General features: G+C 43.0%; 3 protein-coding genes across 3 annotated transcripts; 2 read left to right on the top strand and 1 right to left on the bottom strand.

Annotated features, from left to right (window-relative positions):
* Window positions 1-6254: 6254 nt before the first annotated feature.
* On the bottom strand, window positions 6255-39293 carry Pdilt (protein disulfide isomerase like, testis expressed). The gene is made up of 11 exons (XM_052175109.1): window positions 39101-39293; window positions 33216-33422; window positions 26742-26875; window positions 25517-25654; window positions 23489-23599; window positions 23285-23410; window positions 14573-14770; window positions 11560-11680; window positions 9303-9481; window positions 7863-7952; window positions 6255-6527 (listed from the first exon to the last, which is right to left on the bottom strand). Exons 1-11 carry the CDS (start codon window positions 39291-39293, stop codon window positions 6255-6257), a joined length of 1770 nt encoding a protein of 589 aa, XP_052031069.1.
* A 6638-nt stretch (window positions 39294-45931) lies between these two features.
* On the top strand, window positions 45932-68089 carry Acsm5 (acyl-CoA synthetase medium chain family member 5). Its single transcript, XM_052175096.1, has 14 exons — window positions 45932-46094; window positions 48032-48251; window positions 52020-52230; window positions 54571-54778; window positions 56605-56748; window positions 57122-57275; window positions 59665-59744; window positions 61103-61226; window positions 61952-62032; window positions 62152-62253; window positions 64504-64631; window positions 64710-64809; window positions 67078-67197; window positions 67578-68089. Exons 2-14 carry the CDS (start codon window positions 48051-48053, stop codon window positions 67659-67661), a joined length of 1737 nt encoding a protein of 578 aa, XP_052031056.1. The 5' UTR covers window positions 45932-46094; window positions 48032-48050; the 3' UTR covers window positions 67662-68089.
* A 20023-nt stretch (window positions 68090-88112) lies between these two features.
* On the top strand, window positions 88113-124329 carry LOC127679312 (acyl-coenzyme A synthetase ACSM2, mitochondrial). Its single transcript, XM_052175082.1, has 13 exons — window positions 88113-88289; window positions 99287-99497; window positions 99726-99933; window positions 101780-101923; window positions 103436-103589; window positions 105742-105821; window positions 105999-106122; window positions 109512-109592; window positions 117272-117373; window positions 119428-119555; window positions 119664-119763; window positions 120697-120816; window positions 124225-124329. The coding sequence occupies exons 1-13, from the start codon at window positions 88113-88115 to the stop codon at window positions 124327-124329; spliced, it is 1734 nt and encodes a 577-aa protein (XP_052031042.1).
* The last annotated feature ends 2376 nt before the right edge of the window (window positions 124330-126705 follow it).

The raw sequence follows: 126705 nt of genomic DNA, 5'->3' as shown, positions 1-126705 counted from the left end.
GTTTCTGGGGGGGGGGAGTTTTTCTCTCCTTTTGGCACAGAGTTCACCTTTTCCAAGCCACCAGGCTGTTGTTGTTAGTTTTTCCCCTGTTAGTTAGAGACACAAAATGATTGACATTGGGGTCACACCTGTGCCTGGAAATACAAGGTCTCTGTTTGCACCTTTTGGCAGCAAGACATTCCTCAGTTAGACATTAACTGGCAAAACAGTGCCAAAGTGCTGGGCCTTTTCTTGGATCTGGGCAAGGACGAGGTGGACCCAATGCCAAGGGACCAGGAAAAAGACAGTATCTGAAGCCAGCCTGTGTTAGGATAAACGGGACATTTGCTTCAAAGCCTGGAACACACTCCTGTTCTAAAGAACAGCTTCACCAGATCAGTCCATCCCACTAGAGTCCAGATGAGAAAGAGAAAGTCTCTGAGAACGGCAGCAGGTTGCAGGACCATCCGGACATCCCTCAACCAGACCTCTGTCAGACAAGACTGGAGTCCAAACAGCAGAGGGTCCTTGGGCTGGGGAATGATTTTATAATTGAAGAGGCTGTTTGCCTGAGACTGCCATGACTTGCATCCAAGGGAATTTAACTCTTCTCTTTCCTGAGACCAATCCCGTTGCCTGTGAGATGAGATGCCCTGCCCTGTAAGCAGTGGTGCTGGTTAAGATACTTGGTGACATTTGATTCAGTCAAATTCTGCAGTGGATGCTTTGCTGATATGGAGTCACAAATAGAAATAGCTAGAGGCTGAGCCATAAGCCACACCCAGCCCCATGTACAGAGCAATCAAAAACTTGATGGAATAGATGTCATTGTGTTGGGAAAACCTGATATATTGACTGAGCAGGGAGCGTGACCATGACAGGCACACTGACTTGGGACATTTCCTGTCACTTCTTCTTAACTCCCTAGAAGTGAACATTTTGGACCAAAGCAGCATGTACTTTTAAGAATATTGATATATCTTTCCATATATATATATATATATATATATATATATATATATATATATATATATATATTGCTATAATCTGGGCACTTGAGAGTGCAGACATGAGGATCAGAAGCTCAAGGCCATTGTCAGCTTCATAGGGAGTTTGAGACCAACTTAGGCTGCCACAAAGAGTAAAATAGAATGTAACAATAACAGTAATTTATAACCTCCCTCTAGTACAAAATAGTACACACATTTTACTCAATACAGCTGGATCATCCTCAGGGTATCAGCATCAGCCATTTTCTTGCAAATTCTTCTTTGCTCAATCCTGACCCCTCTCTCCATTTATGCACACAGGATGACTTCCTGCCACACAGGATGACTTCCTGCCATTCTCCACAGATGTTGATCTCTCATCTCCCTGGGCAACCTGAATTTCTTCTTGGGATGAAGGCCACATCATTTACTTTTGGGAAGAAGATCCCTCTCTCTTTTGGTGCCCCAATATCTTTCTTTCTCTCCTTAATTTATTCCTGTCTCCTATATAGAGTAACATACAGAGACACTCCATTGATCTCACACTCACCAAGTTATTTTATACCCTACTTTGGTGACCAAATTTCTCAAAGGATGTATCTGCTCTTTCCATTTCTCACCAGTGTGCTTCCTGAAGTGCCAACTCCACACCACCAAAGACATGCACGTTGCCAAATGCAATCTTACTCCTTGGATAGTGTTCTGTACATACTTGGTTTTGAAGAAGACTTGGGTCTCTTAAGATAATCTTTTCTTTTAACTTGCCAACACAGGCAGGGCATTTAATGTGAATTGTTATGACAACTGTTGCTTACCAAGTGCTTCTCTTTGGTCAGACTGCTTTTGCTTTTATTTTTTTACCTTTATTAAAACTAGTTTTTCATACAGTATATTCTGATTATGGTTCTCCATGATTATAGTTCCTCCTGATTATAGTTCCTCCTGATTATAGTTCCTCCTGATTATGGTTCCTCCTGATTATGGTTCCTCCTGATTATGGTTCCCCCTGATTATGGTTTCCCCCTGATTATGGTTCCCCCTGATTATGGTTCCCCCTCCTTTATTCCTCCCAGTTCTTCCAACCTCCTCACCCATCTCTATCCACAGTTTCTGTCTAAAATAAGGAATAATAATAAAATAAAGAACAAACAAATCAGAATATGAAAAACAGCCAAATAAGAGAAGAAAAAAGAAAGAGCTCAAGAAACATACACACACACACACACACACACACACACACATTCACACATTCACACATTCAGGCGCTCTATAAACACCTGAAACAAGAAACCACAATATATATGCAAAGGAGCTGTAAGGTAGGGAAAAGGAAAACAAACAAACCTGACACAGAACCTCCAAAGATGACACTGAGTTCATTTTCTCTTGGCCATCTACTGCTGGGCGTGGAACCTACCATTTAGAGTGGTTTATTTTCGCAGTGAAACTCCCTTTGAGAAAACTAATTTTTTATTTGCAAGTAGCTCTCAGTTAGGGGTCACTTCTGGGCTAGGAATCAGAGTGTTCATCCACTTCCCCTTTCAACTCTAGAGTCCCATCTGGTACAAGCCCATGCAGGCTCCATGCACGCTGTCACCGTCTCTGTGAGTCCATATGTGTTCCCTCCCTATGTCTTGAAGACGTTAATTTTTGGGTGCCCTCCATCCCTTCTGGCTCTTACATCCTTTCTAACTCCTCTTCTGGAGGGTTCCATGAGTCCTGCAGGGAGGGATTTAATGGAGACATCCCTTTTAGAGCAGAATGTTCCAAAATATCTCACTCTCTGGGTGTTCTCTGGCTGTCAGTCTCTGTATTTGTTCCTATCTACTGAAGAAGTTTTTCTGATGATGAATGACCAAGGAACTGATATATAAATATGGCAGAATGTCACTATGCTGTGTTCTTTTAGCAGAATAGTCATAGTTTTCCCATAGGTTCCTGGCCTATCTGGTCTCAGGTTCTCACCCACCCAAGCACTGTTAGGTATGGGTTTGATCTCACAGAGTGGGCCTTAACTCATCAGATATTGTTTGGTTACTCCTGCGAGCTCTGTGTCATTATTATACCAGCATATCTTGCAGGCAGGCCACTCTTCTAAATCAAAGGGTTAATGGCTGGCTTAGTGTTTACCTTTCTCCTTTGGTGGAATGCAGAGTATCATCTAGGACCATGAATACCATTATGGACCTCCATAGTGCTGGAGGCTTTATGTAGGCACCTATTCAACTTCTCTGTGTTCAGTGAGTTGTGTAGCTGTCTTCAGCAGTGGGGCCTTGCTCTCAGTTTGTGGAGAGGCATCAAAAGTCTTGCCAATAGCCTGACTTGTTTGAGAGTTTCCATGGGACTCCTTTGGCCAACAATCCGATTAGATATAACCCATTCCTGGTACTGGAAACCTCATTTGGTGACAAGAGATGCTCGGTATGTGTTCTTACATTATCTCAGGAAAATAGGAGAGCAGACTGAAATTTAGAGAAATTGAGTAACATCTTTAAGGTTACATACCTAGCTAGTGCTAGCTAACTGCAAACTGAAGCCCAATTTTGTTCAGACTTATCCCTTCAGTCAACTTTATGTCCTGAGGGGTAAAGAGTATTCTATGCTTAGCCATTGAATCTTATATTGACAAGTGGTTTCATCTTTTCAGTAGGGTGGAGTTAAGGGGATGGAGGGTTTTGAGAAGTTGATAGGACAGAACAGAAGAGGTTCAGGTGACAGGTGGGTACATTTGTAATGATCAAAACATTAGCTGAGAGAAGCCCTTCCTAACAGAGGGGTGTCTGTATCCCATCTTTCTGTTCCTTCCCTTCCATCTCTGAGGCTCCAGGTGCACCTGTAGAATATGCACACTGTAGCCTTGGTCTCCAAGTCACTGCTTGTCGTGGGCTCTGTTCCACGTGACTTAATCTCAGCAGCCCCATGGACCCCTCCTTTGACAGGCAGCCACATGGCTGTGAGGTGAAGGCAGGTGAGTCTTGCATCGTGTCTTGAATACTAAAACCTAATTCCATAGAGGCATCTGGCTCCAATGAGTTCCAGGGCCTCAGGCTGTTCCATGCTTCATCTAGATGTGAGCAAGTCAGGCATGGGGGTGTGTGTGTGAGAGGGGGTCTAAAAGTACAAATAGCCTCTGCCTTGTGTGATGGGTGGAAAGCACAGTGGTCTGTGGGGGAATTTAGAGAGCACAGTTCCTACAACAATACCCTCACTACTTCTTAGAAGTGCCAATTGCCCCCCAATAAAGTGAATCAGGAAAACAGTGTAAATATGAAGCATTGAATAATGACACCCCCAAAATATACCCACATCCTAATCCCTTAGACCCACAAATATTGCTTTGCAGAGTGAAGAGTACTATACAGATGTGATTAAGTTGAGGAGAAATGGGGGAACTGGGTGGGGTGGGGGTTCTAAAGGCTGGATACAAGCACAACAGTGCTCAGAGGATGGATGCAGAGGGAATGTGAGGATGGAGCATAAGGTCACAGTGATTCCAGGACCAAACACAAGCCGAGGAATGCTTGCAGACCCTGGGAGGCTGCAAGGTAAAGTTTTCTTTCTGAAAGCACCAATTTTTGACTTTTAACCCAATGTGGAAAAAAAATCAAGACAGGTTCTCACTTGGAAGCTCAAAATGAGCTTTAAATAATAGTCTCCCCTGCATCTGCCCTCTAAGTACCAGAATTATAGGTGTGCACCACGTCTAACCCATGAAGTTGATGTTAGATTTCTGGCATCTCAAAGTATGTGAGAATAAATCCATGTTGTTTTAAACTATTAATTCTGTGTTAGAAACAATCAACACAGAGACCAGCATGGACCTGGGACAATGTCCTTACCTCTTCCTTTGGGGATAACCATGAGATTATGCCTCTCAGAGATAGGGGCATAACCTGATGATTCCATTTGCTCCAAGGATGTTGGAACACACAACAGAACACACACAACAAACACTAAGAAAGCAGTGTCTGTATTCATGGGGCTGGTCATGGTGGTGGCAGGAGCAGACATTGTGAGATCACTTGATAGAATAGCAAAATGCTTTCAAATATTATAGAAATGGCTACATTTGCGATTTGAATGATGTTGAAAGCAGAGATGAGGGAAGATGGGGCCCAGGTAAGTATCCTAAAGGCATGCATTTGGGTAGAGGGAACAAACCTGTGGAGAGATTCGTTATATTCAAAGAATATTCAAGAAGTGTGAATGGTGTGTGGAGACTGGGATACCTGAGGAGAAACAGAGATCCAGAAGGCTAGACTTCTCAAGACTTTGCAGGAATAGGGAAATTGGAACTATTCTAAATGTCATGAAGATACCAGCTACAGGGTAGAGATGGCAGAGACAGGAAGTACTGAGAGCTATGGTGTTTGAGATTATCTCTGTAGCTTTAGATATATGGGGTGTGAGGAGGAAGTGAAGAGAGGGCATCAAGGACAGATCAGTTCTGAGTCTTCTGCTCTCAGGAAACCATGGGTGACTCAGCAATGCAGAGATTGGTAAAGTCATGTGGTAGAAGTTAGCAGAGTCACATAGAAAACCATCAAGGTTTGGATCTCAAGGGAAGCAGCTGGAGTCACATGTGACAGGTGGGGTCACATGGAAAGAGAGTGGAGTGTCATGGAGGGGAAATGGGTAAAAATCATGTAGGTCATCAAGTTTATAGCAGTAAGAGACAAAGCCACAGAGCATGATTCTGGCCTGATGGCATGATGGTGGGTCACTTACTGGCATGTAGACTTCTAGAGACAAGCTTGGCACTGCATCTCTTATGGTGCAAGCCTGTTGACACAGCTCATTGGCAAGACCTAGCCAAACTCCTGAGGGCCCAACTAGTGAGAGGTTACATACTTAGTGACTAAAGAGAGGAGCTCAAGTGTGATACAAGAGACAGACTCTCAACAGTTCTCAAACTGTATGGTTCTGACTGGTTAGTCAGTCTCTTTGTGCCTCCATCTCTTCATCTGCAAATGGGGACAATGAAACTGGCCGCTAGTGGTGTTCTAAAAGTTGGTGAGGGCCCAGAGAGTTACACACACTCATTCAGTATTGGAATAATGGCTCCCCTTGCAGGCCTGACTGAATTCTAGATCAAGTGGCTCTTCTAGACAGTACCAATCAGGAAAAAGAAGGCATGAGCAAACCAGATCAAAGACACTCATAAGGCTTTATTATCTAGCCCCTACCCACCCCACCATTCAGTATATGGCATTGTTTGAGTAGATTCACTCAGAAACTGATGTCGGGACCTGGAATTGGGTTACTTCATCCCTGGCTTCAGAGAAGCTAAAGTTCTTCTTTAACTTCCACTTTTTTCTCTGGTTTTGGCTGTTCCTTCAGCTGAGCCGCCTCCTTCTCCCTCTCAGCTGTTTCCTTCCCTCTCTCCGGCTCTTCTGGCTTACTTATACTGCCTGTCGCGGGAGACTCTTTCGCTGGCCTGTCTTGTTTGGTTGTGTCTATCTTGAGCAGTGGATTCTCAGGCAACTTGTCCATGAGCTGAATCTCTGGCTCAGCTAACACCTCCTCCTCTGCCACTTCATTTTGCTCCATGTACAATAGCTGGTAAAGAAAATGTGGGAACAAGACAGGGAAGGGGAAGGCAGAATGAAGAAGTATGTGTGAACATGGGAGGGAGAACCAGTAATTCTATTCTGGGTCAGGCCAGAAAGAATCATTTGTGGCTTATATTTCCTCATAGATAAAGATGATAATGTGCCCAACTTTTAATAGAGGGCACACTTCTTATATGACAGAAGTGGCTGCCCAGTCCCTAACTTCAGGACAGATCGGGTGACTTTGGCTTAGTTAATGAGATCCTCTCTCCAGCATTAGAAATAATAAATTCATGAATGGAGCTTAGACAAATGAATGGAGCTGGAGAACATCATACTAAGTGAGGTAACCCAGTCTCAAAAGATTAATCATGGTATGCACTCACTAATAAGTGGATATTAGCCTAGAAAATTGGAATACCCAAAACATAATCCACACATCAAATGATGTACAAGAAGAAAGGAGGAGTGGCCTGGTTCTGGAAAGACTCAGTGTAGCAGTATAGGGTAAAACCAGAACAGGGAAGTGGGAAGGGGTAGATGGGAGAACAGGGGGAAGGAAGAGGGCTATGGGACTTTCCGGGAGTAGGGGGCCAGAAAAGGGGAAATCATTTGAAATGTAAATTAAAATATATCGAATAAAAAATATTAAAAAAGAGATCCTCTCTAGCATGCACGTTACAACTACTGAGAAACGGATCTTTTTTCTAAACTGGGAGGAGGTATGTTTGGAACCATGGGAGTAGCATTTACCATCTATGGGAAGTGACTACTTGAGAAAACTCCCAAGACAGAAGAAAAAAGGAAGACAGAAAGCAGATATGACTGTCTGGGTCCAGCTGTGCCAAATGTCCTACTGGGTAAATTGGATAAATACCCATTGTTGCTGAAGCAGGCAAGGAGGTGTCTTTGATATTAGCAACAGAAGGCATCCTAACTGATTTAGATGGCACCTTCTAAAAGGTGGCTCATTGGAGGATAGTTAGGAGAAAGAGCAGACTGTGGACACATCCATCAGGACAGCAACCCCAGTGGGCAGACTCCCATCCAGGCATTTGATCACCATCTCAGGAAAGTGACAAGTTGGCCAGCTCTTTGAAGGCTGTATGTTACTTGAGAGTCTGTTATCTAATTACTGCCATTCCTACTTCCTTGTCACAAGTTCTGGTAAAATAACCAGTGAGCTCACTCAAAGTGTGTGGTTGCCCAGGACAGCCTCAAAGCCATCTCCAGAGAGAATGAGATAAGAGATGGAACTCGGGGCATGACTTTTTTTTAAAATATGGGCTTCTTGGTAATTATGTGTGGGAGAGAAAATCCAGCCTGTAGATATGTGCCTTACCTCTTCTTCTTCCTCAGTCTTAACCTTGACATGGCTTTCCAGGAAGTCACAAAAGCCCTTCATGGTGTGCTCTCCTTTATACATGACAGCCTAGGAAGACAGCACAGCAGGATGGAGATGGGAGCTTCCTGTAAGTTGCTCATAGAGGATTACAAAACTAAACCCAGCATCAAATTCCTAACCAACTGGACCTCCCAAAAAATGTCTTAACTTCTGTGAGCTTCTTTTCCATGGCTCTGAAATAAGGATGAAAACTCTCTCATCAGAGGACATAAGGACTAGGCCATATATAAACTGCAAAGCCATACTTTATGGGTCTAACCCTTGGCTGGGTCACTTGCTTACATGGCCTCTTTACTGAACTCAGTTTTCTCATATGGCATTAATTCCAGGAGCTTCCCCCTCTGAGTTGTTGGATTAAATGAGCAAATATAGGAAATGTGCTTAAAGCAGTGCTTGGCCTATGTTAAGTACCACATGCTTTTGCTCTTATGAGTAGCAGGTATTAGTAGCATTGTAACAATAAAAAACATTGTTATTTTATAAAACACCAACTGCATGGTCAGCAAGCATTAATAATAGTTCCCTTTCCTTTGTGGGCCTTTAAGGAGGCTTTTTAATCATATAACTCAAGACTGGTGACTCTTAGCCTCATCCTGTCAATCTAACCTCATCTTCTCCAGCTTCTCTACAAGCACCTTCTGCGCTGGGATGCTATCACATGCACCCACAGTGCTCTGGTCATCCTGCCCACATCACTCATGTTATAATCCTACCTATAGAGTCCATGACCCCTCCTTTAATCTAATTTAAATCTCTACGATCCTGCAGAGTCCCAAATCTGCATAAAGACTTTAGTTGTATCTATCCTCCAGATCTGCCCTTCCCCCCATTGCATACATAGATGACCTTATGTCATTATGATTTTTCATGCCTCTCAGCCTCTCATCTCTGGAACAAGGACCTTGACTCATGCCTCTTTGATTGATATCATTTTCCATCTACAGAAGTCCCATAGAGAATCTGTTTCACCAGGCCTGGTGATGGGTGGGCAAGAACTGGGATTCCCAAGTAAAAAGAGGGATTGTTGATGTCTGACATACATTCTTTTATCTGGTAGCATTCCATCCCAATATTCCTGTACAGATACCCTTTATTCTCTGTAGTCTGAACTGTTACAGAGAGCGTCAGCCTCAGTATTCAAGGCAACTCCGTTCAATCAAAACATCCATATCCATATGGAGATTGGTCAACAATAAGGAATGGACTCAAGTTGTATGCAATAACAAGTCTTAGAACTTGCATGCAATATGCTGGAAAATATGAGCACATACTAGGGACTGGAGCCAAGAATGTTCAGCAGAAGGCTGAGCTGGAGAGAAGCTGCGTTCCCGGTAATGACCTAACATTTTCAACCACGTGGTCCCAAGAGTCTCTCACCTCTTGCGAGTCAGTAGGGAAAAGCCTGAAGAATGGGTACTGTTCTGGGTTCGCCAGCTGAATGTCATTTGCTGTTATGTCAATCTTAGCGATGATGACTGTGGAGTGGTTTTGATACTTTATGCCCAGCTCTTCCAGCAGTGGTAATAGCACCCTACACTTCTCAGACCAGGGTGCATCTGGAAAAGAAGAGCGATTCTCAGGTCCTGCTGTCCAGGACTCTGTAAGCTGATACCGTATGGTACCCCCGTTGTCTTCTTACCACATGTCTGCTCAGCAGGCCACACTCTCTTTTAATAAAAGCTTATTTTTATATCTCAGTATATGATCACTAACAAGTAGATCAGAATAAAAAATTAAGCCTAGCCCTGTTTCTCCTAGGCACTAACATTTTTCATGCATTAATATGGTCTTTAAAACAAAACAAAAATGTTCCCTTTAGAATAGTGTTCCACTGCAGCTGAAGAGAAAACCAAGAAAAAATATCTATGTCATTGTTATGTTCCAGGGAAAATGGTGTGTTTATAGCACAGAAGTTAAGCTACTTGCCCAAGGTCATCCAGAAAAATCAAGCAAAGGGAATAGGCTTGGAAGATGGCTCACTCGGGCTTGATTGGACTACAAATATGGCAATAGTGTAAAGATACATGACATATGTTATTATGTAACAATCGAACAGGTCTTTCAGTCCCTTGGAAGAAAATATGCTAAACAGGAAGCTAAACAGGTATTTCTTAAAATTGTGATAACTACCCTTGGCAGGGGACACTGGCCTTTCTTGTGGAAAGTTCCTTGAGCTTTGAGTGGCCCAGACAGCTGGCCCTTTGGAAAGAGACCAGAGCAGAGATCCAAAACAGGGAGAGCCGGACCTCACTGGTTTGCCCTCATCTCAAGTTCAGAACTCAAGAGTTTTGCTCTGTGGGAGGAATGGCCTCAGAGGCCCTGACATTGTACTTTCACAAGCTCATCTGTGCATTTATCAACCAAGTCCCCACCACACCCCCCATGACCAAACCTCCTGCCTGCAGCACCCAGACACCGCCCCCCCCCCTGGAGTTTGATAGGCCCTGGCTAGGAACATGGAACACTATAATGGCTGAAGCCCCAGGGTGCAATCTAACAGCCCTGCTTCTAAGAAAATGAAGCTTCTCTTTCTTGCCTTTCATCAGAAGCAAATGAGTGTTCTCAGAACTGTGTGTCTCAGCGGCGGAAGTAGAGAAAGGCTTCCCCAGCTCAGCGAGGAAAGGGAGCAGACAGCTATGACTCAGCTGTACAGCTCTCAGAAGCCCTGTCAGCTGGCAAGTGTCTGCTTCACTGAAGTTGTGCAAGGGTGTCGGATGGACTCAGCACAGGGATGGCTTTACTTTGGCTCTTAGAACTTACTGTGTGACTTTGGCCTGTATCATGGAGAAAGTCCATGTCCCTTCCTCACTGCCTTGCTCCACCCAAGCCTAGCCTGGTGCACAAGCTCACTAAATGCTACCTTTGCCTGTCTGAGGTAGCTTTGGATTCACCTTCTGCAGTGTCTCATGGAAAGAAGGCTCTAGTCTGGGGAGGCAGGCGCGTAAACCAAAGGTGATGGGAAAGGGCCACAGTTCTTAGTCAGCAGTGGGAATAATGATGCTGGAGTAACAACAGCCAGGATTTGTGGAGTGCTTGCAACAAGCCATGTACTATACAAAGTCCCCGACATGAAACATCTGTGTCCCTATCTCACAGGAACATTGGATGAATCAGATAAGGACCAAAGGGGAATTATGGACGATAGTATGAATGTAGGTGCTGGAGCCAGACTGAAATGGTCAAATCCAATTTCTAGCACTTACCGAGTGATACAGACAATGGTTTTTGACTGAGATTCGGTTGAGCAATCCATACAGGGAAACAGAGCAGTAGCTGCTTTCAAGAGGATTCGGTAGGTAATTAAATGACATAGGTATACAGTGAATCAAGTCTGAGTCCTAATATACTGTTGAATCCAACCAAGCCATATTAGCAGTCACGTTACTACTGTTCCATGCTGCCATAGGCCTGGGTTAGGTGGAAAGCATTCATACATGTGAAAAATTAATTTGGGGCATCAAGTTGCCTATGGCTGCTGGCATCCTGAGCTAATCTTTTTGAGAGTCAGGAGATAATCCTCAGCATGGTTTTAGAGTTTATGGGCTTAAGAGACTGCACTGCCCGGGAATTCAGAAACAATACTTGAAAAGTATTGGAGCCCTTAGGCTCTTATTACCTCTGTGGAGATACTTACAGAACATCACAAACACATCCTTTTCCTTATCAAAGACGACTACATTGAAGTTCTTCCCCACAAGCTTCTTAACTGGCCCTTGGTCCCAATATTTTGGAATCTCTTCACTGGATTTGTGTTTCTAGGAAGCAAATTCAAGAGGGTTAACACTCCCCACTACAGAAAAGAACATGCAACTGGGGTTCCCCACCACCACCATAAACAATGAAAGGCTTTGTCTTTGAAAGACAAACTCCTGAAAGGATTTGCAATGCAGAGATAGTCACAAACCTAGTGACAGCTGCACACTGTGCACTGTCCTGAGCAGCCTGGGGTCAGGGAGCTGAGAACAAGTCAGAGCTCTGGGCTGCAATTTATCCACACACAGGTCTTGGGATTCTCAGAAGACAGTGGGACCTAGGTCATTAGCTTCTCAATTAGACTGCTCAAAAACAATGGCTTTCCTCATTACTGTGAGAGGCAAGGCCAAGGTGTTTCCACAGTGTCCCCAAGTTCATCACTGCTTTCCCTCTTGGCTTTCTTCAGGTATGCTTGTCATCAGTGACCCCAAAGCCTAAGCCGCTTCTGACTGGTACGCTCTGCCCACTGCCTGGAAGGCCTTCTCCCAGTTCTACCCTGCTATCCAGCTAATCAAATTTATCTTTCAAGATGCTCTTCAGGGAAATGCTTGGATTTCCCAAATTATCTGAGGTCCTGCTACCTTAAGTTCTTTGAAATGTTCCCATTCGCTACTTTTAGAATTGACACTTGCTTTCTTTTCTCTATTTTTCTGGCATACTAGGTAGCATGCTATAAAGGACTTCTTTTCTTTTTTCATCAAGTATCTGCATGTAGAAAGACCTCTGTAAAGAATTTTCAAATGGATGACTGAAAGAATGAATTCAGCAGCTGTTTTGGATTAAAGAAAGTTTTACAAATCTTAGAATTTGTTTTTCTATACTATCACTGACTCCTGGGTATCTCTTGAGTCTATACCCTGTTTTTGCCATTTCCCCGTGACTGCCCTAGTCTAGTTAGCCCATGCTATTCACATAGATTCTCTCTGAATCTTCTTCAAAACCTCACTATGCTTTTCTTTTCCACAATTAAGGCTCTATTTTTTTATCATAGAGATCTGGTTTCTCCTGATACATAGAATGCCAAATCTTTAATATGCTTATCAAGTCCTTGCTGTCTGGCTTCTGTCAAATTCTTTAGCCTTCTCTTTGGTGATGTTATCCCTCCTATACCTCATAGCTTCTGGAAATGACTTGAAGGTGCTTGCACTGGAAGCATAAAGGCAGGGGGACACTGGCCATAGAAGATGGGCTACAATGCAAACAATGAAGAATTAAGAATAGGCAGATCAGACAGAAATCACTGGTCAGGTGGGGGATGTTTATCTGTGTTTCAGGAGCACAAGAGAACATGTTGGCTTTTGAAGGGTGGAAAAACACCCTGCGTATAACTGGAGGGAAGATAGAGGCTAGAGAGGGTCTCAGGCATATTGTAGCTGTAATAACAGAATGCAAAGATGCTTGTAGCTTGAAGACTTCTCTTACCTTGATAGCATATAGTTAGAGGGCTGAGCTGAGAGAGAAGGTAGGAATGGGACTGGAAGAGAAACTGACCTAAAATTAAAGAGGTAAATACCTTAGAGAGATTTATACAGAGATACTGAGACATTTCTTGGTAGAGGAAGGTTTGGTTGGTGTGTTCACAAGGTCAGTCAGTCTCATGGTGAAGTTGCTCTTCTACAACATTACTATAGAAGTAGAATAAAACTTAACTAGGCTCAGATTTTTGCCTGGAGGTAGGTGTGTGTGTGTGTGTGTGTGTGTGTGTGTGTGTGTGTGTATTATCTTCTATACCTTCAAGATATAGGAGAATTGGAACATGGAGAGGATGAGAATGTTATTAGAGGTAAGGGGGAAAAACATAGAATTCAAGTTCATGAAGAATAGCACCCTAGAGACTGAAATAGGATCCAAAGATCAAAGGTCATGGGAAGGGTGAAGCTCTTTAGAAGTGTGGTCAGTGGTGAAGTGAATTAAGAAGAAGATAGACTTGAAATGTCTTTGGAATAAGTTCCGGCTCTGGATTATGAGAAGGTGGCTGAGATAGTGTGGACATGCCAGTTTAAAGAGAAGAGATAAGCATGTCGGATGTTAGTGTCTAGGAAAGATGGCAAAGCAGTAGGCTGCCCTGAGAAACTGACATCATCAGAGAAAGGGAGGTGGCCAGAGGCTAGTAACCCAGGATGAAGTAAGTGGTGTGACTGATGCCAAAGGCGTGAAAGAATGGTTTGGAAGCATCAGGGAGGACACCAGCTTTTCCATCTGATCTCATGATCATGTAAGTCAGAGAGGAGCTTCCCCCCTGAGAAGGCTGCAGAGGAGGCAGGGTCCCCATGGAAATAGAAGGGAATAGAGCAGCCAGAGGTGAGTTCCCCATAGATGTTGAATTATCTGAAGACTCTCCACATACTCCTGTCATTATCCAAAACATGTTTGGAGGATTCTCCGTTTACTCTCAAAGATGTTTTGGTTTGTAAAATAAACACTATGACGTCAGCAAGAGTGCTTATGGTTAAGTTCCTGAACCTACTTCTTCCAGTAACATAGACTACGTCTCTCCAGCCCCCACACACTAAAGGTCTCTGAAGCTCTAAGGCTAACTCCTGGTTGCTACTTGTTCTATCTCCTTCTCTCCTAACCCTAGGTCAGAGGAATCTTCTGAGAAGAGGCTGTAGGGATAAAATTCTCCTTCAGATGTCAAGTCATCTCTCTAGACCAACTGAACTTCTAGGATTTTTTTTTTTATGACTGAAGAACTGGCAGCATATCTCCAGTCTCAGCAGAAGCCAGAAGCTGCAGTGATTTTTCTGGGGTGGTGGTGGGAGGAATGAAGAGACTGTGTCACATTAAACCTTGGGATGATCTCTCTTCTCTCTCTTCCTATAGATGAACAAACCCAGCAGGGCAGTAAGGGGGTACTCAGGCTCTAGTCATGACTTACCCGAGAGCAGGCTTACCTTGGCAGTTTTGCTGAGGAAGCTGTTACAGAACTTTTTGAGGCTTTGAAAGTTTATGTCATCTGTGGGCATTTTATACCTGGCATCGGAGCTTAAGTTCAGGACTTGAACAGATGGGACATTGACTTTTGAGATCTGGAAGTACTCAAAGATGCGTTTGTTTTTAGGTTCATCCGCATTCACAAGGACGAAAAGAATCTGCCAAATAAAGCAAGATTTCTTGTGGCTCTGGACCACTCAGATCAAGGGAAGGGAACCACTGAGAAACTAGGAACTAATGAAACTCAAATAGCAAGGATTAAGGAGCATCCCCAGGCAGGCTCACTCCTATACCCATGAACCGACAGGCAGACTCCTCGTCCTAGCTCCTGTGCTGTGCCTAATCCACACAGCTTTGGGAAATGAGTGAGTCCTGGACATTCATTCTCGTTCCAAGCCTTGGTTCTCTCGTCTGTAAAATGCTGATCCTGACCACAGTTGCTTGAGAAGGTTGTTTTTAAGAATGTGTGCACAGGCCGGTTTAGTGAATGACAAGTGGAAGAATGCTTCCCACGTGTCAATTAAAACTTATGCTATGAGAGAAGCCCATAACCCATTTACTCATACAGCCACACAGTAAGTGTTCATAGTGTACCAAGCACACGTTAAACAGTTCACTGACACTCGTGCTATTTGGGGAAGATGGAATCTCTGCTCTGTGGATCTTACATCCTAGTGGAGGATATGGATAAGAAGCACGTTCAGATAATGACAGGTGAGGGTTAGAAAGCACAACAGAGTGATGGGGCAGAGACCATGCAGATGAGGTGAGACATGGGCTCGGAGAAGTGAGCATGCCAGGAGACAAATCCATTTTAGCTAACAGAACAGGAAGCAGCAGTCCATCAAAAAAAATGTAATGCAAAGGAAGGGAAGCTCTAGTATCAAAAGGAACATAGAAATTAGAATGTTCTGGAAAGGAAAGGCAAGTGAGACACCAGCACTGTGACAGAGAGCATTGTGGGTGATCGAATCAGATGCTGTGAAAGGGAAAGCAGAGATCAGAAGTGCAGTAAAAAGCTTGGGTCTAGTTCAGTGAGAGTAAAGATGGTCTCAAGCCTAAGAGTGCTGGAGTAGAAATTTGCAAATTATTAGTTGCAGAAAATACGCAAGAATGGAAGCAAAGGAGATGAGTTAGAGGCTTCTATAGAAGCTCTTCTATATGTGACACCTGCTGTCAGATAGTCTCAGGTCATTCATTCATCCAAAGGTTTGCCTACAAGAGACAATGCACCAGTCTTCCGGGTTCTATGAAAACTATAAAACAAAAAACAAAACAAAATAAAAAGCAGCCAAACAGTACAGGCTGTTAAACTATCTTGAACACATCCAATAACTACCAGATATTTCTATACCCCAGATACCATGGTAGGCTTAAAGTGGTAAGGTTTAGTGATAAAAGATTTGACAATATTAGTCAAATCTTTTATCTATACCTCAGTAATGAAACTTTGGGGTGTTCTTTGATTGTGGCAACAAGAATTTAGAATGCCATTTCCTGATGAAATAGGATGGCATTTACTATTTCAAAATAAAGCCCAGGTACCTTAAAGGATTAAGGCAAAAAAAAAAAATACAGTTGAGGACCAGCAAGATAGCTCAGCAGGTAAAGATGTCTGCTACCAAACCTGGCAACTGGCGTTTAATTTCCAGGACCCACATGGTAAGAAGAGAGACAAGACTCCTTGACAGCTGTCCCCTGTCATCCACACATATACTGTACAATACATATTCCCATGTGGGATACATATTCCACACACTAATAATAATTTTTTTTAAAATTAAACATGGTTAAGTATTGACTATTATAGCTCATGAGATGTCAAAAGAACTATCACATCATAGTCAGCCACATTAAATATCAAAGTATAACTGAGAAACAAAATAGATTAATACTTGCAAGAAGTATCTGGGCATGGGGCCTGTGTCCTGCCCAGAGAGCAGCAGAAGGAGAGAAGCCCCGCAGCCATATTCGCTGCCTGCCAGGACAGAAAAGGGTCACTAGGTACTGTATCACCCTGAGCTTTAGATCTCTGGTGGTACAAACCGCCAGGGGTCTGCCTGGGCCAAAGAACTGAGCACATAGATGGTTTGTCCGCCAGCCCGCCGGGCATGGGACCTGTGTCCTGCCCAGAGAGCAGCAGAGGAAGAGATTCCCCACGGCCATAGTCACTCCCTGCCAGGACAGAAAAGCATCACTAGGTACAGATCACCCTGAGCTTTAGATCTCTGGGGTTGCAAATCTCCAGGGGTCTGCCTGCACTCAGGAACTGAGCACATAGGCAGTTAGTTCATCTGCAAGCCGCTCTGTCACAGGACCTGTGTCCTATGTGATAATCAACAGAGGGCGTGACCCCCACCACACCATCTTTGCTCCATAACAGAGCAGTCAGAGAACATCTGGTTGACCTTGACAACCTAAGTATAACATTGCTTGAGGCAAGACTGAGCAGGGCTCCAAAGGCACAAAAGAGGAAGGCAGCATATTTCCTCTGTGCCAGAGGAAACCCAGTCATCCAGTGTTGCAGAGATAACCTTAAAGATCCACAGTAGGTTGAAGCACCAGCCAGTAATAATAAGACCATCTAACACCAGGGAGAACTAGATGGCTAAAGGCAAATGTAGGAACATTACTAACAGAAACCAAGGCATTATGGCAGCATCTGAACCCAATTCTCTAACAATAGCAAATCCTGGATACCCCAACACACCAGAAAAACAAGAGTTGGATTTAAAAACACTGGTAAGGATGCTGATAGAGGAACACATGAAGGACATAAATAAATCTCTTAAAGAAATTCAGGAGAAAAATGATCAAAAGCTAGAAGCCCTTACAAGGGAAGCACAAAAATCATTGAAAGAAACTCAGGAGAATATGGGTCAGAAGTTAGTAGCCAATAAGGAGGAAATGCAAAAATAACTTTAAAAAATACAGGAGAAGTTTGATCAACAGGCAGAAGTCATGAAAGAGGAAACACAAAAATCTCTTAAAGAATTAGAGGAAAACACAAACAAGCAAATGACGGAAATGAGCAAAAACTTCCAGGATCTAAAAACAGAAGTAGAAACAACTAAGAAAGCACAAAGGGAGACAACTTTGGAAATAGAAAACCTTGGGAAGAAATCAGGGACCATAGACACAAATATCAACAACAGAATACAAGAGATAGAAGAAAGAATCTCAGATGCCGAAGATACCATAGAAACCATGGACTCAACAGTTAAAGAAAATGCAAAATGCAAAAAGCTTGTAACCCAAAACATCCAAGAAATCAAGGACACAATGAGAAAGCCAAATCTAAGGATTATAGGCATTGATGAGAGTGAAGATTTACAACTTAAAGGGCCAGCAAACATCTTCAACAAAATTATGGAAGAAAACTTCCCTAACCTAAAGAGAGAGATGCCCATGAATATACAAGAAGCCTACAGAACTCCAAACAGACTGGACCAGAACAGAACTACCTCCCGTCACATAATAATCAAAACCCCAAATATACTAAACAAAGAAAGAACACTTAGGGCAGTAAGAGAAAAAGGGCAAGTAACATATAAAGGAAGACCTATCAGAATTACACCAGACTTCTCACCAGAGACCATGAAAGCTAGAAGATCCTGGGTGGAGCTCATGCAGACTCTAAGAGGACACAAATGCCAGCCGAGAGAACTATATCCAGCGAAACTCTCAATTACTATAGATGGAGAAACAAAGATATTCCATGACAAAACCAAATTTACACAATATCTTTCCACAAACCCAGCCCTACAAAGAATAATAGGGGGAAAACACCATTACAACGAGGGAAACTATATTAAGGTTTTATATATATTAAGGATATTAAGCTTCTTTCATCAAACCCAAAAGAAGATAACCACACACGTATAAAATTAAAATAAAAAATGATAGGAAGCAATAACCACTACTCCTTAATATATCTTAACATCAATGGACTCTATTCCCCAATAAAAAGACATAGACAAACAGACTGGTTACGTAAACAGGACCCTACATTTTGCTGCATACAGGAAACACACCTCAGAGTCAAAGACAAAAACTACCTTAGAGTAAAAGACTGGAAGAAAATTCTACAAGCAAATGGTCCCAGGAAACAAGCTGGAGTTGCCATTCTAATATCAGATAAAATTGACTTTCAACCTAATGTCATCAAAAGAGACATGGAAGGTCACTTCTTGCTGGTCAAAGGAAAAATCCAATCCTGAACATCTATGTTCCAAATACAAGGGCACCCTCATTCATAAAAGAAACTTTACTAAAGCTCAAAGCACACATTGCACCTAACACAATAATTGTGGGTGACTTCAACACTCCACTCTCACCAATGGCCCGATCAGGAAAACAGAAACTAAACAGGGAGACAGTGAAATTAATTGAAGCTTCGGACCAATTGGATTTAACAGATATATATAGAACTTTTAATCCCAAAGCAAAAGAATATACCTTTTTCTCAGCACCTCATGGTACCTTCTCCAAAATTGATCATATAGCAGGTCACAAGACAGACATCAACAAATATAAGAAGATTGAAATAATCTCATGCCTCCTATCAGATCACTATGGAGTAAAAGTGGTCTTTAATAACAATTAAAAACAACAGAAAGCCCACATACACATGGAAACTGAACAATACTCTACTCAATGATACCTTGGTCAAGGAAGAAATAAAGAAAGAAATCAAAAATTTCTTAGAATTTAACAAAAACGAAGGCACAACATACACAAATCTATGGGACACAATGAAAGCAGTGCTAAGAGGAAAACTCATAGCTTTGAGTGCCTCCAAAAAGAAATTCGAGAGAGCATACACTAGAAGATTAACAGAATCACTGAAAGCCCTGGAACAAAAAGAAGCTAATTCACCCAGGAGGAGAAGAAGACAGGAAATCATCAAACTCAGGGCTGAAATCAATCAAATAGAAAGTAAGAGAACCATACAAAGAATCAACAAAACCAAAAGCTGGTTCTTTGAAAAAATCAACAAGATAGATAAACCCTTAGCCAGACTAATCAAAAGGCACAGAGAAAGCATCCAAATTAACAAAATTAGAAATGAAAATGGAGATATTACAACAGAAACTGAGGAAATTCAAAAAATCATCAGATCCTACTACAAAAACCTGTACTCACACAACTGGAGAATCTGGAGGAAATGGACATTTTGTTAGACAGATACCAATTACCAAAATTAAACCAGGGTCAAATAGACCATCTAAACAGACCATAACCCCTAAAGAAATAGAAGGGGTCATAGATAGCCTTCCGACCAAAAAAAGCACAGGACCAGATGGTTTCAGTGCAGAATTCTATCAGACCTTCAAAGAAGACTTAACACCAATACTCTTCAAACTATTCCACCAAATAGAAACAGAAGGAACACTACCCAACTCCTTCTACGAAGCCACTATTACGCTGATACCAAAACCACACAAAGATCCAACTAAGAAAGAGAATTTCAGGCCAATTTCCCTTATGAACATCGATGCAAAAATACTCAATAAAATTCTTGCCCACCAAATCCAAGAACACATCAAAACGATCATCCACCATGATCAAGTAGGCTTCATCCATGGATGCAGGGATGTTTCAATATAAGGAAATCCATAAATGCTATCCACTACATAAACAAACTCAAAGAAAAAAACCATATGATCATTTCATTAGGTGTTGAAAAAGCATTTGTCAAAATTCAGCACCCTTTCATGCTAAAAGTCTTGGAAAGGACAGGAATTCAAGGTCCATATCTAAACACAGTAAAAGCAATATACAGCAAACCGGTAGCCAACATCAAACTAAATGCAGAGAAACTTGAAGTAATCCCACTAAAATCAGGGACTAGACAAGGCTGCCCCCTCTCTCCATATCTTTTCAATATAGTTCTTGAAGTCCCAGCTAGAGCAATTAGACAACATAAGGAGGTCAAAGGGATATAAATTAGAAAGGAAAAAGTCAAAGTATCACTATTTGCAGATGATATGAGAGTATACTTAAATGACCCCAAAAACTCTACCAGAGAATTCCTACAGCTGATAAACAACTTCAGCAAAGTGGCTGGCTACAAAATCAATGCAAGCAAATCAGTAGCCTTTATATACTCAAAGGATAAGCAGACTGAGAAAGAAATTAGGGAAATGACACCCTTTCACAATAGCCACAAATAGCATAAAGTATATTGGGGTGACTCTAACCAAACAAGTGAAAGACCTATATGACAAGAACTTCAGATCTCTGAAGAAGGAAATTGAAGAAGATCTCAGAAAATGGAAAAACCTTCCATGCTTATGGATTGGCAGGATTAATATAGTTAAAATGGCCATCTTGCCAAAGGCAATCTACAGATTCAATGCTATCCCCATAAAAATCCCAACCCAGTTCTTCATAGAGCTAGAAAGAGCAATTCTCAAATTCATCTGGAATAACAGAAAACCCAGGATAGCTAAAACTATCCTCAACAGTAAAAGAACTTCAGGGGGATTCAGTATCCCAGACTGCAAACTTTACTACAGAGCAATAATGATAAAAACTGCATGGTATTGGTACAATGTCAGGCAAGCGGATCAATGGAATAGGATTGAAGACCCAGAAATGAATCCACACACCTATGGTCACTTGGTCTTCAACAAAGGAGCTGGAAGCATCCAGTGGAAAAAAGATAGTCTTTTCAACAAATGGTGCTGGTTCAATTGGAGGTCAGCATGCAGAAGAATGTGAATCGATCCATTCTTATCTCCTTGTACCAAGCTCAACTCCAAATGGATCAAGGACCTCCACATAAAACCTGACACACTGAAATTAATAGAAAAGAAACTGGGGAAGACCCTTGAGGACATGGGCACAGGGGAAAAGTTCCTGAATAGAACACCAATAGCTTATGCTCTAAGATCAAGAATTGACAAATGGGACCTCATAAAACTACAGTTTCTGTAAGGCAAAGGACACTGTCAAAAGGACAAAACGTCAACAAACAGATTGGGAAAGGATCTTCACCAACCCTAAATCTGACAGAGGGCTAATATCTAATATATACAAAGAACTCAAGAAGGTAGAACCCAGAGAATCAAATAACCCCATTAAAAAGTGGGGTATGGAGCTAAACAAAGAATTTTCACATGAAGAACTTCGGAGGGCTGAGAAACACCTTAAGGAATGTTCAACATCATTAATCATTAGGGAAATGCAAATCAAAACAACCCTGAGATTTTGCCTCACACCAGTCAGAATGACTAAGGTCAAAAACTCAGGAGACAGCAGGTGTTGGCGAGGATGTGGAGAAAGAGGAACACTCCTCCACTGCTGGTGGGATTGCAAGATGGTGCAACCACTTTGGAAATCAGTCTGGCAGTTCCTCAGAAAACTGGACATGACCCTTCCTGAGGACCCTGCTATACCACTCCTGGGCATATACCCAGAGGATTCCCCAGCATGTAATAAGTACACATGCTCTACTATGTTCATAGCAGCCCTATTTGTAGTAGCCAGAAGCTGGAAAGAACCCAGGTGTCCTTCAATGGAGGAATGGATACAGAAAATGTGGTATATTTACACAATGGAGTCCTATTCAGTCATTAGAAACAATAAATTCATGAAATTCTTAGACAAATGGATGGAGCTGGAGAACATCATACTAAGTGAGGTAACACAGTCTCAAAAGATCAATCATGGTATGCACTCACTGTTAAGTGGATATTAGCCTAGAAACTTTGAATACCCAAGACATAATCCACATATTAAATGATGTCCAAAAAGAATAGAAGAGTGGCCCCTTGTTCTGGAAAGACACAACAGTATAGGGGAATACCAGAACAGGGAAGTGGGAAGGGGTAGATAGAGGAACAGGGGGAGGGAAGAGGGCTTATGGGATTTGTGGGTAGTGGTGACCCAGAAAAGGGGAAATCATTTGAAATGTAAATAAAAAATATATCAATAAAGGAAAAAAAAGAAAAAAGTACAAAAAAAAAGAAGTATCTGTTATTGGAAGCATCTTTTGGAAAACTAGTGTGTTTATACTTCAATGTCTTTACTCTGTGTTTATGTTGCAATATTATCATCTAATTTCAGAATAACTTTAAATGAAAAATAAAGCAAAACCAAAAAAAAAAAAACATCTCATAGTCCAGATGCAGTAAGTCGTTATACACAGGCATAGGGTATAAGAGGTGACCTTTCATAGTCCAGATGTAGTAAGTGTGTTACACATAGGCATAGGGTATAAGAGGTGACCTTTCACAGTCCAGATGCACTAAGTCGTTACACACAGGCATAGGAGTAATAGGTGATTTCTTTCCACTAATGCTGCTGACAGCAGCTACACGCACCTGGAAATGTACTTTAGCTCACTGATTTGAGTGTGTATTTTGTACATTGAAGTCAGAGTTTCTGCAGAACATAGACTTGAAAGGATTACCTTTAGCATATTTACTCAGATGAGTTAAAGACCATAAGCTTGGCTCCCCACAAAGGAAGAATGGTAGACTCATCTATTATAAAACAGTAAACAATATGTAGCATTGATATGTAAATTGTGAACTACATATGTGAATTATATGCACATAATTCCTGAATTAATTTATAATGAGCAGAAAAGACAAACACCCTCAGAGTCTGCTGCTGCTCTTGTGCGCCATTAAAGAACTTTCACAATGAGCTGGGCTACAAACCTTGTTCTGAAATTCCTTTGCAATTTGTCTGTAATGCCGGATTATGGTGCTGTATGACTCTGAGTTTTTGGAGATAAAGAGCAACATGTGATTCAAGATGTTCAGTTCATAAATCAGGTCCTTATTCTGAAATGGCAAGAGAAGCACGTCATTCAGAGTACACACAAGGGTCCCCGTGTCCTCCTGGGCCCCTTGATCACTGACCTCAGGGTTTAACTCAATCACAAAACCTGTGAGCTGTTGCTTTATGACTTGGTTGAGATGGTCTTTGTTTGTACTGTCATTAATAAGCTCTTGACGTTTCACAATTTTTCCCTTGGGCCAAAGGAAAGGCATGTTAGATGGCAGTAGCTTTCATAATATATACACTGAAAAAGATGTAAATAGCACAACCCCACCCCCACCCCCATCCCCACCCTAGGATGAAAATACAGCACTGAGGATATTGTCAGTAGTAGTAGATAACTCAAGTACTTAGTAGATATGAACATTGAGCAAAGCAGTCTCTGTGTGTGATAGGGAATGTGACTGTCGGCGGCTGCTGTGCCCTGAAATCCACCAAAATACTTGCACTAAGGCTGAACACCATGCCACACGGCCACCAAACAGTGGCTGAAGGCATCAGGGATACTAACCCAGAACTGGAAGGTCGGGACTTCCCTGAGAGAGGCACCTCCAGTCAACTTCCTGTGGTTAAAGCCCTATTTATCAGCCTTCCTACCTCCAAAGGCTCACACCTTCATTGTGACCTGATGGCTCTCTGAGTTCCTTACCCCTGTGATTTTTTTTCCTAATCAATAATCAGCATATCTAATCCTGCTGTGTAACTGCTTTCCAGAGGGATTTAGATAAACATAGGGGTAATAAGATGATTTACGGTCTGTGAGTAGTCCAGGTCTTCAGCCCCACCAGTCCGAACTTGGTACAAACTTCTCCCCTAGACTCTTAAAATGCTTTTCCCACTGACCTTTCCACCTCTTCCCTGCTTCTTTCCAGCCTTTCCCCTGTCCCTGACACCAGTCACCCTGACACACAAATTTGATTTTTTTATCTTTCTTTTCTTTTTTTTTTTTTTTTAAATCTTTGCTTTCTTGCTTCAATGTGTTATAGTCCTGAGTTGTCCTCTGAATCTTTATTCCAGCTCTCTGCTGGTCATAGCATCAGTCCTGTAATTCTAATTAGAGAGCTCTAGCTGTGCCAGCTACTGTCCCAAACAACTGTACGTGTTAGTTCACTTAGCCCAAGGATTTCCAAACAATTGGCAATGCAGTTGTTTGCCTACAAGTAGCGGACTCCTACTTTTCCCCCTTCTTTATTCTTTTTTTTTTCTTTCTTTGTTGTATTCATATCCCTCACATTTTCCACATGAGGAAATCGTGGCACAGAGAAGTTAAACAACCTATCTAAGATGACTAGGTTAGTAATAGATGGACTCAGGAGTTAGTTATCTAGTTAGTTAGTGCTAGGATGGAACCCTAAGCTTCACATGTACTGAACATGTACTGAACATGTACTGAACATGTACTCTACCATTGAATCATTCCCCAACTCTGGAGCCAGGATTTAAAACTAGTCTATCCATAGTGTTCAATGCTTAGGTGTTTAAAATATACCTTCCTATAACATTATATGGGCTGAGAAGGCTTTATCTATTCATTTAATTATGTGTGTGTTTGAGTATATAATAAAGAAAAAAAGATCATGAATTTGAGAAAGAGCAAGAGTACATGGGAGGGGTCGGACAGAGGAAAGGAAAAGAGTAGATTATGTATTTACAATTTCAAAATAAAAATTACTATAATAAAATTAGATAAATAAAATATACCTCTCTGCGCATAGGTATAATACAGAATCCAAGTACTTAAAATAAATGTATTTATCATTAATAAATAAAAAATACATGGAATGTATTTTCCATAATTGCTATTTGGCTTTTGATTTTATAATTGATTTAGTCTGCAGAACTTTATATATGTAGATAGAATATATAGTTAACAGAAGTTTAATAAGGTTTGTGGAGGGACTTCCCAAATTCCATGTATGACAGATATTGGCAAAGGCATTGGAGCTGGGAACCTCTATTCTCCTAGGGGAAACCAGGAAGCAGATTTCTCACAAATCAACTAGTCCAGTGACACTTATGTCATAGCTAATGGATCAGAGTCTGTCCCCAAATGTTATCCCTTAGTGTGAAGTGAAAAGCCTCTCATGAGCATCAGAGCCAAGACCTACCTTCTTAAACACCAGGACGCTGTCGAGGATCACCTGGAATCGCCCTAAGGTATTTTTTATTTGTATTGCTCCAAATGTTAGTTCTGGGAAGTCCTTGATAGTGTCGTAAAACAATTCTGCCACTTCTTCCTCTAAATCCTGTTTGGGAAAGACCATTTGATGATTATCTGGAGGAGGCAGCAGTACCTGCCTTATTTGAGGGGAAGGCAGAAAGAATATTCACTCCATCTATGCCTTTGTTTTTCTAAGTTCTGAGGTTTTGCTAGGTGGTCTAAGTCTCCTTTTTTAATGGATCTTTCCCACCTAGAGTATTTCTCTAGCTATGACTGATCCCCATACAGCAAATTCTCACAGATCAATGACGATAACTGTGTTTCTTCACTTGTTCCTATTATTAAAAGTTGTTCTAACTCATGAATTGAGAGTATTTTTAAAATCAATTCCTGAATCACTTTCAGAAGTGATTTGATTTGACTGTACACAACAGCACATGTGAACTGGTATTGGGATACAGCTGCATTTTGGGCCTTTGAGGTTCAGCATTCAGCATGAAAGAACATTTGGGGCAAGAATACTCTTGGGGAAGCAGAAAAGAAAGAGCTATGCCCTCTCCTTGCGTAAATATGATAGCAAAGACTGATGTCTAGTGAGAAATGAAGAATTGCTGATCCAAGGTAAATCAGTTAAGGCATGAAAAACTCACTTTCTACAAGCAAACATACTTGGTAACATTTATAACTGTGCAGAATAAAATCAATAGAATGTGGCCATAAGACATTTCATAGTCACGTTTAAATTATTTATGTGCTTCCCCAGGCATCTTCCCCACTGGGTCCGGATGAGGAGTGATCCCCTAGAGACTGGCTGAGCCTAAGCACAGTTACAGGCTCCTGTTAGAGTCATGGTTAAAACCCTCCTCAAGCCAGAGAGCAAAGACATCATCTGATACTCTAAATAGATCCCCCAGAGATCAGTTCCAGTGTTAAAACCAACTAAATAGGCATGTCAATTTCCTCCTACTTTCTCCATTTTTTCCCATCTAACTTCTAACATTTCAACTTTTATGTTCTCTTTCTTCATTTGAATCAGGAGCTCCCTGGAAACACCAGCTCAGTGGAGATAGGGACATTGATCACGGACCCTATCCAAGTTAGAACTCCTCCTTCTCTCCCCACACATAGAGTTCACGACTCAGAAATAACCTCCCACCTCTTCATCTCAGTACCTGGAAGAAGCCAACGATGACCAAGGGCCTGGATTTCACAAAATCAGCCACTTCGTTGCTGTTGTTGAATAAAAGTGCTTTCTTGCTGATTTGTCTTCTCAGCCAAACAACCAGTGCTGTTGATTCAACCACATCTGAACAGAGACAATTAAAGGAATACCGTCAGAACTTCCCCGAGTTCAATGAACAGAAGCGTCTTGAGTTGAACCCCCATCCTTTGCAGGTTAAAGGCAGAATCTCAGTTTTCTTTTTTTTTTTCCTCCAGATTTCCAAGACATGAATGTATTAACAGTAGCCAACTGCCCCTAACTTCTCTCCACAGCCAAGTTCCTGTACTGAATACTGCGCTTATATTAAAGCCATCACAGCAACGTTAATTCCCATTTTTCAGATGAGGAAAGCAAAGCTCATCTTGCCAACAGATAGTTCAGCAGCCCACCCAGGAGTCTAACCTGAGAGGAGGCATCATCAACCTTCTCTAAGGTGATAGAAAAATGAATTGGTTTTCGTAAAATATAAGTCAAAAGATGACATATTTTTATAAATTTGGGGAACATCCAATTTCTGCATGCGTCTATGATTCTAATGCTCTGAGGCCCAAATATCCTCTAAGGTTCCAGAGCCCCAACTGCCACCACTCAGCTGCCACACAGAGGAGCCAATGCAGAATTCCAATCCGGGAAGACATATGGTACCAGAATGGACACATGGCTGTGTGCAGACAGACGTGCCTTTCCTAGGAACATCAATTTCACAAGCCAAAAATTGAGGCAAGCCCTGTTTATGTCAGTGACTAGTATAGGGTGGGAGAAAAACGTTTAATTTTTTTAATAAAACAGCATCTTTTTTGAATAGCTTTGAGATACAGCCAAACCATCATTTGTGACTCGTTAATTCCTTTATTCATTTACTGGGCATGCGTGTGTTGCCTTTCCTCTGTTGTGTTAAAGTGCCATACTTAATTTTGCAGATGTTATTGTGAGTAGAAAATAAAAATTACCACAGCATTTGAGCTCCTGTTGCACAAACAAGTATATAATCACACCCAAAGGAAGTGTTTGGAGCCAAGTTATATGAACCTGTAGCAAAAATATCTTACCTGAAAGCCAAGATCAAGAAAGGTTTTATAAAAACAATAACGTGGGAGCTGAAATCTGAAAAGTGTCCAGGAGGTAAGCAGGAGGCCTCAAGGAAAGGAAAGCCTACAAGTGAGGAAGGAGGCGCATGCAAAGGGCCCTGAGGTCGAGCACAACGCCCAAGTCCACCACGCCCACACCCACGTGAAGGCCCCGAAGCAGGACAAGTTGCCTCATAAAGACTGAGCTGCCTACTCAGAATTGCACAGTCAAATGAGATGTTCAGTATCTTCGTTACGGTTTAGCTGCTATGATACAACCAAAACCAAAACCAAAAACCCTCTGACAAAAGCAAGGAAAGGGAAAAGCGCTCGTTCTGGCGCACAGTGCAGTGGGAAGCACAGCCCATCACAGCGGGGAGGGCAAGGCGGCAGGAGCGGGAAGCAGCAGGTCATGTGACATCGAAAATAGAAAACAGAGACCAGTGAGTGCCAGTGCTTGCTCCAATGCTCGTCCTCTAGTTCCTACCCAGGGAAGGGTTCCGGGGAGGGTGCCACCCTCCACAGTTAGCCTCCGCATGTGTGCCCAGAGCCCCTTCTGCCAGGTGAGTCTACATCCAGTCAATATGACAGGAACCACCACGATTCCTAAGACAGCGGTTCTCAGCCCTACTGATGCTGCTGTGACCCTCTAATATAGTTCCTCGTGTTGTGGTGACCCCCAACCATGCAATTATTTTCACTCCTACTTCATGACGATAATTTCGCTGTTTTAAATTATAATGTAAATATCTGATATACCAGATATCTGATATGTAACCACTGTCGTTTGATCTTCAAAGGGGTCGAGACCCCCAGGTTGGGGACCCCCATCCTAAGAGCATTAAAACTATAGGAAAAACCATAATCAACACTGGTAAATGATAATGCACATTTGGTGACTTTTTACAAAAATGTGCATGCCACTGCTACTCAGATAAAGAAATGGGGTGTGGGTATGGTCCTGGCCAGCCCGTCAAGGTCTTAGTATTTTGAGGAAAACAAGCTCTGTGGGAGCCTCCCACCCCTCACCTAGGAGTACCCATGTTCCTAACCTCTAACATGCATTGTTTGCCTGTCCCTTACTTCCTACAGCTGGACTCCGAGGGACGTTTACCCAGAGCACAATGATTAGACTCCATCAGTATTTCTGGGCACAGAGGTGGGATGTCAGTTTCAGTCGATACAGTTAGGATTGATGCAAGGGGTAATGCCTCATGCATAGAACCCTAACCCTCAGCACAGAAGGAGGAGGAGGAGCCTGAATCCCATCTCAAATGAGACAAAGAAGCACGCACACACACAAGAGGTCATCAAATACGCCTCTGAATGAGCTTAACCTTTAGGTCCTGGGACCGTGGCTGAAGCCTCAACTCGTCCCCGCACTGGCGGTTTCCTTGTTCATGTGCTCCCAGCCCCCAATCTTCTGTCTTACACACACACACACACACACCACCCCCACCCCCACCCCTACCCCAGCACCCTGACATTATCTTGTGACTTTTATAAGTGTATCTTTCACTTTCTGAAACTGCTGTCATGGTTTGGAGTAAACATTTTCATCGTGAGCTGCCAGGCATATATTTGGTGCTCAAATGAAAACAAGAAAAAAAAAAAGAAATAAAAAGAAATCGCTATACAAGGAAGGCGTGAAGAAAGTGGACCACCTGGAAAGCCAACTTGAGGGGAGTTGCCTCCAGGCCTCCTCTTCTGGGATAGATGGCCTCTGCTGGGTGCTCTGGAGCCTGGGTAGCTAAGGTCCTTTGGAGCATCTTATTCCCAAGTGCCTGCAGCATGGGCACTGCCCTTGCCAGGCACTGTGCCTCCCCTGGCTCTTGACTCCGTGCCAGAGGACACAGCAATAATAACTCAGGTGTGAATGCCGTGTCAATGATTGACGGGCCAGAGCTTGGCTGCATATTTCTAAACACAAGCTGTGAATGCATCACTAATAGAGGCCCAGAGGCCGTCTGAGTCTCCTTCCTCGAGGGAGGTAGACACAGCCAAGTCTCTCACCCTCAGTCCTCGTACATTAGAGGAGGACAGGACCGAGCTTTGACCCAGCAAGGTCTACATCCCAATGCGTCCTGAGCGAGGCTTCAGAAGAATCACACTGCAGGTGGCGCGCAGAGCAGTGTCTCCTCTTGGAACTCCAAAGAACCCTGTCACGTAGGCAGTACTCATTCTGTCTAGAATGAACAGCTGTACGTTTACCCAGGTCTACAGCTTTGCTCAAGGGCTCACAGCCAAAGCACATCCTACTCAAAGAGTGGGCTAACCTGGCATCCCGTTTCTCCCTTGTGCTTGGGAAGTAACATCGAGAGGGAGATGAGTAAGCTGAGAAACATGTGTTGTCTTCTGTGTGTGCCTTCCTGAACTGGGCTCTTGTTCAAACTGAACAACTATTAAGAACATAATTGTTCTAAAAATTAACACTTAATAATAAACATTTCTATTTATTTAATGTACAGCACGATGTAGGTCAGTGCTCAACAAACTTAGCCCACGGATAGGCCCACTGTTTGACTTTGTAAATAAAACTTTATTGGAATACAGATATGCCTGTTCACATAGTGCATAGCAGAGTGGGTAGCTGTGACAGGTTTTCTGCCTCATAGGGCTAGAATACCTACTACATATCCCTTTCCAGAAAAATCTTCCCTGACTTTACTGCTTACTAGCCTGAGTACTGTTTTGTAAAAAATAAAAAAGTTCAATATATCAATGTATTTATTTATATGTGCTAGTGTGCAGGTACCATGGGGCATGTGTGACGGTCAGAGGACAGCTTCGTGGAGTCCAGTGTGGGCTTCAGGGATCACACTCAGGTTGCCAGTCTTGGCAGCAAGCCCCTTTACCTGCTGAGCCATTTTGCCAGCCCCAGCTAGGATGCTGTGTAGAAGTTGTTCCACTTTGCTGTGTGCCAGCTGTAAAAACCACTGCCAGGCTGGGCTGTTGAGAGGCATGAACGGCACCTGGAAGCCAGGGCTGGCTGCGGGGATCTGTCAGGTCCTGTGCTCTGCAAACATGGCTTCATCTTCCCAGCAGCCTGCGGTGGTAGAGATTTCACGCATCCCATTTTAAGATCAGAAAACTGGGGCTGGACAAGAGGGATTGGCTGCTCCCGAAGTGAAAGGTGTGGACTTGGTTGCAGAGGCTGGAAGCCAAGGATGGAGCTTAGATCACCTTTGTCTTGGTGGTGCTCTTCAAAGCAGATGGCGCTTTGTGAGACAACTTCTTGATCAGAACACACAGATCCCATGGGAACCCAGCTGAGGAGCAGGCTGCATGCCCTAAGCAGTCAGGGCGGACTTCCTGGAAGAGGAGTGGGAGACCTTCTGCATGGAAGGTCTCACAACTCATTGTCACCTCCCAGACACAGGAGTCCTGAGTACCTCTCCTCCGCCAGCCTCACGTGGAGTATAGAAACTACAGCACAATCATCTTGTCACATCTCGATGGAATTGTGTCTCAGATGTCCTTCAATAGGGAAGGGCAAGTATGCCATGAGCAGGTGTATATTTGCGTGAAGTACACCAGGCCTGCTTCATTCTTCGCGGTCCTCCCTGGAGCCAAGACATCACCAAGGTCCCTTGCTTGGGTAGATGGATCCCTGTTGTTGAGGATCATTCCTCAGCATCCCTAGCAATCAGATCCCATCCCTCTTGCCACATCCCTCCTCTGGTTCCGCACACTAACCCCCATTTGGACTGTTGCCCTGCCTGATCTGTTACATAAAGTTCCCTCTGACCTCTTTCCCAGCCAGCCTGCCCGGTGTCTCTCACGCCCTCTTGTGAGCATCTTGAGAACTGCAATGAGCTTGCATCCCTTTCTCCTGAAGTCTAATTCTTTAGCTCCTGCAGCACTGTCAGGTTTGTTCAAACCCCCTACTTGCTCTCCACCTCCTGACGTGGGCTGGCCTTTGTTTGGCTCATTTAGTTCCTGGGCTTTTCTTGTGCTTGCTGCTTAGAAGGCGACCTCAGAGGTGTCGAACCCTGTAAAAGGCAGTGCCTGTTTTCTGATTCTGCCACTCAACACAAATACCTTGGTACCATTCTATTGGCGTGGTAGAAGATGGGCTCAGGTCTTTTGTTACACTTATTTATGAATTAATTATTCAAGGGCGTGTGCCACAGCTTGCTTGTGGAGGTCAGAGAACAGCTTCCAGGCATAGGCTGCCCTCTTCCACCCTGTGGTGGCAGGGATTGAACTTGGGGTTTAGTCTTGGCTGCAAATGCCTTCACCCACTGAGCTATCTCAGCGCCCTCCTGCTGGGCTCGTTCAAGCTTTCCTAGTTTTGTAGCATCCATCCTTTCTTCCACCCAGCAGAGAGTCCACCCATCCACCTGCTGCCCCAGTCTCTGCATATCTGTTTACACATCCCATATCTATTTACCCTTAAAAATTAGGATGAGCTGTGTCACATGCTAAGGTACATAATTCTCCAGACATCTTCATCATCATGGTAAGGTGTCAGTAAGTGGGTTTGTGAATAGACTTGTCAGCAAATAAAGCAATGAATGACAGTGTGAGAGAAAGTACTAGGTAGACACCCCACCTTCACCTTTGTACCAGTAACCACAGTCTCTCTTGTTTGTTTATGTGCATGTATGTGCATGCTTGTGTGTGTATGTGTGTGTGTGTATGCATGTGTGTGTGTGTGTGTGTGTGTGCACACGCGCACGTGCACGCATGCATTTAAGGCTCAGAGATCAATCATATTCTGTGGTCACCCCTTTTTTTCAAAGGGGGCCTCTCCACTTCCCCAGTTCTGAGATTACAAGAAGGCATCACCGACCCTGCACTTTTTTCACTCAAGTCCTGGGAATCAAACCTGGGTCCTTGGCAAACACTTCACTATCAAGGCTGTATCCCCAGGCCCTGGCCCCTCCTCTTTGGGCCAGCAGTCTTTCCTTGTGAAAATCTTCTACAGTAGAAGAGAAGAATTGGAAAGAAGCTCTGGCCTGCAGTCTAAAACTCATGTTCCCTTCCCTGGCTGAGAACTTGTGGCGGGAGCTGCTGAATGCTCACCGAGTCCCAGTTTCCTTCTAGACACAGAGCTGAGCCGTGTTTCTAGGCCCTCTCGCACTTGACTGGGATCATGGATCAGAATTCCGGTCAACAGATTGCAAATTTGAGTAATTTTGCCACTCTCCAGCCATGCCCAACACCTATGGTGAGTTCCTGCATCTGGATTCCAAGGAAAGGGGAGATGGCTCCAGGGCTCAGATCGAGATGGAGACACAAATGGAGAGAGCCTGGGTCACCAAGGCGCGTGGACCAGAGTGTCCCACATCCAACCCTGAACTGCCAATGGCTTCCCGCGAGCAGGGAATCACTCGAACCCCAGTCACCGTTACCTTTGCAGCTGATGGGCTCTAACCTGTTGCCCTCAAAAAACAGCTTCAACTCCGGGGCGTGGGTGATGTCAAACTCCTGCTTAAGCTCCGTCTCCACGGTGATGTCCACTTTGCCAAAGCCCAAACCATTCTTGCCCTTCCCAAAGATCTCTGTGGCTTTGCCCAGCTCCTTGGCCAGCTTCCTGGACTGTTTTAAGGATGGATTGTCTGAAAGAAGCAATATAAAGATAGATTAGGCATCTCTCTCCTCTTCTCTTTCTCGTCCTGTTTGTCCTGAGAGCCCCTGACTTTTCCTGTGCTCACAGCTAAGGAGTAGGTTTCACAAATGTGACAGGCAGAGAAACAAATGCATCATAAAATAGGATAGTCGAAGATATTATCAGAATCAATGAAATTAATTTAAGTCAGGGTGCGTAGTATTTTATAAGGGTTGTACAGGTACTAAGGCTATTGCGCCTCTCAACAATCTTATAAAGTAGATGCTGCTATATTATTATTATCATTATCATTATCATTATTATTATTATTATCAACCCATTTTTAGGTGAGGAAACAGAAGTATATCAAAATCATAGTTGTCCAAGGCTCCAATACCAGGGCATACTCAAGCTGTCTGCAGAACTCCTGTATTTTTAAACTTTCACTAGGCATGTAAAAACACTTAGAGTATTTCCTATCACATAATAAAAACATAATGCATTTTAATTATTACTGTTATTAAAATGGTGTAAATTTTTCTTTGGTCAGAAATTAAGGGCTAGTGATATAGCTCATTTGCGCCATCTGGTGGAATGCCTTGGAACTAAGGAATGATTGTGCCTCTCCTGTGGGAACTCAGGTGTATGTGTGAGGAGCAGGGTACACTGGATGCTCACTCCCCAAGGTGATCCATCACCTTGCCAAGGGGTAGCCAAAGGGCCCTGGTACTCCGTTAAAGTTTCTGATATTCTGGAAGCCTTGGTTGTTCACACAGCTGGGCAGCGAGGTGAGGTGGGGCTCCTTACTAAAACCAGCCTCGGAACTGGCCTTGGTCATGGCAACGGGCTGTCCTCGCTGGAGTCGAAGGAGATGAAATGGTAAACCTCCTGATGACATCAGCAGACTGCAGGTCCCTACTGTCACATGGCAGAGACATGTGCTGAGCCAGGACTGGGGAAACAGCTTCCTTTTCAAGCCAGAATGTTCTCTTTTCCATCTGGCACACTTGAAGAGAGTGCAGGTCACCTCCCGTGTGTGGCCAAGGCCACGTCTGACAGATATACGTTTCATAAAGCAAAGCCTGGGAGGCTGGGACTTATGTCAGCGGGCACTGGCCTGGTTGCCAGTCACCTGGTTGCACTAGGTCCTGGATGTGAAAGATCATTCTCATTAAACTCCCCACACATGCATGGGGAGCAGAGCCTTTGTGCCTCCCACACAGATCGGTGCTTCTCCTACCAGCTTCATCATCACGGCTCTGGCCTCTGCAGCTCGCTCAGCTCAATGGCCTCTCTCAGCTTCCCTGAGGACTTCTTCATGCTGGACTCAAGCTCACCGAGTTTATCAGTACATACGATCAGGCAGGAGAAACTTTGGGGTGACTGCCAAATGGTGGAGCATTTAGAGATTCCTCATGCCGGGCAGTGGTGGCGCACGCCTGTAATCCCAGCACTCTGGGAAGCAGAGGCAGGCGGATTTCTGAGTTCGAGGCCAGCCTGGTCTACAGAGTGAGTTCCAGAACAGCCAGGGCTATAGAGAAACCCTGTCTCAAAAAAAAATCCAAAAAACCAGAGAGAGAAAGAGAGAGGAGAGAGGGGAGAGAGAGAGAGAGAGGGAGAGAGAGAGAGAGAGAGAGAGAGAGAGAGAGAGAGAGAGAGAGAGAGAGAGAGAGAGAGAGAGATTCCTCGCACGGCCAGGTGGGGTGTCTGAGGTGGTGGCAAAGGAGTCCCTGCTGCCCCTGGCATAGGCCTCTCAGACTGCCTTCCCGCCCACCCCTTCTTTTCTCCACAGTACTTTTACCCACACGATACACTACAGGCTTCTGGAGTGTTTGTCTCTCCTCTCCCGTCTGTGAGTTCCAGGAAGACAATGCTGCTCGGCAGTCATTCCGAGGTACTGAGAATGCATCCGGAGCATCCGGAGCATCCAAGCATCCAGTAATCCCTTGTGAACAGAGCTCACCTTCTGACAATCAGCGCAGCGGCATAGGACAGACTGAGCAGCTGCTTGGGTGCAAGACTGGGCTTTACATTGAGACTAGTCAGCTGTGTGATTCTAACCTTTTTCAAGCTTGCTTCATGGGTAAGATGGGGACCACAGGACTGAGCACAGTATTGCAATGCAGGTGTTTGATAAATGTCCATTGAAAATCATCACCGCCATAGTTAAGACCAGGACAGCTATCACCAGCAACAACTTTTTATCACCACAATCATTGTCACCATCAGCATCTCCATCTCTACCACTACCACCACCATCATCCACACCACCATCTACGTCATTATCATGTCTGTCGTCAACACCATCATCATCATCTCCTACATCTTAATCTCTACCATCATTATCATCGCCTCCATAAACATCACTGTTAAAAGAATTATAAGTTGTAGCTAGCTTTTATAAAAGACCCACAATCCAGGTATTTTATTTACAAGCTGTAAGCCTATAATGGAGAGAGGCTTACACCCCAGCCATATGTCCCCTATTACTTGCTGTTCCTCCTGGTCCATCTCCTCTTTTTTTTTTTTTTTAAGATTTATTTATTGTTATATGTGAGTACTCTAGCTGTCTTCAGACACACACAGAAGAGGGCATCAGATCTCATTACGGATGGTTGTGAGCCACCATGTGGTTGCTGGGATTTGAACTCAGGACCTTTGGAAGAGCAGTCGGTGCTCTTAACCACTGAGCCATCTCTCCAGCCCCAGGTCCATCTCCTCTCATGACAGGTTTCTCCTCTTCTGTCACCTTTTTCTTTCTCTACCGCAACCCCCCAGCCAGGTAACTGGAAACCCACCTCCCTCTATCTACTGCTCAGTTACAGGCTTTAGCCTTTGATTGACCACTTAACTTGGAGAGCAAGGTTACATAGTGAAAGTGACCATCTGCTCAACGGTGGCAGCCAGATCTTGGGGGCCAGAATTTAGCATTTGAATACACAGCAGAGCCAGGCCAACCCCAACACATCACTCTCTTTATAATAAACTCTATTCTGTATTAGTTACTCTTTTTTTTTTTTTGCTATACTAAAACACTCTAACCAAAAGCAACTTGGGGGGAAAAATAGGATTTCTTTGCCTTTGGTTCCATCACTACATAATCTATAATACATCATTACATAATCCATAATCCATCACTATGTAATCCATAATCCATCACTACATACTCATAATCCATCACTACATACTCATAATCCATCATTACATACTCATAATCTATCACTACATAATCTATAATCCATCACTACATAATCCATAATCCATCACTACATACTCATAATCCATCACTACATAATCCATAATCCATCACTACATAATCCATAATCCATCACTATGTAATCCATAATCCATCACTACATACTCATAATCCATCACTACATAATCCATAATCCATCACTACATACTCATAATCCATCACTACATACTCATAATCCATCACTACATAATCCATAATCCATCACTACATAATCCATAATCCATCACTACATACTCATAATCCATCACTACATACTCATAATCCATCACTACATACTCATAATCCATCACTACATACTCATAATCCATCACTACATAATCCATAATCCATCACTACATAATCCATAATCCATCACTACATACTCATAATCCATCACTACATACCCATAATCCATCACTACATACTCATAATCCATCACTACATACCCATAATCCATCACTACATACTCATGATCCATCACTACATACTCATAATCCATCACTACATACTCATAATCCATCACTACATAATCCATAATCCATCACTACATAATCCATAATCCATCACTACATAATCCATAATCCATCACTACATACTCATAATCCATCACTACATACTCATGATCCATCACTGAGGGAAGTCAGAGCAGAGATTCAAAAGGAACCAAATCACAGACTACGGAGAAATGCCGCTCACAAGCTTGCCAGGGACCATCTGCCCAAGGGAATGTGATACATTCCACAGTCTTTTCACCCTGCTGTGTCAGTTAATAATTAATACAATACCGCATAGGCACGCCCACAGACCAGCATGAGCTAATCAGTTTCCCAACTGAGACGTCTTCTCTCAGATAACTCTATGCTATGTCAAGCTGGCAATCAAGGCTAACCTGGCCAGTTGTCACCAACGCCATTATTATATTTATCCATCTCCATCTCTCTATTATTACCTCCGTCATCACTGAGTATCACCGAGTATCACCATTATCCCAATCTCAATAACCATCTTCACGATCACCATCAGGATCTCCTGTAACCTCAAGACACATTCTTGCCACCTTTGCCTTGGGGACAAGTGGTAAATAACCCTAATTCAACAACTTCTAGATCTTTGATCACTTTCCACCAAAAAGTGGACTTTCCCTCTTTCTTTTACTCAATTCAAGTGAATTGTCACAGATAAAATGAGATCCCAAGAAAATAGCATTCATTCATTCATTCACTTGACACGCGTGAAGACCTCCCATGTTCCAATAGTGCCAGATCTAAAGATATACATGGGTAAGGTTTGTTTCCCTACCCCATAGTACATGCAATTGTAGAAGTGCTTTTGATAAGATGTGGCAACTGGCACCAGAAGGAAGGCTGGGAAAGAGTCCTCCCCAGGCTAAAAGGGAATGAACAAAAGCTTCCTCATAAGAAACTTACCAAGTGCAGGACAAACAGACCAGAGACTCAGCCAGAACAGTCCAGTCTGACAACTAGTGCTGCATTCTAGGAACCGGTTCCTCTGGGTACTTTGCAGAGAACACAGGCCAGGCACATGGAATCAGTCCATAGGGGAGCCTACTTCAGGTCTCAGGCAGGGAATGGGAAGAAAGAAGCCTGCAGTGACAGGCAGTGTGGAGAGAACTGCGAACCACAGAGTTTTGGGTGCAGAAACAATAGAGTATAGAGATAAATTCTATATGAGGTTATGGCAAATTTGGGGATGACCCTGAGGTTTCTGACTTTGGTATTGAATGTGTGGGGGTGTCATTGGTGCACACAGCTTAGGAGAAACAGGTGGTCAGAACCAAATCCAAAATACTCAAGTTTGTTTTAGACACAGGCAGCGTGAGGCCTGAGAAGGAAGGCTTCCGGCAAGCCTCGGCCTTGAGTTCTGGAATCTTCAGAATGGTGAGAGACTGGCCAAGGATTTGAGAGCCGCTGAGATCCCCCAAACTCTCCAGTATAAAAAAGCCCAATTACCTTTGAGGAAAACCTTTATAAGCCTTCCCCAAAATGAATTTCCCAAATGTCACTTTAGAAGTCCTGCCAATTTTCAAAAACTCATTTTGAATTCAATTGTGTATTGACAGAATCAGCGATGGGAACTTAATGACTTTAATTGGGTGTCACTTTTATATGAGAATAATCTCTGCTTGTGTAAAGGTAAGTGTTCACATACTTTGAGGTGTTCATATTGGTTGCTGTTGGAGTGATTTTAAAAATGTAGGAGCAGGAGTTGAGGATTATGTATCTCAGAAGTAGAGGGTTCAAGAAAAAAGACGTTAGCCTTTCCCTGTGATAGAACAGCTATTAGTGAGTAGAATTTTGCATTCTTACAAGGTCAGACCTGAGTGCCTGCAGTACTTTTGTGGGTTTTATGAATTTGATAGTATATGGAAGCCCTCTGGTTCCCCAAACTAATGAGACGGACATCACCCTTCATTGCCAGAGTCAGATACTCACGGAAAATCACCATTAGGAAGCGGGTCTCATTCAGCGTCTGCGTTAAGCCTGCAGGAGTCAGTACCATTAAGTTGTGGTCCTCCAGGATGTGCAAAGGCTGGGAAACGTTGATGCCCGTGTCTACCGCTGGTGAGCCAAGGACCTCTGAGAGGCAAGTAGCCACCAGCAGCAATGGTGGCCAGAGCAGTTCCATGGATGGCCTGCAGGGGGAAGCAGAGGAAACATAGCTCTTCTCAAACCTACACTGATGGGGGAACAGGAGCATACAGGGCTCGCTGCACTCCAGTAATGCACAAAGCTTGGCAGCAGCTCTGCAGCAAAAGACTAGCTTGCCTGAGCAACCTCAACCCCTGGGCACTGACTATATAAGGGAATCTAGAACAAATCTCATTCATCGAGGCTTGGAATCAAACATAGACCTTTGGAGCTACTTGGAGAGAAGTTTGCAGAATAAGTGCTACCACAGAACCCAAATGTGAGCCTCTGACTGGTCTCCTCCCACTGTCCGGTCACCAATACTAACGCTGCTTCCTGTCCTTCTGACTCTGCCCAGACCACCCTTGAACCATACATTTTGTAATTTTCCTTTCTCGGTTTGCTACGTTTGATAAAAACCAAACAAGCAAGAAAGCAAACAAACAAAAAACTCTTTATAAGCATGAACTGCATGAACCACAGGTCAGCGTCTGTTTTTGGATGTTTCAAGATTACCTTTGTCAACACAATAACTCAGTTCATCTAAATCTCTTCATTTTAGCCCCAGACTCTTAGACAAGGGCAAAAAGCAGCCATGTCTTCACCAATATCACAAGAACAGCCTCTAGGCTACATACTCACATTCTCCCCCTCTGAAACCTCTTGAGCTAGGTCCCGCAGTTCAAACTGCCCTCCCAACTACTGGTCCCACTAGGAAAGCTCATGAAGCCCCACTTAAAGCATTCCAATGTTTCCCTAATCTAAATTCCTAAAATCCATGTGCCTCTGGACAGAAGCATGGTCAAGCCTATCACAGCAATACCCCAGTGCCTGGTACCAACTTCTGTCCTAGTTAGGGTTTTATTGCTGTGAAGAGACACCATGACCCTGGTGACCAAGCATTCAAATCTATGAGCCTATGGGGCCCATTCTTATTCAAACCACCACACTCAACCTCACCCTTCACCAAACCCATGGGGCCAGAAAGCTGTGTGACTGGAGCAGCTAGCCCAGAGCAAGACTGATGTCAAGACATGTCCAAACTCTGAAAATCTCGTCCTGTAGAGACTGATAGAAGTAGGACTGGTCCCTCCTTGCTCTGGGCCTGAATGTGCCAGCACACATTGCCTGTATGGCCTTCACCTCTGCCACCCCTGAGGTAGTCATGTAGCCTGGTGGCCAAATCACAGCTTTAACATCCTCACTCCCTGTAAGGACGTGTCCAGCAAACATCTGGAATTCCTCTTCATGCAAATGAAGCATCCCCAGCACCTCAGCCCAAGTCAATAACGGACACTTGCCCCCAAACCCCTACCCACACCCCAAGGTTTATATAGTCCTTGTTACCCGCAACAAAGGAGATCAGTTTCACGGAAAACCTCTCAGAGGAGACTGTTTGTCCCCAGCACTCAAGTTGGCCAAGTTCTTGTGAACCAACCCTGACCTGTGTGCAATAGTGCCTAGATCCCTGAGGGTAGAAGCAGACCCTAGCACATGCCAACTTTGCTTTCTCTCTCATTCATTCATTCATTCATTCATTCATTCACTGTCTTAGTTAGGGTTTCCATTCCTATGAATAGACACAACGACCACAGCAGGTTTTATAAAAGTCAACATTGAACTGGGGCTACCTTCACACTTTCTCCAGCAAAGCCACAACTACTTCAACAAGGCCACACCCCCTGAGTAGTGCCACTCCTTATGATCCTATGGGGGCCATTGCTATTCAAACTAGCACATTCACTCCCTACGTATTTCTGAGGTCTTAACCCATGCTGCCTTCCCTTCTAGGCACAGAAGACACAGAAGCGAAGGAAACAGACTAGAGTCTACGTTTTGCTGGGAACCAAGTAGATAAGACAAAAGGAAGATGCTGATAAGAGCTGAGGACTAGAGCGGGGAGGAAAGACTGGAGGATGATGGAAGGAGGGAACAGCCCGGCATTTAAAGCAGGCTGATGGTAGAAAGCTTTGTTCGGGAACCCGTGACTGAAGCAAACCAATAAACGCACTGTTTGCCTTCTCCAGGAGTGGAGAGGCTGTAACGCCTCCTCCCAGCCATCACCCACTGCCCTTCTTGCTCTTTCTACTGAGGGTCCCGAAGTCTAGGCTTGCCTCAGTGTCATCCCTGGAGAGCCTCGAGCTCTGCAGCCACGCTCGCACTGTGCACTCCGCTGTTCTCCGCTCATGCCTTGCCCAGTGTGTCCCCTCGGTGTGGACCCCATTCTTTATGAGCCTGCCTGCTCCCGTGGCCAGGGGACCCCTCTCACTTGGACAGTGCTCAATCCTAAGTTCAAGCTCAGATTCAATGTCAGTCCCCACTTCAGGGGACAGTGACTACTCCTTGGTAGGAATAGCTGATGCGGAAAGGGTGTTCCCAAGCCTTTTAGTGAGATTTTCTCCACCAGGATTCCACCAAGACCTCCATCTCCCTAGCACCATTGGCTCTTATCCAGACCATGTGAGGATCCATGGTCTTCTATTCCTTATATTCCTCAGTCCTCTCTCTCTCTCTCTCTCTCTCTCTCTCTCTCTCTCACACACACACACACACACACACACACACAGAGAGAGAGAGAGAGAGAGAGAGAGAGAGCAGTTAGAGACCACCATTTTTTAACATGAAGTAGACCAAGTTGCTCCTCTTTCTGGAAGGGTTCCCGTGATCTGCCAGCAGGAATCACCCAAGAACTTTGTATTAGTCTTTCAGGTCCAATGTCTCTAGACGTTGTCCTGAATGCCCTGTGACCTTGGCCCCTCCCCCACTCCACCCCAGGACTTTGCCTCTGCCAATGACTTGTTTATCTGACCTCCTGGTCATCCAGAGCTGAGCGCCGAAGCCCCTGCTGAGAGTATGCACCATGTAGGAGAAGTCACCCCAGCTTAGATACCAGCTACCAAATGGGGGCTTCTCAAGCCACCCAGCCTCATTCGCCTCCTTCTGTAGCTCCCTGGCCTCCAAAGCACCAGTGTTTATTTCATATTCCAGTTTGTTTTTGCTAAGCTGGTTAGATATTCATGATCTTTCCACCTTAACCTCCCAATCACAGAGATTACAGATAATGTACCATCACCACCATGACATCTGGATCCTTAAATCTAAGCAAATAGCATTGTTCATAGCTGCTTCCCCACCTCCTAGAACCACATCTGGCCTGGTTTTGATGCTCGGTGAATAGTGAGTGAATGGATGGCCTCGTTTAATTCTTACTACAAGCCCCGTGGCCTATTTTAGTGGGTCAATTACAACTACACAGTAAAGTTTTTACAAGAGTTTTTGCTTTGTTTGTTTTCAAATACTGATGCTTGAGTCCAAACACAAACAGATATGGGGTAGAATTATTCTGATCCTATAAAGTCATTGTACTGACTATAATGTGTTGCCATCTTTAATATATAATATACCCAACAGAAACAAGGTCGCAGGGCAGTCCTGTCAATCGGAGAGCGGTCTTATTTGGCGAGCTCCTACCTGCAAGGAGCTGGATTACTTCCAGGGCTGCTGGGCCACATCAAGCTGGGCGGTCAGCCCTGTGGCGGTCAGTCAGAGAGGGCGCAGCAGTCTGAGGAGGCTTTACGTTTCCTCTTGTGATGAGAGCAGGACCTGTCTCCTAATAAGCGATCCCAAGAAATCCGGGAACAGAAATGACGTTCCTGCTTGAGCACATTGGAGGTCACAGCTGCCTCTGAAATTATGTTCTGAGTTCTGGGGTTCTAGAGGGCCTGGTGAGGGAGCTTGAGAAGAATGGGCCATTGTTGAGTAAGAGGGGCCCAGCCTAGCAGCCCTGCTCTAAGCATGTACCCATGGACACCAAGCACCAGAGTTTCTGTGGGGCTGGAAGCCTGACCCTGACTGACTGTAGGAAGCTGGCTGACTGTGGACTGGTGTTCGAATCTTATCACTGTCCTAACCCGTGTGACCTTAAACATGTTGTTTCCTCTTTCTGAGGCTTGATTTCCTCTACTGTTCAATGAGGTGGCATTCACGGGTATACAAAGGGTTAAACAAACTGACAGGTGCAAAGTGAGCAGCTGAGTGTACTGAAGGCAGCTCCACCATTGACTGCCTCTTAGCCTTCCATTCTTCCCCTCCCCTCCTCTCCCTCTACCTCCCTCCTCTTCCCTTCCCTTCCCTTCCCTCCCCTCCCCTCCCCTCCCCTTCCTTTCCCTTCCTGAGTGCTGGGGATCAAACCCCTGGCTGCACACACACTTAGCAACACTCTGCCACTTCTCTACATGGAGCCACACTCCAGGCTTTCTGAGTTCTTTTCCTTGACTGACTTCCAGCCACATCAACCTCTTCTCTCTTCCTCAAATACTATGCCCACCTTCTTACCTCAGGGCCTTTGAGTTGCAGTCTCCTTGGTCAGGAGGCCCTTTACCCAGCAATACTCAAGACTTCTCTTGGCTTCTTTAAACCAAGGGACATGTCACTTTCCCAGCTAGCCCTTTCCCAGTCACTTTGTATCAAATGCTAACAGCCTCGCCCATCTTGGGCCTTAATTGGCCCCTGAATTACGCGTCCTTTCCTTTACCTAGTATATACGAGGCACCCAGGAAACATTTTTAAAATAAAGGCTGTTTAGCTGGGCGCTGGTGGTGCATGCCTTTGATCCCAGCACTTGGGAGGCAAAGACTGGCAGATTTCTGAGTTCGAGGCCAGCCTGGTCTACAGAGTGAGTTCCAGGACAGCCAGGGCTACACAGAGAAACCCTGTCTCGAAAAAAAAAAAAATAAATAAAGGCTGTTTGTATGATTGTTATGATTGAAGAAAGGCTGTGTGTCATTGTTATGGCCAGAGTTTTCACCCTTCAGCTCCCTACTGCCCCAGCTCTCATCAAATACTGACAGACATAGGAATAATGAAATTCTATCACCTGAAGATGGCTCATTTGCCCATATATCCGAGTGTGTAGAACATATCTCTAGAAAATGCTGCAAATTCAGGTATGAGTTTATAGTCCAGGGCCCAGTAAAGACACTGTGGCCAAGGTAGTCAGGGAGAAAAAAAAAGCTGCTCATGTGGACATGGGCAAGGTTAACCTGACTAGAAGATCAGAGGAGGAACATAGCGCGTGGATGTAACACAGCCTGTGTGATAAACCCCCATCTACCTCTAGTGTTAGGAAAAATGCTCTGAGGTCCAGTGCTGGGTGGGGATTGGGGTCTTTGCCAGGTTAGATTTTATCCAAAATTAATTAATTAATTAAAATAAAATGCATTTAAAAATCAAAACACAGAAATCACTTTGAACCTATTACACACCATTTGGCAATGAAAAAAAATACTAAATGAATCTTTGCTTTTGCACGGATATGGGAGTGCAGAGGATCCCAAATCTACATCCACATATCCGAGGGTGCCTGTGTGAGGGGAGGCACAATGTGGTGAATTAACAAAAATTACGCAGCGTTAGAAAGTGGTCTGTGCTAGAGAGGGAGGGATGGTGGAGTCAGAGTAGATGAGGCAAAAGATGGATGATGCAGACAGTTCCGGTCTGAGGGACGGCCTTGAGGCTTTTCTAAGTGAGACCTTGAAAGTAGGGAACCCTGTAGAAGGAGCAGCTGGGCTGGAAGACACAGGCATGTAGCAGCGCTGTGCTGGAACCAGTTACGGGGTGGAGTGGGGTGGGGCACAAATTAACCTGTGGGAGCTTCACCAGCAGGTTCTGGTGATAGCCACACTAGCACCACCCCAATGGCTCTGGATCAGAACAGTTTTTTTGCTGCTGTTCTCAACTAAGCAGCCTGCCTGGCATGAGCCCCTGTCACAGCTTTGGCTTTGACCCTTAAGGAAGTAGGGATCATTAGAAAGCTTCCTATCTAATTTCAACAGCTTTACTTAGGCAATATCCATGTACATTTTGTGTGTCAACTTGACACAGGCTGGAGTTACCATAGAGAAAGAAATTGTGGAAGTGCCTCCATGAGATCCAGCTGTGGGGTATTTTCTCAGTTGGTGATCAAGGGGGGAGGGCCCATTGTGGGTGGTGCCATCCCTGGGCTGGGAGTCTTGGGTTCTATAAGAGAGCAGGCTGAGCAAGCCAGGGAAAGCAGGCCTGTAAGGACCATCCCTCCATGGCCTCTGCATCAGCTCCTGTCCTGCTTCAGTTCCAGTCCTGACCTCCTTTGGTGATGAAGAACAGCATGGAAGGGTAAACTGAGTAAACCCTTTCCTCCCCAATTTGCTTCTTGGTCACGATGTTTGGAAGGAATAGACAGCCTGACTAAGACAATCCAGTTCTTTGTTTCTGGTAAATTTATGGAATTGTGCTGCCTTGGCCCCCATCCAAGAGCCATTTCATTAGCTCAAAGAATCTTGCTCACACCCTTTGCCAAGCTGCTCAATCCTTCAGGGTCACTTTTTATCTTTAAGGCCCGGGCAAAGGGCATGGGGTGACAGAGGAGGGGGCACTCACGTGAAAATCAGATCGGATCTGGTTTTAATGTCCTTTCTGTAAAACTCTCATTCAAATCTCTGGTTGTTGACCTGAATTCCAGGGAGCACATGCCCAGTCCTGAGCCGGCCGACTCCAGGCCAGGGTTTAATCTTGCAGGCACTGCATGCCTGCGAAACCCTAGCAGGGAGCCTTTTCACCAGCTCACAGTGTCCTGACCCTCTGACAATTGAAGCTGCCAACATCTAACCTTGCTCTCTCCAGGCTGTGCTTGCAGCTAACGCGCCCTGTCCGAATCCTGCCTTCATTTCTTCTGGGGAAATCTTCTCAGGAACTTTTAGGTCTGCCTTGCTGCTGAAGTGGAACACAGACATCTTTTGTGTACCTCAGATTTTAAAACAAGGTAACTAAGCAAGAAACCCGTCACTGGCAAGTGTCACCTACCCAGAGACCTTTGGGGATTAAATCAAGGATAGGAATGGCATGATGTGACCTTAGGGAAGTGTGGGGAAAGGCCTGAAATCTGTGGAAGGCAGCCATCAAGAAGGGAAGAGTCAAAGAAACAGGTGTGCAGCAGAATACAGGAGCAATGTCGGGGATATCTGAGGTTCTAAACCCGGTGTTAGTGGCCATGAGACAAAGGCTGAACATAGACTTTCTGGAAAGTGAGAGTCGGAAGGAAGTAACGTTTTCCCTTCTAAGCCACCTCCACTAATGAGGAAAGTAGAATTTGAGAGCAAGTTGTCATAGGGCATAATGAAAAGCTTTTTTGTATAATTCTTATCGTTGATTAAGCATGTGTTATGATGTACAATAGTGGGCTTCAGTGTGACTTTTCAGACACGGATAAAATGTGTTCTCATCCTAATTATCTTCATTGTCACCTTTTGTCCCTTTCTTTCCCCACTGATCCCCTCCTCCTCCTCCTCCTCCTCTTCCTCCTCCTCCTCCCCCTCCTCCTCCTTCTCAGCTAGTCCCTCCTTGATATTTTTGTTTTTTAAGCTATTATTTCTTTAATCCAGTAAGTTTAAGGTTGCTTATAAGAACATGAACGGTTAGTTTCAGGAGCACAGGCAATTATTGGTGTGAAATAATGTTGTTGTGGTTGGGTTTTATTCCCAATATGCTCTGTGCAGAGTCAGCTTTCATAGGTTGTGAGAATTGGCCTTTCCTGCTGGTGAAACACATTATCATTGTCCTACTGTTACCCTCTTCTGTTATCACTGGAGGAACTTGCTCCAAGGGACTGAAACTAAGAGTGTCCCCAGGCTACAGATATCTCTGGGATCCTGTCAGCATGCAGAGTCACACTCACAAGTGGGAGGCCAGGCACAGCTCTGGGAACCACTCATGCTCCAAGGCCCCATCCTCTAAGCAGTAAGGCCCTAAAACAGCCCTGCCCACTGGCAGCTCACAGCACTTAAGAAACCTAGCTGTTGTGCTAGCCTCAAGTGCACACTGTGCTTGCAGTCTCGGTACAAAATACAAGTGATATGTTGTTCACATGCCTGGCTACGTACGAGGTATTATTCTACTCTGTTTTGTTTTGTTTTGTTTTTACTTACCTGTATCTCGGTGCTATAAAGCTCTGAGTGGCATGTGTGGCATTTTGTTTCCACTGGGCAGAGTTGGGCCGTTTGAGATGCCAGCTATGTTAACTACACTGATCTGACCATCACACATTGCATAGATTAGGGGAAATGTCACACTGTGCCCTCTAAAGCTATGTAATTATTTATCAGTTAAAGCAGTTAAGATGTGAATCAAGGATCTAGGGAGAAAAGTCAGCCAACAAAATCTTTGTCCTGCAAATATGAGGGCCTAAGTCTATCCCAGAACCTACATGGAGGAGCTAGAGACAGGTAGATTCCTGAGGTGCGTTGAGCAGCCAGCATAGCCTGACTGATGCGTTATAAGACAATGAGAGACTTTGTCTCAAAAATGGGGGACAGTGCCTAAAGAATGAAAGCCAGGGCTTCCACAAGCACATGAATACACATACCTGAACACACATGTGCACCTGAACACACATACACAGTCCATACACACAAACACACAAAATGCATGTTGACTTTTTTAATATAGAAAAATTACTGACATTGGGGGATCCTTTTGAAAGCCTGAGTTTTAAGAAGTGGGCTATGAATGGATGGGCTGAGACACATGCAGACTCTGAGACATGAGGGGTGGGAAAGGACTTCCAGTTTAGAGAAGACACTTCCAGTGTCACAACAGAATGAGAGCCAGTATGAGCTAGGCTGCCACTCAAGGCTGGTCACAGACTCCTCCTCAACTCAGATTCCAGAATTCAACATCACAGTCTCTCCTCTTTGGTGACAGGCAGAAGGCGACAGAAGACATGAGGTTTTGGCTGAGAGGCCTGGTCTGCCAGGCTCTGAGGAGTTCTTGGGGAGTCTGCAGGATTCACACACAGTCACCACCTCCCCCTATCCCTGAGGTTGTAGCCACCTGGGAAGCTATCAGCCTGGGGAGGCAGCCAGTGCCTGAGTACTTCAACTTTGCCCACGATGTGCTGGATGTATGGAGTCAGCTGGAAAAGGTGAGGCTCATCCTGCCCTGGTGCCCCACAAGGGCATCTGAAGTCCCCCAGATACTGCAGTGAGACTCAAGACTGTAAGACAAGCACATTTCAACCCTGTGAGCTTGGAACATGGCAAGTCCTAAAACTGAAACTGTTCACACTTAAGCCTGAGGCCTGAGGGAGGGGATGAATCAGACTCAGGCGGTATGAGCTAGACACACCTTGAACAGTGTGCTTCAAGTGTCACTCGGTCTGAGCCCAGATAGCAGAGGACAGCTGTGACTGCTCTTCATCCTCTTCTGATGGATCCTATGAGCAGAAGGGAACTGTCGTGATGATATTCTGTCTCTTGGTCTCTTCCCTTCTGAGGAGGAGAAACAGAGGCTCCGTCAAAGCTTTTCACCTAGAAGCGAGCAAAAACAATCAAAACTCATTTTATTGTGTCTTATCTGCACTTGCTTCCCTCTTTATTTCCCTTTCCATATATGTCTATTAAGGATATTTCTCTGTATTATATTTGATAGTAATAATTTATTGGTAATAAGAGAATATAAATTTTGACCTCAAGGAAATTTTAGTGTTAAATTTGTTTATTTGCTCAAAAATCAATAAAATCAACCAACCAAATAAACAACCAAAAATGGGTCTGACTAGCCTGTTACTCATATAGACAAGGCTAGTCTTGAACTCACAGAGATCTGCCTGCCTGCCTGCTGCCTGCCTGCCTCCTGAGTGTGTTTCTCTGTTTTTGAGATGGTCTCAATCTGAAACTCAGGCTGACCTGGAAGTATAGCCAACTTGTAACCCAAGTTAGCCTTGAACTCATGGCAAGCCTCCCGCCTCAGACCCCCAGGTGCTACAGGCATCTAGCAGTATTTCTATCTTTCAGGCGTGATCCAGGATCCCCATCTCACCTGTGTGACTGTTCTGTTGTCAGTTCTACCACTAGATGCAGGAATATCACTGACTGTGGTAAACTGGTACAGACAGAGAAAGGATGAGTGAGATGCAGAAGCAGCCTCTTCAGTCACCAGTTCCCTGAGGTCTCTGGGTCTTGGCTTCCTAATCTGAACAGTAGGAATCATGCCATCAATTACCCTGAGCTGTAGTGAGCGTTATATGAGAAGGGGATGTGACCGGAAACCACAATGCCCCATCCTTAGCTACCTGCAAAGATCGAGTTCCTCTCTGCCATTCTAGGGGAATTTTCTCCTCCTCCTCCTCCTCCTCCTCCTCCTCCTCCTCCTCCTCCTCCTCCTCCTCCTTCTTTGCTTCTCTTTTCCAGTATTGAGGATGAAGTCCAGAGCCTTGCACACCTTAGGCTAATGATTTATCTAGCCTTCGAATTTGGAGTTTTGTTTTGTCATTTGTTCTTTTGTCTTTGACACAGGATTTTGGCTGCATAGCCCAGCATCACCTTGAACTCATGATTCTTCTGTTTAACTTCCCAGTTACTGAGGTTAGAGGTATTTAGTACAACACCTGGCCTGTGGGGGCATTCTTACAGGTCCTCTAAGGATAAAAACAAAAATCCAGGAGTAGGCCATACAAATGGCAAGAATGAGGACTTTCCAAAGGTCTCAGCTTCACCAAAGCCACAGTGACCAATGTGACACTGAAAAGGACAGAGAACTCACATTCTCAGAACTAAGCAGAACTTGGCAACTTAAGTGTCTATTACAGCAGTCCCCTGAGCCTCAGTCTGAACACCAAGCCTGGGAGCGTTTTAAACTTCCCTGGTCCTGACCCAACTTTCCAGTCAACCAGAGGCCCTGGAAAACAACAGTCCTTTCCCCTAGTGGAGCCTGACAGATTCAGAAGGCAAGGGTGATGCTGAAGTTTTTCCAAAAGAATAATCATTATTTGGTGTTATGTCTCCCATGTTTTTCTTTTCCTTTTGAGATGATAATGTCATTATAATATAGTTACACATTCTCTGCCTCCTCTTTCCTCCCTCCAAACCCTTGCACGCATGCCTCCTTGTTCTCTTCCAAGCCCATGCTCTCATTTTCATTACTGTTATATGTATATGCATATGTGTGGACACATATATTCCTAAATATAACCTACTGTGTCTCTGTGTTACTTTTATGCATCTTTTCAGGGCCAACCATTTGACCATTTAATACTTAACAACCAGTTGACTTGGTGTTACTATTGTAAGGCTGTCTAGATTTGACCCAACTCAACTTAACCAGTAAGGAAAGTCTATTCTAAGGAAGCCATTTTTCAAAAACAACTGTAGAAGTAGTTTAACACGATCACATGAAGTAGCTGTAGTATTAGATGTCCATATGGCACGTGGCAGAGAAGCCAGAAGCTAGTGGAGTAACCAGAAAGCTAAAGAAATTAAAGGCTAGGGACTGAGAAATGTGTATGGGCTTTGAAAACCTCTAGTACCCTCCTGTGCATCTTAGAATCAATGTGTGATTAGAGCCTCCTGTACCACAGGGTCTTGCATGTGCCTGATAAACATCTGACAAGCCCTGGGCAGGGTCTCCGAGTGTAAGGCCTCATTCACATCCAGTTTATTTTCTCTATGCTGTCAGATATCTCCCAGCATTTCCTTCAGACCACTGTGCCTTCTCCCACAGTCAAGGACATCTATCTACGTCTCTAGAGCTTCAAACCAGAATAAAGCCTTCCTTAAGTTGTCTGTGGTCATGGCATTTTATTAAAGCCACAAAAACTAATACAAGTATTCAACCTTTTGGAACTATTCTAAAAACCATGAGTTAACATATGTTTAAGTAGTGATTTGTAGGTGAACTGAGTGGTGGTTTAATTAAACAGGGAGGAACATGGAACAATGCAAGTCATCTTACCATTTAGATGTTGGTATGAGAAATTTGCTTATGTTTGCCTAACTCACCACTCATCAGTCTCTGACCTACATAAGGGAGCAGGCTTTTTGGTTTGTGTTTGGCTGGTTGGCTTTTAGTTTTATGAAGGAGGTTCTCATGTAGATAAGGGTAGCCCTAAACTTACTGTGTAGTCAAAGATGATCTTGAATTCCTCATCCTCTTGCTTCAGTCTCCCAAGTCCTAGGTTGACAGGCATGCTACACCCCCTGGTTTACTCAGTGCTGGGGCTGAGCCCAGGAATGGGGGAATGCCAAGCAAGCACTCCTTCAACTGACTCGTGCCCTTGGCCCATTATTTGATTTTTGAACTTGATGATCAGATAACTATGTTGTTGGAATTTCTAATCCCAATAAGCCCATATAAAAACAAACAATCAAGTTATTATAATTATAAGCTATAATCCTAGATTGGGCAGATCTAACATTACCAACTTATTCCCCAGCTATAAGACCCCTTGCTACTTGTGGTTCCTTCTGGCCACAGAGTTCTGCTCTGTCATGGCTTCCTGCTCGCCTTCCCCTGTCCTCTCTTCTTCCCTTCTCATCCCCTTCTACTTCTCTACTCACCCCAACTCTCAAAACTCCCATCCCACCCTTCCCCTCCACTGCCCAATCACAGGCTCTAGCTTTTATAGAGCAGTTAAAATGGGAGGGTTCACAGGAGATCACCTGAATAAGTGATCAGGGGCAACCCCTCTTGAGGAAGGAGAATTAACATTAGAATGCAAACAGCAGCAGGACAACCCACAATATTTCCCTCTTGTTCTCCAATTAAAAAGGCTCCTTCTACTATGGTAACAAATACTATATTGGAGGAACTATTCAACATAAATACTATAAAAATATGTTTTTCTTTTTTAAAAAAACCAGCAAAACCACTCAATAATGGCTTCTATTTTGTCCTGGTTGCACCCGCTGTCCAGACAGGGCACCGGCCCCCAAATCCTGCATTCTGGTGGGTGAATGGCTCAGGAACAGAAGTCAAGTGGACGTTTGAGGAGCTGGGGAAGCAATCCAGAAAGGCAGCCAATGTCTTAGAGGGTGTGTGTGGCCTGCAACCCGGAGACAGAATGATGTTGGTGCTTCCGAGACTCCCAGACTGGTGGCTGATCAGCGTGGCTTGTATGCGAACAGGTCAGTGAGCAAGGTTAGCGCTCATTTCATAGGAATCACACTGTCCACAAGAGCTTTGCAGTTTCCACAAGATGTGGAAGATGGAACAAAGAGAATCCCTGTGGGGTTCACTCTTCCTTTGCTCAGCAGTCACAGACCAGATTGCAGGCAGTGGTCAGACAATGACACGAGAATTAAAAGTCAACTGCTTAGTAAGGGTCAAAGCGTAGAGAGCTTTAAAGTTTTTTGAGCACCTACTATGTGCTGGGAACTGTGCTAAAAGATCTGTTCCGGATTTAAAAAACAAACAAACAAACAAACACCTTTTGGTCAGAGTAGTATTTATATTTGCTATCAAATATCTCACTTTTGCCTACCTACAACTTTTGTTGATACTCAGATGAAATAATTCACAGCCACATGTAATGTTATCACATGAGGTGGATCCTCTATTCCAACACAGCAGAAGAGATCAAAGCTGTTATCAATATGGCTCAGCATCCCTACATTTTCCTCATATGCTCTTGTCAGGTTATACTGATTGACTTTCTCTTATTGACAGCTCTGGCTGTCAATCATCTTCCTGGGCCTCAGCTCCTAACAGAACAAACAAATGACTTCTGTGGGGTGTGATAACAGAGAGATGGGATGAAGAAGCACCACTTCTTCTAGGGCTGGGGGCTAGCTTACAAAGACCTGAGTTTGATCCCCAGAACCCGTATTAAAAAGAAAAGAAGTCAAGTGCGATGGTCCATATTTATGATCTCAGCCTTGGGGAGGCAGAGACAGGTGGATCCCTGGGGCTCAACAGTTAGCCAGCTTGGGCCTCTAGGCAAGTTCCATGGCAATGATAGATCCTATCTCAAAACCAAGATAGACAGATGGTGCTTGAAGTGCGATCCCTGAGGTTGTCTCCCAACCTCCTCCACACACACACACATACACACACACATACACACACACACACAGCACCTACCCCCCACGCACATAGCACTCACTAACACACACATAGCACCCCCCCGCATGCATACATAGCATCCAAACACACACATGCACACATAGCATACACACACACACACACACACACACACATGCACACATAGCATCCAAACACACATGCCCACATAGCACCCACACACACATGCATAAAAGAACAGCACAATTCAACTCAGAGTGTTCACACTGGGCACTAAATTGTGTAAGCATTTGGGAGACAGGGCAAAGGGTAGTGAGACCACTGGCTTGGCTCTCATGCTGCGTAAAGTGACCTTTCCCTCTGCTTCTTGTTCTCACTAGTTGTTTTTCTCTGTGAATGAATGGAAAATACCAATAATCTGCACTCTGAGATACTGAGGGTTTTCAAATGGCAAGTCTGCCCTCATCCTTTCTTTTCCTCCTTGGAGGTGGATGGACTCTGCCACCCTTAGCATAGCTTAGGTTGAAACCATGTGGGTGTTCTGGAGTCCCTGCCTACTCTACCTCCTTTATCAGCAAGTGATCCACATACACAGAGGATTTATTGCAACATTTTATTTGAAAGGCATGAGAAGCCACTGAACTAATGAATTGTTAGAGCAATACAATATAATCTACTCAAGATCATGGACTCAAAGTGTCTTAGTCAGGGGTGCTACTGCTGTGGTGGAACACCATGATCAAAGCAACTTAGAGAAGAGAGGTTTTATTCTGCATACATTTCCATATTATAGTCCATCACTGAAGGAAGTCAGGACAGGACTCTGGAGTCAGGAGATGATGCATAGGCCATGGAATGATGCTGCACACTGACTTGTTCATCACAACTTGTTCAGCCACTTTTCTTATAAAACCCAGGACCACCATCGTGGGGATGGAACCACCCATGGTGAGCTGGACCCCTCCCCCCATCAAGCACCATTTAACAAAATGTCCTACAGACTTGCATGTAAACTGATCTTACAGAGGCATTTTCTTAATTGAGGGTTCCCCTATCAGGTGACACTAGTGTGTGTCAAGGTGACATAAAACTAGCCAGGACAAGCAGGCTTAACCCTTCTTTAGGTCTGCAAATCCAGCTGTATCACACATTTGCTATGTATTCTTGGGCAAGCCATTTGATTTAGTTAAGGCAGGAAAGTCTAAAGACCTAGACTCTTTTCAAATGGGTGGTGTGTTTCTCACAATAGCATGCATTTCTAAGCATTGTGAGAACTGAATGAGACAAAGTTCTTACCACAGGCAAGTACTCCATATCTTTGGATTTCCTTGCTACCATTACTGTTCCTCAAGTCTTCCAACCCTTCTCAGCTACATTTTTTCCTGTCCTCTACATTCAGATCTTCCTTCTCGACTAACAATCTCCCTTCTCTGGGTGACCCCAAGGTGTGGTCATGATCCCAGGTATCTCCCAGCTGACAGGGAAGGATCTCAAGTACCGGCTGCAGACTTCCAGGGCCAAGTCTATCGTCACCAGTGATGCCCTAGCTCCACAAGTGGATGCCATCAGTGCTGACTGCCCCTCCCTCCAAACCAAGCTTCTGGTGTCTGACACTAGCCGTCCGGGCTGGATCAATTTCCGAGAACTAATGAGGTAAATTGGGAACCTCCAGGACAGTAACAATGAGTAGGCTTTGAGCATTTTCTTTTCTCAGCAGCAGAAATACAAGGAGACTGAACCAAACAGATACTGGCCAGAGATTTCATCCTGTGAAACCCTCAGTGTGCAAGATCACTCAGTTACTGGGTGTGCCACTGTATCCCAGTGTCCTCTAACACAGTGGCAAAGATTATTGGAATTCTTAGCCAGAGGGTATAAGTTAAACTTTACGGTATATTGAGTTCACAGAAAGCTGTCAATAATAAAAGGCTGCCATATATCGGTGCTTGTGTATGCCAGGCTCTGGGCTAAATAAGCATTCAGCTGCATTTATTTGAGCAGGAAAGATTTAATAACACCTGTTCAGTGGCTGACACTGCCTTTGGTGCTCAGAACACTATACTAAAGAAGAAATCATCTTGCTTAATCCTTAAAAGGAGCCCCACAAGGTGCAATTTTATTTTTACAGGCAAGAAAACAGTCTTGAAATGGGAAGTGACTCACCTAAAATACCAAAGAGGAATAAGTCAGAATTAGGGCACAGTCAATGCTACTTTGCCTTGTAACAAGGATGTGGTGGGTATTGATCTGTGAATTTGAAATTTTTGTCCTAAACAGAGACCAGAACACCTGTCCTGGTGGCTTACACCTGTCACCCTAGAACTCTGGATTGTGAGTTTGAGGCCAGCCACAACTACAAAGCCAGACCCTACCCCAAACAAAATTAAAAACAAAACAAAGACAGAAGATTCCAAAAAAGGGCCACTGAGAGTTGGACTCCTGAGCCTGGAGTGTTTACCTCTGTGAGCAGAGGCACCTGAATAAATACAAACTTGTATAATTTGGCATCTGACCTACTTAGCCAAACATATCTGAATCAGAACCCCAGGAGTCCTCATTTCTAATGCTCAGCCCATGACATTTTGGTGAGCTTTCAGGTTAACCTAGATATATCCTTTCTATTTTCAGTTTTCATTAAAATTATCTAAACTTAAAGAAAAAAACAAGGTTCTGATTTCATTTTGTCCAAGATGTAGCACAAGTAATGGAATTGCTTTTAAAAATTAACTCAGAGATCATGAGACACAGCCAGGCCTGAGAACCAGGAGCTAGCTGAGTCTTCAAAACCCAGAACTTGGGAAATTTCCTAATTTTTGAGGAAACATTTAGGAAAAAAATGTCTCTACACTGATAATTGAGTTAGGAAGGGGACTATTCATGGATGGACAGAATTGCACACATGAGAATGCATGTGTCCTACCACAAAGTCCTCAAAGAAGTAGGGATCTTCGTGTGTGTGTGTGTGTGTGTGTGTGTGTGTGTGTGTGTGTGTACTTGTTCATGTAGGTTTGTGCACATATGTGCAAGCCAGAGGTTAACATTAGCTATTTTGCTGTATCATTCTCTACCCTCCTGTTTTCTTGAGACAGAGTCTCCCCTGAACATGGAGAGCTAGCTCACCATCTAGGTAGAATAGCTGCCCAATGAGCTTCAGGGATCTTTCTGTCTCTGCATCCCCAAGCCTTAAATTACAGATGTAAGCAGCATGTATGTAGGAACTAAACTTGTGCCCTTTGCACTGTTCTGACTGAGCTAGCTTTGTGGATCTCTCAAATAAGTCTTTTGGGCATTTTGAACCTCAGTTTCCTTGCTATAAAATGGTTGTATGGATAGTATCTATCTATGAAGGTGTCTGCAGATAACACAATACTCCACACAGCACCACATATATATTGTGTTGAAACAGTTTTCCCATTGTTATATCTTTGGGACTGTTTGGGGTGTTGTTATTAATGTCTTCATATCCTCACATTCTCCAGAGAAGCATCTCCAGAGCACAACTGCATGAGAACCAAAAGTGGAGATTCAGTGGCCATCTACTTCACCAGTGGAACCACGGGGGCTCCCAAGATGGTGGAACATTCCCAGCGCAGCTATGGATTGGGTTTTGTGGCCAGTGGAAGGTATTGAAACCACTTGTCTAGAAGGTCCAAAACCAAGGTGGGTGGGTAAACAGAGGAAAGAGAATGAAGGAGGAAAAATATGGAAATGGAGGTCAGAGAAGAACCAGAGGGTTAATCAGGCAGGGCAGTGAAAGCTTTCCTTTGTGGGAGCACAGGACCTGGTCCTTTAACCTGTCTTCTTAGCCTATGACACAAGTACAAAGAAAGTGCTGAGTAATCATTTGTTGAGCTCACAGTTGAGTTGATGGATCTTGTCTAGATTTGATGAGCTTGAGTGGTACTTTCTACAGTCCAAATGAGACATGATTAATATAATCCATTCTAAAGGTAGAGGCTTTGATGGGGTGCTCTGACTCCCTGTCATTTTTGGCAGGAGGTGGATGGCCTTGACTGAGTCTGACATATTTTGGAACACAACTGACACTGGATGGGTGAAGGCAGCCTGGACTCTCTTCTCTGCCTGGTCCAATGGAGCTTGCATTTTTGTGCATGAGCTGCCCCGAGTTGATGCCAAAACTATTCTAAATGTAAGAAGAAAAATCTTGTCCTGGGTTTCTGGGCTTTCCACACATTGGGCAAATGTCCTATCATTATGCAACTTCTCCAGGCCTTGTTTTGAAACAGAGTCATACTATTTAACCTAGGATAATTTTAAACCAGAGGTCTTCTGCATTTGAGTCCCAAGAGCAGAGGTTACAAGTGTATGCCACTATGCCAAGCTCTGAATCATTTCTTGTGTCCTGAGTGTGAAAGGGGTGAATGGAATGTATGTTCTAAGTGACAGGAGAAAATGTAGGAATCTAATGGTAAATTCACTCAGAGCCTTTGTACTCTGGTTCCAGTCCATTTAGCAACCTCCCCATCATCACCTGTGCTCAAAATAGATCCCTAGACATGAAAGCATTCATCTCTCCAACTTCATCAAAGCCTTTTACTGCACCCCACACCTCTCTTTCCATCACCTTCTTCCCCATGTTCTTGTCAAAACACAGGCTATTTGTCAAAACTTTAGGTAAAATCCAAAGTCTAGTCCTCAGAGTGTGTATCAATGTCCTTGTGCCTTATTATGAGTCATTCAGCCAACTGTAGACCTGATACCTCCTGTCTTGTTTCCCTGGTGTCTTATCATAAAGGAGGAAGATTGAAATCCCAAGTAAAGACTGCATACCTTTTGCTCTGGCCTCCAAATGCCATTTTGTGAGATATTGGTGTGTGTATCTCCGAATACCCATCTCTGAGACAAGCTGGGTCAGATGTGGCAAAGAGTATGAGTATGGGCTTCTCTGCTGGTCAAACTTGGACTCTCAGCCTAGTCTCCTGACTTCTTGAGTCTCACTTTCTAAGATGCCATGGGAACACAAAGATACCGTGTTCCTAAGACACTCACCTTTATTATTCACTTCCTATCATCACTGCTCGTGGAGGCTGTCCACCACCTGTGCAGCTTTTCTCTTCATCACCCCCGGCCATGGCACTAGATTCATGATCTATTAAAATTAGCAGCTTTAACATGAGCATTTACTATCTCACAGTTTCCCATAGTAAAGAATCTGGGAGCAACTTTACCAGGTGATTTTGGAGAAAAGAAGCCCTGTAAAGTTGCTGTCAAGATCTCTCCAAAGCACACCCATACTGACAGTTGACAGTAACTAAAAGGCTGGAGCAGCACAAGCATTCACCAGAAACTGACTGTGTAAACCAAAGACAGCACACACACACACACACACACACACACACACACGTTAGTAAGCCTTTAAAAGGAAGTAAATTCTGATATTCAATATGAATGATATGAGTATGATATTCTGATATTCAATATGAATCTGGAGTACCTTATGGTAAGTGAAAGAAGCCAGGCATCAAAGGCCATACACTACTTGACTCCACTTATATGTAAGGCACTTGGAAGAGTAATGTTCATGAAGATAGAATAGAATCGTAGTTACCATGAGGCTGGGAAGAAGGTAATGAGAATTTATTGGGTACACAGAATATAATGGGTACACAGACCCAGTTTGGAAAGGTGAAATAATTCTGAAGATGGATATACAAATACTTAAAAAAATGAATGAAGTGGTAAATGTATGACATATATATCTAGAAATAATTTATATTTCTGTGTGTTCACATGAATGCAGGTAAATGAGTGTGTGTGTGTGTGTGTGTGTGTACATTTATGTGTGGAGTTCAGTGGTTCTCTTCAAATGCTATTCTTCAGATGGTGCCCACCTTGTGTTTAGCCTGGAGTATGTCTTTTGGCTAGACTACTGGCCAGTGAGTCTTGGAGATCTACCTGTCTCTGCATACACTACCACACCTGACTATTTTTCTCATGGGTTGGGTTTTAGGGACCAAGCTGGGACTCTTAGGTCCTTAGGTGCTTAGATGCTGATTGAGGCATCTCCCACAACCTCCAATAATAATTTTTGCAAAGATATCATGTAGGAATGCAGTCATCTCAGAACATGGTTAAGCCTGAGTAGTCTATTTAGATTATGGATTGTAGTTTTTAGTGTTTTTCACTGAATACTAGCCAAAGGCATCATTTCCTCACTGTCTGTTGAGGACAGCTAGAATGTATTCCAAACCTAGTACCTTATCTTCTCCAGAGTGAGTCACCCAAGAGAGGGAGAGAAATAAGAACATATGAGACAGAAGCTGTCCTCTTTCTATAATCTAATGACTCAAGTGACTCTCACCATGTCAACAGAATTCTATTAGTCCCAAGGGCCAATCTTGGAGCAGTGTGAGAGGAGACCCCATATGGATACAAATAAGGTGGATTATGGTGGTCACCTTGACAGATAGATTCCATGCAGTTTTCTATTTGGCTTCATCAATGAGACTGCGAAGATCCACTTCCCCTGTCCTATCTCACCTGAGTGTCTCTAAGAAAACTGTCCTCTTGTTTTTTAGACTCTCTGCAGGTTCCCAATAACCACCATGTGCTGTGTCCCAACCCTCTTCCGGCTTCTTGTACAAGAGGATCTGACAAGGTACAGCCTCTGCTTGTCACTTACAGGGTCCTCTATGAGGACATCTATCTTCTGATCTTACTCTTCTCCCTGTTTTTTATCTTTGTCTTTCTGGGAGTTTCTTGCTCCATCCCTATCTCTTTCTGCAGCTTCATGTGTCTCTCTTTATCACTACCTGCTGTGTTTCACCCACACTCCCACATATCTTACATGTTTTTAAAGATGATTTTATGGATCCTCAGAATTCATACCCAGAGAAAACTGAAAGAATTTAAGGCAACCCAAAATTTTAACACTGGAGGTAAACTGCCTCACCACCATATACCATACCCATAGGCTAGCTCCTTAGCATTTCTGTGACTTCTGTGACTTCTGTGGCAGAGATCATTGGATTTCCATAGAAGAGGGTTGGCAGCCAAGGGCTGTTCATTTGCTTAGACTAACAAGCTCACTAACTCCATCTCCCAATCCGTATTAACCCAAGCCAGTCATTCCTAGGTATCTGCCTTGAAATACCCAACAAGGTTAACAGCACCATGGATGACTCTTATCCTGGGCAAATACAAACAATGTCCACTAGTTGGGCTGGGCTATTTGCAGGGATATTGGGTGAGTCTCCTCATCTTTTAGTAACTTACCAATCTCAATCATGTCTCCCTCATTAATCCTCTCCCAAGGCAGTGTCTTCCTTAATCATACTTTCTAGCCATTAAATACTCCAAAGAAGAGAATACTTGTATGATTTTTAAATGTATTCTTCTAAATATAGGAATCTATCCCATTTGTTCCTTTCTTGTGAATATTTCCACACTGTTATTTTGGCTGGAAGCAGTTCCTGGGTAAATCTTCAAGACCAATCAGGTGCTGCTTAGCAATACTAAGTAATTAAATTGAATCAGTGCAATACAGCTGGGAGAAGAAAATAATCTAAAATGCACTTATATTTAGTATAATTCTTGAACTGACAGACAAGTTGCAATTTATTTAATATCTCTGGAAATTTTATATCCAGTCTTAACAATTGTAGAGTTGTTAGAAGGCTATTTTTAATCTATTGAAATTTTTATTGATTTATTACTTTCAATCAGATCATTGCCTCTATGGATTTATTATCAGTTTGTTTTTAGGTAGATTAATTTGGAGAGACCACTGTTGTGTCCATACCTATCATATGAATCTGATTTTAGCCCAAATTCTGATAGGATTGATTTGCCTCTGCGGACCATATCTGCAGAGAGAGGTTGAATCACATGGTGCTGACTATGGGATAGAAGAGAGCTTACCTTTGAGTGACTTTGGGGCTCTGGACCTCTAGCAATGCTAGAGGGTCTGTAGGAATGTTTATGACATAGATGGCCTTGTCTCCCTGCTTGAGAAAGGTACAAGTTCCAATCCCTGAAGCACTGTTTGACTGGTGGAGAGGCCCTCAACCCCGATGTGAGGGACAAATGGAAGAGCCAGACGGGCCTGGAGCTCCATGAAGGCTATGGACAGTCGGAAACAGTGAGTTGGTGTCTCAGGCAACTTTGTCAGGGCCCTCAGTCCATCACAGAGAATCACTGCCCGGCCCCAACTCTTCGCCTCTCCCTGACACCTGTCAGAAACTGCCCTGGCTCTAGGGCACTGAAACTGGCAACAGAACTCCATTAGCCATGCTTCCCTCTTGGTTTTAAGGGACTCATGGGTAATTCCCCATACGTCATGATCCTGAAAAGCAGCTTTCCTGATGCCATCCATGGTTACTCTTTTTGTAGCTATGACAAGCTATCTGGGCCATCATCACACCCATGTTCAGACTGGTCTCTCCCTCTCAGAGACACAGTGCCCTCTAGGGGATTCTAAATTCAATCCAGTTGACAATAAAGATAAATACAATTGCTTATGAAAGTTGTCACCCAAGAACAGCCCACAATGTCTTTCTTAGTAAAATCTTAAGCAGTGAACATTACAGCCATCTTGGCAAGATCTGTAGAAGTGAGTGAATCTTTGAGCTATATGACACGATTTAGTTCTCTATTCATGAACACCACGAGTGCCTTGTGAAGGGTCATTGTCCATGGAAAAAGAAGATTAAAAAATTAAGGGAAAGGAGAGGAAGAGTGTGAAAGTAAGGGGGGAAAGATGGCAGAAGAAAGAGGAGAACAGAAACTAGATGGCAGGTGAGAACAAGCATGGGCCAGGAAGCAAGAGGATGAGGCCTCCCCTGTTGGATACTGTTTTCTCTCCAGGTTCTTATCTGTGGCAATGTAAGAGACTCAACCATCAAGTCTGGGTCTATGGGGAAAGCAAGCCCACCTTACGATGTGCAGGTAGGCAGCCTCTGCTAACAGTGCACAGAGCAATCTATGTTCTGAGGGACACAGGGTGGGTTTTGGGTACTCTGGCTATAAAAGGTTACTCAGATGTCATGCTATGACCCATCTTTCAGATTGTAGATGATGAGGGAACTGTCCTGCCTCCAGGAAAAGAGGGAAATATTGCTGTCCGCATCAAACCTACTAGACCCTTCTGTTTCTTCAACTGCTATTTGGTAAGCTGTGTAGAATAGCTGCGAGGAGTCACAGCAGTCAGTGCATGCCAAACCCTGAGAAGCACATTTTATTAATATCTGTAGTGTAACCCTTGTAGTATCCACATTAAGTTGATTGCTATTGTTATTGATCAGGGACACTGCTGTTGATAAGGAAGCTACAAAAATGGAAGGTCTTATTCAGTGTCACATGATTTATATGCAAGGTCCTATGCTTAGACAAGAGTGTGTTGAGAGTGGCAACTTCATCATAATTAAAGCAGACAGGAAAAGTTAAGTTCAAGGAAGAAAGGGCTCTTACCAAAGAGCCAACAGCAAGGTGATGTCAGACCAAAATTTTAAGATGTTTCTCTTGGTTTGTTGGTTGAACTTGCGTTCTTGGATTGCAGTCCAAGGTTCCAAAATCAGATAATAATCATCTATCCTCTAGACATAATTTTGGCTAGAATCGCTTCATATTCTTTTCTGTAAAACTCTCAAACATGAATGTGCATCGGAAACACCCAGGAAGCTTCAACTATTACTGATGCCTACACACCACTTAAACCAAATCAACTAAATTTTGGAATGATGAGGGTCAGGCCTCTGGGTAATTCAAAAGTGCAGCCAAAGATTGAACCACTCATCACAGAGATACAATATAGTTCACATACTTAACTGACAGAATGTGTATTTTAGAACCAACTTGTCAAGACCCATGAAATCATTTGTTAGCAATTCAATTAGATTTTTGCATTAAGACTATAAATCAACCCAGAAGAAGCAGACTTTCCACTCATTCTTTCTAATTTTCCTACACTAAAGTGTGTGTGTGTGTGTGTGTGTGTGTGTGTGTGTGTGTGTGTGTTTGGGTGCATGCATATGCCAGAGCATGAGTGTGGAGATCAAAGGACAGCTTGGGGAAGTCAGTTCTCAGTTCTCTGCATCACCACGTGGGTTTGTGAACTGAACTCAGATGACCAGGCTCGGGAGTGAGCACATGTACCCACTGATCCATCTCACCAGCTCCTACTCATTCTTTCTGTCTTTCCATTTGTTTGCATCTGCTTAAATGTTCTGTAAACTATTAAGAGCTTAGAGCTTCTATCTTATAGAATGTTGTTAAGATACACATTTTAGATATTCATTAGTAGCCTAGCTTTTTCTCAAAATGTATTTTTGAATGTAGGTAAAATTTACTTGTTTAAAAAGAAGCATGCACACATGGCAAGTGTACAGTCTAGTGACTTCTGAAAATGTGTATATCTGTGTGATCACCTCGGCAGTTAAGATATGAACACTGCCTTAACCTTTCACCTTTCCATGAGATCCTTTACATTCAATATTTTTTTTATCTCAGACACTAAGCAACTGGTAAATTGTTGTTGCTATATAACAATTTTGTTTTCTTTTAAAAAAATCTATACATGGAATCTTTGCATGCATGCTTTTGTATCTTAGACTCAGGATAATTTATTTGCCAGTCGCCCATAATTTTGCATGAGTTCGTAATTTTTTCTTTCTATTAAATAGTAACTTTTCTTTTAGAAATTTTGGAATTGGGATAGAGAGTTAGCTTTGTGAAAAAAGCATCTGCCTTGCAAGTGTGAGAACCTGTGTTTGAATCCTCAGAACCCACCTAAAGCTCCACAGAGTAGCACGAGTGTCTGTAATCTCAGTTCCTAGGAGGAGATGAAAACAGGAGAATACCCGGAAGCTCATGGGCCAGCCAGCCTGGTGCATGCAGTGCAAATGAACAATGAAAGACCCATCTGGAATAAAGTCAGGAAGGGTTGACACCTGAAACTGTTTCTGACCTCTACTAATGGAATTTGTCCACATTCACATACACAGCAATGCATGTGTACATGCGCGCGCGCACACACACACACAAGTAATTTTAGAACCATAACTTGACATTTTCTTTACTCTATCACTGGGGTTTCAAGCCCTTTACTTTCTATGTCCTAGTCTCAGTGTTCTTGCTTGTCCAGCACCAGTGGTCATGTGTGTGCCCTCCTGGGTTCACCTTTTCTAAGGATGCTCATGGATCCCACCTGACAGCTCTCATTTAATTAAAAGAAGAAAGAGAAGACACAAATCTGCAGGACTTCGGCCTCCTGTGCTGTAGGAAATTCTGGACAGCTTAAGCCTTGAGAACCAGTAGACTACCTGTTGAAGGGTGGCTGACCCCTGGTGGGCTCCCCAGTCAGGGACTGGCCTAAATGGCTCTTCCCAAGTGATCCTCCATGGATTTCCCTTATCTTCTAGGACAATCCTGAGAAGACGGCAGCATCAGAGCGAGGAGACTTTTACATCACTGGGGACCTAGCGCATATGGACGAGGATGGCTACTTTTGGTTCTTGGGGAGAAATGATGATGTAATCAATTCTTCAAGGTCAGGTTAGCTCTTCCTCTCCTTGAGTATCTGTGGGGGAAGGGAAGCCATGTGAAGAAGTTGCCTTTTCTCTTCCAGCTACCGGATTGGACCTGTTGAAGTGGAGAGTGCACTTGCTGAGCATCCAGCCGTCCTTGAGTCTGCTGTAGTCAGCAGCCCAGACCCCATTCGGGGAGAGGTAAGCCTCAGGCATGAATGGCACCTCATGCTTTTCTGCTTATTGGCACCCAAAGGAACAAGGGGAATGGGGAATGGCGGATCCCTTCTTTGGTCTCAGCCCCACCCCTAGAACCCCAAAGCTCAAACCCCACCTGCAGTCATACATTCCTTCTAATTAACCTCCTTTAGAATCATAAATATACTCTACAAAATCAATATGGGAAAATACAAAATTTAGTTTTACTTGGACAGCAGACAATCCAACCAAATCAAATGAGCCTGAACACAGTCTGGTACATAATAGGTGCTCAATAAATGTTTAATAGTAATCATAGTAAGAAATAGCTCTTCTTTTTTCATTTTTATTGGATATTTTATTTATTTACATTTCAAATGTTATCTCCCTTCCCAGTTTCCCCTCTGTAAACCCCATATTCCCTCCCCCTCCACCTGCCTCTATGAGGGTGCTCCCCCACTATCCCACCCACTCTTGCCTCAGGGCTCTAGCATTCCCCTACACTGGGTCACTGAGCCTCTGCATGACTGAGGGGCTCCCCTCCAAGTGATGCCAGATAAGGCAATCCAGCTGGAGCCATGTGTACTCTACAGCTGGTGGTTTAGTCCCTGGAAGCTCTAGGGGGTCTGGTTGGTTGATATTGTCCTTCCTATGGGGTTGCAAACCCCTTTAGTTCCTTCAGTCCTTGTCTTAACTCCTCCACTGGGGTCCCTATGCTCAGTTTGATGTTTGGCTGCATGTATCCGTGTCTGCATTGGTCAGGCTCTGACAGAGCCTTTCAGGAGACAGCTGTACCAGGCTCCTATCAGCAAGCACTTCTAAGTACAGAGGGTAAGAATTTTGAAATGAGATAGCTCTTCTTAAAAGCTGTATTTGTCTGAACACAAAATGATAGTGAGCTCACACCTTTGGGAAGTGTGCAAGGAGAACTACCCCTTAGCAAAAGTTTGAGAAATGTGTAGAGTTTAATGTTGGTATAGACCTGCAATCAAGTACCCTTTTAAGCTCTTCCATTGTTATCAGAAAGTATTTTTTACCTTATTTTAAGGTTATAATATAATAACATTTCTCCCTTCTTTTCCCTCGCTCTATACCCCTTCCTGCCCTGTCCACTTTCAAATTCATGGCCTCTTTTATCATTGTTATTACATGTATATATGTAAGCATGTAATATATGCATGTATATATATATATACATTCATACATACACACATGGAATATATATGTATATACATGCATATTCCTAAATAAAACCTGCTCAGTCTGTGTAATGTTATTACTTGTATATATGTTTTTAGGACTGACTGTTTGGTAATGGATAACCAATTGATATACTCTTCCTTGGGGAAGACTATTTCTGTCATTCACTGCATTCCCCAGTTGCCTGTAATTCTTTGTGTAGTGTTGACGCCTGTGGGCTTTCCCCTGTCTACACTGGCGTGTCTATTGGTATTGTCCTTGTTCAGCTCACATTGAGGCAGTCATGTTATTGAGACTTCATGTGGGTATAGCCTCTGACATTACTAGGAGAGTGGGTATTTTTAAAATGCATTTATTTCTGTGCATGTATAAATAAATGTGCACATGCATCAAAGCACATGTTTGGAGGTCAGAGGACAACTTGCAAAAGTAAAACCATGTAGGCTCTGTATAATGAGCTCGGGTCACCAGACTCAAACACATTTACCCTCTGAGCCATCTCTACAGCCCAGGAATTGTGTTCTGAACAGTTGTTCCCTCTTTATTATGAGGCAAAAATCCAGGAGAAACCTGGGCAGACAAAGCCAAGGCACAGAATGCCCCTTAGAATGACTGAAACAAACAGTATAGTCCCATGTTCGCTGATGGGAAACTTACATGCAGCACTCTCCAAAGATCAGAGGCCCTTGATCATTCCCACCTGGACAACTCCTATCCTTCTATCCTCCTGCAGAAAAACCTGGAAGTAAATGGCCATTAGTGTTGGGAAGGAACTTCCTCCAGAGTCTTTGCATTTTGTGGGACTCAGTGTTGGCTTCTAATGGAAACATTATAAGTACAGCATAGAAGATGAGGCTCCAGAATGAGTTCATAAAAGCCAATGCTTCCGTTCTTTAGTACAGACAGGCAGGAAACAGGGAAAACAGTGTTGTCAATGTCACTGTCTGTGCTCGAGGATCTAGTAGAACCCTCATGTTTAAGTCTAAGTGGGGTCATGGGCACAAGGCTAGCTTGAGGGAAAAAAGCATCATTCTTAAAGGCTTGACTCCTTCTTGGGTTCTCTCCCTGCAGGTGGTGAAGGCATTCATCGTCCTGTCTCCAGCCTATGCATCTCATGACCCAGAAGCCCTGACCAGGGAACTCCAGGAGCATGTGAAGACAGTGACTGCTCCATACAAGTACCCCAGGAAGGTAAACACCCAGGGTCCTAAGACATCAGCTGGGGAACCAGATGGGACCCTGCTCCCTGGCCTGGCCTCCTGGGCCGGGCTCTGCCCCGGAGATGCACATACCCCAGTTGATGCCTCAACCTTATTGGCCTTTCGTCATTGGTTCCTTCCCGAAGCACATGTTCTTTCCCTATTGAGCTGTTGGATGAGCAGCAAAGGACCTGTTGAGAGGTGAAGGTGCACGAGCTCCACACACTAGCAGTTTTGATTGTTTAACATGGGGAGAACCCTAAATTGTGGGAGCTTTCCAATGAAGTAGTGAAAGTAATGAGTCAAGACATCAGTCCCTCTGGGAAATTATGGTTTCTAAGTGTGATTGTTATCTATTTGTTTGATCTTCAGGTGGCTTTTGTTTCGGAACTGCCAAAGACGGTTTCTGGAAAGATTCAAAGAAGTAAATTGAGAAACCAAGAGTGGGGGAGATGAGATGCAACCCAAGAAAGATGCTGTGATGCTCTGAAGGTTCTAAAGGAGAAGGAAGTGGGACTGGCCAGCTCCTCCCTTGGAGCACTTCAAAGAATAGACATCAAAGATGGTAGCTTCCAAATGGTCATTTTGGGATGATACTGGAAAATGCAAGAGCATCCCTGGTCCAGAGCTCACAGACACTGCCCAGTCCAGCAAATTCCCCACAGTTTAGATTCCCTCTCTGGAGACATCCTCAGCATTGGTTTTTACTAAAAGAATTCTGTTGTTCCTGGGACAGACAAATCAGCACAGCCTTAGGGCATCTGTGGTCTCATTATGCCAGTGGGAATGTAAAATGTGACCCTTTGGATGAAGTTATTTGTCAACAGTATCTGGATCATAGCATTGACCATACTCTTCCATTTAGAAATCACACTTTTGTGACTCATTATAAAAGAAAAGATTCAAAATGCAGAAAGCATTTGATATACAAAGATATTCAGTGAAGCACTGTTTAAAATTGAAAACACACACAACTGCCAAATCAATGGAGAAATAATTAAATCAATTAGCACTAGCTCGATCAGTTAATGTGACTATTCAAGAATTTAGGCACAGCCTGCGTCCTGGGTGGAGTAGGTAGAACATAAACTATATTAAAGTTTAAAGGGAAAACTGCCACTGGAAACTGCTGTAAGGAAACACACTAGACATGTGACTGCTCATTTTCCTCAGACACTTGCCACCTCTCAGCTTTTCTTACGAAGTAGAAATATCTAATTTAATGAATAAGTTATTTTAGAGGGCAGTTTTTTCTTTTGGACATGGGAAATGGTGCTAATCATAAAGTACCTCCTGGGTAAGCCTGAACACCCAATTTTCAGATCCCTGATAGCTATATAAAAGCCAGCTGTGGCTATGCACATCTGTAACCTCAACTTTAGTGGGAGAGGAAGACAAGAAGATCCCGAGAGCCTGCTAGCTAGCCAGCTTAGCCAATCAGTAAGCTGTACACTCATTGAGAAGCCCCAAAAACTTTTATTGATTATTTTATTTATTTACATATCAAATGTTGCCCCCTTTCCAGTCTCTCCTCCACAAACCTCTCTCTCATTCCTCCTCCCCTTTGCCTCTGAGAGAGTGCTCCCCCACCCCATCTACTCCTGCCTCACTACTCTAGCATCCCCCTTTGCTGGGGCAACAAGCCTCCACAGGACCAAGTGTCTCCCTTCCATTGATGCCAGATAAGACAGTCCTCTGCTGCATATGTAGCAGGAGACATGGACCCACCCATGTATGCTCTTTAGTTGGTGAGTTTAGTCCCCAGGAGCTCTGAGGACTGAGGGGTCTGGCTACTTGATATTGTTCTTCCTATGTGGTTGCAGTCCCCTTCAGCTCCTTCAGTCCTTCCCTACCTCTTCCACTGGGGTCCCTGGGCTCAGTCCAATGGTTGGTTGTGAGTGTCTGCATCTGTCTTAGTCAGGTGCTGAGAAGCTTCAAAGGTTTAGATGATGAACAATAATAGGAAGCAGTACAATTGACCTCTGGCCCTGACATGCTCCTGAACATCCATGGATACATGTGTGTGTGTGTGTGTGTGTGTGTGTGTGTGTGTGTAGTGCTGTGAGGAAGCTAAACACACATAGCAGCCCCCACAAAAGAAACAATCTTCCAAAACCACCTCCATGCCTCATACTCTCTGTTCACAAATCATTGCTCAGTCCTTGAGTAGCAAATATTCCAGGGCACAGTTCTTCTAGGCCCTGAATCTAAACGGTGTGGATCTGGATGGCTGAGACTAATTACAAAAGGGAGAAGCTGGCAGAGACTCAACACAATGCCTGTGACCTCTACCCAAATCTCAGCATTTTTCACTGGTTAATATATATTTATTGGTCATCTGCTTAGAATTGGGGCCTGTGAAATGATAGCAAGCAAAGTCAACTTGCATGAGTCTGCTAAGGCTGCTACAGGCAAGTCCCAGGATGCGTTGGCTCCAACAACAAAGATCTGTTTCCTCATTTCCAGGGGCAATTCTAACATTAAAATGCTGGTACATTCATCCTGAGGTTTCTCTTCGCATTGAAAATGCTGTGTGTGTCCTGTGCTTCTATACTTTTCTCCCATACCTGCAAGGGATGCATATAAACTTGCTTCTCAACCTCTTCCTTGTTTAAGGACACTTGTCACTTCCTGCTACATGAGGGCATTTGGATGCTCATGACTTACGTTAATTTTATTACTTCTTTAAAGATTTTTACTTTAAGGGGTTGGGGGTTGCAAGCTCCAGGGACTTCCTGGGCCACACAGTAAAAACAATGCCAGTCTGGGTGACTTGATGAGACCCTATCTCAAACTAAGTCAGTAAGAAGAAGGGGTTGGAGATGCAGCCAGTGGTAGAGCATTTGCCTAGCATGTGCAAGGCCCTGGTTTCAACCCCAATAACAAGAATTAAGACCACAAGAAAGACAGCAATCAAGACCCCATGTCCAAATCCACTAGTCACATTCCAAGGTCCTAGGAACTAGTATATATATTTTTCAAAAAATCATTCCATAATACTGGTTACAAAAGTTTAGTCTAGTGGATAGGCTGATATTATTTATCATGGAGCAAAAGCAATAAAGATATGACTGTGATACATGCCACCATGACTGACAGGACTAGGGAACTTAGGTGTATAACAGTTTGCATAAGAAGTCTCCACTGCAGCTTGGGAGATGGTCTAGTAGTTAAAGCATTTGCTGTATAAGCATGAGGACCAGAGCTCAGATCCCCACAAGTGCTTGTGGACACTCCCTGAGTATGGTAGCGCAGCCCTGGAAGCCACAGGTTGGAGATCTCCAGAGCAAGTTGACTACAAGACCAGACACATCAGCAAGCTCTGGGGTTTAACTGTGGGGTGATCCTGACTCACTGAATATGGTGAAAGAGCAATGGGGGATGTTCCTGACATGAAATCCAGACCTTCACATGCATGTGCAACTCCTGCTCCATATGCAACTCCTGCTCTCCACGGTGTGCATGCATAACCTCACACAAATACATACGTGCACCCCCCAGTCATGCCTATGTGTTCACAAATGTACAAAGCATGACTACATACATGCAGATGATACACACACCCATGAGAGAGGGGGCAGGGAGAAATGCCTCTGGAAAGATGGGATCGATGGGAGCATGGACAAAGGTAAAGAGACAGAGTGAGGTGTCTGGACAAATGAGGCAGGCGATTGAAAGACCTCATGGGGAGCAGAAGAGAGCAAATTACTGCTGGGAACCCTTCACACTCAGGTAGAGCCAGCCACACCCACACAATTCCCAGGGCTTCTACCTCTGCCCTCATGTGAGCAGACACTGATTGCATCCTACTGTATATATGGACTGATAAGCCTAGCGGGGTATTGAAATCCACACAGCTCTTATCTCCCAGAGCTAGAACCCAGCCATTACTTCACATTCATGAATAAATAATTCAGCAATTTAAGATAAATTAAATAATACTTTAATTTTTAAATTAATTTAATAATTAAACTAAAATTAATGTAATTTAATTTAGGTGTTGGGTCTTTGCATATATTAGAAGTGTATACAAATACACCTTTAGGAAAATAACATCCTAAAGCAATGTAAAATACCATACTTACATTTTTCTTTTGTCTTGTTATATAGCCCAGGCTGGCTTTGTATTCTAGAGCCTCCCATATAAAACATACGAGTACTGGAATTACAGGAATATGCTACCATTGGTTTAATTCTTTTTTGTTGGGTTAATTATCTAAGAATTTCATACAAAGCATTTTGGTCACATTCACTTCCCTCTCCGGATCCCTCCTAGATCCACTCCTCTTTCTCCCCACCCAACATTGTGTTCTCTTTTTTAAGCCTACAAGGTCTGATTTCTGTGGTCCGTATACTCATGGGTGTGCTATCCTCTGGAGTGCCATATCAACCTGCAGGGTAACCATGCCCATAAGGACAACTGATTCTCCTCTCAGTAGCTCTCAGTTTCCAGTAGCCCCTCAGCGAAGGGTCGAACTCCATGCCCACCTGTCCCTGACTCCCACCTCCACCTCCACCTCCACCTCCACTCCATGTTGACTCTGGCTTGAGCTTACCCAGGTCTTCTTCATGCTGCCCCAACTACTCTGTGTTCATATGTGCAGCTGCCCTGTTGTGTCTAGAAAACAGCTTTCTTGTCATCCATAGCTCTGGCTCTTAACCATCTCTTTACCCTGTCTTCTGTGATGATCCCTGGGCCTTCAAAGGAGGGAGTATGGGATAGGTGCCCCATTGGGGGCTAAGTACTCCACCACTTTTTTTCTCTGCACCTTGAACAGTTGAGTGTCTACGTTCACCACACCGTCTACTGCAAAAGAAGCTTCTCTGATGAGGGTTAACAAAAGCACTAATCAATAGGTACAGAGATAAATCATTATAAGTAAATTCAATACTATGTTCCATTAGCAGAAAACCAGTAGATTCTTCCTAGGCCTTATGACATGGCTAGCCGTGGCTTCTTGACCCCATAGTGGCAGGTATAGAGTGCATCATGTATAGCAGGTCTTAAATCCAATCAGAAGGGCTGGTTACTCCCATGACATTTATGCTCTATTGCACCTGTGGGGAGGTTTTGCAAGGCCAATCATCATTGTAGCTCATAAGGTTAGCAGATGACAAAGATAGTGGTTATTTTTCTCAATAGGGAAGAAGTTTCAAGGTTAGTACCAGCTTGATTTCTCCATGCTCTATGACGTGTGGTGTTGAGTCATAGCCACAAGATCCTGTGGCTTCAGTGTACACACTTAAAATCAAGTTCTGGAGGGTAACAAAGAACAGTGACAATGGTCTGTAAGACTGTGGCATCTATGAGGCCACCCTGGCCAACAGCTCCAGAAGAGGAATCTATTCCTGACAATGGGCTTTTTACTTAAGCTCTTTATTATACGTATATATTTTAGGAAGTATTTATAGTATTAAGGTCTTCAGTGTTAGTTATCCTGCCCTGTATTCCTTCCTCTACCCCACCCCCACATTCCCCTCTCCAATTTAACCCTTCATGTTCCTTTATTCTCTTCCCCCCTTTATATCACTGCATCCTATCTCCTTTACTGTGAAAATCCCCCACTATGAACCCTTACTAGCTTCCTGACCTATATTGGTTTTACCAAAAAACCCCACATACATCTGGAGACTCAAAAGTGATTCAGCAACAACAGAAAATGTGACATTTGTCTTCTTGGGTCTGGATTATCTCATCTAAAATGACTGTTTCTTGATCGTTGTAAAATGGTTCATTTGCATGCAAATTTTGTAATTTCATTTTCCTTTTTAAAAAAACTTTTTATTCAAAATTCTTTGTGAATTTTACATCATGCACCTCAACCCCCTCATTTCTTCCTCCCCTCCTATCCACATTGCACCCTTGCAATCTTCCCCCTAAGGAAAAAAAAACTCATTGTGGAAGTTGTAGTGTGTCACAGTGTGTGCCACAGTATAATTTTGTCCACACTTCTTTGCTTGCAACTGTTCATTGCAATGACTGGTATGAGACCTCAGGGTTCTGCCACTCTACCAACACTGGAGCCTCACTGGGACTCCTCTCAGATATCCTGTTGTTTTGTTGTGTCATGGAGATCCTGTAGTTTTGAATCTGTAGGACCAGCCCCTTCACACACTCCAGCAGTTCATCCATGGGGTAGATGTTGATGTGGGCCAAGTCAAAGCTCTGGATCAGCCTGCTAGCTCTCCTGGTCTCACACCTTTGGGGCCAGCTCACCAGCAAACCCTGTCACCAGGGCAAGCTCTATCCTACTGCCCCAATAAGGTGAAGGGCCTTCTCTGCTGAGTGTTGTAGCTGGTGAGAAACAGGGCCAACTCTCTTGCTTTCTTGACAATGGGGCCAGCTCTCTCACCTGCCCAAAGTGATGGGAGGGTGTGTCTCCTTTACTTGAACCACACAGTAGACAAGGTTTGGGGGTCTGCTCTTCTGCACTCACACCCTCAGGTCAACTCACCTGCAAGCCCTACAATCTCTATTGTGCTGATCGGATCCAGGCCCCCCCTTCCAAGTGCTGCAGCTTGTGATGGGCAGGGTTATCTCTCCTGCTTCCATGGCTCTAGGTCCAGCTCCATGACCTGCTGTAGGTGGCAAGGGGCAAGTGTTGGGGTAGGCATCTTTCCCTTTCCCATACAATAGACAAGTGACAGGGCCAGCTCTCCCACCTGGTGAGGGCAAAAAGGAAGAGATGGAATCTCTCCCTTGCCTCCAATGTCACCACACAGCAGTCAAGAGGCAGGGCTAGCTCTTCCATGCTCATGCACTCAGGGACCAGTACACCTGCAAGGCCCCCACATCCAGGGTCAGTTCTACTGTCCTGGTAAGATGCAGGCCTTGTTCTCCCAAGTGCTGCAGCAGGTGAAAGGCAGGGCCAGCTCTCCAGCTCTGATGACCTTGAGGCCAGCTTTCCTGCCCACTGTAGTAAGAGACAAGAAAGAGTCCATGTTACTGCATGGCAGACAAGTTGCGGGGCCAGCTGTCCCATGCTCACTCCCTTAGTGTCGGCTCACCCATGCCTCCACCACCAGGGTCAGCTCTAGAGTGCTGCCCAGGTCAGGTGCAGGGCCAGCTCTCCCTAGAGCAGCAGCTAGTGAGGGGTAGAGGCAGCTCCCCTGCTCTCATGACCCCAGGGTCATGTCTCCCATCTGCCACAGGTGGCAAGAGGCAAGGGAGGCAGAGGGTATCTCTCCCTCATCCATGCCACACAGGGGTGATGAGTGGCAGAACCATCTCTCCCACACTCACACCCTCAGGGCCAGCTCACCAAACTCCTACAAGGTGTGTCTCACTCTCCCAAGTACTGCAGCTGGCTAGGGGCAGGGTCATCTCTCTTGCTCTCCCAGCCCCAGGGCCAGTGTTCCCAAGATGCCCAGGCTTGAGGGAGGCAGTTCTGCACAGACCTCAGATATCAATATGTCCCCATGTGGCAGCCCAGAGCAGGGATGTCCACCTGGCCTTTGGTGGTAGCAGACCCCTACTATGCTGCCAAGCATGCACCTATAGCCTACTAGAATGTGCTCTATCATTGGTTGACTGAGGAAGAGAAGACTTGGTTTACTAATGGTTCTATATTTTATTATGTAGGTGTTACCTAGAAATAGACAGATGCAGCATTATAACCCCTTTCTGGGAAAATCATAAAAGGCACCAGTGAAGAGATATCTTCACTGTGGGCAGAACTTTGGGTAGTATTCATGATCATACATTTTGTTTGGAAGGAAAAATAGCCAGATAGGTGATTTCTCCCTGCTGAATTATTTGTTGAAGGTGGGGAAAATACAAAATGGGTAGTAGAGGATGGTAATATAAATACCAACTGAGGCCACATCACCAGTTGCAGAAAAAGGAATTATAATTGACATGAGTGTTTCAGTCATATTTTGTTAAGAATGTACTTGTACAGATATCAGTGTATTTTCCTTGATTTCTTTATCATGTGATGTAACATAAATTGAGAGACTATCAGTTGGCATCATATTTAAGTTTGAAATAGTAAAAGAATGCCCTTCAAGAGACATTACCACCCATTCTAAATTTATAATGTGTTTGTGGCTATATGAGGAAGACAGTTATATCATATTAAGAATAATTGTTGCCTGGTTAAATATATAATGCATTTTGTACCTGAGATAGTTCTATCATGTTTGGGTGTAATTTCAAATTTTCATTTGGATATTAAGCATGTGTGCTACCTAGTTTTATGTCAACTCGACACAAGCTAAAGTTTTCTGAAATGAGAGGACCTCAGTTGAGAAAATAACTTTATAATATAGGGCTCTAGAGCACTTTCTTAATTAATGATTGACAAGGGAGGGGCCAGGCCACTTTAAGTGGTGCCATCCCTGGGCTGGTGGTCCCAAGTTCTACAAGAAAACAGGCTGAGCAAGCCACAAGAAGCCAACCAATAGGCAGCACTCCTCCATGACCTTTACATCAGCTCCTACCTCCAGGTTCCTATCCTGTTTGAGTCCTATTCTGACTTTCTTTGATGATAAATAGTGATCTGGAAGAGTAAGGCAAATAAACCCTTTTCTCCTGAACTTCCTTTCATCATGGAAGGAATCCATTTCCTCACAGCAATGGTAATCCTAACACAGAAATAATGACATAAGGAAATATGATTGTATGTCAAGTTGACAAGGGGGTGGATTTGTGATGATTATTCTTGGTTGTCAACTTGACTACACCTGTAATTTAAAAAAACTCAAATGACTAAGCACACCTATGAGAGTTTTTTTTTCTTTATCATTTGAAATGGGAAGACCTACTTCTAATCTGGATCTTTGAAGAGGGAAGATAAATCTTTCATATGGACTTTATTTTGTGGTGTATTGTATATAAAAGACATGGGAGAAAAACTCTTTGTTTGCTTGCTTGTTCTTTCCCTTGCTAGCAAGTCTATTCCTTCACTGGTATTAGGGACTACTCCTTTGCAATTCCAGCATACATTGAAAACCACATTCAGCTTTGTGAAATGATTCTTTATGACAACTGGATTCTTAGACCTTCATTTGTTTGTAGACAGCCATTTTTTGATTAGATGGACCACAGCCTGTAAGTCATTCTAATAAATCACACACACACACACACACACACACACACACATACACACAGGTACTTTGTGTGCATGCATGTGTGTGTACTTGTGTGTGTACCTGTGTGTGTGTGTGAGAGAGAGACAGAGACAGAGAGACACAGAGAGACACAGAGACACAGGGAGATCAATTATGTAAGTTCTGTTACTAGTGGTATAGCTGGATCATGTGGTAGACATATTTCTAGCTTTTTGAGGAAGTCCCACACTGATATCGGTGGTTGTTCCACCAGTCTGCACTCCCATCGGCAGTACATATGTGTTCCCCTTTCTTGTACATCCACACTAGCATTTGTCATGATTACAGGTCTAAATTTGTACCATTTGTGCAATTCATCAACTCACTTAAAAAAGAATTTTATGTTAGTTGATATAATACCCCTGAAAGGACAAGTCTGTCATCTTTCTTTTAACATATGTCAAAATAACACAGTCCTAGCACTCAACTGAAGGCAAAGCAACTTAGGAAAGGAAAAGAGAAAGAGAACCAGGAGAAAAGCAACTTACAAAAGGAGTGATCTGTATTTGCTCAAAGTTTGAATACAGTTCATGCTGATGGAGAAAGTTTGTGGCAGAGCACGAAGCAGCCGGTCACAATGTGTGCAGTTGTGGAGCATGAGACAGCTGGTTACACTGTGTGCACAGTCATGGAGCAAAGACAGATGAAGGCTGGTGTTTATGCTGTCTTTTCTTTTTATTGATACTCTGGATCATGGTTTGGTATTATCCATGTTGAAGAGAATTTTCCCTCCTTAGTAAACCTCTCTGGAATCACCTTGACAGGCATATCCAATTGGTTTGTTTCCTAGCAATTCTAAATCCTCTCAAGTTGGAAATAAAGATATCTTCTCTCTGTCTCTGTCTCTGTCTCTGTCTCTGTCTCTCTCTCTCTCTCTCTCTCTCTCTCTCTCACACACACACACACACACACACACACACACACACACACAATCACACATGCACAGGTATGAGCACTCATTCCTGGACATTCAGACATTCACAACACTTGTGTACACAAGCATACACAGGCACATTCATGCATGCAGAAGCAGCCATGTATGCAGCAACATAATTTAGACACCCACACTCATTATAACATCAAAATGTTTTATTTTCCTTATGGTACTAATTTATATACTCAGATATTCAGTGAATACTCTGGGATAGATTCTATTCTAAGTTCTTTAGCTAACTCAATAAACAATACAGGAAACCATCTCAATCTTTAAAAGGCTTACCTAGGGAAAAGAGACAGAAGCAAGAAAATGTTTAAAATTCGTTTCTGTAATGTTAAAAGGTGATTTAGGATTAAGGATCATAGAGTCTGGTAATAGAAAGGAAGGGAGGGAGGGCCAGTCTGGAGGTGGCTTACAATTGTAGGTAGGCAGGTGGTTAAGAGAAGCTTTACTGAGATGACTGAGATTGTGACAAGGAAATGTCTGCCAAAGATTTGAAGGATTAGAGCTATTCCAGTGGAAGTCTGGAGAAAAGCGATCTAATAAGAGAGTTGTGTGGGCAAAGGCTGGGCAGGGTGTGCCACCAAAGGGAGGAGCAGTGTGGCTGATGTGAAGGGGATGTGTGAACAGGCAGGATGCCAGAGGTGAATGTGAGGTCATACGGTCCTTTTACAGTGATGTCAAAACGTGGATGCCTATTTTATGTCAAGATTTATTGTTTGGTTCTAAATAGAAATGTGACATGAGCTGACTTGTAAACTGTGCGTTACAGGATCTAAAATTAACTATTTTACATCTTATCATCTGCTCTTCCTCCAAACTAGAAAGGCTGTGTTTTGGTCACACCTGTGCCTTTTTGATAAATATTTGCTGACTAATGGATAGGGACAGACAGGCCTGTCAGGACGGGTTCCATGGCTTACAGTTTGGAAGCTGACTCTAGAAGTGTTACAGTAAATATCTTTGCAGGACCCTTTGTCCCATTTTCTAAGAAGACAAATAATTGTGTGTGTGCTTACTTGAATGATTATGATTTAGACTGCTGTTCCTGGGATTATGCCCCCTCCAATCTTCCCCAATATGGGATCATCAGGAGTGATCCGCAGACCCTGAATCTGTACAGGGGTTTGGATTTGATTCAAGATATCACTCGCAAATCTATTCCAAACTGCACTGGTTTTAATTCATCAGATGTTTACAGTAATTAATGTATTTTGTATTCTTTGTTTATTCATGATTTAGGGAAATAAATAACATGAACTTGAGTAATTAAATTTAAAAGAAGAAATACTTTAACTTCAATCAAAATTTAAAAATCTCACCTCTCCAGAAGCTGCAGAGTTTCACCGTTCTGGCTTGTTTGATTGTTTGTATGTTTGTTTTGCTATGCTGAGAATCAAACCCAGGGTCTCATAAATGCTAGACACATGTTCCAGCGCTGAGTGCGTGCCCAGTAGTCCTGAAATGCACCACACAAGTGTTATTTTCAACTTCTTTATGGCTAGGTGTTTGCCAGTTAAATACCATTGAGTTCAATGCACTCATTGCTAGAGGTGTGCTAGGGTTACCCCTCCTTCAAGACAAGAATGCTGGAGTCCAGAAGGAATAAAATCACTTCTCTGTGTGCATCCAGCTCTGGAGCAGGGGATTTGGACTCAAACCTAGACAATCTAATGTTAGACCCTCAGAGCTTCATGGTAAACTTTTAATGTAATGTTGTAAGAAGATTGACACCTAGGAATATGATGGGGGGTGGTGGCTGGGAATGGTGAGAGTGGTTTGCCCAGAAACAAGGAGGCAGGAGCTGGTGTAGATGCCAATCCTACTTTGGTGGTCCCAGAAATCATGAGCTATTAAATGAAAATCTCAGCACCAGGTGTGGGTTGCCAAAATGAGTTGTTGGTCAGGAAGGCCTTAGAGGGCCTGAATAGTACAGACCGTTGCTATTGTTCTTAGTTACCCTCCAAAATAGAGGATATGGCCCTCTTGCTGAAGACAACACATATTGTGGCTACAAGAGAAATTAAACACTGAGCTGGAAGCTTCATTCTTGCTAGGCAGGGAGGTGCTAGTTAGCATCGAGGGGAGAGAAGTCATCTTACACACAACATTAATCATCCAGGCAAGACATGTCCACTGGTAAAAATAATGGCATGACCATTACGAGGATAACTAGCCACTCTTTTTGGCTGGATTTGAGGCTCATTCCACCTGAGGAACTCATGGCTGGTAGTGTAGACCTGGTCGAAATCCCATGGCTGGAGTGGTCATACCCTCCAGAGGGGAAACGTATACAGTTGTTTTGCTAAATGGAGATGATGTAAAATTTTCTTGTTAGTATTTACTTTTATGCCAATAGATATCTTTTTTGAAAATTGAAAAGAGGGCAGGAAAAAAAGGGGAGGAAGCTTGAGGCTGGAGCAGGTTGGGTCTGAAATGGCGTCTTGCAGGGAACTTACAGCCTTGTCAGTTCTCTTCACCACACTGGATGCATCAATACACTTTGTGGATGCTAGAGAGGTTCACAGGGCCTCCCTCCCTGAGGCACTGCCGGAAGTTAATGATTACTGAAGCAGGCAGAGTCACAGTCCTCAGTGACATAACCACTGTGGAGTCACTTTTGCTCAGGTAAATAACTCCCCACCATATCATAAGAATAAATATAAAAGGAGAAGGGGGGTGTATTAGGGGGAAAATGTTTCATGGTAAGATGATAATGGGAGCATGGTCAAAGTACAGTTTATATATTACACATGTGAGTGGGTACACACACACACACACACACATACATGAAGACTTAAAAAAGTAAATATATTAACTTAAAAAATAAAACCACCTGAATCCAGACTGAAGAGTGGGCATGTGGGACTTTAAAAGCATCAGTGAGCAGGAAAGGTGAGGTGAAATCCACTCCTGACTCACGCCCAGGAGGAGGCTTAAGTCCAGCAGAGGTCAGCAGCTTTAATGTCCCTGATAAGCACCTAAGACAGGGCAACAGCTCCTATAAAGGAGAAAAGGCAACAGGAAGAGTAGCCTGCCATTCTGGACTCCCAAGGAGCACAGTAAATCCAAGCACTGACCAGGAAGTATATCTTTCCGAATTCTTTAATAAAGCAGCTTCCCCCTTTCCAAGCAAATCCTACTAAAGTCCCAACATAGAGCCGTATGAGAGAACAGCACCTCAGGCTTAGATTTCTACCCTAGATATAGGCTCGCAGCACTGAAGAAAATAGACAGAGGACAGTCCACTGGCTCCACATTCTTGACGTTCTGGACACTTACTGTGGACAGATATGAGTGGCCCTGAGAAGCAATGACAAAAGGGGCTTCAAGTCAATATAGAGAACTTTCCAGAATGGCACAGAAGAGCTCGTGTGGAAGTCACAGGACAGCCTGCAGGTACCAGCTCTTGCTCCTCACTGAGCAGGGCCTCTCTTGTTGCTGCTGCTGTGCCGCAGACTGCAGGGCTGGCTGCTCTTGCAAGCTTCCAGACGGTTCTCCTGGCTCTGCTTCACACCTTGTCCTAGGAGTGCTGGGATTACAGATGCACACTGCCACATCTCAAGTGTGTGTATTAAGTACTTTCACCCCCTGATTCATTTTCCCATCCCACCTTTGTGTTTCTGACCCTATGAATGAGTCAGACAGAGAAGCAACAGAGCTGTTTGGTTTTTTTTCTAACCATGCTCTGCAAGAATCATTTCGTCATGCCTTTGTTGTATTTTAACAAAATCTCAATATCTGATTTTACCAACAAAGACTCAGGAGCCAGTTGCTGGGGTGCAAGTCTCTATCTCAGAGAGGCAGAAAGTATCCAGATGGCCTTTCCCCTCAGCCTACATCCTACCAGGCATGCCTTTCTCTCAAGCCGTTTCAAAACACCCTCCTTCAAACTCGATATCCCTCCTATCTACTTCCTGTGTGTCTCTATCTGTCTCCTGATTCTCTCTTACTCCCTATGGTTTTTCCTTAATAATCCTATGTTTATTTCCTGTCAATTGACTGCTTGTTTTGCCTCTTGACCAGTGGCTGACTTTCTTTAATCCTGTTCACAATATTCAAGGAGAAAGCTTTTGGATTAAATGTGTGTACTAAAACTGAACCACACCACAGCTAAAAACAGGTTTTTCTAGTACATAACACAATCTTGGGATTTACAGTGTCATCAAATGTCTTGCAACACATCTTCTTTCACTCAGACTTGGAGATGTCACTGTTAACCTATGCAACAGACAGAGAAACTAAGACTTGAATTATCAGTGGTCGTCAATGACTAGAAAGCATGCTTGGGGCCTTTTTGCCACTCTGAACCACTTGTGGTCACCGGAAACAGAATGGCACAAGAATGAACTTTAGACTACTGAAAAATTTCCAAAGAGCTTTGGAGAGGAAAAGAAGGATAAACAGCGGCCACTTTTATTCCCTCTAGATAGATGAAAATGAGTTTGAAGACATTGACCTTCATCTGCCAAAGCATATATGAAAGACAGAGCTAGAATCTATATGACCATCTGAGTTGTCCATCTATGTCCCTCTGTCTCCCTGTTTGATCTTTCTCAACCCATTCTGAAATCTTATTTGCCTCTGTTTGCCTCTCAGGCAATGTGACCACTCGACCTGAGATAAGGGTTGCTTGGCACCAATCCCAGGAAGGTGACGTTTTCTTTACCAGTGTAAGCATTGGTCAGTTGCTCCTGCTCCAGTATGTAATTCCCCTATCCATACTCACACACATGTAAGAAACCCTCATTAAACCGAGAAGATTAAAACCAAGTCTTCCTACACACACACACACACACACACACCAAAAACAAAAAAAAATCAAAAAGAAGAAGGCAATCAGCAGTAGGAGGGAGATGAGGAGAGGGAAATGTGTGAGTGGGTGAGTGTGGGGTATATATGTATAAACTGTCAAAAAGGATGCTAACATAGGTGTATATGTGTGTGTGTTTGTTTTATGCATATGCATAAAGTAACCCCTGATTCACAAGGTTATTCTGAGGATGAAGGACCATTTATTCAGCATATACTTACTGTATTTACTGGATGGGTACCTGGAGCTGCTTTGGGACTTTGGGAAACAAATATTCTGAAACATAAAAATCCCTCCCTCAAGAACCTGTGTGAAAAAATACAAAGGAAGGCAAACAAAGCATGGGTGTTGAGATACATATGGCCAGAGAAAAGAAATACATCAGGCCAAATGGAGGCTGTGATGTTCTATCAGATGTGCTGAAAGGACTCACAAAGGTAATGCTCCAAGGCACTGGAGAAATGGCTCAGTGGTTAAGAGCATGAACTGGTCTCTTCCAGAGGATCTGAGTTCAGTTCCCAGCACCCATATCAGGCTACTCACAATGTAACTCCAGCTTCTTGGATCTGACATTCCCTTCTGATCTTCATGGGAACCTGCGCACAAACACATCACATACACAAAAGTAAAAAAATATTTGGTTGAAAAACAAAAACAAACCATAATGCTCTAATTTGCATTTCATCACTGTGATAAACACCATGACCACAAGAAACCCAAGGAAAAGAGGCTTACAATCCATCATGCAGGGAAGTCAGGGCATAAACTCACAGAAAGAACCTGGAGGCAGAAACTGAAGCAGAGGCCACAGAAGAATGCTCCTGGCTGGCTCAGTCCCTAAGAAATGTCATATTTATATTCATATTGTATAGTTATATTGTTAAATGGTATATACATTATTTATATATTTATGCATTATATATGTTTATATTTGTAATATATTATAAATAACATATACAACTGAGGACCACCTACCCTGTGGTAGCACCACATATAGTGGGTTGGACTCTCCAAATCAATCATTAATCAAGAAAAACTGTCACAGACTTGCCCACAGGCCAAGCTGGTGAATGAATTTATTTTAACTGAGGTTCCCTCTTCCCAGATTATTTTAGCTTCTGTCAAAAAAAAAAAAAAAAAAAAAAAAACCAACTAACACAAGGGAATTTTAGACAGGATGTGATCCTGATAGGTGAACTAGTCATCCAACTGTTGAAGGGGGAGGGATTTCAGGCAGAGGGAATAATATGCACAAAATTTCTTCTTTTTTAATTTATTTTTTATTGAATATTGTCTTCATTTGCATTGCCAATGATTAAACCTTTACTGATATCCCCCTCCCCTAAGACCCCCAACCCCTCCTCTTCCTCCTTCCCCTGCCTCCATGTATAAGCCCCTCCACCCAACACACTCCCTCCTCCCCCCTCGGTTTCCCTTTGTTAGGGCCTCTGTTGAGCCTTTACCTGATCAAGGACGATTCCTCCCACTGATGCCCAACAAGGCCTTCCTCTGCCACATTTTTGACTGGGACCATGTGTGCCCCTTGGTTGATGGTTCAGTACCTGAGAGTCTTGGGGCGTCTGGGTGGTCGAAATCATTGTTCTTCCCATGGGTCTGTAAACCCCTTCAGCTCCTCTGGACCATCCTCCAGCTCCTCCACTGGGGACCCCATGCCCAGTCCAATAGTTGCTTGTTAGCATCTGCCTCTGTATTTGTAAGGCTCTGGCAGGGCCCCTCCGGAGATAACCATGGCATGCTCCTTTTAGTATGCACTTCTTGTCATCCATAGTAGTGTCAGGGTTTGTTGACTGTTTATAGGATGAATCTCCAGGTAGTGCAGTCTCTGGGTGGCCTTTACTTCAGTTTCTGCTCCACACATTGTCTCCCTTATTGCTACTGTGGCTATTTTGTTTCCTTTCTTAGAGGAACCGATGCACCCTCACTTAAGTCCTCCTTCTTCTTGAGCTTGGTGAATTGTAACTTGTTTATTTTGAGCTTTTGGGCTATGCACAGAACTTCTTAGGCCACAGTATATCTAGCATGGAGACAAGATGACAAAGAAGGGCCACTGACTAGGAAATCAGGAGGAAAAGTTCTGGAAAGACTTTGAAGTAGTGACCTACAAGACAACAACAACATACGTCATTGGGAAGACTCCATGGTCTGACTGAGTTAAGTCAGACTCATTCTGAGAACAGCTTTCAAGTGGAGAGGCAGGAAGAATAGAAGAGAAAGCACAAAATGCTCCTCTGGATAGTTTGTTGGCTAGTCTTATATCATCTTGATACATACTAGAGTTAACTGGAAGGAGGGAGCCTCAGCTACGAGGCCTCCATGAGATCCAACTGTAGGGCATTTTCTTAATTATTAACTGATGAGGGAGGACCCAGTTCAGTGTAGCTGGTGCTATCCCCTGAGCTGGCAGCCCTGGGTTGTACGAGATCAAGCCAGTAAGCAGCACTCCTCCACGGCCTCTGCATTAGCTCATGCCTCCTGCTCTTTTTGAGTTCCTTTCCTGGCCTTCTTCGGTGATGCACTACAACGTGGAAGTGGGAGCCAAATCAAGCCATGCCTCATCCACTTGTGTTTGGTCATGGTGTTCCGTCGCCATGATAGTAATGCCAAAACAGATAGAAAATGATCCTGTGGAACACTGAAGAGAGTGGAACAGACTGCAGTCAGAGCGGGAAGGCAGAACCAACAGATTGACCAGATCTAGGCATAAAGGAGGTGGAAACCTGAGATTTATTTTTTTTTCATTTTAATATTTTTATTTTCTATATTCTTTGTTTACATTCCAAGTGATTTCCCCTTTCCCGGATCCCCCCTCCCCATATGTCCCATAAACCTTCTCTCCACCCATTCCCCAATCACCTCCCTCCTTTTTCTCTGTCCTTATATTCCCCTCCAATGCTAGATCAATCCTTTCCAGGATCAGAACCCTCTCCATACTTCTTCATGGGAGTCATTTGTAATGCGATTTGTGCCTTCAGTATTCAGAGCTTCTGGGCTAATTAATATCCATTTATCAGAGATTGCATTCCATGTGTATTCTTTTGTGATTGGGTTACTTCACTTAGGATGATATTTTCCAGATCAAACCAGTTGCCTAAAAATTTTGTGAATTCATTGTTTCTAATTGGAGAGAAGTATTCCATTGTGTAAATATACCACATTTTCTGTATCCATTCCTCCTTTGAGGGGCATCTGGGTTCTTTCCAGCTTCTGGCTATTATAAATAAGGCTGCTATGAACATCATAGAGCATGTGTCTTTATTGCATGCCGGGGAATCCTTTGGATATATGCCCAGGAGAGGTATACCAGGGTCCTCTGGAAGTGTCATGTCCAGTTTTCTGAGGAACCGCCAGACTGATTTCCAAAGTGGTTGTACCATCTTACAGCCCCACCAGCAGTGGAGGAGTGTTCCTCTTTCTCTACATCCTGTCCAACACCTGCTGTCTCCTGAGTTTTTGACCTTAGCCATTCTGACTGGTGTAAGGTGAAATCTCAGGGTTGTTTTGATTTGCATTTCCCTAATGACTAATGATGTTGAATACTTCTTAAGGTGCCTCTCAGCCATCCGAATTTCTTCAGGTGAAAATTCTTTGTTTAGATCTGTACCCCATTTTTAATAGGGTTATTTGGTTCCCTGGGGTCTAACTTCTTGAGTTCTTTGTATATATTGGATATTAGCCCTCTATCAGATGTAGGGTTGGTGAATATCCTTTCCCAAATTGTTGGTTGCCGTTTTGACCTTTTAACAGTGTCCTTTGCCTTATAGAAACTTTGTAATTTTATGAGGTCCCATTTGTCATTTCTTGATCTTAGAGCATAAGCTATTGGTGTTCTGTTCAGGAACTTTTCCCCTGTGCCCATGTCCTCAAGGGTTTTCCCCAGTTTCTTTTCTATTAGTTTCAGTGTGTCTGGTTTTACATGGAGGTCCTTCCTCCACTTGGAGTGGAGTTTAGTACATGGATATAAGAATGGATCAATTTGCATTCTTCTGCATGCTGACCTCCAGTTGAACCAGCACCATTTGTTGAAAAGGCTATCTTTTTTCACTGGATGTTTTCGGCACCTTTGTCGAAGATCAAGTGAGGGAAGGCAGTAATAACAGGGTGGCCATCTGCTGGTGAAGGCCCAAGATACAGTGGCATGGTTTACATCTAGAATGCCTAGCACTGTCTGAATCTACTTTAAAAAACCTATTAGATATCCAAATGGGGACATCAAATAGGTGAGCACCTGGGAAAGAGATACAGCCTAGAGACACACTTGTAGGGCCATTGGCAAGAGGCCTGGATCCAAACAGGGACCCTAGATGAGTGTCCCAAACAGAGCAGGAAAAGAGACCCTTGGTAGAAGCCAAATGAATGGAAAGATTAAAGATACTGAGACAGTGCATAAAGACGCTGAAGCTCCGTTCTCTTCCCCTGGTCAGCACAAAAGTTTGTTGTCAATCATGGGAATAAACCTCACATTGATCCCTTGGGCTAAGGAGCAGTTCAGTTGACACCCCACCACAGACTCAGACTGTGCTACACATAAACTTGACTGGGAGGAGAAACATCAGTCAAAATTAAGCATCATTAATGATTAGCTGAGCCCTTGAACACTGCTCAGATCTGATCAGGGAACTGTCAGCTTCAGTGCTGTTCTTTCCACGGTGCTTTGGGAACTCTAGATCAAGCTACTGCCAGAGAGAATTCCAGAAGAGGAACAACAGGTGAGTGTTTGTGCAAGAGGCAAAAATGTGGGGGTAGGACCATGCATCATGATGACACTAACCAGTCATGAGTGTCAGAGAGCAAGGACAGGGAAAATTCCCAAAAGAAAAATAGTTCAAAGCTCCTAGGAGCCGCAAAGGGAGTGTCACAAGGTCTTAATAAGGAAACAACATTGCACAGAGGAGAGGGAGCCTTCAGCCAACCAAAAGTAGAGGACAGGAGAGCTGGACAGGAGTGTACACAGAAGAAGCAGAGAGTTGGGTAGTGGTGAAGATGCAGATGCCTATTTGAAGAAGAGAGGCTAGAAGCTAAGTCAGTCACTGAAAGGGAGAGAGACTGTCAGCCATGAAAACATGATTGCTGCCCAAAGCCTGGGAAGGACATTATTGCCTCTTTTCTCAAGAAATCAAGAGAAAAGTTGTAATTGCCACAGACAAGCATTCTAATGGCTTCTGCCTGAACCAAGGGGGCTGGGAATTCAGCCAACAGGATAGATTGCTGGCTTGATTCCCTGACTCAAAGGTCATTAGGCTTAAAATTCTGCAGTCTCATCTAAGAGCATGTGACAGAATTCAAAGACCAATGTTTATAGCCTTGGAACATCTTTCCCTGACCAGTGAAGATGAAAAAAATCACAACAGCTATAATTCTGTAAGTGATTTCTTATGTTAGATCCTGCACTGTACATGGGTAGTTTTTCAGATATGTCAATCAAAACCAACTCTAAAGATTTCGTGTATTAAGTCAGCAGTTGGTGCATAAATGAGCATCCCAAGCATTTCCTAGTTGTTTCCTCCTAAACACAGATCTATAATGTACCTACAAAACTTAGTTGAAAATAACTGTAGGTTGAAAGGGTCCATGTTGGGAACTCCTCATGCCATCATTCAGGGACCCAGGAAAAGGTTAGTGCTCATCTGGGATATGTAGTTCTCACAGAAAGCTCTGAAAATAGTGATAGGGAGATAGCACCTTGGGTAAGAGCCCTTCTTGCAATAGCATGAGAACCCTCATTCAGAAGCTGGGCACCCATGTAAAAAACTGTGTGTTTATGTGAGCCCAGTGCTAGGGGACCAGAGACAAAAGGATCACTGGGACTCTTTGGCCAGCAAGCCTAGCAAGAAATGAGAACTGGTGGGATGATGCTTTAGGAGAATACTACATAGAAAGAGACTAAACCAGGCACTCAGTTTCAATTCAATTCACCCACAAATATAACCAATCAAGCCTGGAGGACAGAGAAGAGGTAGCTTATGGTGAGTGTCAAAATTCAGTAGGGAAGACCTTACCTATAATTCCTTCCTTCACAGCTCTGACCATGCATTGGCTGTGGAAAATCCCAAGACTTTGCATCCCCTGGGGTACTGAAATGTCCTGCCGTACTTTCCATATTAATATCAAAAAATTAATGCCCATACAATGGGGCCACCAGGAAGCTCCTGCCAAGTTCAACTTCGCTAGTGATGTGATAGATCACTGGGCTGGCATGGAAAAGGTAAGGAGAGACCGGATGGTACAGCTTGAGTAATTTCACGTATTTATCAAGTCATTCATAGAACCTTATAGAATGCTTTATTACATCTCAGATACCATAGGAAACTGTGAACAAGGTGGTCATCATCCTTGATGCAGCATAGAGTGACTTGGAAGAAAGGCAGAATAACTATGGGTTCTGTCAGAGAAGCATCTTCTTGCAGGAGTCAGTAACTGCAGACACTTACAACTGGTCACTATGCTGAGAATAAGTGATGGTTGAATAGTCATCCATTAATAAAACAACTCTCACATACCCCTCAGAGATGCAAGGGATATTATGGAAGAAGAAACCAAAAAAATGTAAGAATTAGGTATACAGAATGTGGTTTCTGGGCATGTGATGCCTGTTGCACTCTTGAATTCACAGAACCTGTAAGAACCTGCACTAGATTTCATGGAGTAGGGAGGAGCTCGCAGGTCCCATCTCTTCTAGAGGATTTTCACACAGTTAAAGGCTAGAGAGGAATGGAGAGACATTTTGTTCAGTAGTGTAGCCACTAGTATTGTGCCTGTGTGCCTGTAAACAAACCTTTCCCCATGATCCTAATAAAACTTACTAGAAAACACACACACACACACACACACACACAGTGGAGATAGGAGAAGATGATGGGAGGGTAAATATGATTGGAATGAATTGTGTACATGTAAGAAAATCGTTATTAAAGATATGATTACATATAATTAATACATACTACCACAAAATTTTTAAAATGAAGATCAGAGGCACATAGCAATGCTGTGACCTAGTAACCTAGTAACCCCAAACACAATCTTTATTGTGACCTCCAGCATGAAATAAAGAAAAGTGGGTTGGAGCATAGATGAGGTGGGAGAACTTGTATTGGACTGAACGACTTTGAAGTGTTCTGGGATATTCATCAGCTCAGACATGGGTTTAAGCCGATAGAAAGTCTTCATTAACCAGCTGGTGGGTGTTTGGGATCCCAGGGTAACAATGAGCCTTTCTCAGGGTAAGCTCATAAGCACAAAAACCATGTTCTGGGTCGATGTTCTTCAATTAACTAGAACAGTAATCCAGAAGCAGAACTATAGAAGCTAAATGCTAAAAAGATAAAAACAAGACCCTTCTTGTGACGTAATATTTGACTCCCCAGGTTTTTCCTATTTCCCAAAGGCCAGAATTTTTAACACCCCTTATTTTTTGGCAACCAGGAAGGCCCAGCCATCCATTTGGGCATGTATAGAACTGTAAAGGTCAAGTATATTTTGAGACTTTCCCGGAACTATATGGATTCTCATGGATTAGGCCTTCATTTCAGTTTCAGCAGATGATATATACTGAGTTTTACAGCCTAAATGGTATTTCCATCATGGAGTCTGTTGTGCTAAGGTCTGGGGCCTAACGGGTCTTAGTGAATAAGTCAAATCATGGACTCCTTCTGTTTTAGTTTAAGACACAGAGCCTTGTAAATACAATCAGAATGAAAATTAATTATCAGACAGTGTTGATAGCAGAGCAGTTAGCCGGGGAGACTAAGAGTACAGAGACAGATTATTTTTCCAACCACAGCAAGACTTCCTCAAATTACTCATGATCAATTAGCATAGAAACAAGAGGTTTTTCCCAAAACCATATATACTTTCTTCATCTCATGAAACATCTTAGCATCTCCATCTTGTAGGACCATTTCTGTAAGTGGATCTAATTGTTTTAATTCAGAAACTGAATTCTTTAATATCTCTGTGTTCTGATCAACCTATCTAATTTAGAAAGTATCAGAAGAGGAAGATTTAGTCAAACCACTAGTATATGCCCACCAAGTAGTCTCAGAGGCCAGTAACATTATTGTCCATATGAAATAACCCATAATACAGAATAGCAGATAGCATAAAAAGAGAAAGTGGCAAAGTAACAGTTTTTAGATATTAGTCAAGTTTTAGCTCATTGTAAGTCCTCTAACATTAATTTGGGCTGCCCATAGTTATAGTAAGTTTTGCTCATCAATAGGCTGACAGTTTGGTTGGTTCCTATCCCTATATATCACAGGGGCCAGATGTCTAAGCATAACCAATCCTGGCTGGTTTTTGTTTGGGAATGATTATTTCTATCTTCAGAGTCCCTTCTTGTGACTTGATTCCCCAAGTTTTTCCTTTTTTCCAATGGACAGAATCTTTTAAAGACCCTGTTTTTATTTTCAGCAAATGGGGAAGAGGGAAGCCACGGGGTATTATAGAATGGTAAAGGTCAAGATGGAATATGGGTTGCTGATCTGTAGTCACATTAGATAAAATCTTCCCTATATCTGTCTTCCTCAGTCCCCAGGTCAAGGCCTGAGGGGTATGGGTCTTGGACCATAACCCTGTATTCATACAAAACACAAATCCCAGGAGAAGGTAGAGGACTGGAAGGGCCCAGGGCCCAGGGAAATCCAGAGATAGTCTATTTGGAAGAACATATATGACTTCCATTTTCTTGATCCGGGTAATCCATGGTATAATGCCAGTTATCTAGGGTCCTTTCCAAGTTGGTTGCAGTGCCCTTTTATCTGATCCAGATAGTATCACTAGACAGGGACAAGGGAAAACTGGTGTGAGACTTGCATATCCTAGGTGAGTCTTTTGGATACTCCGATGACGAGCCTTTATGGACTGGGAGGCCTGTAGTGACTTGGGAAAGGAATGCTACAGAAATTCTGTCAACTGCTGGTTTTGGAGTCTGGTAAGCAGTAAGGGAGGCTGAAAAATAATCTCATAGAGTCAGAAAAATTCCTCCATATATGGTGTAGAACAGGCTGAAGCAAAGCAAAGGAAGGCGGCCTACCCATCCCTTGGGAGACTGTAATGAGAGTTTTGTTAAGGTTTCCTCTAATGTCCTGTTTTCTTTAACCTGTCTAGAACTCTGAAGTCTATATGGAAAATAAAATTTTTAATCTATGTCTAAAGCTTTAGTTATTATTTGAGAAGTTTTGGTTATGAAAACTAGGCCATTGTTGGACCCCATTGCTAGGGGGAGGCTAAATCAGGGGTCCAGTTCCTGGAGGAGCTTTTCAGATATTCTTTGAGTAGTTTCAGTCCAGGGAGGAATGCTTCTACCCACCCTGAAAAGTTATCTTTACAAATTACCTAGTTTTTTTTCAATTTTTTTCCTTTTTATAATTTACTTTTTTATTCACATTTTATCCCAGGCTCTCCTTCCTTATCTTCTCTAAGCCCCATCCTTACAAATCTCTTCCCCCCATCCACCCTTTCTCCTCAGAAAAGGTGAAGCCCCCTTGGGTACCAACATACACTGGGACATCTATTCCCAGCAGGACTAAGCAACTCCTCCTTCCCTGAGGCCCAACCAGGCAAATCAGTTAGGGGAAGGGAGTCCAATAGCAGGCAACAGAGTCAGGGACAGCCCTTATTCTATTTGTTAAGGGATCCACATGAAGACCAAGATGTACAACTGATACAAATGTGTTTGGGGCCGAGGTCCAGCCCCTGCATGCTCTTTGGTGGGTGGTTCAGTCTTTGTGAGCCCCCATGAGCCCAAGTTTGTTGACTCTATAGGTCTTCTTGTAGTGTCCTTGAGTCCTCTGGCTTGTTCAACTCTTTCCCCAACTCTTCCAGAAGACTCCTTGAGCTCTTCCTGATGTTTGACTGTGGGTCTCTGCATCTGCCGCCATCCACATCTGGATGAAGCCTCTCAGGTGATAGTTATGCAAAGCACCTGTCTGTAAGAATAACTGAGTGTCAATGTTTGGTTCTCTCCCATGGGGTGGGTCTCATGTTGGGCCAGTCATTGGTTAGCTGTTCCCTCGGCCTCTGCTCCATCTTTATCCTTGAGCATCTTATAGGCAGGACTAATTTTTAGTTGAAGGTTTTGTGGGTGGATTGGCTTTCCACTGGAAGTCCTGCCTGACTATAGAAAGTAGCCACTTTAGTTTCTATATTTCCCTCTAGTAGGAATCTCAGCTAGGGTCACCCACATAAACTCCCCAGAGCCTCCCCCATCCCAGGTCTCCAGCTAGTCCCAGAGATGCCCCTTCAATGATTTCCATTCTCATTCCCAGCCCTCTCCTATCCCCTCCCGCAACATCTGATAACCAATCGCATACCTTTCCTCATCCCTGCTCCCACCCATTTCCCTCTCTCCATCCACCTCTGATGACTTGGAATATACCCAAAAGATGCCCCACTATACTCTATGGACATTTGCCTGACTATGTCTATAGCAGCTTTATTCATAATAGCTAGATTGGAAACCACCTAGATGTCCCTCAACTGAAGAATGGATACAGAAAATGTGTTTCATCTACACAATGGAATACTATTAAGCTATTAAAAACAAAAACATCATAAAATTTGCAGACAAATGGATGGAACTTGAGAATATCATCCTGAGTGAGGTAACACAGCCCCAGAAAGACATGTATGGTATGTACTCACTTATAAGTGCATATTAGCCATAAAGTACAGGATATCCATGCTACAGTCCACAGACCCAAAGAAACTGGGTAATAAAGAGGACCCAAGGGAGGATCTATGAATCTCACTCAGAGGGGGAAACAAAATAGTCATAAAAATGTACCCAGTGTTTTTATCATCCTTCAGCAGGCTGAATCTTGAATTCAGTTTTCCCAGAGTTTACCAGGATGTTGGTCTCTCATTCAGACCTCTTCCTGGGTAAGAGTTATCTATTTTGGATTCACTTGAGTATAAACTTGAAATCTAGCTGAGACAACCTGCTGTCCAGTCTTTGTATAGCATACCTTAGTCTGGGCAACTCAGAAAGTTTTGTAGAGCCCTGATGAGTAGCCTGGGTCAGTTACCAGAGTCCTGCCAGTTGTTTCCAGGAGAATGATCTTTCCCTCTGGTGTCCTCCATCAACCTATGGGGTTAAGTTGTCCATTTCTTCTTTACCATGAAGTCTCAGGCAGCACTTAGTGATGATATGATATCAGAATGTCTATAGGCCCCAGTGGTCTTCGGGACATTTGTCAGGCAGCCTGACAGTGAAGGATAGCAATTTGTGGAGGACAACAAATAGCCTCTGGGAGGTCCAAGATTTTTTTTTTAATGTTCCCCTTTCTAGTAATGAGAGGCTCTTTTTTTCCTCTAGATCACACTGTGGGCATGACTGGTGGTAAAAGCACAGCACTGACAGTCTGTATTTACTGTGTTAGACTTTCCTTTCCCTGTCTGAGAACCTGGGTCACAGCAATCAGTTCTGCTCTCTGAGCTAAGGTACTGGCATGGGCCCGTATAGTTTCAGTTAAAGAAACTATTGTAGTTCTCACATACTTGCTTTTATCTTTCATCTCCTGAGAGTCATGGATGGGCAGTGGAATGGCTGGTGCTGGGTTTCCCAAAATGGTTTCTAGTGTGCTCCAGGAGTGAGGCTATTAGACAGCCAGCATTCTGGACTTCTTCAGGAGGGGCCTCAATCATGTCATGGGTGTTGTGAGGATAAGATCTTGATCCAGGGTTAACATGTATGCTTTATTTTATTAAAATAGCAGTAACTGCCACAGCTCTTAAACGGGTGGGCCATTCTGTGGTTGCAGGGTCCAACCACACAGGGCATTTCATGGCCTCAATGTTCGCATTAAAATCTCTTTAGGGCTGAAGCAGAAGTCAGAGCTGTTTTTAAAGCCTCAAATGTCTTTTGTTTAGTCTCAGTCCAGATTAGAGACTTAGTGCCCTTCTCTGTCCTGGTGTATAGAGGTTTCATTTCCACAAACTCTGGTATCCAGTGGCAGCAATATCCAGCTGTACCCAGGAATTCTGGATTCTGCCTCTTAGTCTTTGGAGTTGGGATTTGGAGGACGGTAGCAATCCTATTCTGAGACAAGCTCCTTTTGCCTTCCTTCAGCTGGGAGTGAAGATAGGTAGCCTCTGATATGCAAAGCTGAACTTTCTTAGCTGGTATTCTGTAAGCCAAGGTCTACAACTCTGGCAGCAGTCCCTCTGTGGCCCTTATGTAATCTATCTTCCCAGGAAACTTCTGACAGAACAGCAGGAAATCTGCATTTAGTGTCTTTAATTCTTGGGGCAATCCAGTCCAGGGACGTGGCCCACCGTAACCTCCTACTGGGTCTGTCCAAGCAAAGGCAAAGATGAGTCAACTCACCTCTGCCAATGAGGAGCTGGAGAATACATATTTCAGGTCAAAGATCCTGTACACCTGATTCTCTGGAAGAACCAGACTCATGAGGACCAGAGGTCCCTGATTTCTTCACAGGCAGGAGAGGTACAGTCCAAGGTAACTGGCTGACCGCCAAGATATCTGTCTCTTTAAGCTAGGCAACATAAACTGCAATTTCCCGTTATGTGTCCAGGGTCACTGGGTATTGTTTAATTTGGAAAGAGATGGCTGAACTGGGTAGTTGAACAAATATAGGAGCTCGGTGTCGAGCCAATCCCAAGGTATTGATTTCTTTAATCCCCTATGTGAGAGCGAGACACCCAAACTTTGCTGGGTGTCTGTAAGTCTCACTGTGTTTCCTCAGGAGGGAACAGAACAATGACTTTTAGTTATGTAAAAGATCTTGTCCCATTCAGCACTCTGTTACTCTCCCAGTAACTGGGACCTAGTTACACCATTACATTTTTTTTAACTTTATTTTTTTAACATCTGGGGACAAGTTGGTGACAAAGGAAATCTTTTTAATAGCTATATTTAATCCTTAAAAAGGGACCTAACAAAAGTTGTTTAAAGTCTCTTTGGTCAGTGTTAGTTAAACAGAAGAAATCTGTTTTATCCAGGTTGTGTTGTCCGTATTGATCCCCTTGCCAGCCCAGGGAAGGGGGAAATTATTTATTTTTACTTTTTTGTCAAATAATAAGGGATTTTACACATTACTAGTTTAAAAGAAGACATTAAATCATAACCGAGAAAAGAGTGGAACTTTCTTTTTTTCCTTCTTGCTCAGCCTAGGGAAATTTTTCCCCTCCCTGGGGCTGCTTAGATCAGGCACAGAGCAGAGGGAATGCTCACCTAAGGGACTTTTTCCCCTCCTTGTGTGCTTTTTTCTAAGATTGCAGGAGGCCCTGGATGAGACACCCAGCTTCTTCCCACCTTCACCCAGGGATTAACCTATGTTAAGTCATGGGGTTCTCATAACAGAGAAAGAAGATCAGATCTGACAGAAACACATAGAAAGACAAACAGAGATGTGCCCACATAGACACACACACATACACACACACACATACATAGACACACACACATACACACACACACACACACACAGAGAGAGAGAGAGAGAGAGAGAGAGAGAGAGAGAGAGAGAGAGAGAGAGAGAAGACACCAGGAGGGGTGGCCACCACACAGGCAGGAGGACTCTCTCACAGATCCTGGACATAGCCTCAGCAGCCATGTCCCACCTCTCCTATGTGTCCAAACAGAGGGTACCTTAACCAGACTTACCTCTGAAGGTGACAGATCAGTTGACTTTTCAATTTGTTTCTTATTGTGGTGGAGGTATCAGGCCCCTCTGAAGCAATAGGCAGCAATTGATCAAAGGGAGTCCTGGGGGGGCCTGGAATGTCTCAGGTTGCATAACCCCAGGAGTCCCCTGCCAACTGTACTCTTTCTTTTTCTAAGGGGTTCTAAGACCCTGGTGACTCATGGTATGGTCTCTGGGATTTCTCTGAGGCTTTCAGGAACACTGTAAGGTATTCACCAGAGAAGACTGCTCAAACATGGGTCTAAGATAGTAGAAAGTCTTTATTAGCCGGCCATAACTACACAGGGTACTCAGGATTCCAGGGTATCCCTGAATCATTCTCAGGGTGAGCTTTTTAATACAAAAAAAAAAAAAAAAAAAAAAAAAAACCATGCTCTAGGTTGATATACTTCCATTAACAAGACCAGTTAGCCAGAACAGAACTACTAAAGCTGAAAACCAAGGTTAGTACATTTTGAGACTTCCCCAGAATGATATGGACTTTGAAAGGTTAGGCCTTTGTTTTAGTTTTGGCAAGAGTTTCTGTCTACATGCTGAATTTTGCAGCCACAATGATACTTTCATAGTGGAGTCAGTTGTGTTAAGGTCTGAGGCCCTGTTACAGTAGTGAACTCATAGGCTCAGTTTAAACATTTTGGTCTTCAGCTGGTGATGATGGTTGGGCGGTGAGAAAACCTTTACAAAGTAGGACAAGAGGAGACAGGTCACTGAGGACATAACCCTTAAGTCTTGCTTTGTCTGTGGTCTCTGCTCCTCTCTTTGCTTCCTGTCACGGAGTGAGCAGCCTCTGTCACACACTCCCACCGCCATGACTCTGCCTCACATATGCTCAGAGTCAACACAGCCAAGGGAAGCTCATGGAATCCTCTGAATGCACAAGCTAAGAGATACATTAAGGTGTTTGTCACAGTGATGGCCATTCTGATTAACATGATCACAGAAAGAAACCAACAACTCAAGGCCTAGCCAGTCTTCTCAGAGAACTAGGCCACATGTCCCTGTCATCCAGGTGTGTGAGTAAGATGCGCATTCAATAGAGTAGATGGGGTCGGGGTGAAGGCAGGGATGGAGAAACTTCCCAGTTTCTTGTCCATCTATGAGTTTCATTCACTACCTGCTCACCACTACCTTCACCAGAAATACAACTCAAGAGACCGGACTGGCTCATCTAGGTTAAGGCAGGAGAAAGGCTACATTTAACCAGCAAGGGAACCAAATGGGGATACCCAAAGGAAGCTCTGACAATGATGTTGTTCTGAGGTCCTGGCTCTGGGACACAACCTTAGCATGGCAATTGCACCATCACCTCTGTGGCAGATGGAACACAGGTTCAAAGTTGTTGTATGACTCTTCCTGGGAAACTTGTTGATCATCCCATCCAGTGTGATGACAGGTCAAAGAACTGATCTGATCTAAGTCAAAAGTGGTGTAACAATGAGCCTTTAGGATTAATTACCAGGGTGTGGGTAAGGAGTTACAGGAGCATGAGTAACCCAAAGGGGCATGTGTCACTGAGAAGCCCTCCTGAGCATGTATCATTGGTGCTCCTTATGTAACTGGCTAATTTGGATACTTTCTCTGTGCCCTTTGGTTAGTCTGGCTAAGGGTTTATCTATCTTGTTGATTTTTTCAATGAACCAGCTTTTGGTTTTGTTGATTCTTTGTATGGTTCTCTTGGTTTCTACTTGATTGATTTCAGCCCTGAGTTTGATGATTTCCTGTCTTCTTCTCCTCCTGGGTGAATTAGCTTCTTCTTGTTCCAGGGCTTTCAGTTGTTCTGTTAATCTTCTAGTGTATGCTCTCTCAAATTTCTTTTTGGAGGCACTCAAAGCTATGAGTTTTCCTCTTAGCACTGCTTTCATTGTGTCCCATAGATTTGTGTATGTTGTGCCTTCATTTTCATTAAATGCTAAGAAATATTTGATTTCTTTCTTTATTTCTTCCTTGACTCTATCATTGAGTAGAGTATTGTTCAGTTTCCATGTGTATGTGGGCTTTCTGTTGTTTTTATTGTTATTAAATACCACTTTTACTCCATAGTGATCTGATAGGAGGCATGGGATTATTTCAATCTTTTTATATTTGTTGAGGTCTGTCTTGTGACCAACTATATGATCTATTTTGGAGAAGGTACCATGAGGTGCTGAGAAAAAGGTATATTCTTTTGCTTTGGGATGAAAAGTTCTATATATATCTGTTAACTGTTTACTTCTTGAATATAACAGCCTGAGCAGGTTCCTTGAAGATTCATGTGCCTGCACATCTTGTAGACTGGGGCTTCATTGTTTATTTTGTTAATTTCATGAGCTCCAGAGCCTCTCTTGTCCTACAAGGGACTGTTTCAATCCCTTGTAAGAATTGCACTGAGTCTATTTGTCTCCATGTGCATGTATGCACTGCATGCACTAAGGCACACACATGTATCCGTGTTGATAATGTATGATTGCAAGTAGATGCCAGAGGTCAGCCTCATGTGCCTTTCCTTAGCTACATCACTTTGGGTTTTCACATGAGTTCTCTCACTGACCAGGAACCCACTGAGTACACTAGACTGACTTAACAGCAGGCCACAGGGATCTGCCTGTCTCTACCTCCTCAGTGCATGAATTACAGGTGTGTATCACCACGACCTGCTATTGGGTAACGTGTTCTGGGGAGTGGAACTTGGGTCCTATAGTTTACAAGACAAACATGTAATCCCACATGCATCCCGGAGAGGTACACTTTACTAACTCTTAGGCATCCTCAAGCTAATCCAGCTGGTAATCACATTATCTATCACAGTAATATATAATGTGTTTTAGCTGCTTTTTTAAAACATGCACATTAAAACTTTCTCTTTTAATACTGTATTAATAGATCTAACACACATTTAAAAAATAACTTAAGGGTTTTCCACACTTTTTAATTGTGTGTGAATGTCCAACAAGCCTACCCTTAGACTTGCAATTTAGTTTGTTGGCTGTTTCTATCACCAGACTGTCTTGACCTGATAGCTCCTAATAATGACACGAAGACCTTTTATTATTAATGAAAGTTTAGGCCTTATAGCTTAGGCTTATTTCTACTAGCTTGTATAACTTAGTAAGCCATCTATACTTGTCCATAGTTGCCACATGGCCTGTTAGCTCTCTCACACATAGTCCCAGCACCTGTTCTTTCTATCTCTGTGTCCAGCTAGAGACACCCCACCCCCATATCCCATGTATACTCATGCCTGATCCTTTCCCAGAGGTCCTATCTCAGCCTTGATGTTCCACCTTTCCTTTCCTGTCCTACTGTAGGGTGTCAGCTCTTTATTAAACCAATCAAGTGATGGAGAAGACATTTTACAAAACACTTGAGAATGGTAATGCTTCATTAAAATAACAATTCCAAAGTCTAGCTCATACTCGGCATTCTGAAGGTACAGAAATTAACATTTGAATAATGCAAAGACAACTTTTACCCACTGCACAATATTATCCCAACATAGTCCTGTGTTCTACCTCCCGTGTCCCCATAGGTCTTCTGATCACCAGGCCTTCTTTTTCTTCAGGCTGGCAAGAGATCTTCAGGTCCAGCCCTATGGTGGATGAATGGAAGTGGAGAAGAAATAAAGTGGAATTTCAGAGAGCTGAGTGAAATCAGTAAACAAACAGCCAATGTTCTCTCCGGAGCCTGTGGCCTGCAGCGTGGGGACCGTGTGGCAGTAGTGCTTCCCCGAGTCCCTGAGTGGTGGCTGGTGACCCTGGGTTGCATGCGGGCTGGTTAGTAACTGCCCACACAGTCTGGGCACTCTCCTTTGTGAAGGAAATGGATAGTAGAGAACTTCAGCCTCCTCTCCCTAAAGAAACCCCCATAGAATGTGCTGTCTTTATTCTCCACTGGTCCTCCCACCTGTCCTTCCTGTTGGCCCCCATGGCTGTACACAGCCATCCTCTGGGGAAGAAGACAATTCCTTTCTTAGCTCTCTTTAAACTGTTTGGCTTCTTCAGGCCTTGTCTTCATGCCTGGAACCATCCAAATGAAATCCTCAGACATCCTCTACAGGCTGCAGTCATCCAAGGCCAGGGCCATTGTGGCTGGGGATGAAGTGGCTCAAGAAGTGGATGCTGTGGCCCCTGACTGCTCTTTTCTGAAAATCAAGTTGCTGGTGTCTGAAAAAAATCGAGAAGGATGGCTAAACTTCAAGGCATTGCTAAAGTGAGTATCTCTTGCCTTAGCCAGCGTTTCATCCAAACTAGAAATCCAACCAAGAAATTGTAAAGTTGTGCAGTGTAAGTCTAAGGGGAGTGAGATAGTGAAGAGAGAAAATGCAAGTGGTTAGTATAGACTCACTCCAAAGGTGGGTGGGGCCAGGCATTCAGACACCACCCTAAAAGCACATAGAATACCCACAAGGATTTTCTATCAAAGGACTGACATTCACTTGTTGATGGTTTTAAGGGACATTGTTACTTCACACTTCTGGGCTTTTATACTTGCAGGTCCAGAGTCCCATGCTACAGAAGCATTTAAAAAAAAATCCCCGGGAGACTAAGGGCCTAAGCCACGGCTCAGTGGATAAGAGCGCATACTGTACAAGCATGGGACCTAATTCAAATCCCCAGCATCCATGTAAAAAGACAGCATGGCTGCACATGCCTGTAACTCTAGCATTGGGAGGTAAAGGCAGACAGACCCCAAAAGTTCACAGGCCAGCCTAGCCTTGCCTAAAGCTAAGATTCTAATTCATTGAAATGCCCTATCTCAAGGCAATATTTCGGAGAGCAGTAGTGGGAGACACCTGTGGCCTTTGAGTGTTCACATGAACTTGTTTGCTTAGTACATACATGAAGTAACACACACACACATATACACATACACATACACACATTGTATAGGCACATATACATATATACATAGACAGACGCATAGCAGAGGCACATAAAATGCACATTACATAAGCATACTACATGGCACATACAAACAGAGATATACATACACATACTACATATTGAATGGGTTGAAAGGCATTTATAACTATTCACCATAGCCACAGATCAAATGTGAGGTGAGTCCAACAGTATATGAGACAAGCTCTCAGAGATGCCTGGTGCACCGACTTTCTGTTCTCTTCCCACATTCTGTATCCCTAGGAGACATTTTCCAGAATAGTGGTCCTTCCAGAATTTCATACCAAGACTGGTTGGATAAATGGGATTCTTGCCACAAGTCTGAAATCAGTCCATTAGAGACACATGCCTTAGGAGACGTTTAGGGAGAACATAAATGTTTTCCCCCTTTCTACTGTCATGATCTTTGGAATAATTTTCATAAAATAAATAATAAAACACTAGCTTTTAAAGATTTAAATTCAAGATACTAGAAAGATTGCATAAAAAAAACTGCAGGTTCTTCCAGAGAATAAAAGTAGGTGGCAAGAAATCATGTGGGGTACCGGAGGGACGAGCTCTGCTCTTCCTGAGGTTTAATTCCCAACATTTATATGGCAGCTTAACAGCTGTCTATAACTCCATTTCCAGGATATCTAATGCCCTCTTCTGGCCTCCACAGTAAACATAGACATGTTGCATACATACACAAATGCAGGCAAAACACCCATAAACATAAAATATAAATCAATAATTTTTTTAAAAACATCACTTGGAAAACTAACTGCCTACCTTCTGTGTCCCTGGTATCATTCTGGGGCCCAACAACAATTGAATTAACACGAAGCCCCTGATACTTATGCCCTTACTTTTGTGTTGTAGGTGAAAGGTAACTATCTTTCTCACTAAACGTTCTGAGAAAGGTTTCCTTGACCCCATTTCACAGATATGGAAAGAGACTCACAGAAGTTAACAAACTCATATAGTTAACAAAGTTCCAAGTCTGACTCACTCAAGGAATCTATGAACTTTACCACTCAAGAGCTTCCCTTCATAGACAGGTCATCTTCCTTGCCCTTGCCAGCATGAGGGCTACTGAGAGAAGATGAATCACAGTATCCACTATCATCAGTCTCCCGGCTAGAACTGAGACGTTGACTTTCTGGTTCCTGCAGGGATGCATCCACCATTCATCAGTGTTTGGAGACAGGAAGCCAAGAATCAGCTGCCATCTACTTCACTAGTGGGACCAGTGGCCCTCCCAAGATGGTGGAACACTCCCATTGCAGCTTGGGCATCAAGGCCAAGATGGATGCTGGGTAAACTGAGCCTTCTCTTTCTATAGATTCATAACAATTGTTCTGAAGTCAGGTCTGATCTTCCCCACGAGACTTCTAAAAAGACAATCAAGAAGTGAAGCTATAAAGGCAAAGCTTCACATACAGGGAACTCTTCGTGTGACATCTCTGTTTTAGACAACACAATATCTCAAGACCTCTTCCTTGTGTCAATCCACACTAGTAGAATGAATGGATAGGAACGGGGTACAAAAGTCCTCTCCAAGATGCTCTCTACCTTGTCTTTGGGGTTCTCTGTTAATTTGCTTTAATGGTACCCAGATTCCAGGAGGACATATTTTTGCCAGCAACAAATTACTTTACAAATGCATTCATGTGAAAGGGACTGTTAGAGGAATAAGATGAACTGTATCATTGGAGTTTCTAGAACACAGGCCTCATGACAGTACTGATTTCATTACTAGGTCACTATAACCTGTGGAGTCAGAAGGTACAGTGGCAAGATCTTCATGATATAATGGCTGAAGATCTTTGTATTCTTTTCCTGTAACTCCTTCCTGCAATGGTAATTTTTATTATTGGAACAGGAAATAGCTTAATGTTTAAAAAAAACTTTTTAAAAGCATAAATGTCCTACCAGTGAGTCAATTGTATCAGAGAACTAAATTAGTCTAAATTAGGTGTGAGGAGAATAGCTTCATAAAGTCCTTGTCACACAAGCAAAAGGACTATGGTCTCCAGAATCCACATTTTAAAATAGTAGTTTGGTTGCCCACTTTTGTGATGCTAAATCCTGGAGGTGGTGATTGGTGGCCTCCTGAAACTCCCAGGCTGGCAAGTTTAGCCTAATTTGTAAACCCCAGGGCAGGCTGTGAGAGAAAAAAAATTAAGGTAGAGAGAATCTGAGACCCACACCTGATGTTCATCTCTGGCTTCAACAAACAGTCCTCATAAACACACTCATACACATAATCGCACATAAAATAAATAAGTTAATAGATGGGCTGAAATAAAACACAATTTTAAGGACATGTAATAAATTACTTTTTAAACTAAAATATCACTTTTTGCTACCACCATCCCAAATAGCTTCCAATATGCTTATTTTCCTAAAGAGATCAATCATCTTCAGAGTGTGTATGTATGTGTATACATGATTGTGTGTTCCTTCTGTCTATCCCACAACTTCTTTGCTTTGACAAGGGGTTGACACCTCTTATTCTGCCCTGGAGAAAGAAAGGAAACAAGTTTTTTCCAACACTGCAGCTTGAAGTTGACAAGACTGTCATATGTTGACCTGGGGGCTGAGGACCTGGGCTCACTGAGCAAAGTGCTTGTACACTTTCACTAGCATTGGTGAAAGTAAAACCCAGTTATCTAATAAATTGTCTTCTAAGGTAACAGTTTGTAGAGCACTCCTACACTTTCACACACACTGCATGCCCACATCTAAGCCTTTCCCCACACAGCCCCTCAAGCACCACACTGTTGATATACACTCATCTCTGTACCTACATTATGTGTTTTCAGCAGCTGGACAGGCCTGGGTACTTCTGACATAGTATGGACCATCTCAGACACGGGTTGGATACTGAACATTTTAGCCTCGTTTCTGGAACCTTGGGTATTGGGAGCATGCATATTTGTCCATCTTTTGCCAAAGTTTGATCCACAAACTGTTCTAAAGGTAAGAGAGGATCATTTGCATTGGTTGATCAGAGTAAACTCAGGATTTGTACACTCCAGGTTATTGCAGTTAGTTTCAGTTCATAAAGCTTCTGCTAAATCTCAACCACATGTGTAAGCAGTGGACAGCAGGAAGCAAGACAGAAGCTTGCACCCATCTAATAAAGTTCATGGTCTAGGAGGAGAGACTTGCATTCAGGAGATGGGACTAGTTGGCTATTCTCCCAAGAAAGAGGAACTTCTTGCTTGATGTCAGATCTCAGGAAATGAGATGATAGGTAATACCATCCTACACACACACACACACACACACACACACACACACACACACACGCACATGTGTGTGTATGTGTATGCATGTGAGTGTGTGTGTCATATTTCCTTATTTATGTATGGCATAGCATAAGACAATGGTTAAGATGTATGGAAGACCACTATCTAATGTAATAGTGGAAAATCATTCACATGGGTCAAACACTGCCTCTGATAGCTTAAGCCTAGTGCACAGAAATGTCTCAGACAGGGAGGCTCATATAGCAACAGAGCAGATACTTCCCACATGTCTGAAGGATGAGATAGAATATGATCAAGGTACCAGAGGGGTTTCCTGCTTAACAAGGAATCTCAGACTGGCTTGTAGGCATTACCTTCTTGCAATACATCCTTAGGAGAAGGAGGGGTGGGGAAGGAGGGAGAGAGAAGAGGAAGGGAAAAGAGTAGGTAAGGAGAATAGAGTCTCCTTTTTTTATGGCAATAACTAACATGTCATTGGCACACCTTTTCATTACTTGGCATTATTGTCTCCAAATTCCACCACATGAGCATTAGAGACCTATCCTATTGCTCCATCTAGCATATAGGATGTGTGGTTTTTACCAGACACACGTGTAACAATCACAAGATGGAGACCTCAAATGTTTCCATAGTTGCAGAAGGTGCCCATGCCTTCCGTGGCCATGTCCTTACCTCAAGTTACTCTTTTGACTTCTACCAGCTTAAATTTCATGTTTTCTCTTTTTTTGTGTGTGAATTCAGGTGTAGGATTATCTTTTGTGTCTGGTTTCTTTTCCTCAGCCAATCCCTTTATGAGGTTAACCTATATTTTTTCATGTATATGAAGTTTGTTTTTTTTAAATTGCTCTATAGTGTTCCATTCTAAGAAAGTGTATAGAAATGAACCATCATTTCTTTCCCATCATATTACAGATGGGTGATTGCCTTGTGTCCAGCTTGGAGAATTTACATGGGAGGAATTCTAAGGAGGAGAGAGAGAGAGAGAGAGAGAGAGAGAGAGAGAGAGAGAGAGAGAGAGAGAGAGAGAGAGATTACTTTTTCTGTATAGTCTGAGATAGTCATTAAGAAAATCTACATTCTGTAGCTGCTTGTTATCATATAGTAACAAACAATAAATGTGCTTTCATTTTGACTACAAAAATATAATACAGGATAGCTTGAGTTGTCAGTTACACATGCAGGAAATGATTGTGTGATCTGTGCATGTTCTTTTTATTTCTATACATTTGCTTAGATCACTGTTTAGTTTTGCATAAAACAAGTGTGGCAAGGGAGACAGCATTGCATAGTGTGTGGCAAATACTGACTCCTCCAGTTGCTTACAATCTGCTTAACCCTGCAGGGCTCCGGTCCATAAACAGGACCAGGGTGCATAGTGCACAAGGTCATTGTGAGAACTGCTCGAGGAATCATTCTGTTCCATACCTTTCAGGAATTGTCTTTCACAGCAATTTTCTTGGAAATAGCCTATAATAAACCTGGTTCCAGAAGGCTACGGCACTGAGTGAAGATCATGTAATTCATTTGCAGCAGCATCTGGTCTATTTCTCCTGATGGCTGAGATTTTGGTGGGGAGGAGTGGGGGATTATGAGGATGAGTCTTAAACTGAGTGGGAAGAGCCAGCCAGGCTTTGACAAAGGTGTTGCCAATGAATCTTGGACTCTTTTCTATCTGTGCTCATTCCTCTGGGGTGTCTTGGGGATTGTTGAGTATTATGAGACTTGTTAAGTCTAAAACAAACACAACAGACAAACTAGGATTTCAGTTGGGATCACAAAAACTCGAGAAGTTGTGACTGACATAGTGAGGTTGGCATCTGTGTCTCAGAGCAGTGCCACATAGGATTCTCTCTTCACAGGTGCTTTCCAGCTACCCCATCAATAGTCTGGTGGGTGCCCCCCTCATTTACCGGACGTTGCTACAAGAGGATCTTTCCAGGTGATGGATCTGTAGGGGACTGGTGGGAGCCTCTAGACCTATCCCTGTGCATATTAAGCTGGATGTACTTAGCTTATATAAAGCCAAGAACACCATCACAGCACCCAGAACTCAGTCCCAAACCTGGGTAGACTTCAGTTCCAATGAAGCTAAAGGTAAATAAATTCTCTTCTTTAGTTACAAGTTCCCACATCTGCATAGCTGCTTCAGTGGAGGAGAGACCCTTCTCCCAGAGACTCTGGAGAACTGGAAAGCCAAGACAGGAGTGGAAATCCGAGAATTCTATGGCCAGACAGAAACGGTATCTGCTCCCCCGAGAACCACTGGCTGAGCGTACTTGTGGGTCTTGAGATTCTGTTTGATACCTGTATTATTGGGAAGAAGTGTATCACTCTTTTAGCTGGGAAATACTTATGGAACATCTGCAATGGGAAAAAAAGATCATGTTCCTGATTTCATGGGGATTGCATTTTGGCAGGGGATGAAGACAGAAAATTAAGCAATAGATGTCATGGTAGATAATGAAAAGGGTTACGAAAAAGGCAAAGAGTAGTCAAGAGCTAGAGGCTTGGTGTAGTGAGAATTCTGAAATTTTGATCTCCATAAAAGACATAGAAATATTATAGGAAATTGTTTTCATTTCCATCCCAGGTGTGGGGATGTGGAGCTGCTTCACAGCGGCCAACTATGATTTGCCTCATACTGTAGTAGAGGCATGGTTTTATCAGTTGCAGATAGTTTCTGCAGTTGTGTGACATTTGGAATTCTGGGAATTTTTCAGAGGGTATATAAATGCAAGGGCCCCAATAGGAGGGGTTGGTGATTGGTGGTTGGTGGTTGGTGGTCATTCAATGGGGGGAGAGGAGTGTTTGTGGTTTGTTAGTCATGCTCAAAGAAACAAAAAGAAAGAAATTGGATTCAGAGATCTCTATATTTTTCTCCACCCATCCTCTCTTCTTTTTCTCCTATTTAGTGATGGGATTGAAACCAGAGGGATAAGGATGGTAAAAAGAAGAACCCACAAAGTAGCAAAGACCTGCTATAAGGAGAGAAGAAATTAGATCTCTCTCTCTCTCTCTCTCTCTCTCTCTCTCTCTCTCTCTCTCTCTCTCTCTCTCTCTCTCTTCTCACCTATCTAGTGACAGGGGATGAAACTGAGGGAATAAAGGATGAGAAAAAGAAGGACTCACAAAGTAAAAAAAAAAAAAAAAAAGGTCAGCACAGCTTACTCTTGTCCGTGTTGTTATAACCTAATACTTGAGGCTAGCTGATTTATGAAGAAAAGTAAATATTGTGGTTCATAGTTTTGAAGCCTGGGAAATCTAAGATTGGAGCCACCACTCAGCCCCATCAGAAAAGCATTAATTCTTCTTTTATTTTATTTTATTTTTTATTTGATATATTTTTTATTTACATTTCAAATGATTTCCCCTTTTCTGGCACCCCACTCCCCAAAAGTCACATAAGCCCCCTTCCCTCCCCCTGTTCTCCCATCCACCCCTTCCCACTTCCCTGTTCTGGTTTTGCCCTATACTGCTATACTGAGTCTTTCCAGAACCAGGGGCCACTCCTCCGTTCTTCTTGTACCTCATTTGATGTGTGGATTATGTTTTGGGTATTCCAATTTTCTAGGCTAATATCCACTTATTAGTGAGTGCATACCATGATTAATCTTTTGAGACTGGGTTATCTCAGTATGTTGTTCTCCAGCTCCATCCATTTGTCTAAGAATTTCATGAATTCATTGTTTCTAATGGCGGAATAGTACTCCATTGTGTATACATACCACAGTTTTTGCATCTATTCTTCTGTTGAGGGATACCTGGGTTCTTTCCAGCTTCTGGCTATTATAAATAGGGCTGCTATGAACATAGTGGAGCACATATCCTTATTACATGCAGGGGAATCCTCTGGGTATATGCCCAGGAGTGGTATAGCAGGATCATCCGGAATTGACATGCCCAGTTTACTGAGGAACCGCCCAGACTGATTTCCAGAGTGGTTGTGCCAATTTGCAACCCCACCAGCAGTGGAGGAGTGTTCCTCTTTCTCCACATCCTCTCCAACACCTGCTGTCTCCTGAATTTTTAATCTTAGCCATTCTGACTGGTGTAAGGTGAAATCTCATAGTTGTTTTGATTTGCATTTCCCTAGTGACTAATGAAGTTGAGCATTTTTTAAGATGCCTCTCAGCCATCCGAAGTTCTTCAGGTGAAAATTCTTTGTTTAGCTCTGTACCCCATTTTTAATAGGGTTATTTGGTTTTCTGGGGTCTAACTTCTAAAGGACAAATCAGCAACCAACAAATTGGGAAAAGATCTTCACCAACCCTACATCAGATAGAGGCCTAATATCCAATATATTAAAAAAACTCAAGAAGCGTTAATTCTTATTGACCTAATGGTTTCTTAGAGGAATCTTCAACACCATCACCATGGCAACCAAAAACACAGAAGCTGTTCATTCAGACAAAATGACCATGGAAGTACTTTGTGCCCAATGTGTATCTGCACCATCTCTACTACTCATCAGAACAGCCTAGAGATTCTGCCCCTCAACTCGACTTTCTCCTTCTCGGGGCATCTCTCATTTTTCTCTCCTCCACTCTGCCCTCTCACCTACCTCCCTTCTCTGGCTAATGTTCCCTTGACAGGGTTCCCCCAGTAGGCTAAAGGCAGTACGGTCACACTGTGACATTCAGCAGTCAGAAAGAGCTTGCAAACACAAGTGAGGACCACAGCATATGTTTCTCCACACATTCTCTCTCTTTTTTTCCTCCTATTTAGTGATGGGATTGAAACCAGAGGGATGTGCCCTCACACAGCAACAAGGGTTGCTTTCCATCCAGACCAGGACATGTGCAGAGGGGGCTTCTCTGTATCACAGCCTTTCTGAGGGCAGGGTTCATTTCAGGATTCAAGCAAACCATCCTTACCATGAGTGTAAGCCTCTTAGATTGTAGATGAGTGACTTCATATTTTTAAATAATACCTGACACATTAGAACTGAACATAAAAATTTTCCTCCTTCCCCTCCCCTCCTCCTCCTCACTTCCCTTTTTCCTTTTCTTTTACCACTTTATCCTCTTCCTTCTCCTTTCTCTTCCTCTTCCTCTTCCTTCTTTCTTCTTCCCTTCCTTCTTTCTTCCCTTCCCTTCCCTCCTTCTCTTCCTCTTCTGCTTCTGCTTCTTCTGTTTCAACTGAGAAGCAATCCAAGGGGCTTTCACATATGAGGCAATTATTCTACCACTAATCTGTACCCACCCCTACAGTGTAATATTTCTATATCTGTGAGCTACATATCATGATCGCTCACAGTGTTTAGCAAATCCATTTATTCAAACATGTACCATTCCTCTGTGTTAGAAACATTGCTTCTTCTCCAATTTTGAGATGTGTGATCTGTTACTCCTGATTTTAGTCACTCTCACTCATTCCACCCATCTAGCTGGATTTGTGGAGGGTAGGTGTTTATTTCTCTTCCCTGGGAAGTAGCCAGATTGTCTTCTGAACAAAGAGTTTGGTGACACCACTAGCGTTAGAGTTCCAGGAATAAGGGAGCCAGGGTATGGGAATAGAGAAGATAGGGATGCGAGCAGCTGAGGGCAGAGGTGAGACCTTCTTCTGAACCTTCCCTTCCCTGGCTGTGCTTATTTCTGAAGCTTGCTGTTCTCTGTGTGTATCTCCACAGGGACTTACCTGCAGAGTTTCTAGGACAATGAAAGTCAAACCAGACTACCTGGGAACAGCCTTGCCCCATTATGAAGTACAGGTTTGCTAAGGGTGATGGGGGTGGGCATTTGTGTGTGGAATTATATTTATTTGTTATGTTTTCAGTGAGTTGAACTGGTATCAGTTATTACAGCCAGCTAGCTGAGTGCCCCAGATCCCCACTTTCCAACTTAAAACAAAAACAAACAAAAAAACCAAACAAATGGACAAAACCAGATCTAGAGAGAAATAGTCTTTCAAACAAGAACTATAGCCAAAACTTTTAAAAATACAAAGAGAAGGAGCACTTTCACTCACCTGTGAAACCATAGTAACTGTAACACCCAAACCAGGCAAATACACTACAGCAAAATAAATAACACTACAGATCAATATGGCTGATGAACATAAAGGCAAAAAATCATTTAAGAAAGATCATCCACAGCCGGGTGGTGGTGGTGCACACCTGTAATCCCAGCACTCTGGGAGGCAGAGGCAGGCAGATTTCTGAGATCAAGGCCAGCCTGGTCTACAGAGTGAGCTCCAGGACAGCCAGTGCTATATAGAAAAACCCTGTCTCTTGAAAAAACCAAATCCAAAAAAACAAACAAACAAAAAAAAAAAACAAAAAAAAGAAAGAAAGAAAGATCATCCACAATGATTAAGCTGATTAAGCTGTCTTTATTTTAGAAACTCAGGCATGGTTTAAAATACCTAAAATGATAAATATAATAAATCAAAGAACTTGACTTAAAGACAAAGATGACATGATTTTCTCAATAATGTGTAAAAAGCCTTTTGATAAAGTCCAACCTAACTTCATGATAAAATTTTGTAGAGAACAAGACTGGAGGGACAAAACTCAATATAATAAACATTATATATGAGAAACCCATGGCCAAAATCACTCTAAATGAAGAAAAGTTAAAATAAACTAGACTAAAATCAGGAATGAGACAAGGAATCTCTTACAAACATCACCTGTCAATAACAAAAACTGATGGCCAATGAGCTGAGGCAGGAAATAGGAGGTGGGACACTGGAAGGAAGAGAGAGGAGTCTGGAAAATAGTAAGAGATAAAGAGATACAAGATAAGAGACATACTAGCATGGAGATGCTGAGAGGACACTAAGGAAGAAAGCCAGGACTGAAAGAGGTGGAGTTAACCACGTGGTAGGCAGAATAGTTAATAGTCAAATGGGTTAAATAAGTTACAAGCTAGTCAGGGAATAATCCAAAGCCTATTGCCTAGGTACCTAATAATAACTAATTAGTCTCTGAGTCGCTACTGATGGGAGCTAAAGGGCCAGAAGGAAAAACAGATTTTAAAATGATTTTTACACTTCCCACTCCTTTTCTATAGAGTACTAGAAGCATGAGCTGCAGTAATAAGACAGAAGGAAATTAAATAGGAAAAGAAATTATATTATCCCTATTTGCAGATGATATGAAATTGTATACAAGAGAGCCCTAAAATTTCAACAGCAAACTTCTAGAAATATTCTACATCTCTGTGAAGTGTCAGAATCCATAAATCAACTTAACAAAAATCAGTAATTTTTCTGTACACCAACAACAAACATACTGAGAATAGATCATGTGTATATTAGGAGTAAACCTAACCAAGGATGGAAAAGTCTTCCACAATGAAAATTTTAGATTTCTGAAGAGAGAAATTGAGGAAGCCATTAGAAGATGAAAAGATTTCCCATATATATGAATTGGTAGAATTAATATTGTGAAAATAACCATTCTATGAAAATCATTTTATAGGTGCAATGCAATTACAACTAAAACCTCCATGACATATTTCACAGAAATAGAAAATTTTCTTAAAATAGATATGGAAACACAAAAGATCACAGAGAGTCAAAGCCACCCCAAGCAAAAACAACAGTATTGAAGGGATTACCATACCAAATTTCAAGCTATATTACAGAGCTACAGCAGTAGAGAGCTTAGTACCAGCATAAAAGCAGACATGGAGATTAATGGTACAGAAGACCTAAATGTAAGTGCATATAATTGTAGCCATCTTTGTCAAAGATATCAAAAAAGATACGCTGGAGGGAAGACAGCAATAATCAACAAGTAGTGTCTGGAGAACTGGATATCCACAAGTAGAATCATTAAATCAGCCCCAAAGAATCAAATAGTATTCGTCCATATGAAGTTGAGAATTGTTCTTTCAAAGTCTATAAAAACATTGTGCTGGAATTTTTATGGAGATTGCATTGAATACATTGATTGCTTTTGGTAAGATGACCATTTTCACTATGTTAATCCTAACTATGCATGAGCATGGTAGATCTTTCCATCTTCTGATATCTTCTTTGATTTCTTTCTTCAAGGACTTGAAGTTCTTGTCATATATACTTTTTACTTGCTTGGTTAAAGTTACACCACGATATTTTATATTATTCATGACTATTGTAAAGGGCGTCATTTCCCTAATTTCTTTCTTGACCCATTTATCATTTGTATAAAGGAGGGCTACTGATTTCTTTGAGTTAATTTTGTATTCAGCCACTTTGCTGAAGGTATTTATCCACTAAAGGAGTTCTCTGGTAGAATTTTGAGGTCGTTTATGATTACTATCATATCATCTGTAAATAACGATACTTCTTCCTTTTTAATTTGTATCCCTTGATCTCTATTGGTTGTCTTGTTGCTCTGTCTACAACTTCAAGTACTGTAATGAATAGATAGTGAGAGAGTGAGCAGCTGTGTCTTGTCCCTGATTTTAGTGGACTTGCTTTAAGTTTCACTCCACTTAGTTTGATGCTGGCTATTGGCTTGCTGTATATTGCTTTGATTATGTTTATGTATGTGCCTTGTACCCCTGATCTCTCTAAGACCTTTAGCATGAAGGAGTGTTGGATGTTTCTAGCACCTTAAAAATCATGTGATTTTTTTCTTTCAGTTTGTTTATATGGTGGATTATGTTGATGGATTTTTGTATCTTGAACTATCCCTTCATCCCTGGGATGAAGCCTACTTGATCATGGTAGATGATGTTTTTGATGTGTTCCTGGATTTGATTTGAGAGTATTTTACTGAGTATTTTCACAAGTTCTCTTTGTTGAGTCTTTGTGTGGTTTAGGTATAAGCATGACTGTAGCTTCATAGAATGAGTTTGGCAGTGTCCCTTCTGTTTCTGTTTTATGGAATAATTTGAGGAGTATTGGTAATAGATCTTCTTTGAAAGTTTTGTAGAATTCTGCGCTAAAACCATCTGGGCCTGGGCTTATTTTGGTAGGAAAAGTTTTTGATGACTGCTTCTATTTCTTTAGTAGACATAGGACTGTTTAAATAGTTTACCTGATCTTGATTTAACTTTGGAAAGTAGTATCTGTCTAGAAAATCATTCATTAAATTTTTCCAATATTGTAGAGTACAGGCTTCCGAAGTTAAGACTTAATGATTCTTGGAATTTCCTCAGTGTCTGTTTTCATGTCTACCTTTTCATATCTTATATTGTTTATTTGGATACTGTCTCTCTCTTTTGGTTAGTTTGGCTAGTGGTTTGTCTACCCTGTTGATTTCCTCAAAAAAATAGCTCTTGGTTTCCTTGATTCTTTGTATTGTTTTCTTTGTTTCTAACTGATTGGTTTCAGCCTGATTTTGATTATTTCCTGCCATATACTTATCTTTGTTGTGCTTGCTTCTTTTTCTTTTTTCTAGTGCTTTTAAATTGCTGGTATGAGACCTTTCTAATTCCTTTATGGAGGCACTCAGTGCTATGAACTTTCTTCTTAGTTCTGCTTTCATTGTGTCCCATAAATTTGGGTAGTTTATACCTTCATTTTCATTGAATTTTAGAAAGTCTTTAATTTCTTTTTCATCGCTTCCTGGAACCAGAGATCATTGAGTAGAGAGTTGTTAAATTTCCATGAGTATGTAGCTTTCTGGTGTTTATGTTGTTGTTGTTGAAGTCCAGATTTAACAAAAAATGAAAAAGAAAACAGAAAAAGAAAAAATAATAAAATGAATGAAAGAACCAAACATGAAACCTAAAATTCTGGAACTACTAAGAGGAAACATCTGCCATAGCTTATGAAATACCCACACAGAAAAGGGCTTTCTAGGTAAGCCTTCACTTGCTTAGTAATTAAGGCCAGCAATTTGCAAATAGGACCTCATAAAACCAAAAGGCTTCTATGGGATAAAAGAAATAATCAACCAAGTGAAAAGGATGCTCACAAAGTGGCAGAGACTCTTTGCCAGCTGTACACATGACCAAGGAATAGTACTCAGAATATAAAAAGAACTCAAAAAATGAAAAACTAAGAAAACAAATGACCCAATTAAAAAACAGACTGTGGATATGTACATAGTTCTCCAAAGAAAAGAAAAAAAAATGCTAAGAAACATTAAAGATATTCATTATCTTTAGCAATTAGGGAAATGCAAAACTAAAGCTACTATGGAATGTCATCTTGCCCCAGTCAGAATAGCCAAGACCAAGAAAAGAACAAAAACAAACGTAATCAAGGACAAGAGAAAAGGGGGACCCTCACTTATTGTTAGTGGGATTGAGAAACGGTGATTCACCGTGGAAATCAATATGGAGAATTCACAGAAAAGTAAAAGTAGTCAAGTCATATGTCTCAGCTATCCCACTCCTTCACACATGCCCAAAGGATTCAGCATCCAGTTCCACAGATATGTGCTCAGTCACATTTATTCCTACTCTGTTCACAACAGCCAGAAAGTGGAAACAACCTAAATACCTTTCATCTGATGGATAGATAATTAAAACTAATATATATACATTATGGAATATGATTCATCTGTAAAGAGAAATGAAATCATGAATTTTGCATATGAATGGATAGAAAATATTGTACTGAGTGAGATAACCCAGACCTAGAAAAACAAACCCTGTGTGTTCTCTCTGACTTCAGGATCCTACCTCCAAACCTTTAGATTTGAATATATACTGTGGAGTAATCACAGAAACCAGGAAGGTAGAAAGAGATCTTGGGGAGACTAGGGTAGATGAAAAGAGAGAGAGAGAGAGAGAGAGAGAGAGAGAGGAAGAGAAAAATGGGGAGACTTTAACTTAGGAGAATGGGGTGGAGAGTGGGAGATAAGAACTGTTATTTAGTTTATGTGTCTGTGATTACATGTAGATTTCTGTTTAACAGAGGCATACTTACATCTATTTCTTGTGTGATGATCTGTCACTCACTATGGTAATATCTTAATAATGACAGAGAGAAGGATTAAGAAAAGAAAGACAAATAAAACTAAGGATGTTTGGAAAAGGCAAAGTACATTGTTTTATAACTTTATTTAAAAATAAATATAATGTGTGTGCACATGTGTGTACATATATAGTTTAAATGAAGTTATAGTACATGGGTGTTAATGCTCCCCCCAAGAGCCATAGACTAACGAAATTCAGGCATGGGAAACCTCGCCTTGGAGTTGTTGGTTGTGGAAGGTTCTGTCAGAGACTCATCAAACAATATAGACTATTGCCATTACCCTTAGTTGTCTCAGAAGCCCTGAAGTTAAATTCATTTGGTGAAGACAACATATGTTTTGGGCAGACTTTGAAAAATTAAGCTGGAACTGACCTGAAAAAATCTCTTTCCTAAGCCCTGGCTCTCACAGTATAGGAAGGTAATATGCAAGCTGACCAGGGAAAAAGGCAATCATTAGTCATATTCAGCTCTAAAACCTACAAACAAGTACTGGCCCAGCACGGTATCCTCAGTGGTTCAATAATGGCAATTTTACCTTAGAGGTAACCAATAGATATGCAATTGGACTCACAGCCTGCTCAATAGTAAGACACTCGTGCCTGGTACTGTAAACCTATGTCTGGTTTACATGGGAGGATATGGATTCTAGAGAACCTACTACTGCCATTTTCCTAAACCAATATAATTACTATCTGTATTCTAAATACTTACCCTTATACCCACAGATAAGCCCCAGATAAGCCCCCTCCTACTCCCTATGCAGTAGATAGAGACCACTACAGAGACCCACAGGTTATCCAAATTGCAGAGGACAACTGGCCAAGGGGTAACCAATCCCAATTGATACATCTTCAGTGAAACTTCCACACCTAAAGCTTTGGAAACATCATAGAAGGAAGGGTTAGAAAAACTATAAAGGCCAGGGGAACAGGGTTCAATATATGAAGTAGTGTCTTCTAGAGGTGACAGAAGGAGGTTCCCCCATGAAATCTTAACAATACAGTCACTGAGAGAAAGTATTCGTAATGACCTTACTCAACGTGAATGGGGCTCCACCCCTGTGGGAAGAAGTGGAAGTGATCAGTGGCTATGAGAGTGGCCAGTTCTCTCCAGGGACAAGCCTCCCAATTGGTCATCTGATCCCCAAAACTCAACCCTAAGTACAAGCATATTTGAGCAACACTAAATGGATTCAGCATGGTGTGTGTGTGTGTGTGTGTGTGTGTGTGTGTGTGTGTGTGTGTGTGTGTGTGTGTGTGTCTATGCATGTATGAAACAGTAGTTAAAGAAGAAAAGGTCATGATTTGACAGAAACGAAGAGGAACAGATAAGGAGTTGGGAAAGGGGGATGGAAATAACGTGAATAAAATTTAGTGGACGAGATTCTCAAATAGCAAATGTAGACTTGAAAATAATGCTGATATATTAAAATAATATTTTAAATGGGGAAGCAATGTAATAGCTTAATGCATAGGAGTTCAGTTCCCTGAGACTCACAAGGTAGAAAGAGAAAACAAACTCCAACATACGCACACACACACACACACACACACACACAGAATGAATAAGTGAAAGAATGAATGAATGTCATATTTTTATTTTTTTGAAAAGGAAGAAAAGAGAAACAAAGGGAGGGAAAGAAGGAAGGGAGGGATCAAAATAGGAGCCATTTTGTTTATCTAACAATTGCCTGGATAATTACAAAATTAAATATAATTTTGAAAGGAAAATAGAAGCGACTTGGCATAACATTTTGTAACTTGGGCTTAAAATTTAACAATTAGGCTCCCTTCCTTCTATGCTAGTAGGCACCAATTGCAGTATGATCCCACGGACTTATAAGATACTGTATCTTCACCACTCTCTGTGTTGTTTCTCAATGGATGATGCTTTGTTTTCATTGGATTGTAGTGACTATAATGTAACAAAAGGGTTTTTTTCTTTTTTATTGATTTGTGCTGAATTGTAAGAACTGTTATTTAATTTATGTATCTGTGGTTACATGTAGATTTCTGTTTATCAGAGGGATGACAACTTATGTCTAATTCTTTTGTGATGATCCGTCATTCACTATGGTAATATCTTAATTATGACAACTGAACGAAATGCCTTTTAGTATCCTGCTTTGTTCACCAAAAGTGTTTCTGTTTTACAGAAGTCAGTGTCCAAGCATAGTGCCTCATAGCTCAAGGCCAGTGGGCCAGGTAGCAGAACAACATTTGATTTTCAGTCTCTAAGTCTGCAAGTGAGGAGGCTCACGTTGATAATTGGAGGCACATGTTTCTCTGGAACTCTTAGAGCCAGAAGCACTTGCCCAGGTTCCTCTGGTCCAGCATACTGAGAAGCTTTACTGGCACAAAGCCTGGCAGGTGGATGAGGAATCCCAACTTAAGCCTCTTGCCTTTCCTTGACTTCTAGTACCTGTCAAGAACAAAATGGTCTATACTAGACCACTCTGATGTCGCATCACTGTTTGTACTAGCTCCACTTCTGTGGGTCATCTATTCAACCTTCCTCTTCCTTCAGGTTATAGATGAGCAGGGCAATGTCCTTCCCCCTGGCAAGGAAGGAGACATGGCTGTCAGAGTGAAGCCCATCCGGCCTATAGGCATATTCTCTGGATATGTGGTAAGGACCCATGCTCCCCCTCTGTTCCCTGCAAGGATGAGATGGACCACATAGGACAAGGGATGCCTAATGTTATGAACACTACCAAGAGGTATTGGCGAGATTCAGAGTTATCAGAATTCAAGAATGGGCACTTTTCCATAATGATGCCTTATTCTGGCTAAGCCAACACTAATATAAAATTAGAACAACAAAAAAATGGGTACTTTGTACAGAGAGAAGCCAGACCATTCACTCTTGCCATCCGTAGCCAAGCACTAAGAAGTCACTAAAGAGCTCACATTTCCCCACGAGCCTTTGCAACAGCAAACCTTCCTACATCATGTCAGTGTTCTTATTGTTTTGAGCTACACACAGCAGCATTCTCCCTGCTCTCTCCACAAAGCATGGACCTGGGCCTTCTGGTATTGTAGAGCTTCAAAGACATGCTGGGTACTCCACAGAGAGAAGCACAATCCTGACAGCATCCAGCATCTAGAACTCTGAAAGGCACTCACAAATGATACATGAATAGGGCCATCTCTCTCAATAGGAACTGATGGGAAACCAGAAATTAACTCAGTCAAATCTACAACTGTTAGAAAAGAATAAGGAACAAGATCAACTACACAACATCTGGATGTGTGGCAAAAGCTTGTGCCCAAGATAGTAAATGAGCAAGTCTACTGATAATCTTCTTCCTATCATTTACTATAGTGGTTCCCAAACTTTTGGGAGCAAAATTACACTTGTGAAGTAACAACAAAAATAATTATATGATTGGGTGTCATTACAACATGAGGGACTATAAGAGGAACATGAGGGCTGCACTGTCAGGAAGGTTGAGAACCATTGGTTTATTGAATATATACTATGAGGCAAACATTGTCTTAAATCTGCTAATACAATTTAAACACACTTAATGCTCCTAGACGTCATGTAAGAATTTTAGAGCCAGCTTGCTTGAGTTCACATGCTACTCCAGTATTTACTGGATGATCCGGAGCAAGTTGTTCATATCCCCGTTTCACGTCCTCTTTGGTGAGTTGGCATCAGGTTATATCACATATGGAATGTTATGACAATGGTATTTATGAATCCCTTGAAATTTCACTACACTTAAGTGTGCTAAGTAAAGTAACCATGATAGACTCAAATTATCACTCCCAATGTACAGGAGAAACCGAGGCTCTGCAACTGGGGTGCAGCTACATTGTACACTTCTCCAAACATTGCCTGCACACTTTTCCCCCGTGTATTCCCAGATGCTAGCATGGGAGCTAGGCCATGGGTGTCCCCATCAAATACATAAGAAAATGGATGCAGTGATGTTGGCAGATCTATTTAGGGCCACAGTGGCGATGCCAGAAGAATCTGCATGCTGACTACAAAGGCTGAGCCAGTGGTCAAGAAATTCGACTTCTACTCTTAGTTCTATAACCTAGAATACTGGTTTGACTTCAGACAAGCCCCTTGAACTTCCCTCGACATTCCCAATGATAGAACTAAGTGGAAGATTCTAACCTCATCTATACTTCAATGTAAAACCCATGCTCCAATACCTGAGTAAGATATAAAAATGTCCAGTCAGTAGCCCTCAAGACTCATATGCCAGCAGCTCAGTTAAACAGAGGGGCCCAGCCATGGCTTTGGAATTCAGCTGGCTAGTCTCTGGACCTTTTAAATACAATGGAAGAACAATGGGAAAATGCCAAATGGATTCAATAACCTTGGGTAGTGTTGTAGATGAAGAGAGGTTAAACTGCCCATGGAAGGGAAAATGGAATATAGAGCTGGAATCACCTTAGAATATAAATGGATCAGTGAATATGTTATTATCATCTGTAAGATTTCAATTTAGAGGAGTAGGTGAGAGACCCTTATTAGAATGACTGGAACAAATGGAGAGAAGATACAGGATGGCTGTGGGATCTACGGTTGATAGATTCATGACAGCTCCACCATACAGTGTACAGCTGCTCAGCTGGTAAACTAAAGTAACTTTTCATAGAAGTTCTGGGGCCAGGGACTTAGACTTTGCAGACACAGCAACTCTCTGTTTCTGCGCTCACTAGGACAATCCCAAGAAGACACAGGCTAATATTCGAGGAGACTTTTGGCTTCTGGGAGACCGGGGAATCAAGGATCCAGAAGGGTATTTCCACTTCATTGGGCGGACAGACGATATCATTAATTCCAGTGGGTGAGCACAGTTTCTGGACCAGAATGGGAAATCTAGATTTTTGTTCTACCGAATTCTCAGTCCTAGAAGCTGGGTGTTCCATCTTCCCTGAAGGACATATTTTCACAGGTACCGGATTGGTCCTTTTGAGGTGGAGAATGCACTGATGAAGCATCCTGCCGTGGTTGAAACAGCTGTGACCAGCAGCCCAGACCCTACCAGAGGAGAGGTGACAGAGCCATTGTCAAACATGGGAAGAGTGTTGTAAAATGGTTAAGAACACAGACTCACAGGATGGGATATCTTGGGTTCAAATATTGGCCAATTAACTGTATGGAAGAACCAAGCTACTTAAATACTATTTTCTTCAGTTTTTCCATGTGAGGCAGAGGACTGTTGTGAGCTTTAAGTGTGCTATATATTTGCAGGATGCTAGTAACAAGGCTTAGCAATATCTGTAAAGATTTGTTTCAATATCTGTAAGGATCTGCTTCTTAACAAGAGTAAAGGAAGAGGGATTTGGTCTAGAAGATGCAGCCCTTGTACCATGCAGTGAGTAAGGAAGGCTCCTGGGTTGTAGGACTGTGCAGAGTTTAGTATGTGTGTGGAGAGGTCTTAAGGCAGACAAGTGGGTCTGTTTCCCAGTGCACTTCTGCATGGTTCAAGCTTGGTGATGTCATATGTCTGGCAGATACAGGGAATATGGCATGTAAGATAATGAGAGCCACTGGGAAAGTAAAAGAGGACCTTTGACTGAGCTGAGTTGTAGGTGGTTTTATTTCCCTTCCTGTGAATTAAATATGAAAATGTTATCTCATCCTACAGATGGGTAAACTTTTGAAGAGATTAAACAAACCATTTAAAGTTAGAATCCCCAGTCTTGGTTTTCCTCCCAGCCATTTTTACTGCCCTTAGGGTATGAAATGAGTCTGGGATCTTTTATCCTCAATTCTTATTCAAATAAATAAATCACTTGAGAACATGTTGGAATGCTGGCTATTCTTACCCACTTCCCATGTTTTCCTTTTTTTTGGTTTTGATATCTGGATGGATGTAGGCATTTAGTTGTGGTAGCCATGGTGAGTATCTTGATACTGATTTTGCTTTATCTCAAGAGATGAATAAGTACCCTGATCCCTCTTGGTTTCCATTCTTACTGTAGGTGGTGAAGGCATTTGTGGTCCTAGCCCCTGAGTTCCTGTCCCATGACAGAGAACAGCTCACCAAGGTGCTTCAGGAGCATGTGAAGTCAGTGACAGCACCCTACAAGTACCCCAGAAAGGTAAGGCTGTCACCACCCATGTCCCCTGTGCTTGCAGAAGAATATCTGTTATATTTCTCTTCTTTGGCATGAGGACAAGGCCTCTAATTTATATGTCCTCCCTTCAGTGATGAAAATCTCTCCAAAGACAATCCCACAACTATCTTGGTACATAAAAAATGGCCACAGCCTTTGACTTATTCTGAATTAAAAGCCAAATAATTTCATGGAAGTTCCAGTAATTTCTTCGAGTCTATACAGTAGAGCTTTGCAAAAAATATTCAGAACTATACAGAGGTCAGTTGCAATGATAGAAATATAACTTAAAACTTTCTGCTTGCATAATTGACAAGTCCATGAGTTGGTACAACCTTCTTCATGGTTAGTTCCAGGCATGTGTATGATGTTGTTAGAGAATTCTGTTTCATTTCTCTGCTTGCCTTCTTCTGTATTGGCTTCATTTGTTGAAATAATCTCCCTCTGAGCTGCCATCCACTCCAAATAAACATTCTTAGCAGTTTGGCAAATTGCAGTGTAGGAATTGCATTCATGCCCCCCAAAGACTGATGATGGTCTTGGAATTGCTTCTTGCTGTCTAATTTAGGTACCCACTATTAAATCATTCTATGCAACCAAGACAATAGGGTGTCTTGGTTGTTCAGATCTGAGAAAGTACAGGAAGGGTGGGAGAAAGTCCTTCCCTACACCCAAAATGTGGTCTACATGAGGAATGGGAGGTTCTTCTGGGGAAACGGAAATGCTCTTGGAAGAAATGACAGAATGTTAGGGCTGCAGAGGCTCCCAGTGACTTTCACCCTGGGGACTAAGACAAGTGCACTGCGATGGCAGGAAGACCATGTCCACACAGCTTCTCATCCCTGTGACAAAGTACCTCAGAAACACTTCAAGGAGGAAGTAGATATTTTTGGTTCGTGGCCTCAGAAGTTGTGATGCATGGTTGCCTGGCCCCTTTAATTTTAGACATATGGCAAGGTAGAAATGTCACGGTGAAAAGGGCATAGTAGAGAGAAGCTGTTGACCCCCTCCCCCCAGTAGTCAAGAAACAGAGCAATAGAGGAAGGGACTAGGGACAAGTACCTCTGGAAAGAATGCAAACCACCAAAGAGCACACTGCCTTGTAACAATGCCACCAGATTCTAAACTCACCAGTGGTTTAAACTGTTGATGAAGCCAATGATCCAACCACACCCTCAAATACCCTCCTCTGAACGCTGCATTAGCATCTAATGCATGAGTTTTTGTGGGGACTTCTTGTCCAAACTATAGGAGACCCAGTTGTTGGATTCTGTTCAAAATAAAAGTTTGTACCAGAGAATAGGGAATACATATTTAGAGGCTGGGGTGGCAAGTAAGAAAAACCATGTTAGGCTTAGAGCTGATTCAGTTCTTAGGTCTCTTGGGTGCCCAGTGTCTTAGCACAGGCTAATTGCCATAGGCAGGCACCCTGAGAGTAGACCCTAGAGACTGGCATTCATATCCTGAGGTTTTAAGAAAGTTCTGATGTGTGTCTCTGGAGAAAGGAAGAATAGCAAGGGACAGAGAGGGAACATTGAGCAGAGTGAATGTAGACTGTATTTTGGTCTCAGCAGGAACCTAGACAGGTCATGGAAAGCTCAGAAGACAGTTCAGAACTTTCATGAGTTGAAGTAAGGAGGGAGAAAGGAACATTATAGCCCCATGTTGAAAAGGCAAGAAATCAGGTTGCTGTGGGGAGGGACATGACCCTGGCAAGACAGCAATCCTTAGTAAAGGCAGTCTAGAAAGGGGTTGGTATGGGTGCTACATCCTCCCTTCCTGCAGAGGAATGCAACCGAATATCAGAGTCCACAGCCAGACCTTCATCCTCAAATTGAAAAGAGTGCAACACAGCACAGTCTTAGGAGTCACAACATGGGTCAAAATCTACTTCTGCTAATTACCCAATATTCCCTATGCTCCTGAGTTTCCTCATCTATAAAATAGGGATGGAGGATATTGATGTTCCCTTCTGTGTGTAAAGGGCGCAGTAAAGAAACCACTGAGAAGAGTCCAGGAGAGGAACAGACTGACCAGTGGTAGGCCCATGGAAGCTGAGAAGATAGCAAAATTGGTGGGAGAGTCCTGCCAGTTATAAGGTTTATGCTGCATCAGGAGAAGGGTAAGGTAGCTGGGACAGCCTGAGGACCAGCATGGGAATCTGATCTGTTGGAGGCTTGTTTAAGTTAATAGAGAACTAGATGTCCTCTCTGGAGACTGGGGAGCAGGGAGGTGGGGGTTGGGGTGAGGTGAATAAAAGCACCAGGTGTTTAGAGAGTGACTAGAACAGAGTAACTATTTAATGAGTGTTTTAAAGAAATTAGATGAGGATGGAGAGATGCCTCAGAAGACAAACCACTAACTGCCCTTCCAGAGGATCTTATTTGGGTTCCCCAAATTCATGAGGCAGCTTACAACCATATGTAACTCAAGTTCCAGAGAGATCCAAAGCCCTCTTCTGATCCCTGCAGGTACTACATGCACATAGTAGACATAGACGTAGACAAAGCACCTGTGTGCCTATAATAAAAGCAATGATTCTTTAATTTTTTTTTAAAAAAAAGAAGCAAGATCATTCCAGATGTGATGGGTTTTGAATTTCAACTGGACATTTCTAAGATCAAGTGAGGGGCCCAGTCATACCTTATACATATTGAGTGTATCACTCAAGTATTGACCCTGATCTTTCCTCTAGAATCCCTAAGGCAGCAGGTTCTTTTCCCTTGCAGTGCCCTCCCTGCACTGCAACCCTGCCCTACAACCAAGCCCAACTCCTCTGCCTCTTTTTCACCATAAGCAGAATTGTTTTCTTCTTAGTAACAAATAGTGCTCTTCCTTGATGCTTCCTTCCATCCCTCAAGTGTCCTCAGGGGTTAAATGACACGTCAGAACTGTTGATTTTTGCTGCAGTTATTCAGCAAAGATCACCTTTCAAATGCTAAGGTACTCAGAAGGGACAACACTATTGCCCTTTCTCCACAACAACCTAAAGTCATGATTATGTCCTTTAGCATGCTTAATAGTTAATCTGAGTCGACAAAGCTAAGGGACTTTCCTAAGTTGGCTGGAGTGGGAACTGAAGCATACAGTTTTATGTAGGAGCCCAGGTATCTGCCTCTGGGCCATGTCATGTTCATTTTGCTGCTTCTCTTCTTTTCATGGCTATGTGTAAAAGCCAGTGCCCTCCACCTCCCTATCATGTTCTAGCCAACTCCCTCCTGCCCTGGTTTCTTGTAAGGGTTCTTAATACAAACTGAGCTGATCTAGAGCATCCCTATGCTCCATCCTCATTTACCTGGACCCTCCAGCCTTAAGTGCTCACAGCAGCTCCTCTTAAAATTCCAGTGTCACTGTGGTCACCAGTGACCTATGTCAATCTGATTTTCACAACAGGTGGAGTTTGTCTTAGACCTGCCCAAGACTGTCACAGGAAAAATCGAGCGAGCCAAGCTTCGAGCCAAGGAATGGAAAGCATCAGGACAAGCCCGGGCCCAGTGAGCCTCCCAAGGCTCTCACTGGGGTTCTGTCTTCCCCAATGCTTCCCTGTGACTTCTTAGTCTTCCTATGGAGACCTAAGATTATTCATGCAGAGGCATATATGTGATATTGGTTTTTGCTTGGTTATTGACACAAAACAATGACACATTTGATGCTAAAAGAAGAAAGAAAGAGGGAATAAGAGACCTGCAGTGGAAAAATAAAGTCAAAAAATGCTAAAACAGCAAGGGAAAGAAATTGCCAATTTAAGTGGGCAGGAAGGGGGAAAAAGAAGGGGAAAATAGAATGAGGAGAGGGAGAGAAGAGAAGGAACTGGAGAGAAATAGAAAAGGAGGGGTGTGTGAAAGGACACTAGTGTCTTCCCCAAGTTGGCTCAATCCTTAGGGACATCATGTCCAAAGGAGGGGGAAATACCACTTACAGAGCATTTGTCATGACCAAGGCACTGTCCTACACAAGTCACGAGCCATCTTGCTTCATTGTGTGTCATCTGCAGGCTCAACTTCTACACCTGAAAACATACCACTTCCTCCATCTCACAGTTTTTGTCATATCTTTATTTCCTTGAATCAATATCAAAATCATTTTAAAATCAAAATTCTAAAGGCACTCTTTGGGCAAGTCAGAGAAGGGACGTGTGCTGAAGTTTATAAACCAGGTAAACCTTAGAGGATGAATGGATGATGTTGATAAAGCACAGGGCTCAGCTACCAGGGCAACTGAATCAGCAGATCTATGTGTCAAAGAGGGCTACTAAGGGGGCAGAGCCTCACTTGTAACCTAGAAACAAAGAGCTAATGAATCTTCTTGGTAGAAGTGGGCAATCAGGAAATGAAAGCAAAGGTTCTCAAGAGCCAGTGAGTCTTCTTGGAAAACACCCAGTGACAGCAACAGAACAGACTACTTACCAAACACTTGCCAGAAGCAAGTCACTCTCTCTCTCTGACTCCAGCCATTGTCCTCAGTTTACAGAGGAGGAAACCAGAGATCAGATGCTAATGTGCAGTCACACAAGAGACAAGTCACAGAGACAGGGTCTGAGTGTATAATGCCTGTGCTTTGAGCAGCTTCCCTTGCCTTATCAGTGTGTTTGCTTTGGCTACTACAGTCTGAATTAGTCAGAATTCAATCAAAAAAAGGTCTCCACCTAATACCTCTCCCTCCCTCCCTCCCTTCCTCCCTTCCTTCTTCCCTTCTCCTAAAGTATGAAAATGCAATACTATGTTGTTTGATTAAACTCCAGATGTCTGTGTTAATAAAAGTTAAGTTTTAGAGAGTTCATCTACAAGGTGTGTACATGTCACATTGTGCACATTTTAGACAGCACAAGCTTGTGCGCTTACTTGGGTTGCACACTAGTTGATATATTCCGAAAGATGGTCATGAAGATGGCATTAGCAAAAATAATAACCTATAAATTAGTCACTGAGATTTGGAAATAAATCCTGGTCCAGGTCTTCCAGAACTAATATTTTAATTAAGCCTCACTGGGTTCAAGGTTTATAAGCATATTAGACTTGAAAAGATATTCTGTTTCAAGATCTGAGACATTTCGTGGATTGTCAGCCAGAACTCATGGGGACATAGGCAGCAACAGGGAGGTCATGGATGCAGGCAGCCACTCCACGCAGCTCCACAGGAGCAGATGATCACATTCCTCTCCCCTCTTACATCACAACCGAGCATCCACATTTAACCTGCTCATCGTTAAAATTTAGGATGGTGTCACAGCGCGAGCTTTGCCCATTTCCTACCCTCTAGCACGGTTCCCTTCCACCTTCAGCATTGCCAACTTAAATCTAAAAGGATAAAATCTTATTGGCTGATGTGAGTTGTTTATATGGAGTCTGATTCACGTGTAACACAAACATGGCTTCAGGTACCCAACATGGTTCACTAGAAGAAAACTGAAAGAAGAAAGGTGAAGGAACCTGCCACCAAGTCTGATGACTTGAGTTCAATCCCCAAGACCCATATAGTTGAAAGAGAACCAACTCCTGCATGTTGTCCTCTGACCTCCATAAACACACACACACACACACACACACACACACACACTAAATACAATACAATACAATAAAGTAATAAAAGGATAAAGGATGACATTAGATAATATCTCAGGTTAGCCTGATATTTAGACACACAATGTCCAGCTCTTGCAAAACTCACTGGTATGTTTGAACAACTTCAAAGCCTCTCTCCTCTCTAGCATCTTTTCTTGAGGCCTTTACTCTCTGCTCATTTTTCACACTGAAATGGCCATGCTTAGGACCTCATCTAATGAAAACCCTGGGGCTAGAGAAAAATCTCTGCCAGCCAAGGCTCTCTCATAATAGAGGGCACTGGGTGGTTTCAGTTACGTGATACCATCTGACC

Source organism: Apodemus sylvaticus, chromosome 1 (genome assembly GCF_947179515.1).
Source record: "Apodemus sylvaticus chromosome 1, mApoSyl1.1, whole genome shotgun sequence".
NCBI classification, from domain to species: Eukaryota; Metazoa; Chordata; class Mammalia; order Rodentia; family Muridae; genus Apodemus; species Apodemus sylvaticus.
Note: the sequence above shows the minus strand (reverse complement) of the source record. Positions and strands in the feature narration are given on the sequence as shown.

Bases quoted from the DNA above. Each gene is read 5' to 3' on its own strand.
- Acsm5 (XM_052175096.1), top strand. From the start codon at position 48,051: ATGAGGTTTTGGCTGAGAGGCCTGGTCTGCCAGGCTCTGAGGAGTTCT. The intron at 57,276-59,664 runs GTAAGAAGAAAA...CTTGTTTTTTAG, and splicing joins ATGCCAAAACTATTCTAAAT to ACTCTCTGCAGGTTCCCAAT. The intron at 62,033-62,151 runs GTAGGCAGCCTC...CCCATCTTTCAG, and splicing joins GCCCACCTTACGATGTGCAG to ATTGTAGATGATGAGGGAAC.
- Pdilt (XM_052175109.1), bottom strand. From the start codon at position 39,293: ATGGAACTGCTCTGGCCACCATTGCTGCTGGTGGCTACTTGCCTCTCA. The intron at 23,411-23,488 runs GTCAGTGATCAA...TTGCCATTTCAG, and splicing joins TGATTGAGTTAAACCCTGAG to AATAAGGACCTGATTTATGA. The intron at 9,482-11,559 runs GTAAGTATCTCC...CTTCTTTTCCAG, and splicing joins GGATGTGTTTGTGATGTTCT to ATGCACCCTGGTCTGAGAAG.
- LOC127679312 (XM_052175082.1), top strand. From the start codon at position 88,113: ATGCATTGGCTGTGGAAAATCCCAAGACTTTGCATCCCCTGGGGTACT. The intron at 88,290-99,286 runs GTAAGGAGAGAC...CTTTTTCTTCAG, and splicing joins ACTGGGCTGGCATGGAAAAG to GCTGGCAAGAGATCTTCAGG. The intron at 119,764-120,696 runs GTGACAGAGCCA...TTCTTACTGTAG, and splicing joins CAGACCCTACCAGAGGAGAG to GTGGTGAAGGCATTTGTGGT.